This window comes from Eleutherodactylus coqui, chromosome 1 (genome assembly GCF_035609145.1).
Source record: "Eleutherodactylus coqui strain aEleCoq1 chromosome 1, aEleCoq1.hap1, whole genome shotgun sequence".
Lineage (NCBI taxonomy): Eukaryota > Metazoa > Chordata > Amphibia > Anura > Eleutherodactylidae > Eleutherodactylus > Eleutherodactylus coqui.
In genome coordinates, this window is record NC_089837.1 from 319823295 (window position 1) to 319967473 (window position 144179).

The 144179-nt window shown below is 43.6% G+C and overlaps 1 protein-coding gene across 1 annotated transcript; it reads left to right on the forward strand.

The window, feature by feature from the left end:
- The first annotated feature begins 48532 nt into the window (after window positions 1-48532).
- Window positions 48533-118338, forward strand: COL9A2 (collagen type IX alpha 2 chain). Its single transcript, XM_066575053.1, has 32 exons — window positions 48533-48747; window positions 52118-52192; window positions 63695-63727; window positions 65312-65374; window positions 71792-71845; window positions 74131-74166; window positions 74257-74280; window positions 74381-74434; window positions 78231-78284; window positions 81372-81419; window positions 84308-84364; window positions 84911-84964; window positions 86339-86392; window positions 88627-88680; window positions 89719-89772; window positions 90069-90122; window positions 95822-95875; window positions 96041-96094; window positions 96189-96242; window positions 96392-96436; window positions 97567-97620; window positions 97863-97916; window positions 99529-99582; window positions 105666-105737; window positions 105972-106007; window positions 106150-106194; window positions 107738-107770; window positions 107858-108004; window positions 108185-108239; window positions 111515-111703; window positions 113669-113746; window positions 113930-118338. Exons 1-32 carry the CDS (start codon window positions 48676-48678, stop codon window positions 114124-114126), a joined length of 2061 nt encoding a protein of 686 aa, XP_066431150.1. The 5' UTR covers window positions 48533-48675; the 3' UTR covers window positions 114127-118338.
- Window positions 118339-144179: the final 25841 nt, after the last annotated feature.

Here is a 144179-nt window from a genome sequence, read left to right on the forward strand (position 1 = left end):
CCAGAATAATTCGGCATGATCCCCACCGAGTCATTCTTTTGTCCCTTGGACATTTATTTACTTATACCAGATGGGCTGCAGCTGCTATAGTGTTCCCTGAACAATGGCAGTTAATACTAATGAAAACCTCGTTGTGAGAGTTGCAGTGCTCTGAGCTCCCGCCTCCTCTCTGCCTCCTCTCCACCTCCCTGCACTACTTTCAATGAGGAGAGGCGGGACGAGGGTGGAGCTAATTCCCGGAGTTTAGCCCAGCCCCTGTTCCGCCTCCTCTCATTGCAAATACTGCAGAGGGGCGGAGAGGAGGCAGAGAGTGGGCGGGAGCTCAGAGTATTGCTCCTGGCTCTTCCAGCCTCCTCCCCCTGCAGAGAGAGACACCGTATATCGGATGGGCGTGGAAACCCAGCCGATATACGGTTGTCTGAATGCACCCTTAGACTGGCATTTTATATGTAAACTATAAAAAGTAAACATTGTGCTGGCGGAAAGTGTACTATATGTATTGGGTGCCGCATTCCTCTTAATACATTTAGCACCTTTTCAGGTTGTCTATGCGCCAAAGATGGATTTTCGTCAATTTCTGGTATAAATGATAGCAAATATGATGGGCCGAGGGCAGCGCCGTCTCCTCATACTAAGTCATGTCCACTCTTTTAAAATGAAGTGAGGCCAGTGTAAAGCCCCATTTACATACAAAGATGATCACTCAAAATTAGTTCAAAAGATAGTTTGATTGATAGTTTGAGCGATCATTTTGCATAAGCTACTAATGTACACTGATGCCCATTAGTGGCTTATTAGCTTCATTTGCATGTAAATGAGGCTCCCTTGGCTGTATGAAGATAACCGCAGGTGGTCTCTTATCTGCATACAGCTCTATTGTTCTCCCACTAGACTGCAGCCGAAAACAATGTTATCAGCAATCCTGCAAACTCATCATGCAGTCCCTGCTATCAGGAACAATGGATTTCATGCTCACATGAAATACATCTTTCCACAGAAAAGCAAATGATGGGAGTATTTACAAAATGTAACAAAATATCCACACAAAACCCCTGCAGAAATTGACTTGCTGTGCAGAACCTAATCATGTCAATTTTATCGCCATTTACATTGTGGGATTCCACTCTTCTCAATGAGGGGGTGAATTCTGCACCAAAATTCACAATAAAAACCACATCAAAGTTTGCACCATTTGAAGCAGACTTTCAGCTGCCGATCTGCTGCAGAATGTCCGCTGCAAACATTCCGCAGCAAATCTGCCCAGTGTGAACATGCCCTTACAGAAGCCAACTAGAAGCTTTTTGCAGGTTTTTCCATAAATATAAGCTATTTTAGGCTTTTCCCGTACCGTTGACACTGCACCCCCGTTTTCTTACCCTTTCAAGCAGAGATATTGAAATATGTCATTCATCCACCCTTAATACAAATCATGCTGCCACCCACCAAGTACACAGCACAATGTACAATGATTCTACAGACTGTCATGAATGATCGGTGGGAGTTCTGACATCAGGACCTCCATTATCATCAGAATGGAGGTCCATTGGCACTTTTACTACACATATGTATGACAAACCCCCTTGAACTCAATAAAGAGTGATGGAAACACTCGCTCGGCTGTTCTTACCACTCCCTAGTCATGAAGGTAAGAAGTGTCAGTGGACCCCCAGTATGATAGCTGGTGGGGTCCCAGCAGACTTTTACCAGACATTACATATCCATGGTAGGAAACCCCCTTTAATGCCTCACTGACATGTCAACTCACTCGGATTTCCTAGCAGTCACCCGGTTTTTATGCTTCCTCAGATGGTCATCTCAGTCGTGCACCTGGTTTTTAAGCTCCCTTAGGGCTTGTACCCACCAGCGCTTCTTTATCGTTGCAAATTCGCTGCGTTTTTTTTTTATCCAGATGTCAATGGGACTTTTAATGTTAAATTTGCATCACACAAAACACGCAAGTTTGCATTTTTGCGTTTTTTTGTGAAATGCGAATTTAACATTAGAAAGTCCCATTGACATTTGGAGAAAAAAAAAACGCAGCAAATTCGCAGCCAAAAAAACCAAAAAAACCGCAAGTGGGTAAAAGCCCTTACCCAGTCATCCCCGCTGTTTACCCAGCACCCACTCCCATGTTCCCACGCTGTCCATCGGTGAAGTCCACGCACAGTCAAGAACATCTAACTCTTTTCCTACAGCTCTCCTTCAGACCTCTAAGGGAGTGCGTGCACATGGCGGTCTAAAAAGCACTTGCAAGGAGGGAGACTCCCTCTCTGCCCATGCACTGCGGGTGCTTCACCCCAGGAGCCTAGCTGCTTCTCCATCTTCGCCGCCCCCGGACCTCAGGACTTATTTCTGTGGTCACTATCACTCAGCATAGGGAAGTTGCCCACACTGCAGCCCCTCTGTACTGGCCGTCGCCACGATGCTCTGGCTCTGCCTGTGTCACACTGCATTTGCCTGCCTCTGTCCTCTGTGCTGCGCCACTGACATCAGTCATACAGCTTCTTTTCCTTTTGTATTCACTTCCTTAGAACCTAAAAACTTCTCCGGAGCTTCGGAGATGGGTCGGGCCTAACCCACATTATTCCCCATCAGTGGCACAGTCTGTCAGAAGTGACAGGCTAGCTGGAGGAACAGAGCCTCCTTCAGCCTCACATGAGGCTTCTCCATACCCTATCGCACTGCCTGGTAGAGGTGCGGGGATTTGAACCGACGCTGCACATATCTGCGCTCTCCCCTTCCCGGCTGTGTCAATGGGCTGGCAAAGGGGAACACACACAGCGCTCTTCCCAGCAGGCCTAACAGGTCCCTTCTCCCAGCCACATCTCAGACCAGGAGGAGGCGGGACTTAGTTTGGCCCCCAGCGCTGTCTGCGGTGCTTTTTTCCGCTAAGAAAAGGGAAGCAAACAAAAAGGATCCTTCCTGTTTTATACATTATAGTCAACGAGTGATGGAACTCAACGGAAAGGTTGTTTCCTGCTTGTTTCCATCTTTGCTGTCTGTTTAATGGATCCACTTTCAAATGATCATGCGCAGAACGAAAAAAACCCCAAACAGATCAGTTTAGGGGCTTCTTCAGACAGATGTATTTGGAATGAGTGGAATGAACCTCGGAGGGGGCTTTTTTCATTATTAGAGAATATGAGAAATCTGGAGCAGAGATAACACGCTGGTTTGGTGACCCCCTAACACCAATTTAGAGACCATAAAACTTTCACATCCCTTATCAGTGGGCTAATTAAGTATTTACCTCTCTACTCATCCTGTTCTGGTATTTTTTAAGTGCAAGTTAATCACACCATTTCTATGCCTTTGCATCATATATATATATATACATATATACACATACACACACACACACACACACACACACACATATACATACACACCTCTTCGGATCTATTTCATTGAGCCTGAGGAAGGACCCTGAGTAGGTTGGAAAGTTCACTTTAACATCATGTATTTTTGTTAGCCATTAAAAGGTATCATATCTACAAAACTACTTGGTTTCTCTTACTTGGAACAATCACATTTTGCTTAACTGGCTAACACAGTATTAATAGACAGGCTCACCACGGAGAATCGCGGTAAATCGTGGCAGGCCGCGTTTAAAGCCCACGAGCAGAGAATCGCTATGATTCTGCGCACGTGGACGCCAGCGCTGCGCTTTCCATAGCACCGCTATGGAAAGCTTCAGACAGCGTGATTCGCAGGCGAATCATCATCCGTGAACAGGAGCCCTATGCCGAGAGGGGTGCAGTTTCGAAGTAGGGTTGCCACCCGTCCAGTAATCCACCGGCCTGGCCGGTATTTTTTCTGTCAGGCCGGTGCCGATATTTTTTTTTACGGGCCCTATTACAGGCCGGTATTTTCAAAGCCTGAACTGCCCCCTAGCACCAGTTAACCCTCCTCTGGCAGTCCTGAAATTAGCGGAAACACAGACCTGAGAGCCAACAGCTTCCAGGACCTCTGATGATGTCCGTCATGCGATACCCTGTGTGGGAGAAGTCAGGGATCACATGGCAAAAGGGAGCGCAGTAAATGTAAGATTCTGCAGGTGTGTTAGTGTGTGTGTCTGTCTGTGTCTTGGAACTGTGTGTGGGGGGTCAGGATGATATAGCAGAGCTGTGTGTGTAATGTGTGGGGGTCAAGTTTGGATGTAGCTGAGCTGTGTGATGTGTGGGGATCAGGATGGATATAGAGGTGTCGTGTGTGTGATGTGTGGGGATCAGAATGGATGTAGCAGAGCTGTGTGTGTGATTTGTGGGGGTCAGGATGGATGTAGCAGAGCTATGTGTGTGATGTATGGGGGTCAGATTGGATGTAGTAGAGCTGTGTGTGTGATGTCTGGAGATCAGAATGGATGTAGCGGAGCTGTGTGTGTGATGTCTGGGGATTAGGATGGATGTAGTGGAGTTGTGTGTGTGATGTGTGGGGGTTAGGATGCACTGCAGTGACAGTGTTGGGACCCGACGAGGAGAGCGGAGAAGCAGTACATGTGGTACGAGGTATGTACCATGTACTTCATGTAATCTTGTATGTTTAGGCGGTATACGTTATACCAGCTGTACATATAATTATGTACAGGATATATCCAGGTTACATCAGCATCACTCTATACAGGGAAAGTATATCTCCTGTATATAGTGATATGGACCATGCTGGGGTAACCTGGGTATCTCATGTATATAATTATATATGTGTAGATTGTATGCGAGCATCTGCAGCGTGTTCTCACGAGATGACGTGTGATTCACACTAAACGTCATCTACTCGCGAGAACATGCTGGCCTGGATCTCAAGCATGCGCACAAACGCTGGACGGGATCCAGGAGATAAAGGAGGAAAAAAATGCTGCGATAAGCCAAGCCCCCTAGTCACGCCCCTTTTTACCATGGCCGGTATTATTTTGTGAGAAAGGTGGCAACCCTGTTTCTAAGTCAGGAGTGTCATTTTTGTTTTTTTTAACACAAGTAAATAAAATTGCAGCACGTCTTATTTTGGTCCGTATTTACAGACCAAAATTGCACATTCAAATCTATAGAAATGTAAAAAAACAGCACTACGGCTGACACATGCGTATTCACTGCGTTTATGCTAGAAGACAGCGTGAAGAAAACGTGATACCAGTTGGGACTTTTTCTTGCGTGAGTGAAAAATGCATGAATTACACACTGCCAATATTGCATCCACTCGTGTGAATGAGCCCTAAAGCGGAGATCTCACTGTGGGATTTTTTTGAGTTATGAAATGCAAGGGAAAAAGATCTGAAAAAACAGATTAAAAACATGTTTTTTTTATTACATACGTGTGTTGTACAAGTTTAACCAGTGCTAATAATCAGCATTGATAATATATATAAAACACATGAAAAAGCGCTGTGTGAGGCCAACCTATCTAGAGTCCTTGGATTATCATCATTTCCATATATATCTTTCATAATTGTAATGGAGTGATATGGACCCTTTAATTTAGTTCTTGTGAGACCAGACATAACAGTTATCCTCTGTGTAGTGCAGTGAAGTGGGCGGAGCCTGGAGTGGGCGGAGCTTCCAGAAGGAAAAGTGTCAGTTGGTCAGTCAGACGCCATCTTGAAGCCAGATGAGAACTGCTGGTGCTGCTGACAAGAAGTTAACCCAACTGGATTGGATTTTGCCAGGAACAGCTGGAGAATCCAGAAGAGGAGAAATGGTGACAGTGGCAGATAAAGAAGAAAGAAGAGGCAGTAGCAAGTCCATCGGAGAGTCCAAGGAAATCTATCCTGTAGCAAAGTCCAGGCAGACAAAGAGCAGCGGACACCCATCTAGGGGCCAAATACTGTAGCTGTCCGCGGGGAAGCCAGTGCCGGCCACAGCGTCAGCCTCAAGGAGCGCCAGCGAGGGGGTCACCTGGAGTCGTAAGCAACCAAAAGTCACACAAAGATGATCAGTCGTTTAATTAACAGTTTATTGTTGTTGATTTTGTCATGCATTTTGGGTGGACTTGCTGCAGATTTCACCCTTTGGATTCAAAAAGGTGAAATCTGCAGCACATGGTTAATGATCAGATGCCAGCCGCTTAACTTAAAATGTCACACTCAATGCTGAATGTTACAATCTAAGCCGTTAGAGGGAATCCTTCCATCCCTTCCAGCAACACGACCATAGGATGCCTATGGGTTACTATGGCAACCCAAGGCCTAGTTAATGCTCCTGGGACTGGTGTGTATTAAGGCCTTTTAAGTCTCAGCAGGGCTTGTTTTTTGGCAAAATGTAGTTTTCATTGCTACAATTTTTGGGTATATATACTATATTTTGTAAATGCTTTATCAATTGTTTTTTATGAGCAGCGAGAGAAAGCACATCAATTCTGCCAGTTTTTTACGGTATTAGTCATGCAACATAATTGACATGATACATTTTTTTCTGAGAGTCAGTTCAATTATGAGGATACCAAAATTCGTATTTTTTAAAAATGTTTCCACAAAAATCTTTTTTTTTACATCGCTGCATTCAAAGTCTATAGCTTTTATTTATACATGTTCGGAACTCTGTGAGGGCTTGTTTTTATATGTGACAAGCTGTAGTTTTTATTGGTACCGTTTTGGTTTACGTATGACTTTTTTGATAATTCTTTTTGCATTTTTGTGAGGCAAAAAAGTAAGCATTTTGCCTCCGTTTTTAGGCTTTTTTAAAGGTTTTTTTGTGCCAGATAAATAGTGTGTTCAAGTTATTATACATTTATGGAAACGACAATATGAAATGTGGAATTTAAAAGGTTTTTTTATGTAAAAAGGGGAATGAGCACAAAAAAATGTTTGTTTGTTTTTATGCACTATTTTAATTTTTTTAACCACTTTTTATATTGCTAAGAGCGCTTTCACACTGGCATTAAAATCAGGCGATTTTCTCGCAATGCCAGAGTGAGTGAAAACGCATGATTATGAAACCACTGACTTTCAATGGTTGCATTCTCATTTGCAATGTTTTAATTTCTGCGATGCTGCGTGAAAACAAAATCACAGCATCGCAGGAATGTGATATCGCCCATTGATTCCAATGAGGCCGGCTGCATCAGCGTTGCCCTCATGGAAAGCAATGGGAAGACATCGCCATCCCCTGCCGTGTCTGTGACAGAAGCGACTGGGGATTCCTTCATCCCTGCGGGGAGTCCCCTCATCACTGAATACTGTGACAGCTGCAACAGTGGATTCGTTCAGTCAAATCCAGGGGTTTCACCTCCTTCTCAATGGGGATTGCAGCAGCGCTGGCCTTATTGAAGATAAAGCGAGAATAGTGCGTTCCTCTGCCGCTTCTGTGAGATCAGCAGTTGTGGATTCCTTCATCCCCGCAGGGAGTCCTATCATCACTGAATACTGTCACAGCAATGGCAGAGGATCGCAATGTCCTCCTATTGCTCTCAATAGGGCTGAAGCCTCATTGAAAGCAATGGGATGAAAGGGTTCCCCCTGCAATGATGCGAGGCTGTTTTCACATGAAAATGCCATGCATCCAGGGGTTTCCCATGTATTGCAAGGGTGATATCGGGGCTGTGAATCACGGCCTGATATCGCTCTCACCAGTAGGCAGTAGCCCTGTAACAGCGGGCAATGGCAAGCCGAGACAGCAGTATCTGGTGTCCTGTTGCTATGGCAACACATAGGCCCACCACAATTACATCACGGGGGTCGGATGATGTTGCAAAGGGCGTGCCCTCTGTCTGTGAACCCTTTCCATGCCACGTTATTAATTGACTAAGGCATGCATGGGGTTAAAAATGGAGATCAAAGTTCACTGATCTTGGGGGAAGGTGGCTATCATTAACATGCTGCAAGAATGCGTGAGCACAGCTTCCGATCATGGATTGGGAGGACATGTATATGGGTATACAAAGAATATGGTGAAATTTAAGGATTTGTTAAGAAGACTTAAAGGATGCCTCCCCCACTAACTTGCTCTAAACCCTAACACCCATTCAATTACAGAGGCCCTACGCGGGACAGACCGGCCGAGAGGCCCTACGCGGGACAGACCGGCCGAGAGGCCCTACGCGGGACAGACCGGCCGAGAGGCCCTACGCGGGACAGACCGGCCGAGAGGCCCTACGCGGGACAGACCGGCCGAGAGGCCCTACGCGGGACAGACCGGCCGAGAGGCCCTACGCGGGACAGACCGGCCGAGAGGCCCTACGCGGGACAGACCGGCCGAGAGGCCCTACGCGGGACAGACCGGCCGAGAGGCCCTACGCGGGACAGACCGGCCGAGAGGCCCTACGCGGGACAGACCGGCCGAGAGGCCCTACGCGGGACAGACCGGCCGAGAGGCCCTACGCGGGACAGACCGGCCGAGAGGCCCTACGCGGGACAGACCGGCCGAGAGGCCCTACGCGGGACAGACCGGCCGAGAGGCCCTACGCGGGACAGACCGGCCGAGAGGCCCTACGCGGGACAGACCGGCCGAGAGGCCCTACGCGGGACAGACCGGCCGAGAGGCCCTACGCGGGACAGACCGGCCGAGAGGCCCTACGCGGGACAGACCGGCCGAGAGGCCCTACGCGGGACAGACCGGCCGAGAGGCCCTACGCGGGACAGACCGGCCGAGAGGCCCTACGCGGGACAGACCGGCCGAGAGGCCCTACGCGGGACAGACCGGCCGAGAGGCCCTACGCGGGACAGACCGGCCGAGAGGCCCTACGCGGGACAGACCGGCCGAGAGGCCCTACGCGGGACAGACCGGCCGAGAGGCCCTACGCGGGACAGACCGGCCGAGAGGCCCTACGCGGGACAGACCGGCCGAGAGGCCCTACGCGGGACAGACCGGCCGAGAGGCCCTACGCGGGACAGACCGGCCGAGAGGCCCTACGCGGGACAGACCGGCCGAGAGGCCCTACGCGGGACAGACCGGCCGAGAGGCCCTACGCGGGACAGACCGGCCGAGAGGCCCTACGCGGGACAGACCGGCCGAGAGGCCCTACGCGGGACAGACCGGCCGAGAGGCCCTACGCGGGACAGACCGGCCGAGAGGCCCTACGCGGGACAGACCGGCCGAGAGGCCCTACGCGGGACAGACCGGCCGAGAGGCCCTACGCGGGACAGACCGGCCGAGAGGCCCTACGCGGGACAGACCGGCCGAGAGGCCCTACGCGGGACAGACCGGCCGAGAGGCCCTACGCGGGACAGACCGGCCGAGAGGCCCTACGCGGGACAGACCGGCCGAGAGGCCCTACGCGGGACAGACCGGCCGAGAGGCCCTACGCGGGACAGACCGGCCGAGAGGCCCTACGCGGGACAGACCGGCCGAGAGGCCCTACGCGGGACAGACCGGCCGAGAGGCCCTACGCGGGACAGACCGGCCGAGAGGCCCTACGCGGGACAGACCGGCCGAGAGGCCCTACGCGGGACAGACCGGCCGAGAGGCCCTACGCGGGACAGACCGGCCGAGAGGCCCTACGCGGGACAGACCGGCCGAGAGGCCCTACGCGGGACAGACCGGCCGAGAGGCCCTACGCGGGACAGACCGGCCGAGAGGCCCTACGCGGGACAGACCGGCCGAGAGGCCCTACGCGGGACAGACCGGCCGAGAGGCCCTACGCGGGACAGACCGGCCGAGAGGCCCTACGCGGGACAGACCGGCCGAGAGGCCCTACGCGGGACAGACCGGCCGAGAGGCCCTACGCGGGACAGACCGGCCGAGAGGCCCTACGCGGGACAGACCGGCCGAGAGGCCCTACGCGGGACAGACCGGCCGAGAGGCCCTACGCGGGACAGACCGGCCGAGAGGCCCTACGCGGGACAGACCGGCCGAGAGGCCCTACGCGGGACAGACCGGCCGAGAGGCCCTACGCGGGACAGACCGGCCGAGAGGCCCTACGCGGGACAGACCGGCCGAGAGGCCCTACGCGGGACAGACCGGCCGAGAGGCCCTACGCGGGACAGACCGGCCGAGAGGCCCTACGCGGGACAGACCGGCCGAGAGGCCCTACGCGGGACAGACCGGCCGAGAGGCCCTACGCGGGACAGACCGGCCGAGAGGCCCTACGCGGGACAGACCGGCCGAGAGGCCCTACGCGGGACAGACCGGCCGAGAGGCCCTACGCGGGACAGACCGGCCGAGAGGCCCTACGCGGGACAGACCGGCCGAGAGGCCCTACGCGGGACAGACCGGCCGAGAGGCCCTACGCGGGACAGACCGGCCGAGAGGCCCTACGCGGGACAGACCGGCCGAGAGGCCCTACGCGGGACAGACCGGCCGAGAGGCCCTACGCGGGACAGACCGGCCGAGAGGCCCTACGCGGGACAGACCGGCCGAGAGGCCCTACGCGGGACAGACCGGCCGAGAGGCCCTACGCGGGACAGACCGGCCGAGAGGCCCTACGCGGGACAGACCGGCCGAGAGGCCCTACGCGGGACAGACCGGCCGAGAGGCCCTACGCGGGACAGACCGGCCGAGAGGCCCTACGCGGGACAGACCGGCCGAGAGGCCCTACGCGGGACAGACCGGCCGAGAGGCCCTACGCGGGACAGACCGGCCGAGAGGCCCTACGCGGGACAGACCGGCCGAGAGGCCCTACGCGGGACAGACCGGCCGAGAGGCCCTACGCGGGACAGACCGGCCGAGAGGCCCTACGCGGGACAGACCGGCCGAGAGGCCCTACGCGGGACAGACCGGCCGAGAGGCCCTACGCGGGACAGACCGGCCGAGAGGCCCTACGCGGGACAGACCGGCCGAGAGGCCCTACGCGGGACAGACCGGCCGAGAGGCCCTACGCGGGACAGACCGGCCGAGAGGCCCTACGCGGGACAGACCGGCCGAGAGGCCCTACGCGGGACAGACCGGCCGAGAGGCCCTACGCGGGACAGACCGGCCGAGAGGCCCTACGCGGGACAGACCGGCCGAGAGGCCCTACGCGGGACAGACCGGCCGAGAGGCCCTACGCGGGACAGACCGGCCGAGAGGCCCTACGCGGGACAGACCGGCCGAGAGGCCCTACGCGGGACAGACCGGCCGAGAGGCCCTACGCGGGACAGACCGGCCGAGAGGCCCTACGCGGGACAGACCGGCCGAGAGGCCCTACGCGGGACAGACCGGCCGAGAGGCCCTACGCGGGACAGACCGGCCGAGAGGCCCTACGCGGGACAGACCGGCCGAGAGGCCCTACGCGGGACAGACCGGCCGAGAGGCCCTACGCGGGACAGACCGGCCGAGAGGCCCTACGCGGGACAGACCGGCCGAGAGGCCCTACGCGGGACAGACCGGCCGAGAGGCCCTACGCGGGACAGACCGGCCGAGAGGCCCTACGCGGGACAGACCGGCCGAGAGGCCCTACGCGGGACAGACCGGCCGAGAGGCCCTACGCGGGACAGACCGGCCGAGAGGCCCTACGCGGGACAGACCGGCCGAGAGGCCCTACGCGGGACAGACCGGCCGAGAGAAATACAATAATTAATTTTTCTATCTTTTTGTCTTCTTAGGCACCGGACCGGCTGATCTGCTCCACCCAAGCCACACGCCACCAGACACTATAGTGAAACCACACGCTGTACCCAAGCCAGACCGGCAGACGCTCCACCCAAATCAGACGTTGCACCCAAGACAGACGCCGCCAGAGACGCTGCACCCAAGACAGACGCCGCCAGAGACGCTGCACCCAAGACAGACGCCGCCAGACACTGAACCCAAGACAGACGCCGCCAGACACTGAACCCAAGACAGACGCCGCCAGACACTGAACCCAAGACAGACGCCGCCAGACACTGAACCCAAGACAGACGCCGCCAGACACTGAACCCAAGACAGACGCCGCCAGACACTGAACCCAAGACAGACGCCGCCAGACACTGAACCCAAGACAGACGCCGCCAGACACTGAACCCAAGACAGACGCCGCCAGACACTGAACCCAAGACAGACGCTGCCAGACACTGAACCCAAGACAGACACTCCACCCAAGACACACGCCACCAGAGATGTTCCATCCAAGACAGACACCGCCATGTAGTTTAAGGGACTATTTGTCTCTACAATGGCTGGCAAGCAGAGATTGTTCTTTTAAATAGTAAATCTAGCATTGCAAAAGCATTTGAAATTGAGCCAGTTTACTGACTATACCACTAATTCAGCTGCCAAATAAATACCTTTTGTTTACTACAATGTGTCCTGTTTTTAAATCCAACTAGACATACTTTCAGTAGTAGCCTGTGACCTGGCTCTTACTTTGAACTAGGAGCCCTCTAGGCTCTAAGATGAGGACATATACTCTGGCAGGCCTCCAAGCAAGATTCTGCAAGATGAATGATGGTGTGAAGGCATATTGTCATTCAGTGCTAGGCAAGTACTTGAAGGGGTAAACCACTGCCATTGCTACCGGCCACCTATCCAGAGCCTACAGAGAGAGTCGAGAGCTTAGCACAGCGCTATTTCTGTAGCTCTCAATGACGAAAAAGGAAGCTACGGATACAGTATGACACAATGCACTATGCTGTTTCTTTAACTCCCACAATTTTGATAACAGTGTAGTGTTGGGTTGCGATGTTGGCTTGGCTGCCATTCACTTAATGAGATCTACAAAAACAGCCCTGTATTAACCCCTTTAGGACATGGCCTTTTTTGGGCTTAAGGACCCACCGATCTTTGGCGGATTTTATTCTCCATTTTTCAAAAGCCATAACTTTTTTATTTTTCCATTGACACAGCCATATAAGGGCTTGCTTTTTGTGTGGCGAACTGTACTTTTTTTTATCACTGCCATTTTTGGGTACATATATACTATATTGTAAAACTTTTATTATTTTTTTTATGATCGCCATAGATTTTTGTTTTTTGTTTAAAGCATTAATTATGCAGCATAAATGACACAATACATATTTTATGCGGGTCAATACGATTGCAATGATATCAACATTCTTATTTTAAGATTTTTCCACTTTTCTGCAGAAAAAAACCTTTTTTGGGGAAAAAAATTTTTCTAAATCGCTGCTATACCTGTTTTATTTTTCCATGGATGCAGCTCTGTGAGGCTTAGTTTTTGCGAGACAAGTTGTAGTTTTTATTAGTACCATTTTGGGGTATATACAGCTTTTTGTATCACTTTTATTGCGTTTTTGGGAGGCAAAATGCTAAAAATTAGCATTTTAGTTTTTTAGCGTTTTCTTTTACGCTTTTTGCCGTGTAGGATAAAAAGCATGTTCAACTTATTGTACGTGTCGTTACGGACACGATGATACCAAATATGTGGGATTTTTTATGCTAATATGAGAAAAAGCCCCCAAAATGTTTTTTTTTTTTTCACATTTTTATTTTTTGTACATTATTTTGACCTTTTTTTCCCCCCACCATTTCTGTCCCTCTGGGGGACTTACACCATAGCATCTATGATCGCTATGATAAGGCATTGCAGGACTTCTCTCCTGCAATGCCTTCTCGCTTATTACAGCGATCATAGGCAATACAGGACGCCTGTAGGTGGTGTCCTGCTACCATGGCAACCAGCTGAGCTCTCTGCGATTATATCACCAGAGCCCGATAACATCACACAGGGAGTGCTAATCTTACCCTGCAGAATAAAGGTTAGCACTTATACTGCACAATTTAAGAAAATTAAAACAAGAAAGAGTGCAACTGCTGTTTTACATTCCAAGCAAAGCCATAAAGCCTCCACGTCATACAGCTATGTCGCTAGCAAAGTAAAGTTATGGAGGGCGCATTTACTAATCCGGGAATTTATTACAAAGCTTGGCTCAAGATGCTCCAAATTTAGTAAGAGTCCCATTAATAGATATGCCACATCTTTGTGTACCCGTCCATGCACCAGATTTTCACATTTCCACCATTAATTATGCCAATTACTGGCATAAAACAGAAGTGAAATTAATGTTTCCAGCGTGTGGACGAGGTTTCCTCAAGTCTCATCCACATTCCTGGTTCTGTGCAATGCTGCAGATTCTTCCCAACAAACTCTGCAATGGGGAATCCACAGCATTTCCAGTGTTCCCATATCCTAAGGCCTCATGTCCACGGGCAAGTTAAGAATTAAAATCCGGAGCGTTTTTTCCGCACGCGGATCCGCGCCCCATAGGAATGCATTGATCACCCGCGGGTAGATAAATACCCGCTGATGGTCAATAAAAGTGAATTTAAAATTTCTGGAGCATGAAAAAAATGGACATGCTCCATTTTAGTGCGGATCACGCGTGCGGGAACTCATAGAGCACAGAGCTCAATTGATCTCCCGCATGAAAAATAAAAGACAATTACAGTGCATCTGCACTGCATCCGCAGCCCAAATCCGCAGCGGATCCGATTTTCCCCGTGGACATGAGGCCTTAGGGGTTATACAGTCCAACAGACGCTCCTGTCTTAATGTTGCAGTATATTATCCACGTGCATATGTGTGTGTATGTACGTGTGTGTATGTGGGGGTTGGGGGGGGGGACGACATTTCTCACAGCAACATAAGTAACCAACTCATCCCAGCAACCCAAATACCTTCTCCGTGACAGGAGGGTCATACTAGCAGCACAGCCCCATCAGCAGTCTATGCCCTTTCTTACCCCTCTTTTCTGCTTCAGTCTTACAGCCATCACTCACTAGTACAAGAGAGTCAGCTCTTCTCACCTGTTCAGTCAGAGCAGCAGGTGTAATTCATGGGATGGAATAAGGGTTGGGGATCCTCCCAACTCTTCCCCAACCGACTCCAGGACCCTCTCCACGCTGGACTGGGACACAATTGGGCTGATTTATTAACCCCTTAGTGACTACCCATACGTGTTTTCACATCCTGGATGTCTGGGCTGTAATTTAATCTACAGGGCCGTAAAAACATGCCGGCCCTACAGGGTAAAGCCTTGGGTTCTGTGCGTGTGACAGCTCCTTGCTTTTGGCTGCCAGAGGTAGCCGATTGCAGTGAACTGTCACAAGGGGCTGCATTGTGCGACCCCCAGTTACATGATCACTGTTATTCAATGGATAATGGCTATTGCATTAACCCCTTAACGACCGGGCCATAGTGTTTTTACGTCCTGCAGCTGCAGGACTTGTATGGAGGGATGTAGCGCCGCTATCTCCCTCCATACAGCGCGGGCATCAGCTGTTTATTACAGTTGATACCCGCGGGCAATAGCCGCGCTCGGCTGTTCGGCCGATCGAGGCTATTAACCCTTTAAATGCAGCTGTCAATTCTGACAGCGGCATTTAAATCCCCTGAACGCTGTTTGGGGGTCCCGCACGGCCCCCCCGCGGTGAGATCGGGGGATCCGTGCAGGTGTCATGGCAGCCGGGGGCCTAATGAATGGCCCCAGGGCTGCCTTAGCAGACTGCCTATCAAGCCATCCACACAGGGTGGCTTCATAGACTGCCTGTAAAAAAGCAGCATGACGTAATGCTATAGCATTACATCATACTGCAGGAGCGATCAAAGCATCACATGTTAAAGTCCCCCAGGGGGACTTCAAAGTAAAGTAAAAAAAAAGATCAATAAAGTTTTTTAAATTGTAAAAAAAAAAAAAAGTTATAAAAGTTTAAATCACCCCCCTTTCGCCATATCTATTAGTAAAAAATCTAAATCATAAAATAAAAATATGTATTTGATATCGCCGCATCCATAAAAGTCCGATCTATCAAAGTAGTGCATTATTTTTTCTGCACGGTGAACGTCGTCCGAAAAAAAAAATAAAGAACGCCAGAAATGCATTTTTTTAGTTACCCTGTCTCCCAGAAAAAACGCAATAAAAAGCGATCAAAAACTCGTATGTATTCCAAATTGATACTATCGGAAACTACAGGACATCCCGCAAAAAATGAGCTCTTGCTCAACTACGTCGACGGAAAAATAAAAGAAGTTATTGCGCGCACAAAATGACTGCAGAAAATAATTGAAAAAAATTTAATATCTTAAAAAAAAAATACAAGTACTACAGCAAAAACAATACTATATAAGTTTGGTATCGTAGTAATTGTACTGACCCATAGAATAAAAATATCAGGTCGTTTTTGTTGCAGTTTGTGCGTCGTAGAAACAGGACGCACCGAAAGATGGTGGAATGTCGTTTTTTTTCCATTTCTCTCCGCTAAGAATTTTAAAAAAGTTTTTCAGTACATTATATGGTACAATAAATAGTGCGATTGAAAAATACAACTCGTCCCGCAAAAAACAAGCCCTCATACAGTGACTTCGATGGATAAATAAAGGAGCTACGATTTTTAAAAGGGAGTAGGAAAAAACAAAAATGGAAAAAAGCAAAAAAGCCTGGTCACTAAGGGGTTAAAGTTTAAAAAAAGTTAAAGTTTCATCTCACGGATCGGATCTGTGAGGAGAGATGAAACTACTCACCTCCAGTCTCCGCAATGTCCTGCAAAGATCTGGTCCTGAAAGACCTGCCGCCGACAGTCTCCGATCATGCTGTTATTCCAATGGATGATGGCGATCATGTAAGGGGTTCTTTATCGGATCTTTTCCCGGCTTCTACGCATGTGCCCATTGGCAAATTGGCAGAAACATGCGAGGATTGCCTGGGAAATTTAAAATCTCCCTGCTCCTGGCTTCCAAGGTATCTCAGAGCCTGGAAATTTCACTAGGCCGCGGCAGTCCCTGATCATGTATAAGTTAAAGGGATTGTCTGGCCATAAAGAATGCATTTGATTACTTCTGTTTGCCCATTTCAATGCACTTTGTAATATATATTGTGCATTGAAAATTAGGCAAACAGAAGTTATTTACTTACCTTTAGGGGTGCCCCCCCTGTGTTGCTTCTCCGGTTGTCCATGGTTACGACAAATCTTCTTCTCTTCCTGTCGGGCCGGCTCTATGTCTTGACGGGTCGGGGACGAGCTTCTTCTGTTTTGCGCATGCACAGTACAGCTTCTTCTGCCGGGATCACGCGCTGCTTCAGGAAGCCCAGGTCTGCTTGCAGGGGTTGCGCGGCCGCCGGAGCATCAGCTAAAGGGTAAGAATTTGAGGGGAAAAGGGGGAGTGCCGGGCTGTCACTGGCCGGGGTGGCGGGGTGAGGAGTGCCGGGCTGTCACTGGTCGGGGGGCTTACGGGTGCATGCATGTCACTTGGCACAGGGGGGTGGGGGGCGCCATTACAGTGGTCTGGGGGGGAGAGGGGGCTGTCGCTGGTCCTGCGGGTGGTGTGCCAGGCTGTCACTGGTCCTGCGGGGAGGGGGGGTTCTATCACATAGACTTATCGCCGGGGGTGCTGTCACCTAGACTTTTTGCAGTGGGGGTGCTGTCACATAGACTTTTGGCTGTCGGGTGCTGACACATAGACATTTGGCCGTGGGGTGCTGTCACATAGTCTTTTGGCCGTGGGGTGCTGTCACATAGTCTTTTGGCCGTGGGGTGCTGTTACATAGTCTTTTGGCCGTGGGGTGCTGACACGTAGACTTTTGGCCGTGGGGTGCTGACACGTAGACTTTTGGCCGTGGGGTGCTGACATGTAGACTTTTGGCCGTGGGGTGCTGACATATAGATTTTTGGCCGTGCAGTGCTGTCACATAGACTTTTGGCCGTGGGGTGCTGTCACATAGACTTTTTGCAGTGGGGGTGCTGTCGCATAGACTTTTGGCTGTCGGGTGCTGACACATAGACTTTTGGCCGTGGGGTGCTGACACGTAGACTTTTGGCCGTGGGGTGCTGACATATAGATTTTTGGCCATTCAGTGTTGTCACATAGACTTTTGGCCATGGGGTGCTGTCACATAGACTTTTGGCCGTGGGGTGCTGTCACATAGACTTGTCGCTTTTGAGTGTGCTGTCGCATAGACTTGTCACTGTTGGGTGCTGTCACATAGACTTCTTGCCGGGGGTCAGGGTGCTGTCACATAGACTTGTCGCGTTGGGGTGTGCTGTCACATAGACTTGTAACTGTTGGGTGTTGTCACATAGACTTTTTGCAGGGGTCGGGGTGCTGTCACATAGACTTGTTTGACATGTTTTGTTTTACTTTACTTTTACTTTCAATGGCAGAGGATCGCGATCCTCTGCCATTGAAATGAATGACAGAGATCACGATATCCTGCTACTGCTCTGACAGCTGTAGCAGGAGATTCCTTCATCTCCTCAGCATGTCCCCTTATCACTGGACACTGTGACATCGCACTGCTCTTCCTGCTCTCCCATTGCTTTGAATGGGGTCGGGCAGCTGCCGACTCCATTCAAAGCAGTGAAGGGACTCGCGGAGGGAGAGAGCTATATCGGGCTGTCACTCACACCCCGATATCGCTCTCCCCATGACAGCATGCATCTCCATAATGACGCCGGTCTTCCAGTCATGTGACCGGCGTCATCGGGAGCGCGCACGCTGAGGAGAGAGAGGCAGCAGTGCATCATGGGAACTTCCCAGTGGCGCCATCTTTGAAAAATTCTTCAGGCCAGCTTTATAAAGCGAAGAAAAGGAATAAAAAGGTGAGCAAAATATTTTTTTTTTATGGGTAATGCTGTAGTGTATGATGCTTTTACTCTACAGGGCATAAATGGGAAAAAAAATTCAGTTTGGACGGCGGGACAACCCCTTTAAAGTTTCTCCTCCCCTCACGGATCAGATTCGTGAGAGGAGGTGAAATTACTTACCTAATGCCTCTAGCGATGTCCGCTGATGGGATGTTTATCCAAAGACCTTTCCCTGGCTTTTGCGCATGTGGCTGTCGGCAAAATGGCAGACACAAGCACAGAAGCTAAGGAGACCCCAGGAAATTTAAAATCTTTTTGACCCTGGCTACTAAATGTAGCCTCGAGCAGTGACCGAGGGCCACAGTGAGTGATCCCTGGTTACGTGATCGCCTGTTATCCAATAGATAATGGCGATCACATAAAAGTTTTAAAAAAATGTTGAAGTTTAATCTCCCCTCAACAATAGAATCGGTGAGGAGAGATGAAACTTCTTACTGGAGGCCTCCAGATTTTAACACCGATGTGATCACCAAGGACCTTCCCCGACTTCTGTGCATGCACCCGCCAGCAAAATGACGGACACATGCGCAGGAGCCAGTGAGGGCCTGGGAAATTTTAAATCTCCTCGCTCCTGGCAACTAAAGGTAGCCGAGAGCCTAGGGCAGTGACTGGGGCCATTATCAAATGGTACAAAAAGGTAACGATCTATCATTAGGCCGGTCTCACATGACAGAATAGGAATTGTGGATTCTGCATGCATTTGACCTGTGGTAATACACGGATCAATCAAATGCATTGGATTACACAATTACGCGCACATTAGTGGGTCGGAATGACGTAATCTATGTTCTATTTTACCACAGATATCTGCGACATAAAGCCCCTTGTGCTTTATGGTCATGCACAGCACATACGCAATTGATTTGATGAATCTGCCTATAGAATTTGATGGCTTTCCCTGAAGCCTTTGTAACTCATTATGATTAGCATAACAGTTCTTTATGGCTTTGCCTATAGCATAATAGCCTTTATGGTTCTACCTATAACCTTATGGCTTGGTCTATAGCCTTTTTATGGCTTGGCCTATAGTATAATTGCCTTTATAGCTTTACTTATAACCTTATGGCTCTATCTATAGCCTCTATTGGTTTTGTATATAGGCTCTGCCTACAGCCTAATAGCTTTTTTAGCTTTGCCTATAGCCTTTTATGACTTTGTCTGTATCCTTTTTCTTGCATTGTCTATAGCATAATAACCTTTATAGCTTGGTTTATAGGCTTTATGGCTCTACTTCTAGCATAATAGCCTTCATAGCTTTACCTATAACCTTACGGCTCTGCCGATAGCCTTATGGCCTGTTGTGGCTCCTGCGTTATGCCTTAAATCTTTTATAATTTTACCTGTAACCTTTATGGTTTTGGGGCATTGTGGCCTTTGTGATTTAGGTCATGTGGACTGATATCTGTTATGCCTTTACCTGTAGCTTTTATGGCTTTGGGGCCTTCCTTATAGCCTTTGTGGTTTTGGCCCTGTGGCTTTGGTGGCCTTTTTCCCTTTTAAAGTTTGTAGTTTACCTATGGTCCAAACCCTTTTGGGATTTGCCTATACCTTTTTTTGTATTTTAATTAGGACCTCCGTGCTGGACCTAGGTACTGATAGCGACTCTGTTTGGCCTGGGGCTTGTGTCCTCTGGGCCTCACCTATTCATGTTAGCCTGTAGACTTGTGGCTGCTGCGCTTTGTTTATGGCTGTATGATGTGTCTTTGGCTAATAGCCTCTAGGCTCTGCTTATGACCTGTTTACTCTTCTCCTCTGTGTTGAGCTGCTGGCTGGTGACCTCTGATTTTGACAGACGATCTTCAGTAGAAAGACAATAGACGAAGCCTCTTTTGCCTCGCCATACTCCTTTAGTAATCTATGGTATCTATGGTAAAGAATACCTTTGGAAATCTGAGGTAAGACTGTTCTGAAGACTACATAAGAACAAGATGACAAATAGAAGAAGGTTACAATTTACCTTCAATGGAGAATTTGTATATAGGGATCTTTCTTGCTGAAGTTGCATCCTTATGTGGAATATTTGTAGGATGGTTTTTATACTGTGGAACATTTATTTTTGATAAGCTGCCTAAACGGATCCTCCTAACTTTAAAATTGAGATGACAAGCTAGAATTTTAGCTTAATTCATCTTAACATACAATTATATTGGTGTAATATTGTGTAAATAGTGTTTTCCTTTCTGGGAATCATACTTCCTAGGAAGAACATCAAAGTGTGTTCAATAGTCTAGCTGTCTCCAATACAGAAACCAGTACAATGGGGGCAAGTTGGATCCTGGAATCTAAAAAGCTGGTCAGATGACGTCTCTTTGCTTAGCAGCTAGTGTAGAAGGGAGGAGAGCTGGAGATTCATCTGCTGCTGCAGGGCCAGCATATGAGCAGTGGCAGACTCTTCAAAGCAGTCATTATCTTAGTGGAGCTCCTAGGTGGCTTATGTTTAAGCTGCAGAAGGTGAAGAAGGGGTTGCTCGATATGCTGTTACCTTGGATGGAGGGGTGGGTAGTGAAGTAGAGGAGGCAGCCCTCGATGGTAGTAAGGAGGTTGGGGCCTCTTGTGGAAGCCAGCGCCTCTGCTCCAGGGAACGGTCACTCGTTGCAAATAAGTCAAGAAGTTAGTTTTAAACTGGAGGCACACAGTTTATGCTTACTCACATAATAAACTTTGATTTTCCAAGATCAGATTGTGTTGACAAAACACTTCTGGCAAATTTCCTTCCTTTTCAAACTGTGTTAAGGCCCATTTACACGGAGCAATGATCGCTCAAAGATTGCTCAAAAACAGTTTGAGTGGCAGCTTTGAGCGATCATTTTGCATAAACTATTACGTAGCTACTCAGCTACTTAATAGCAATTTAGTGTGCAAATAAAGCCTTTAGCTGAAAGCAGTTTATAGCCCGAGGGCTCTTATCTGCTTCCAGTTCCTTAGTTCTCCGATGGGAAACAATGCTATCAGCACTACCTGTGGAGAACTGCTGATAAGGCTGGACAACGATTTTTAGTTTTGCCTGAATATAACGATCAGGCTGTACAGCTGAACAGCTGTGAGTAGTATTCAGCAGCCGGGGATATAAAATCCCCGCCTGCTGAATGAGCTGCCTCTAATTGGTCACAGCCTGACCAATCAGTGGCAGATTCCACTCACACACCCATTCATGAATTTATGAATGGGTGTGTGACTGCTGCCTCTGATTGGCTCAGCGGGACCAATCAGATGAGAGGCAGCAGTCACTCACCCATTCATAAATTCATGAATGGGTGTGTGAGTGGAATCTGCCTCTGATTGGTCAGGCTGTGACCAATTAGAGGCAGCTCATTCAGCAGGCAGGGATTTTAAATCCCCGGCTGCTGAATACTACTCACAGCTGTTCAGAGCAGTTCAGGAGGACTGCCGCTGGCCGCGCTGAACTCCGTCTGCCGGGACCAGGTGAGTATATATATATTTTTTATTTTTACACATTTCTGGATGAATTGCAGGGAAGGGCTTATATATTTAACCCCTTCCCGACAATTCATCCCGTGATCGCCGGCAGCCCATTGCTTTCAATGGAGCCGGCTGTATTGCCAGCTCCATTGAATTCCATGGGCTAACATCGTTCTTTATGCTGACAGTGTGTGTGTGTGGGGGGGAGGTCTCACTCTTGCCACTATTGTGGCTTAATAGTGGGACCTGGGAACTTGAGATGCAGCCCAACATGTAGCCCCTCGCCTGCCCTATCCGTTTCTGTGTCGTTCCCATCACTTTCTTGAATTTCCCAGGTTTTCACAAATGAAAACCTTAGCGAGCATCGGCGATATACAAAAATGCTCTAGTCGCCCATTGACTTCAATGGGGTTCGTTACTCGAAACGAACTCTCGAGCATCACTGAAAGTTCGACTTGAGTAACGAGCAACCGAGCATTTTGGTGCTCGCTCATCTCTAGTCCTGAAAGACCTGCAGCCCTTTGGATAATGTGTCTCAAGGCACGTTGTGTCTGAGCATTATGTTTGGTGCATATGCTGGGATAAGCTCACTGTTTACACAATACATAAAATTCTACCTACCTGAAGGAAGATGTCCAAGATCAGGGTGGTGAAGTTCTTCCGCCAACTCTCTAGCCTTAGGAGCCTGAGCAGGTACTGTCTGTATCAGGGTCAGAGGAAAAGAAATTGGAACATCTCATCTCTACTGGAGGTAGCCACAAGGATATCTTCAGAGTGCAATCTTTGCTTAAATGGTGCTAACGTTATAGGCACATATCTTTGGTTTTTTATAGGGATTTCGGGAAGTACCACTCGCCCAACCCCTACAGGAACTGTAAGATGTCAGTGAATTATAAAGTTGTCACTGGCCTGATTGACAGTACGGGATCCCTGAACAGGTCCACATGAGGTATTCTGGATGTTGTCAGATTCTTTTACTTTTACCTTTTGAGACAGAAGGACCTTGATTGGGATGTGGGATCTGCTTTCCTGGCTGCACCGATCCTTCAGCCAGGGAATGATATCTTACCTTGATTTTTATCGGCATTTTCGAACGCAGAAGAAAGGACATGCTGCAAATTTTTAACGCTACATCGCAAATGGGAATTAAACCATTAAAAATCATTGGCTTCATATTTCAGTGTTCGCACTCACTCTCGCATCGCGCAATTTTATTGCAAGTGTAAAGGCACCCTAAAGCTACATTAACACAAGCGAGTTTTGTGCTTTTCGAAAGGCACAAACCCCCCGCGAATATGAACTCCATTCTTTCGAATAAAGTCATACACATGAGCGACATCTTTTTTTTTGTTCTCCCAGTGATGCTGCGAGGTAAAAAATCACTGCATGTCCTAGTTTTTCATGTCCCTTGGATTGCATCGCCCATTGTTTTCAATGGGACAGTCAAACACATTGCGTGCGAGTGCGATGTGATGTTTCACATTGAAAACAATGGGAAGCACTTGCCGATCCTTCTTTCTCGGAATTTCAGAGAAGTGATGTGAGGCGCTTTTGCCTGAAAAACGGTTTGCATCGGTGGATAATAATAATGCATGCTGACAAGTGTGATATCAGGCCGGATTTCTCGCCACTGTGAAGGTAACCTTAAGGCTGGGTTCACACAGGGTGTATTCCCGTCGGAAATATCGCGGTTTGGCCGCAGCAAAAACTGCGAGATTTCCGCCGGGAGAACCGCCGCGGTGTAAGCCGCGGCAGCTTTGAAGCGGCCCGGCCGCTCGCTTTTCTGTTGCGGCTAGCGCTCCATAGAGGAGAGCGCGGCCGCGACGAAAATAAACAAAAAAGAAAAGTAAATAGACATGCTGCATCTTCTGAAGCTGCGGCGGCCGCAGACGCGGTTTCAGCCGGACTTACCGCAGCGGATTGGCCGTCCCGTGTGGACGAGCTTTCTGAGAAATCTCGTCCACATGGCTGGCTAATCCCGAGATTAGCGGCCGCGGGCGGATGTGCCGCGGCAAAGCCGCGGCAAATCCGCCCTGTGTGATCCCAGCCTAAGATACGTTTTAGTTGGCTGAAAGCCTGATGATTTACTATAGTTTTGCTTAGAGAAAGTAATAATTCAGTGTATTTGTTTGTGTGTGTTATATGCAATGTGTTCTGTGCAATGTTTCCGTTCGGCCTCCACACAGACGTTTTTGTACAGCGTTTAGCGCTGCCTTTTCAGCGCTGTGTTAAACGCTGTACAACGCTCACATTCATTTCAATGGGGCTGTTCACACGAGCATGAAAACACAGCGTCCTCAACAGCGATGCATGTTCTATCTTTGGCCGTTTTCAGCTTTGCATCGCCCATTGAAAAGAATGGGCAGCGGTCTCAGTGCTGCTGAAAATGTGGCACAACTTGGTACCGCATTTTTGGCAGCGCTAAACACAAGTGCTAGCTGCACTACCTAAAAAAAAAAGGAACACTTACCTAGCTGCCGCCATCTGGGTCCCCGCCGCTGTTCTCCGGAGCTCCAGGCAGGCTTCTGGGAACTTGTCAGGCTGACAAAGCGTCTATTGTTAGTTACGGGGATTAAAATCTCCCAGCGAGAGATTGCTCTGATTGGTTCTGTAGCACCGGCTCCGCCAAACAGAGCCGGCGCTCGATGCACCAATCACAGCCATTGAATGAATGGCTGTGATCGGTGCATCCAGCGCTGGCTGTGATTGGTTCAGCCTGCTGGAGCAATCTCTTGCTGGAGTCTGGGTCTTCAAACCCTGTCACAAGCAAAAAAACCTCTGTCGGCGATGACAAGTACCGGGAGCTCCGGAGAGCAGCAGGATGGACCCGGACAGCGCCAGCAAGGTGAGTATTAATTTTTTTTCAGCATCCTTGGCTGGCAAAACGTTGTCAAAAATGCAGGACAACGCTGCAAAAACCGCAAAGTTTCTGCAAATGTCTGTGTGAGGGAGGCCTTCTTGTTACTGTTATGTTTTTCAATTTTATAATAAAAATCTACAGAATCTTCCAGGACTATTTTTGAAACCAAGCCTTTGTAGGCTTTGAACCATATTTGTGATAATTGTCCTGTTGGAAGGTCCAATGACACCCATGGGACCCCTTACCACACTACTGTCTAAACCTTTAGATTCTGAATAAGTGTGTTGCAGCCATGCAAGGCAGCATGTGCATTCTCCTACCCTATGTCCTTCTTGATAATTCTAATGCTGAGGCACAAGACTGGAAGAAACGGAGGAGGTGGATGAACACGCTGGTCCGTGTTTAGGAGGATGAACACACTGGGCCATATTTAGGAGGATGAACACACTGGGCCGTATTTGCCTAAGGCAGCTAGGTTGTGGGGATGGCAGGAGCCGCCAACAGGAAAACATTTCTTCTTTCTTCAAACCTTCGATTCCCTATCACCTGAAGGACCGACATCCTTATTTGAGGAAGGTATGGAATACGGGGACACTGTCCCTGTGGAGAGGAAAGCAAGGGAAATAGTACGCTGCCACAATTACTCCTTCAGCACTCACTATACATAGAAGCCGCAGGTGCACAACGGTGGCAACATTACAGGTCAGGAAGATAGTAAGAGGGGCATTCTGTGTAACTGCACTGGAGCAGAGGGGAAAAGAAGACTATGAAGAGCTATATATGTGATGGAGGAGAAAACAATGAGGAGCTGTATATGTGATGGTAGTGGGTAACCATGAGGGGCATTCCGTGTGAATTAGCATCAGTATGATGGTAATATTTGGTAATCCTGTGGTCTGGTTTTTTCATTCAGTTATGGTATGGTGGTAATATTTGGTCATTATGTATTATTATTTGGGAGTAGGACTGCTCCGCATATATAGATTCAAGATTGTAGTTCATCCTAATGTGTCCTGTATTTCTCAATAGAGCACTTCATTCTTGCGAACTGTACTCATCACTGATCACCCGAAGCGGGGCTGTGCTCTAGGCAGCAATGCAAAATGTAAATGTCGCTATCAGAGGTATAATAGTTGTATTGTTGATCTGCTCCTTTGTTAACAATGATCATTATGATTTCACTTACATGAGCAAATCATGATGAGAATTGGCAAGTGTAAATGTACCATTAATAGGGGCATATACGGTATTATTGCATCCTGACGCCACCAGAAACTAGGGGTTTGAAAGGGATTGGATGCAGGAATGCCCCTGTCACACCCCTAGCTCCCGATTGGCTACATTTAAGAAGGTCCTAGGAGCAGCGTCTGGACAGCTTTTTGCCGGGGCTGCAGGGTTAGGCTTAGGGATTGGTGTTAGTGTTAGGCTGTCTGTCCATGGGCGTTATTGCATTGCATTCCCCGCTGCGATAATCCAGCCACGGGGAACGCAATGCACGCTTTCCATAGTGTTGCTATGGTAAGCGCAGCCCCCCAGTCCCCGAGAGGAGAATCGGTAAAATGGAAGCATTAACAGGCAAAACTGTAAGGCTAACAGGCAACATAATGCCTAACCCTAACTCTGCAGCCTTTGCAAAAATGCACCACTGGCAGCAACAAGCTCTGCTCATGACACTGTGCCTTCCGCCCCCAGCACCGCCGGTACCGCTACCGGCAACAAGCTCCGCTCATCACACTGCACTCCTGGCCTCCCAATCATTGCACTGCGCTTCCCCCCCGCACTCACCACCACTCAAGGCCGCTCCCAAGTGTAGTCCGCGGCTTGTCAGATATGGCACAGCAGTGCTCACCACTGCCGACCGCCACCTGTCAACTTCCTACACAGGCAGTGCTGAGAATTGCCGACCACCACCGGTCACCTTCCTCTACCATGAACCAGGGGAAACGGAGGGCCCTCAACGCCGCCGCAAGGGACAGTCACTGCGGGACCGCTGCAAGGGAGCGGAGGCCATCAGGTTCTGCGCTGCGGGGAGGTCGCCGCCTACAGGACCTGTGAGCCCGAGGATGAGGAGATTACTACTGGGTCTACTATGGGGGTCGCTATTACCACTGACTCTAATATGGGGGTTGCTATTACAACTGGGTCTACTATGGAGGTTGCTATTACTACTCAGTCTATTATAGGGGTTGCTACTACTACTGTCTCTACTATGGGGGTTGTGATTACCACTGGGTCTACTACAGAGGTTGCTATTACGACTAGGTCTACTATGGGGGTCGCGATTACCACTGGGTCTACTATGGAGGTTGTTATTACTACTGGGTCTACTATGGGGGTTTCTATTACTGCTGGGACTGCTATGGGGGTCACTATTACTACTGGGTCTACTATCGAGGTCTCTATTACTACTGGGACTACTATGAGGGTCGCTATTACTAATGGGACTACTATGGGGGTCACAATTAATACTGGGTCTACCATGGGGGGTCATTACTACTATTGGAACTACTATGGGGGTTGCTATTACCACTGGGTCTGTTATAGAGGTCGTTATTACCTCTGGGTCTACTATGTGAGTCGCTATTACTACTGGGACTACCATGGGGGTCGCTATTACTACTGGGACTACTAGGAGGGTCGCTATTACTAATGGAACTACTATTACCACTGGGTCTGTTATGCGGGTTGCTTTTCCTACTGGGTCTACTATGGAGGTTGCTATTACTACTGAGTCTATTATAGGGGTCGCTACTACTACTGTCTCTACTATGGGGGTTGTGATTACCACTGGGTCTACTACAGAGGTTGCTATTACGACTAGGTCTACTATGGGGGTCGCGATTACCACTGGGTCTACTATGGAGGTTGTTATTACTACTGGGTCTACTATGGGGGTTTCTATTACTGCTGGGACTGCTATGGGGGTCACTATTACTACTGGGTCTACTATCGAGGTCTCTATTACTACTGGGACTACTATGAGGGTCGCTATTACTAATGGGACTACTATGGGGGTCACAATTAATACTGGGTCTACCATGGAGGGTCATTACTACTATTGGAACTACTATGGGGTTTGCTATTACCACTGGGTCTGTTATAGAGGTCGTTATTACCTCTGGGTCTACTATGTGAGTCGCTATTACTACTGGGACTACCATGGGGGTCGCTATTACTACTGGGACTACTAGGAGGGTCGCTATTACTAATGGGACTACTATTACCACTGGGTCTGTTATGCGGGTTGCTTTTCCTACTGGGACTACTATGGGGGTTGCTATTACTACTGGGACTACTATGGAAGTCTCTACTGCTACTGGGACTACTAAGGGGGGGGGGGCACTATTATCAATGAGTCTGCTATGGGGGTCACAATTACTACTGGGACTACAATGGAGGTTGCCTATTACTACTGGGTCTACTACAGAGGTTGCTATTACTACTGGGACTACTATGGGAGTCACTATTACTACTGGATCTACTATGGGAGTCGCTATTACTACTGGGTTTACTATGGAGGTCTATATTACTACTGGGACTACTATGAGGGTTGCTATTACTAATGGGACTACTATGGGGGTCACAGTTACTACTGGGTCTACTATTGGGGGGGGTCGCAATCACTACTGGGTCTACCATGGGAGTCGTTACTACTACTGGAACTACTATGGGGGTTGCTATTACTACTGGGTCTATTATGTGAGTCGCTATTACTACTGGGTCTACTATGAGGGTCGCTATTGCTACTGGGTCTAGTATGAGGGTTGCTACTACTACTGGGACTACTATGGTAGTCGCTGTTACTACCGTGTTTCCATGAAAGGAGGTCCCTGTCTTATATTAATTTTTGCCCCAAAAGAGGCACAGGGTCTAATACTCACCTAGTAAGTGCCATCCGGGTTCCTCCCGCTGCTCTCCGGCATTCCTGCAGGCTTCCGTGCACTGGTATTATTGTATCTTGTCACCACCAGGAAATAGAGGTGGACACAAGATTGTGGAGGCTTGACAGACCGGTGACACCCCCACTTCATGATTGGCTGCCCTATTCCTTGGCCTCACAGGTCCTGGCATTCACTACTGCGGTCTCCTTTTGTGATGTTCCGATGCAATCTGTACTACCGCTCTGACAGTTGCCAGCGCCGCTCTGCCAGCACAGCTGAGGTCACTGTGGGTGGCCATCTCCCCTTACAATGTCCCCTTAGCGGACCCACTGTCAGTGTCCCCGGAGCCACTAGTGGGGCACCTGCGTTCCTCTATATCGGCCGCGCTGTGAGGGTCCCCGGCGGCTGTGATTTAACACCTTCTGGGCCACTGTCAGCCATCTGTCTCCTCATGCTGTGGTGGAGAAGGCAGGCCAGTGATGCTGCGGCAGATGGAGCGGTGCACAGCGCCACTGGGTCGCCAGATGCAGTGGGGGGGGGAGGGAGAAGGGCATAGACAGACCTGGAGGTACATGTGAGTGCTGCTAAGCGCCGCTGGGCCACCTAATGCACTGGTGGAGAAGGCAGCGGACATACCCAGTGGTCCACACGTGAGCGCTGCTGACCGTCTGTGGGCCACCTGATGCAGTGAGGGGAAAATCCCGCAGAAAGAGCTGGCGGTACATGTGATCGCTGCTGAGTGCCGGTGGCTGTGGCTTATGCAGTGGTGGAGAAGTAAACAGAGCGCCGGTGTGGCCAGCCACAGGATGGTGGAGAACTATCATCACTTGCAGCGGCGGCTGGGTGCTTTTTCCATGGCCAATGTATGTGTTTTATTTTGGCTGCAATGCACAGTTATGCTTTATTTTCCAGTGGCTACCTGCAAGACCTTCCAGGACCTTGCGGAATTCACCCAATCGGGAGCTAGGGGTGTGACAGGGGCATTCCTCCATGCTAGCCCTGTCAAACCTCTAGCCTCCGATGGTGACAAAATACAATAATACCCCGTGCACTTGTCTGCACCAACAGACCATCTCTTGCTGATAATGAGGTTTGAAAATCAGAGGCAGTGCTCCATGAACCAATTACAGCCATGAATGGCTGTGATTGGTTCATCAAGCGTTGGCGCTGATTGGCTGAGCCACAGCGCTCGAGAACCAATCAGAGCTATCACTTGCTGGAGGTGGGGTTTTCAAACCCTGTTACCAGCAAGAGATGGTCTACCGATGCGGACAACTGCGCGGACGCCTGCAGGAACACCAGAGAGCAGCGGGTGTGATCCGGACGGCACCTGCTAAGTGAGTATTACTTCTTTTTTCACGTAGTGTAGCTAGGGACGATTTTTGGGGTAGGGTTTATATTTCTGCCATTTTTGCCCTGAAAACGCCTCACATCCTCGCAAAATTTATCTGGGTGGCACTGTGATACAGAAGCGGAATTCACATCCCCATATCACTCTTGTCCACGTGAAGTTAGCCTTACTGTGGCAGCATCTTCACACTGGCGAAAAAATCGTGCAAAATTTGTGTGTTGCGAGATGCACAAATATGAACCCCATTGCGATAGTATGCAGGAAACAAATCGCAGCATGTTCTATCTTTGCGATATCGCCCAATGGGGCCGGAGGCAGCGCCGGCCCCATTGAAAACAGCAGACGAACATCGCAATCTCTTACAGCTGTGTTAGCTGCGGCGGGGATGAAGGGAACCCCCACAGGGATGCAATGCTGTTTCCATGTGAAAACACGTCGTATCCAGGGGTTTTCAGAAAGATTGCAAGGGCGATATCGGTCCGTGAATCACAGCCCGATATCGCCCTCACCAGTGTGCAGGAGACCTTAGAGTATACAAAGGGCGTGGCTTAGGATAAAGGGGTGTGGCCTAAAGATCTGCTGCTACACTTATTGTGGGTAAACTGGCTGCAGCTGGGGGACATAATTGTCTGCCCCATGCTGGCTCTGGGAACGCTACCATGTGTTCCCTAAAATAAGCCCTATCCTAATTTTCAGGAGGGAGGGGTGCTTGAAATTCAAACCCTAGCCTGAAAAAAAGCCCTAGGTACACTATATGGGGAAAAAAAGTAATACTTACCTAGCAGGTACTGTCCGGGTCCCTCCTGCTGCTCTTCGGCAGGCTTCCTGGCAGTTATCATCGCTGACAGAAAATTGCTTATGGTAACAGGGTTGTAAACCCTGTTTCCAGCAAGCGATTGCTCTGATCGGTTCTTCGAGTGCCGCAGTAATTGGTTCTTGAGCGTCGTGGCTCAGTCAATCACAGACATCCCATTAAATGGCAAGTATAAAACATCCCGCAAAAATAAGACCCTGTGCCTCTTTTGGGGCAAAAATTAATATAAGACAGGGTCTTATTTTGAGGAAAACAGGCTACCTATAGAGCTTAGCATACTTTAACTCCTTAAGGACACAGCCTTTTTTTTCCATTTTTTGTTTTTCCTCCCCTCTTTTAGAAAATCATAACTCTTTTATTTATCTATTGCCGTCGCTGCATGAGGGCTTGTTTTTTTGTGGGACGAGTTGTATTTTTAAATGGTTCTATTTAGCGTGCCATATAAGGTACTGAAAAACTTTCTTAAAAATTTAAAATGGTGTGAAATGGAAAAAAAACACGAAATTCCACCATCTTTCAGTGCATCTTGCTTCTACTTTGTACAATCAACAACAAAAATGACATGATAACTTTATTCTATGGGTCAGTATGATTACTACGATACCATACTTATAGCTTCCGACCACAATAACTTTTTTATTTTTTCGTCGACATCCTGTAGTTTCCATTGGAACCATTTTTAAATACATACAACTTTTTGATCGCTTTTTATTATATTTTTTTTTTTGCAGACAGGGTGACCAAAAAAAGCACAATCCTGACGGTTATTTTTTTTCTGACGAGGTTCACCGTGTGGGGTAAATTGTGCATTACTTTGATAGATCTGACTTTTACAGACGCAGCGATACCAAATATGTATTTTTGTTTTATTATTTATTATAAATATGCAAGTTTTTTTTTAAACTTTTTTTTTTAAGTAAAACATTTTTTAAACTTATTTTTGCTTTGTTCTATAGTCTCCAGAGGGTACAAGAATATCTGATACATTCATCGCTCCTGCAGTATGATGTAATGCCACAGCATTACATCATATTGCGATCTGACAAACAGTCTATCAAGCCATGCTATTCTAACGGCTTGATAGGCATTCAGCTATGACAGCGCTAGGGCCCTTCAGAAGGCGCCCGACTGTCATGATACCCACGCGGCTCCCTGCGATCTCATCGCGGGGGACCGTATGGGAGCCCGAACAGCGGTTGAGGGATTTAAATGCTGCTCTCAGAATTGACAGCAGCGGTAAGCGCAAGAGTTAACAGCCCCGGTAAGCGGCGCAGCTTATTGGAGCTGTTGCCGGTGAGTGCCGGCTGTAGGAAACAGCCGGCAGCTGCGATATATGGAGTGGGATCGCCACTCTTTATATTCCCCTGATGCTGCAGGACGCAATGTCCTACAGCGTTATGGGTGGTGTCACACCTGCGCTGGTGGTTCTGCTTTCCTGTTCTGTTCAGGGAGCATGACAAAGGAATCCCTGCGTCCGGTGGTTCTGTATAAGGACGGTTCCGAACAGCAGCGGGCAGACTATATTAGTTATAATGCGGTCCATTCAGTTTCCGCTCAGCTGCCCGACTTCTAGATGAAAGAACAAGCCCTGCATGCAGCACTTTTTCTTCCAGTATCTTGAGCCAGATCGGCAGCCCCTGAGGTCCCAATGGGCTGACTCATGAAAGAAGGCTGACTACCAGGTGGTAAGGTGCTGTATGAGGCGGCAGCAGTACTGCAGTGTATTACTCTGGGGTATGGGGAGATCTGTGGGGCTATAGCTGCCACAATACCACGTGACGGGCACGTACTGTACGTCCGCAGTGTGGTCCAGATCTGAAAGACACTAGGTGGTAGAGCCAGTGAGTGGAGCGCACGGCCGCGTACACACAGGTGGCAGCCGCAGGAGCGCCGCAGCAGCGCTGCACCTACCCTCGTGCTTCTTCACCACAGCCAGGTACTTGGCCTTCACCGCGGCCTGCTCCTCCGTCACCGTGTAGTAGTGCTCATTCATCACTTCCCAGTGGGGGACACAGCCTTCCGGCTCTCGCCGTCATTTCCTATTGCGCGACCCGGTGACCCTTTCCCTGGGGGCCGCAGTTGTGTCTGTCCCAGGTTGTCTGGGATAAGGCACACTTACATGGCGACAGCCAGTCGTGCCCGACGTTCTCGGGCGACTCGCATCGCACAGACATCCCGTCTGTCTGTAATGTAGTGTTATGGCCAGAAACTAGCAGGCATACAGAATCAGCTGCCCACAGTGTAAATAACGGCTGTATTTTCGTGCAGGTCTTGTGTGTCTCGTAACGCACAAAACTCGCACAATTTTCTCACCTGTGTGAAAGCAACCAAGCGTGGATTTAGGCTAGCCACACCCGGGCCAGCGCAATATCGTGCCGTGATTCGTCCATGTGCAATTATGCTCCATGCCACCGAGTGTAGCTGCGCCCATGCTTGTCTGAATCCACCCTGAGGCTGCATTCAGACGGGTGGGTACGATATCAGTCTGATATACTCTTAAACTTGTGAATAAGGCTGTAAGCACAATACGTCTTTGCTAAAAAAATGCATGGCTTCTAGTACTTACATTTTTCACGCACATGAAAAAAATTGCAAGTGATTCCAGTAGTTTCAATAGTAAAAATCGTACTCGCAGGCAAATCATGGCACGTGAGGGCAAAGCTACCTTTTTTTTAAAGATCCCATAGGATCCTGGCCTATCTTTCCCGCATGTAGTTAATCCCGCTAGTGAAAATGAAACCACTGAAATCCATTAAGATTTCATTTTGTCTCAGTATGTGGGCTACATAAGTGGAGAAAAACACGTTCGCCTGCGGCTGCCTGTCCACGGCCGTGACGGAATATCGCTAGTGGGGTAGGAGGTCTCCGAGATAAGCCGATCTTGGATTCAGCTGCGTGCTCCCACATGGAATCTGACCCGCCCGTGTGCATGTGGCCTTACGGGTGATTTTCCCTGCATGATTCATGTATGTTGCGAGATACAGAGGAATCGCATGGGAAAGGAACCTATTGTTTATAATGGGTGTGTTTCCATGCGGGATTGTTCTCTTACAGCACTCTGAGAAGCAGCGATGCAAGAGAAAAATTGCAGCATGTCCCATTTTTTTGGCAATTCTGTATAAGAATCGGCCATTCTTCCATATGGGAGGAGGGAAAAAAATTGCATCATGCTTGAATGTACATGCGAATTGCATGAGAGCACGATCCAATGCTATTTTTTCTCCTTTAGGCAATAATAGTCGATTTTCACGCAAAACACATTACAGTAGCATAAAAAAAGCAGGTTTGAAAGTGTAATATTGGTCTGAGTGTCTTGGACTGTTATTGCACTCGCCTTTGGGTGCCTGTCCATGGGTGTGATTTCGCCGGCGGTAAACTGCCGGCGAATCACTCCCTCTGAAGCTTTCCATAGCACTGCTATGGAAAGCACTGGCCCCCTGTCCACGAGTGGAGAATCATTGCGATTCTCCGCTCGCGGCGGGCATTTCGCAGCATGCGGCAAATTGCCCCGATTCTCCGCGGTCAGCCTATCTATCAGATAGGGCTGACCGGCAGATATTTGGTGGCAGCTCCTGCTCATGGGCGGCGGCTCCCATGGCGGAGATCCGCCGCGGGATACCACAACGCCCGTGGACATGGGGCATTTGTACATGTACCCTAAAAGCAATGGCTCTCTTTCCTCATGCTTTGTGTGAGTCTCACAATGCACAGAAGTCATGTGGGTATTTATGCCCACGTGGCCTTTTTTTCTGTCTGATTTTCAGACCAAAAAAAAAAAATCAGTCAGAAATAGGACTTTTTTTTTTTAGTTCGAGTACAAAATTTCACAGCATATCCTATTCTTGCCCAATTTTCAGACAAGAATAACATGTCCATATGCAGTCTTCCACTCATCGGACAGAAAACAGGCATGTTTATCCGTGTGCTGCTTGATGCGAGTTACGCCCTAGGATCTTGGGTGCAACATTTCATGGGTCCATCTGCATGTTCCCTAAGGATGCCTCCACATGGGCTATAGGACAGAACTCGCACAGCAAAATAACACATTGAGGGCAAAAACACATGGGTGCATGAGCTAATACACTCACCGCTATGGAGTTTTTTGTTTTTGGACTATTCAAACTCCATGCTAGTTTTTAAGAAAAGCGCGAAGATAGGTTGTGCCTAACTTTCTCGCACGCAGCATTACCCATGTGCAAGAAAGATAGGGCAAATCCTATCTTCTCGCGCGTAATATTAACCCGCGAGAATCCCGATAGTGAAAAGTGTCTTCAGCGCCCGCAGTAGCCTGATAATTGTTGACAAGTTCTATGTGATGAAAGAGGGGGGTTCAGCTCCTCGGCATATGACACTGCGACAAATACACCCCAACTGTCATGTCCCCCCTGCTCCATGTATTACATGGTATTTTTATATCATTAACATGTATTTTGTATTTTATTTTTAGAGTTGGGCTTTTTAATAAAATATATCTGACTTTTATGTTCACATTAGTATATATTGTACTCTTACAGCACTGTCTGCTCCATTTCCTGTCTTTGTATTTTATGTACTTTTTTATTGCATTTATTTTGTGTAGATATTTTTTAATTTTTACTTTCTGTTTTTATTTTAGTTTTCCTTTTATTATCATATTACTGTAACTACTATAGTACTGCCCCCTATGTACAGGAATATAACTACAGTCAAACCTCTAGTTTTGTTGGTAATCCGTCTGAAAGCAATCGGCTAAACTTGAAACCAATGAAACTCGAGGCAATTATTTCCATAGGAAACAATGTAAATCCAATTAATTTGTTCTAGACATTCCAAAAAACACACAAACCACATTTGATAGAGAATAAAGGTATTAGTGCATCTTGACGCCACGGGAAGCTAGGTGTTTGACAGGAGGAAGGCCCCTGTCACACCCCTAGCTCCCGATTGGGTCAAGGCACAAAGGACATAGCAGGACAATGTGTATAAATGCTGCTATGTTACGGCTGTAACATGGCAGCATTAAAATGTAATAATGTAAGCATAAGAAGTGATCTTAGCCTCACCCTAAGATCCCCCGCTCCCAGCTGCCGCCCTCTTCGCTTCTGTGCCGGAACAGTCCGCTCCCTGGTGGCCGTTGCTCTGGTCACAGCTGCCGCTCTCTGAGCTGCTGTTCCTCCGGTGTGGCTCTCTGCTCGGTGTACGCTGCTCCCCTGCTGACAGTTGTCGTGCTGAGCGCTTGTGCTCTGCCAGCAGCACAGTTGGATCTGACTGTGCCGCCCGGTCCTCCGCTGAGAGCTGGCGCAGTCAACGCTGGTGCTCAGCTGCCGGGAAAGCCGGCTGAGGAGTGTGGGGGTGGGGGGGGGAAGGCCGCCAGCCTCCAGGAAAACGGAATGAGGTGCTGAGGGAGAGCCCGTCGCAGTGTGCTCCTGCGTAACAGTGTCTGTCCTCCTGACCATGCAGCAGTGGTCGGTATGTTAAACTGAAATTGGCTGGGTGTGCCTCTTGTGATGCGCCGCCAGCCACGCTGGAAAGGCCCGCTGTATGCATTTTCACTGCACTTTCGCCCCGCTGTATCTTTTTTCTCTGGACTTTTAGTGGCCTTCCAGGACCTACCAGCATCAGGGGGCGTAACTCCCCTCTGCCACTCTTGGCTCCACCAGCACATCCTGGTGGTGGTGTCAAGATACACTAATACCGAGAATAAATATGGTTTTTAATACCAAAAACAATAACAATAATAAATGAATATACAAGACTACTGTAAAGAATAAATGAACATCTAACATGTTATTGAACATGTTGCTGTGTTTTATCTGTGGTGTTACATAGGACTGCAGGTCACATCTACTACATCATCTGTCCTCAGCGTTATCACTTTGTTCTCTGGGCTGTTACTATCTAATCTAGACCATTGTAAAGAGCAACATGTGTCCTGGAGAGGCTGTAGGTTTCCCCATTGATAACAGCTGCCAGACATGTGACAGCTAAAGTGAGTTCTCATGCAGAGAAGGGGATGTCTATACAGAACAACCCCTGTATAGCTCACACATGGCATATTTGGTGCTTTATGGAACAAACGCATAGGAGCAGATTTACTAAGGCCCCCTGTCCATGGCAGTTTATTCGCCGGCGATTTACCAGCCGACGCTTCCCATAGCATTGCTATGGAAAGCGCCGACACCTGTCCACGAGCGGAGAATCATTGCGATTCTCCGCTCGCGGCAGGCAATTCACAGCATGCAGGCAATTCTCCGCAGTCAGCCTATCTATTAGATAGCGTTGACCGGCGGAGATTCGCCGGCGGCTCCTGCTCCCAGGCGGCGGAGCTTCGCCATGGGATACCGCATCGCCCATGGACAGTCGGCCTTAGGGTGCATTCAGACAACCATATATCGGCTGGGTTTTCATGCCCAGCCGATATATGGCGTCTCTCTCTGCAGGGGGAGGAGTCTAGAAGAGCCAGGAACAGTGCTCAGCAATCCTGCAAACTCATCATGTGGTCCCTGCTATCAGGAACAATGGATTTCATGCTCACATGAAATACATCTTTCCACAGAAAAGCAAATGATGGGAGGATTTACAAAATGTAACAAAATATCCACACAAAACCCCTGCAGAAATTGACATGCTGTGCAGGACCTAATCATGTCAATCTTATCGCCATTTACATTGTGGGATTCCTCTCTTCTCAATGAGGGGGTGAATTCTGCACCAAAATTCACAATAAAAACCACATCAAAGTTTGCACCATTTGAAGCAGACTTTCAGCTGCCAATCTGTTGTAGAATGTCCACTGCAGACATTCAGCAGCAAATCTGCCCACTGTGAACATGCCCTTACAGAAGCCAATTAGAAGTTTTTTGCAGGTTTTTTCATAAATATAAGCTATTTTATGCTTTTCCCGTACCGTTGACACTGCACCCCCATTTTCTTACCATTTCAAGCAGAGATATTGAAATATGTCATTCATCCACCCTAAATACAAATCATGCCACCACCCACCCAGTACACAGCACAATGTACAATGATTCTACAGACTTGGCATAAATGATCGGTGGGAGTTCTGGAGGTCCATTGGCACTTTTACTACACATATGTATGACAAACCCCCTTGAACTCAATAAAGAGTGATGGAAACACTCGCTCGGCTGTTCTTACCACTCCTTAGTCATGAAGGTAAGAAGTGTCAGTTGGACCCCCAGTATGATAACTGGTGGTGTCCCAGCAGACTCCCACCAGACATTACATATCCATGGTAGGAAACCCCCTTTAATGCCCCACTGACATGTCAACTCACTCGGATTTCCCAGGAGTCACCCAGTTTTTATGCTTGCTCAGATGGTCATCTCAGTCGTGCACCTGGTTTTTAAGCTCCCTTAGGGCTTTTACCCACTAGCACTTGTTTTTCGCTGCAAATTCGCTGCGTTTTTTTTTTTTATCCAAATGTCAATGGGACTTTTAATGTTAAATTTGCATCACACTAAAACATGCAAGTTTGCATTTTTGTGTTTTTTGTGTGATGCGAATTTAACATTAGAAAGTCCCATTGACATTTGGAAAAAAAAAAAACGCAGCAAATTCGCAGCCAAAAAAACAAAAAAAACGAAAGTGGGTAAAAGCCCTTACCCAGTCATCCCCGCTGTTCACCCAGCACCCACTCCCATGTTCCCACGCTGTCCATCGGTGAAGTCCACGCACAGTCAATAAAATCTAACTCTTTTACTACAGCTCTCCTTCAGACCTCAAGGGAGTCCGTGCACATGGCGATCTAAAAAGCACTTGCAAGGAGGGAGACTCCCTCTCTGCCCATGCACTGCGGGTGCTTCAGCCCAGGAGCCTAGCTGCTTCTCCATCTTCGCCGCCCCCGGACCTCAGGACTTATTTCTGCGGTCACTATCTCTCAGCATAGGGAAGTTGCTCACACTGCAGCCCCTCTGTACTGGCCATCGCCACGATGCTCTGGCTCTGCCAGTGTCACGCTGCATCTGCCTGCCTCTGTCCTCTGTGCTGCGCCACTGACATCAGTCATACAGCTTCTTTTCCTTTTGTATTCACTTCCTTAGAACCTAAATACTTCTCCGGAGCTTCGGAGATGGGTCGGGCCTAACCCCCATTATTCCCCATCAGTGACGCAGTCTGTCAGAAGTGACAGGTTAGCTGGAGGAACAGAGCCTCCTTCAGCCTCACATGAGGCTTCTCCATACGCTATCGCACTGCCTGGTAGAGGTGCGTGGATTTGAACCGACGCTGCACATATCTGCGCTCTCCCTTTCCCGGCTGTGTCACTGGGCTGGCAAAGGGGAACACACACAGAGCTCTTCCCAGCAGGCCTAACAGGTCCCTTCTCCCAGCCACATCTCAGACCAGGAGGGGGCGGGACTTAGTTTAGGCCCCTTACAATAGCCCTGTCTGTGGTGCTTTTTTCTGCTAAGAAAAGGGAAGCAAACAAAAAGGATCCTTCCTGTTTTATACATTATAGTCAACGAGTGATGGAACTCAACGGAAAGGTTGTCTCTTGTTTGTTTTCATCTTTGCTGTCTGTTTAATGGATCCACTTTGAAATGATCATGCGCAGAAGGCAAAAAAACCCAAACGGATCAGTTTAGGGGCTTCTTCAGACAGATGTATTTGGAATGAGTGGAATGAACCTCAGAGGGGGCTTTTTTCATTATTAGAGAATATGAGAAATCTGGAGCAGAGATAAAATGCTGGTTTGGTGACCCCCTAACACCAATTTAGAGACCATAAAACTTTCACATCCCTTATCAGTGGGCTAATTAAGTATTTACCTCTCTACTCATCCTGTTCTGGTATTTTTTTAAGTGCAAGTTAATCACACCATTTCTATGCCTCCCTGTAGTCTTTTAATTCGTTAGTTCAGAATTATGCTAATTTAGAATTCCTGCTGCAATGTTAAATGGCTACCTAATGGAAACTTCCTTGAAGTCCTTCAATATATTAGTCCAGAGTCACAGACTCCAGTTGCTGCAATCTGACCATCGGTTAGCCTTTATATCGAATAAACACACAACTCAAGGTATGAGACTGAAACCTTTGAAACAATGTACATCTAGGATAGAGGATAACTTGCTAAGCGGTGAGGGTCTCACCGCTGAGACCTCCTGAGATCTCGAAAACAATACTCGCATGTCCCACTCTCCTGTCACTGTAGTTGTCTCCTCTTTCCTCGGAGTCACATCAAAATAAATGGAGCGCTCACGAAGCATGCATGGTCAGCACTCCATTCATTTTATTCGGGCTGACAGAAATAGCTAAGCAGCATCTGCACATGTATCTTTGCAGTCTCATTGAAAGTGAATGGAGCACTATTGCGCTTGCTCGACCAGTGCTTTATTCAGTCTCCTCCTCACTGCAGGGGGAAGGAACTCTGCAGTGAGGAGGATGGGATATAGGACCCCTGCTCTCGAAATCAGTGGGGGCTAAATGACAGAACTGCCACTGATCAGTAAGTAGTCCCCTATCCTGTGGATAAGGGATAACTTGCAATTGTGGTACAACCACTTTAAAGTGGTTGTCCCGCGCCGAAACGGGTTTTTTTTTTTTCAACCACCCCCCCGTTCGGCGCGAGACAACCCTGATGCAGGGACTTAAAAAAAAAACAGCACAGCGCTTACCTGAATCCCCGCGCTCCGGTGACTTCTATACTTACCGGTTGAAGATGGCCGCCGGGATCTTCTTCCTCCGTGGACCGCAGCTCTTCTGTGCGGTCCATTGCCGATTCCAGCCTCCTGATTGGCTGGAATCGGCACGTGACGGGGCGGAGCTACACGGAGCTACACGGAGCCCCATTGAGAAGATTAGAAGACCCGGACTGCGCAAGCGCGTCTAATTTGGCCATTAGACGGCGAAAATTAGACGGCAACCATGGAGACGAGGACGCCAGCAACGGAACAGGTAAGTGAAAAACTTTTTATAACTTCTGTATGGCTCATAATTAATGCACAATGTACATTACAAAGTGCATTATTATGGCCATACAGAAGTGTGTAGACCCACTTGCTGCCGCGGGACAACCCCTTTAAGGTCAAAGTGACTCATTTTTGAGAATCACACTGTGGTCCCCTTGTGCACCTTATTGGTGACATTAATACTTCCTGACAGGTCTCACTGTAGTGCCCTGTCCTCAGTCAACATAACATTATAGGGCTACATGCCGTATTGGACAGCTGCCTAGTGACAAAAAAAAAAATATGGGCTATATTAACCCATATTCCTTACCAATACAGTGGAAATTGATCTGTGTAAAGCCATGAAACAAGGGCCCATCTCATTGATCAGTTCTCATTTAAAATGCCTGTTCGCTGATTTGTATAAATGGACCTTTAGAATGCTACTACCATGCGTCACTCTGCAAACATTTCGAGTGACCATGCCAGTTTCTAACACTGAAGGGTACAACTGCTGAGGGTGCTAGAAAAAAATCAGGGGCAAATGGGGAACTGAAGTAAACCCCGCCCCCACATATACTCCCCTGTCATGCTACTCCTGGGCCCTGCTCTAATCACTACATTGTAAAGCGATCACGTGACTGCTGCGGCCAGTTTATTTCTCAGTGTTGCTGGGATCAATGCCATGTGAACTGCAGAGGCTGGGAGCAGGAGAGTAAAGGTGAGTATGTGTGTTCTTTATTTTAATGCTCATATAAAGGAGCCAAAGAAGGAATCATTATTACTAAAATGGGACCAGAAAGGTAATTATTATTGCTAAGGGGCTATGAGGGGCATTATTATTACCAAATGGAGGATATGAGAGGCCAAAATATTACTAGTTAACGGAGGCCATGAGGGGCATTTTTACTAAAAGGGGGTTATCATGAAGGGCTCTATTCCCGAATGGTGACCATGAGAACCATTATTACTGAATGGAAGCCACAAGGTCCTTTATTACTAAATGGAAACTATGAGGGGCTTTATTACTGAATGGAGGTCATGAGGGGTTTATTATTGAAGGGAGGCCATGAGGGGCTTTATTACTGAATGGATGCCATGAAGGGCATTATTTCTGAACAGCATCATAAAAGGGGGCACATTACGGTGTGGAGGGCACTAAAAGTGACAATTTGTTGGGCTTACATGGAGCCCACTAGGGATGTCACAAATGTGATTATTTAATTGCTTTTATAATGCTTTGGCATACTTGGGCGGTGGGCCACTTATTTGATGTCAGCCCCATTGCTCAAAATCCCTAGAATCTGCCCTGCGAGTGACTACAGGACTAATTAAAAGCAGTCAGTGGTAGAATAAACAATGACATTCAGTGACACACATGTGGCGTCATGTCTAATTGGAGTCATTCTGTTTTCCAGATTGCCATGATGACTTCTGGCCACAACTCCTCTCCGCAGAGTTTACCGCCCAGATGACTTCTGATTCTTGCTTTTGCAACATATCTCTACACTGTGTCCTGGAAAGTAACTGTGTCTCATGTAGTGCTCCCTAAATAAAAGAATGTCCCAAGTTGTACCCCTGAATAAAAAGTAATTAGAACGTATTCCTTGGACCTTAAGTACAGAATCATTAAAACTATGTATTAATTTAAAGTGTCCAGTAATGGATTTTAAACCAGCAATATCAAGCACATCATTCGCAGCACAAATATCAGATACATGCTCTCTCACCCTCCGATGGAGCTTCCTAGCTGTAAGGCCAATATAACTTTTATTATAAGAGCATGTGGTATAACAGATCATGCCAATTTTTCCACAGATGCGTAATTTCATTTTCCTTAGTATCAATGGAACTAAGAAGAGTATAATTTCTCTCCATAATAGGACAAGTCACGTGTTTCAGACCTTGATGGTAGCTAAAAACCAACAGATCACTTCGACCTATTGCAAATTAAAATTATGTTAATTTCTCTATTTCTATAGCACCAATATATTCCACAGAAAGATTACCAAAGTTAAGGAGGAACAGCTTCTGTCCTTGATGAGTGGAGCCAGAATTAATGAAAACATTAATTTTTATTGGACTACGCATTATGGAGCCCGACAAACTCCTTCGTCAGCAGGGAATCAGAGAACATTTAAATAGTTCAATAATGGCCTGGCTCCACTCATCAAGGACATCAGCACCACTCTTCCTCACCTTTGGTGATCTATTTGATCGGCTGGAGAAGGGCTTCAGCCATCCTACTTCTTCTGCATAGCTCTATTTCTGTAGCGCTCACAGGTGAGCACATTTACTACACATTTTTTATATCTTTACGCTGGTGATGCCTGTGCTATGGTAGCCCTTTCTTTTATATATTTTCAAATTTTAGGGTTTGAGTGGGAATGGAGAAAAGGGCTAGGTAATATGGTAGACCTTCCTAAAGAAATGTGTTTTTAAGGTACACCTAAATTTGTGGGTTTTGGGGATTAACCTGCTTGCCTGTGGGTAGAGTATTCCAGAGAACTGGTGCAGCTCAGGAAAAATGGGGGTGGGAGATTAAAATAAGGAGGAATTTAAAGATAGGTTGTTAGCAGAATGGAGATCAAGATTAGGATGATAGACAAAGATGAGCCAGTTGCCGAGCTCCTTTTTTCTTTTTCTCTCCCTCTTTCCTCCGTGCCAAGGCAGCAACAAACTACCATTGACGTGCGCAGCGGTAAAGGGTCAAATTGGACATGTCACCAGTGGGGAGGGGCCAAAACTGGGGCGGTGCACCATCGAGTATGCTAATACTCGAACGAGCATCAAGCTCGGAAGAGTACATTCGCTAAACTGTAATCAAGATGCATTTTCTAAAGACTTTGTCTTCTTTTGATTAGTTTGTCTAACATAAGATGCGAAAATATATCCATTATCGTGTTCCATTCCCCTTTAAATTGTATATCCAACAAAAACCTGACTTCAAATGCATTCTATGACCCATATGGGGCTATCTTGTTGTCATGCTTAATGTCATGATAAGAGATGAGCGAGTATACTCACTAAGGCACATTACTCGAGCGAGTAGTGCCTTAGCCGAGTATCTCCCCGCTTGTCTCTAAAGATTCGGGGGCCAGAGCTGGTGACAGGTGAGTTGCGGGGGGGGGGGGGGGGGGGGGGGGGAGCGGGGGGAGAGAGGGAGAGAAAGATCTCCCCTCCGTTCCTCCCTGCTCTCCCCCGCCACTCCCGGCCCCCGAATCTTTAGAGACGAGCGGGGAGATACTCGGCAAGGCACTACTCAATCGAGTAATGTGCCTTAGCGAGTATACGCTCATCTCTAGTCATGATATATTATTAGGAACAGACAGTCTATAGTATATCTAAAAAGACTTTCAATACAGTCCTTTAGTAAGAAACTTGGATTTCCCCTTTTCTCAGAATTATCAGGATGTTCCAAGGTGGGATTATATACGAATGGGATGCCCAAGGTTAATGCCAAATTAATAGCTAGTTTCATGTTACTGACAAGAAGTTCACTAGTTATTGTATATAAAATCCTCCCAGGTAATGTAGACCATAGTTTTTCTAAAAATCCTTCCCAGGCATATTAGTTTGCTTGGTCCTAACACTGGAATAGCTCACAAGGGAACCATAAAAAACAACAATATAGGCAATTAAATTAAAAAGTAGGCAGCGCTCTAAGCTTTAGTGTTATAAGCACACAATCAAGTGTTTCTGTGATATTCACCCGAAGCGGATTGTTACACCAAACGTCCAAGATAGCTCCAGCAGGGAACCGAACTGCATCTTTATATAAGTATCTTTATTTTGATGTTGTATATGTTTAGTTTTTATGCTTTTATTAATTTTTTGTTAGTATCCTAATGACGCATTACAATTTTTGTTTGAATTGTTAATACCTGTATATAATGGTTATCATTTATACTATTGTGATGCATTATTTCCAGCAATATACTTACTGATATCTGCCTAGATCCATTTTCATTAATGTCTCTAGTGTGAGACCATCATGTCATATTATTTGCCACTGGTCCATGGAGTGCAGGATAATTCCAGCTGGTGGAAAACACAACACTGCCAGCGATTGGATCGCAATTCTGGTCACTAGAATTTCCGGTTTAATGTCTGTCTGCATGATCGGAACAGTAAACACGGGATATTTCTAAGTATGTATTTAAGCTGTTGCTCTAAATTCATCTACCTTTTACCCTGCTTGAAAATGGAGGCAAACTGAGACCTTCAAAATGTATCTCAGCCTTGTTGTATTCATAATAAGCCCTCTGTTGGAATTTACTCTGTCCTCTGTCATCCAGATGTCATCATCTTTGGGAGGGCTCCTGTAATATCGTATTGGACCCATGCTACCCAGTTTAAACCATCTTTAAACTATTTGTCCCCAGATTAACCCTGTTTGACATGTCAGAGAGAAATGTGTTTGGATAAGGAGCTTGAGTGGATTCTATTTAGGGTGTTAACAGTGGCGAGCCACCATGAAGTGGGGTCGTCCTTGTCAGGGTGAGCACCTCGCAACCAGGCAGGAGTGAGAGTCAGAGGTTATCTAGTACAGTACTATGTCACTTTCATTTGTGCTTATCACCTTTTGTGTATCCTGGAAATTGCCTGGGGCCACTGGACTCAAGAAGGTTTAGACAAACCATGAAAGTGTACTATAAGATAACATCAAGGGATTTTTTTTTTTTGCAGCCTTGTTGTATACACAATATACCCTGTGTTGGACTTTACTGGACCCTGAGCATTATTGGTGTGCAATACCAAATGGGTATCCCTGAAAGCTAGGAAACAGAAAAATTCCTTCACCCACTATTCAAAATAAGTCATACCACACTGCAAACACACTGCATTATATTGATAGTCCATTTCCTAGGGGCATCTCACTAAACACCGGAGCTTTTTTGTTTTTGTGTTCTTATACATGTTTACCAAAAAGACTTTTGGGTCATCTAGCACAGCTTACTGGCACCCTCCTGGTTGGAGCTTCTGACGAACAGGGGATTGTGACAATTCCAAGTATCTGAAAGCTATCTTGGATGTTTGATGTAACAGTGCGTCCCTGGTGGGTATCACCAAAACACTTGGACTGTGTGCTTATAACAACACTCAGACATAGATCGCTGCCCATTTTTTAATTGCAAGTATTATTTGTAACTGTGTAGTGATCTGCACCATAACTGAAAGACTTTTTGAAGCGTATTACAAGTGCGAGTGCATATTTACTACAAACGGTGGCAATGTAACTAAAAGACTTGTGGCCTGAGAGTTGTAGTGTGAATTGTAAGAAAGTATTCCAAAGTGTGTGAAATGTTCAAGTATTGTACCGCTGACTGTAACATTGTAACAGCTGGCCAGTAAAGGTAAGAGTTATTTGTCCATTCCTTGCATCTGTGCTTTGCCTCTTATCTGTTGCTGCCCATAGGGTTCCCCCATACCTGGATTCACTACTTTATGGACTTGCTATGTTAGATTACATGTGCAAGTCCATACAGCAAAGACTGGACATGCTGACTACAAGACACTGAGCTCAGTGACCACATATTTTCTTCTGCAGGAGTATGTTATAAAGTTTACCTGTCAGTTGTATAAAATAAAAAATGATTAAAGTTGATTTTGCTGTCTTTGACAGCATGGGCATACATAAACTCATGGGGCCACATAGCAAAACTGATACCAGTTTTACACAATGATCCCAGTGCAATTATCTCCAGTGCCAGTTGTCACAAGTGACATCACTGATGGTGTCTCTGATGATATCCACTTTCCTTTATTTTCTCTATCCAGGTACAGACCATTATGAAGACTTCTTCCAGCCACAACTCATTTCAGCATACGTTCCCTGACACTACCTGCAATGACTGCCTCAATGCCCTTCATAGTGCACCCTCTGTGGTTCCCACATGGTAACAGTGTCCCATCTGTGGTCCCAAAAAATAAAAGTGTCCTCTCTGTAACCCCACAAAGTAACAGTGCACCCACAAAGAAATAGTGCTCCCTTTCTGGCCCTAAAATCTAACTGTACCACCTTTGTGGTTCGGCTTAGTAATAGCACCCCTCTCTGGCTTCAGTTATTAATAGTACCCTTCTTGTGACCCCACTTAGTAACAATTTCCACTTCTGTGGCCAACCTTAGTAATAGTTCTCCTCTCTTTGACCCCACAAGGTTACAGTGTCCCATCTGTGGCCCCCCAAAAATAAAAGTTCCCTCTCTGTACTACTTAGTAATGGTGCCCCTCTGTGGCTCCAGTTATTAATAGTACCCTCCTTGTGACCCCACTTAGCAACAATTTCCCTTTCCATGGCCCAGCTTAGTAATAGTTCCGCTCTCTTTGGCCCCACTAGTAATAGTGCCCCCTCTGTGGCTCCATTTACTAACAGTGTTCCCCTCTGTAGTCTCTTTTAGTAATAGTGTTCCCTCTGTGTCTCCACTTAGTAACAGTGCTACATCTGCATCCCCAGTTAGTAACGGTGTACCCTTTGCAACCCCACTTAGTAATTGTGCCCCCTATATGGCCCCACTTAGTAATAATTTCCCTCTGTGGCCTTAGTTAGTAATAACGTTCCTGCTCCACTTGGTGAACTACTATCGCCTGCTCCCAACCCTACAGCCACCGGTACAAGCAGTATCTTCATAACTCATACACACCAACTGAAATCTGCATGATTTGACTCGTCCCCTTACTGCTCTCAGAGTACAGTGCGCAGGAGACTGGGAGAAGTCAGATTATGCTCACAGCATGTGGCTGGCATCAGGCTCAGAAGTGTGTGAGCTATGAAGAATATTCTTGCACTGGTGACTGTAAGTTTTGGAGCAGGGACTAGCAGTTTCTCAGGTGGGACAAGAGCGGGTCCATTAGCCTCCGGGCCCCCCTGCAGGCTCTGTAGCAGTTGCATGGTCTGCTTTTATTGGCAGCATGCCACTATTTGCCAGTGAAATATACTAGTGACCTGTCATAAATCCTGAACAACTGTGCAGTGCAGCAAGCTGGTAAAAATAAGTGGATTTCTCTGAGCATGAGCGCCCTCTAGTGAAATAACCTGTCCCCAACATCAAACACAATTAAAATTAGCAATTCTCCTCCACACTATTCCTTGACAGTACTTTAAGAGTTACTTAGTATTTCTACCAGACCTTTGCATGTTTAGTGAGAGTAAGCACAATGGGGTTTATTATAAGACCAGAATGGTGTCCATTACACAGGAAATCACTGTGGAGCATGCAGGGAAGGAGCATATGAAGTGTATAGAGGAATAACTGTCTGCTCTGAACAACAGGCCATTCACTGCCGTCTCCCTCCTACTGAGGTGTTCCACAAACGTTTGCTCTCGGATACATCCTCCATTCTTGATGGTGTCACTTTATGACTATGAAATATAAAAGCAAGATCTGGTTTGAAAAGTTCTGAGACATTTGGAACTGCTATCTTAGCAATTCAATTTAATAATGTGCATTACTGCATAATGAAATATGAATTTCTGTGGACCTTGCACAATATGTTACTCCTATTTCTTCATAGATTGTAAGCTCTCGTGAGCAGGGCCCTCACCCCTATTGTCTGAATGGTTAGTGTGTTACTCTTTTGTCTGTTCATGTACCATCTAAATTGTACAGTCTTGGGGAGAGGGGAAATAAGGGTGCTATACAAATAAAGATCATTATAAATATCAGGCTTTCAATGAATGTAGCTAAACTTAGTTTCCTGAGTATTTTTGGAATGCAAAAAGGTGCTGTGGGAAATTAGACATCTTACCTTAAGCCTTGACCTGATATTTGGAAGGAGGGATGGTCCCTTTCCCCAACAGCCAATTGCCCAAATTTCCCACCTAGCAGCCTATTGCATATTCATAGATTCTCCTCCTCCCTCCAACCTTATCCCCTCTCAGTGTGTCAGAGTTCTGCATCCCATATCTTCCAGTATTTGGGGTCTGGTAACACAGGACTAGCTGGAGCTCTAGCCTTGCTGGTAGGATTTTTGGAAAAGCCCGTGTGGCTTTCCCCTCCCCTCCCTTCAGGTCCTCTGGCAACCAGAAGCTAGCAACATGGTCAAAGTACGGGGAAGCCTGCAGCTCTCTGTGATTCTTCACCTTGTCTGTCTTTCCCTGGCACAGTTTGTAAGTTTATTTTACACTTTTTCGAACATCTTTTAGTGATGGTATCAAGAGAAATTGTTTAGAATAATGACATTTCTGGCTGCATATTAATGTGCCATCCTTGGATGTGTAGCTTTGATGTAGCTTAGAAACTGCTTTTGTTCTTAGACTTAGCCCTATAGTTCCATCCCTTACCATTTTTATAGGAGAGAGAACAAATCTGTGAATGAACACGATAGCAACATTTCCAATTGGTTAAAGGACATCTGAGAGAATAGAGGCCCATGGCAACCTTTAGCTGATATAGGTCATTAGTTGATGCAAATGCTAAGACGTAAGACCAAACTAAATTTTCTAACAGTTTTAGACATGATACTTTGATAATACAAAGTTTTGATACAGTAAAAAAGAAAAGTTGCAATTTTTTTTTTGTCTCAACTGATATATTTGATTGGCGACTTAAAAAGTCAAGCGTTACAGTATAATTAATGGAAACTTTTTGCATGTATTATATTCCTGTAACCCCTGTGAGATTTGTTATGTTCTCATATAACTGTGCTGTAATTGATATTGAGGGCATAAGTTGTGGGCCTAGCGTAGGATTAGCGATTAGAAATGTTCACATGCTAATATGTTTTAGACGTCATTGATATCAAGCAGATAGACTGTAAATGTCTTCAAAGTAAAAATCAAGTTGTTTCAGACTCTAAGATTGTGCTATATTAAAATGCATTTTCTTAAAAAGTACCTGTAGATATGAGAGATTCTGATTTGTCCTTTCCCTGAAGTTGTAAAAAATGTATTGAGCAATTTTGAAGTTATATTAACTATATGTACACAATCAAAAAGGTCACCAGTACAGACGATTGGCACCTAACTTTCCCAGACTCCAGCAAACCTTTATATGCATTGATACATTGTCTCCCCTTGCATCACTGAATAGCTAGAGAAATTTGCTGTTCAGGGATCTGGGAAAGCTGGGTGACAGCCTTTGTGGATGCTATAATGGTGGCCATATTGGCTGTCACCCATCTTTTCCAGAAACAGATACAACCTGGAGACAATTGGATAACATTTGAAGAAGCAGGGGACTTTATATGACCATGACATCCAGATGGCATTTCATTTTGGGTTGAATTGATCTGTATGTCTCTGCTAGTAGTGAATGTATGTGGTGAAGGTAAGTGGTCAGGAGCATACTGTATAGGAGAATTTTTACAGGAAAGGGGGAGTGAGCTGCTTATGTGAAGGTGATTGTAGGTCAGGAGGCAGGAGGAATGCAGAATCCTGAGACATTTGGCATTCATGTATGAGAACAAAGTTTGCCATTCAGCAGTCAGGAGTCTCCTGTTCCCCGCACACTCACCGAGCCCCTGAACACAAACAAATGAGCGGACAGAGTGACTGCTGCTTGCCCAAATGATTGCTTAGCTAGTCTTTTAACAGTTTCCTGCAATGAAGCCCTCGCACTCTGGATAATTAACTTTATTTTGTAGCCAATTTAAATGCACAGTATGCCAGAAGTAAATGAACAGTGAATGTCTTCAGAGTAAGACATATCTTAATCATCCCCATTGATATTATCATATAATGTGAGTAGTTTTATTGATCCTGGAACTCTTGCCAGGAATTTATACTCCATGTTTTAGATATGTATTAATGACTGGTACCAACAGTAGCAGCAGTCATATTGTACGTGGCTCACTAGCCCTCTCTTTTATATACTGTCTCCTAGCAGCTTACCATGCACACCACCATTGGCATTCATAGATGACAGTCAACTAAAGTAGTATCAGCCATGTAGTACAGGGCTTGTTAACCATATGTTGTCTACACGGCCATGTGTGGTTATTGATATTACTCAAAATAATGTACAAACTGAGCTAAACATTCATGTCTATGGGACAACCAGGGGTAACAGCTGTCGGACAAGCAATGGTTCTTCCAACAGTTGCTGAATGTGTATGGTCAGCTTTAGAATTCCTAACCATGTGTAAACCAGCACGGGTCAGGCAGCTTGATAGTCTCTTATCTAATTTGATATACTATTTAAAATTAAGGGCTGCGTTGTTTGTATATAGTAAGGCCAATTATAGTAACGTAGTATGTAAGGCCGAAGAAAGGCATATTGCCATCCAGCTGAGCCTATGTAGGAAGGTAAAAAAAAAGCCATGAGGTCGAAGCAAATTTTCCCCATTTAGGTGAAGAAAATTCCTGACTGCAATCTGCTAATCGGAATAACCCCCGGATCACCGACCCTTCTGAAGTGATTAATGATTATATCATATAATACTGTACCATTCAAGAAAGGCGTCCAGGACCCTCTTGTACTCTTTTATATAATTGGTCATTAATTATATTGTCATTGCTTCTGGTATGGCATAGACTGGAACAAATCTATAAGTAGTGGGGTGTCTACAAGTGTCAATATATAGGGATGTCTACATGGATCTCTTTTCACATCTTGTTTCATGAGCTGTAAACATGGTGCGTTTTCAGAATAAATGTTGAAATGACAGTCAATTAAAGCATTTTGTTCCACAGAATAGAATGTAGGCCCATAGTGGGTAAACGGTAGATATTAAACCGATAACTATGGTCTAATCTATAGTCTGAACTTCATTAATTCATGTGCCTGAATACATACATAAAATTATGAGAAAGTTCTGCACTTTGTATGCATATGTTTGTCCAAAGGTGCTCCACCATCACTCATGGATAAAATCTGCATACCTATATGCATTATGGACTTAACTTACTGGAACTTCCACACAATTTCAGCTTCTCTCTTCTGAGCTGTGGATGAGAAGATGGGCATGAATAACTAATGCTGAACAGGTTACACATATTGAGAACTATGCATGTGAATGCCGAATACCAGCTTATGCCCCCCCCCTTTAAAACCTCCCCACTCAAATTCGACCACATTGGAGTTAAGTGTAATTAACCCATGAATCCCACTCCACCCATGTCACAGGGATTCAGGAAGTTGAGACAACCATTTTTCTTTGCTAAGGACAAAACTCTGTAGACATTGTGGTTACCAAGGTTTTTTTAAAACATTTCTTTTTTTGTAGTACTGCATACAGTAGTTTATCAGTAGTTTGATATTAATATACCTTTAGGTACAAGTGTCAACATGTAGGGAATCCTAACTAGTATTTATAGTCCTACAGAGCCCCTCCTAGGCCATCCTTCAAACCTCTTAAAACTCATCAAAAATGAAAATGTTATTCTTCAGGAATATACAGTTTTATAATGTTTTTCTTTGTCTTTTACAGCTTTATGTATAGTCCATTCTAACATATTGCAAGCAATGAAATGTATTTATTCTATGCTAACATATACATATATATAAGTTTCTCTAATCTCTAACTTATTCTTTCTACAGACTGGTCTTCCAGGTCCACCAGGGCCTCCTGGTCCACCTGGCCTTCCAGGGATCCCGGGATCAGATGGCATAGATGTGAGTACACAAATCATGAACAAAGAGCCTCTGTGTGTACCAGACAGAAACGTAACACTTCTTTAAATCCACCACTAGATGGCGAGAGTAAACAGTTAATCTTCATATAAACTCATACAGAGACAGTTGCAAGTCATGCAGCAGTGGTGAATGAAAAAGAACATCGGGTTCTGAAAAGTGTTTTATTACTAAATTAATGTAAAAATCTACCAGCTTTGTATTGGAATTATTTCAATTTTTATTACTATAGGTGTTTATGATAAATGTTTTTAGAATTTTTTCATGACGTTATTTAAATGAAGACATTTTTAACAAGTCTTTATGCTTAAACTGTTTACATACTTTGTATTTGTTTAAATTGTGTCCCAGTATTTTTATGTTTGCTTTCTTACATGGTTAGTTAGACCTCATTCTAACGGCCGTACACGTAAAACGCTGCTTGGATCACACAGCGTTTTACCGGTCTGTATGAGCCGGCATAGAGTCGGCTATCGCAGAATATGGCAGTGAGTGCAGAGTGCATGCTAGTGTAACTCACGTATGCTGTCATGCGCTGTTTCATAGCGGGGTTACATATTTATCGTCGCCCCCGTATGCAATGTATTGCGTATGGACAGCATTGCATACGCTACCCATAGAATAGTATAGGGCTATCCCTGGATCAATGAAAATCCATGTACTTCTTTTTATCCTTAGAATAGATGGTTGGGGCTATTTGAAGGGGCCGTTATATAGTTGAGCTCTGTAGCCTCAACTGTGATATCAAGTGAATGGGATTGAGCTGTAATATCAGGGATTCCTTCTAAGAATGAGTGCAGATGTGCCTGGCATACAGCGAAGAGGCCCCAGCACTCACCCGAACACCACGGTCTCTTCAACAGGTGATCGGGGGGTGCCAGGAGTCAGCCTCCCGTCAATGTGATATTCATTACCAATCCTGAGGGTAGACCAGCAATATTTTAGTCCCAGAAAATCCTTTTAATATCCAAGTTCCAAATTACACTTAGGTTATGACCACACGGCGTATTTTCCGTGTCTCATTCATTTGAATGGGAATCTGCATTTTTCCACCGTAGAGTTGAATTGTGCCGCACACACAAAGAAAATGACATTTCACGTCTTAACGAAGATCTGGGTGGAGAAAATTCCACGAGCGGATTTTGCCCATTCATAACAGCAAATCTACATGTAAAATCCATGGCAGATATACATTGATTTTTGGCACGGTTTTAGAGACGGAATCTACATGGAAACATCTGTGGCAGATTCCACCATGTGAATGTTATTACTCACAGTCATATTTCCATGCAGTGTTTACCATCAATGATATGAAGCAGGGACGTTTCATTTTCTTGCCATCTATGTAATGCATTGCTGTTTCATTAATTAGCTCATAAATATGTCATTATAACATATTCAGTATATCATGGTCTATCTTTGGTCTCCTGTAATGTCAAATGGGTTTAAGAATGGGTTTAAAGCGATGCTCCAGAGCGAGTGTTTTTCAGCGCCCCCTTGGCCTGCGCAGCTTAAAATGCAGCCAAAGATGCTGAAAAAAACCAAAATCCATACTCACCTAGCAGGAGCCGTCAGGGACCCTGCCAGTGTTCTCTGTCGTTCCGGGCCGGCTGCCGGGCACTTGTCAAGCCGACAGAGGATCTGGGGATATCGTACCTGGACGCTACAATTAGGCTGGGTTCACATGGGGCGCAATTGCCGCAGAATGTCCATGCAGACTTTCTGCACGGACATTCTGCCTGTGGCTTTTTATCCCCGGATAGCCAGCAAAGTGAATGAAATTTGCAAAAATCTTGTCCGCATGCTGCCGCTGATCCGTTGCAGCCAAGCTGCGCTGATATAGACATGCGGCGTGGAAAGACACCGCATATCGATTCCTTCCCTGTTTCCACGCCGGCTTCTCTCCTCTCTATGGGAAGAGATAGCCGCAGCGGAATGCAGGCGGGTGAAGCCGCTCCAAAACCCGTGGCGGAAGGCTGCGGGTTTTGAAGCTGCATTTCTCCCGCGGAGAAATCTTTTGCTATTTCCATGCGGTTAGTCTGCAAGTTTTCCGCAGGGATTTCAGTCAAGTGAGAACCCAGCCTTACAGTGTCTGCCACAGCTGGAACAGGAAATCCCAGGTTTCATCTTCTAACAGGATCGGGCACCCTCCACTTCACAATGAAGTTAGAAGTGAGCTCAATAGGGGACTACCAAATAGATGGATTGGCCGTGCAGGTCATGACGATAGTGACCTTCTTCCTTGACCTGCAAGTTCCCCAGACCTTACTCCGTGATTTTTTTCCTGTGAGGGAATGTCAGGGTTTCCACATACCACCCTTACCACGCACCATGCATGATCTGCGAGTACGCATCACAGAAGCCAATGCATCAATTGCGATAAGCTGCAACTTGTATTGCAGGAAGGCTTGATGAGAGTCGAGTGACAAAGGGACCTCACATTGAACACCTCTGATGTGGAAAACATTTTTGATTTTGTGCTATGAAACTTTTTGAGTTTGTGTTTCCATTGATATCAAAATAATGTATTACAACATGTTAAATCAGCCTATTGTGTACATTTTTAGTCGAAAAAGCCTCTTGAACTGTTGTCAGTATTCCTGTTCATCTATGCAGCTGAGAAGCATTGCTAAGCAAAATCAGTGTCCGGCTAGCTGCATAACTGAATAGGGATAGTGAATACAAGACCTTTGTTCTTCACTGCGCCTGCACTGTCAACTGTAGAGCAGGCACCTTGTTGTACATAGAATAATTGCTGGTGTTTTTATGTCTAAATTAGCTATTTAGCCATTAGATGAATTCCTAATACTCCTACCTGTTGATGGGCACTGTGTGAGGAGAAGCCATCCTGTACTGCATGTGACTCCTCCTCACATCGTGCCAACTCACTGCTAAGATCCCATGTACTTTCTTAGTGTTAGTGTATCAGGTCTGTGTTTCAGATTGGGAAAAATAGATAAATTAGACATAAAAACAACAAAAATTATTCTATGTACAGTACTGTACCTGAACTGCAGTTGACTGTGCAGATATAATGAAGAACATAGATCCCTGATCACTCTATACAGCTATGCAGCTAGCTGAAAATGGATTTTTGCTTAACAATGCTTCTCACCTGTATAGCTGAATAGGAATAGAGGCAGCAGATCAAAAGCTTGTAACAGGGGTTGAAAAGTTAACTTTCTGTAGTCAGGTAATTGCTAATATTCATTGTATAACTTCTGATGTTTTCTATGTTAATATGTGGACTAGTTGATGTAGTTAACATTGTGCAAATGGTCTCCATCCAGTGTAGTGGCCCCTTTAAAGTTTACATATTAGTCACCATGCTGGGTGTTGCATATGTGTCTAAAGGATGAATGATAGGGCACTTCTTTGGGGGGGCATGCAAGCGGTTCTTCTTTATTGCCAGTAAGTTGGAGTGCACTAGGAGCACAAGGGTGCGGTAGAAGGATTGAGTGGGGCCTGTAGCCATGAGTTGCGAGAGAGACCCTAAAGCTTGCCTAGAGGTGAAAAGTAGTCACGAGCACTGTGTTGTGTGCACGTCTTTAAGAGTTGTAGCGTAGTCTTCCGACTACAGTGCCCGGTTAAGTGGAGGGAGCTCAATTTGTGATTCACTGTGTTGCTGTGACACTGAGAGAAAGTCCACCATCAGGGCTTTCTCACAGAGAATAAACTCCATTGTTTTCAACGGGTTCACTTTAGCCTTTGTGAGTGCATTTAGCACATGCAAAAAAAGACGGCATGTTTCCTTTTGGTGCGTATTTGCGCACCTAAGGCACCATAGGACTTATACAGTGAATGTCAAAGACTGAACGATTCTGAACGATTTCTCGTTTGAACGAGACAATGATGTATCTGTTTGCCTAAACACGCTGCCCAAGAGTGAAAGAGCTAGCAATGGTGTCACTCACTCGTTCACGTGTTCAAACAAGAATCGGCTTGTCTAAAAAGGACCCTAAGACTTTACAAGTAATGAAAATTTACCCCTTCTAAAGAATTAATCAATGAGATTAAATGTAAATGTAGGAAAAAAGACTGCAGTATCTTGATGACCACGAGATGGTGCTGCATGAATGCACATTACCAGTGATTTAAAGTGTAACTACCATTTACATACAGGGATGTTACAATGATCTTCCCGTGATCTTCACGTTTAATGACACTCAGATATATAAATTTGATATCAATGGAAACAGAAACTCAAAAATTTTTGTTGGGCAAAACTGTCTAACAGTAAGTCGGCTTTGTTGTCCATAGCTTGTTGTTAAGCTGCTGGGGTGAAATGAAAGCTGCTCTGTGATTAGTGACTAGGAGGATATGAGACAAAATTGCTGCCAACTTAAACAGGAGAGCGTTTTCTGTCCTTGATTTTCTCATCTACCTGACTGTTATAAATGTGCAACGTCATTTTCGAACAACTCTTGATGATGATCCACCAAGTGGGCACACAACTTGTAAGTGGTACTCCAGTTTTAAGAAAAAAGGTTATATCTGTAAGCAAAAATCAACCATTACTTGCTTTTTTCAAATGATAATTGGCTCATCTAAAAGGACCATTACTTATAATGACTTCAATTACTCCAGATTGAACTATAAACCTTTACAAGCATATGTTTAAAAAAGTTAAGGAAAACAAAAACCACAGATGAATAGCAGTTGGTACCTTCGGCACACAGAGTACCGGAGGCTGACGTCTCTTTACCCTCTCAATATTTTCCTCATATATTTTGGCAACCTCAACTTTTGTATTTTTCAGCCAGACCAAGCTTTACTGTATCAGCATAAATTTAGACTATTATACTTTACATTAGGTATAATTTTGCCTAGGCTTGATGCCATTGTCTGCACTGGATAATTTAAAATACATTAATTACCAGGTAACCACAGAACACAACATATGAGGTACATTTGATCTGACATTAGGTCTACCAAAGAAGCAATTTTAGGAGTTATAAAAGTGCTTATACCAGTTATTGTTGTAAATTGCAACTATTAAGGCCTACACACAAAAAGACAAAAAATTTTTTTCCTTGTTGAAGAACAACAGAATTTCAATTGTTTTTCACAGTGTTTTGGTGGTGCCTTTTTGTGCTACATTTGTAACGTCTTTTTATGGAGCTTTTCAAGTTCTATAGAGAAGTCTTTGGGAAAAACGCCAAGCCCAGACTATGCTGCAGTTTACAAAAAAATGTCATAATGACATAATTGACCCAAAAAGCACAAAAAAGACACTAAAACACCATATACAAAAACACACTTTGTAGTGAGTTTAATATTTCCATAGACTTCCATGTAACAGTTGGTGTCAGCATTTTTGGTCTAGAAGAAACTCATAGGGGAAAATTTACTAAGCCCGGCGTTTGTGACGCAGGGCTTAGGGCTCAGTCGTACAGGTGTTTTTTGTTGCGTATTTAGTTGCATGAAAAAAACGTGAACTGTACGTGTCAACAAATTTGCATGACCGAAGTAGGCGGCACAGTTTAAAAATCGCACTTGGGTGCATTCAAAATTCGCACATAAAGTGCGGTGCCATCGCTATCCCCTGCCACAGCAGTAAAAAATAGGATCACGAATTACAAAAAGCAACTAACAGCGGCATCAGGATTCCTTGGATGGGAAACTCCTGGATGATGTCACGTCCATGGGCTTCACCTTTAGGTCAATGGGCACTGGCAGCCCCATTGACAGCATACAGAGAAGATTGCGATCCTCTGCCACAGCTGTGTCAGCTGCGGCAGATGAATTCTCCATCTCCGCGGGGAGTCCTCTCATCAATGAACACTGTGACTTCACTTTCACACTGTTTCGCGACAACGGCACTCCCCGCGGGGATGAAAAATTACCCTGCCACAGCTGTCACAGCTGTGACACAGGAGCACAATGTTCTCCCATTGCTTTCAATGGGGCCGACACCTCTGAAGCCCCATTGAAAGAAATGGGATGACGGCAACCCCTGCAGTGATTTTTCCGAGAAGGGCTTTAAATATAAGCCCTTCCCTGAAAATCATCCCTAGCTGTAGAAAAAGAAAAAAAAAAGGAAGCTCATCTATAAGCGTTGACTGGCTTTTCAGCGGTTTTCTTCTCTCTTCTGGTGGCTGAGGATTGAAAATCCCCTTCAGAAAGTGCTGCCACTGATTGGCTGAGCACTATGACTAATCAGAGGCAGTGCTAAGCTTTTGAATGACAGCTCAGCGCTGCCTGTGATGGGTCCCTGTGCTCAGCCAATCAGAGGCAACATTGAGCCATTCATTGAATTCAGTGAATGGCTGAGTGTGCCTCTGATTGGCTGAGTGAAGGGACCAATAACAGGCAGTGCTCACCTGTCATTCAATGAATGGCTGAGCGATGCCTGTGATTGGCTGAGCGCTCAGGCAATCAGACACAGTCTTTTCGGGGATTTTAAAGAAACCATAGGAAACCATGGGCTTCACATACATGCGTTTTGTAGCAATGATTTTGTAGCCCGTGTGAATGAGGCCTAAAAGGCAGGTGATCGTCCTAACAAGGACCGCCCTACACACAAACCTAGGATAAACCTGACTTGCCCTGGGTGGAAATAGGAAAAGAGGCAGAGAACACCAGACAGGGTCAGAGCAGAGCAGGATACAGCAAACTACAATCAGGACATAGATCAGACACGGCCGTCTGCGCATTTATGGACGGTGGGGTTTGAGACATAAACCAAGCGGGACTTAGTTCACACTAACCAGGCGTCTGCACACCTACAGCTGGAGGGGAATTTAGACATGAATCAAATAGAAATGCATGCATTCAGACCACAAACCAGACGAACAAATCCTTAGGGCGCCTTCACACTTGCGATAAAATCGCGCGATGCAAGAGTGAGTGAAAACGCAGAATTATGAAACCAATGATTTTCAATGGTTTCCTTCACATCTCCAATGTTAACACTCATGCGATGTTGCGAGAAAAAAAACCACGGTATGCTCTATCTTTCTGCGTTTTACATTTCTTAGCTCCCATGTTTCCCTATGGAGCTTCCTATTTATCGCATCACAGAGCAGGAAATTTTCATAAAATGTTTTTTTATCATTAGAAAATCCTATTGACCTTTGCGTAAAATAAAAACAGGGAAAAATCATGTAAAAAAAACGCGCTAGAAATCACAAGTGACAGTAAAGTTTTTGCGAGAAAAAGAAGCGCTGACCAAGGGAAAGAAGTTGCGACATAGCCGCAATTTTTTTTCACAGTGATATCACGATTGCCAGTGTGAAGGAGCCCTAAGGGTAGTTTCACATGGGTGAGTAAATTGCGCGATTTTCGCCTGATGCGAGAGTCAGTAAAAAAGCAGATTATGAATCCGATGATATTCAATGCTTTCCTTCCCATCTGCGATGTTTTCACCTGTGCAATGTTGAGTGGAAAAAAAATCGCAGCGTGCTCTATCTTTCTGCGTTTTGCGCTTTTTAAAATCTCCCATGTTTCCCTATGGAGTCTCCTATTTATTGCATCACAACACAACAACCTTGCATTGTGATTTTAACATTAGAAAGTCCTATTGACTTTCACGTTAAACAAAGTTTTTTCACGTAGTTTTAATGTGAGTGGCAGCGATGCAATATTATTCTAAAAAAAGTATCACTGATGCTCAAAAATCGCAAGAACAAAAATGCAACTTTACCGCAATTTTCTTGCGCCCATGTGAAAATTGCCTAACACAAATGTTCAGTTAGTAGATGTAGATCAATTATGAACAGCCCCCACTTGAGAGAGGCTCTGGTATTTATGTGCACAGAACCCAGGTCATTGGCTGGTTGAGCAATCCACACCATCAGCCAGCCAAATCAACCACGCCTGCAGAGATGTGCTCTTGAAAGTGCTTAGTACTACAAGATCCAGGAGCACAGACTATCATTATGTGACAAGTTGTCTGCTTCTATGGTATGTATGCTGTTGCTGACTCTCTGGTCCTGTGATTTAATAATTTATTAGCCTATAGAACAACTAATGTATATTGAAATACTTTACAAATTAGAGACATCCTAGTAACCCTAGGGGGCTTCAATTTTGTCAGTCTGTTCACTCTATGCAGGACTGACATAGGCCAAATCCGCGGCGTTTCACTGCAGCTATTAGGTTCTACAGCTGATTCTTATCAGCATTTTTGAACACAGGTTACTGCGTGAAACAGCGTCTTTTAACGCACCCCATCACTCTGATTGGTAATGCAGTGCATTAAAAAGCGCAAAAAAGGGCCAAAACAGAGCTGACATAGTTAGAAAATGCTGCGTTTAAGTGCAGGTCTGCAAGGCCCCATTAAAATCAATGGGAGCATTGTATCTCAAATAGCGCAGTGTTCAAATTGTGGTAAAAAGCTAGCTGCTACCCATTTCCAATTGGCTACAATTGAATCTGAACGGCTGTCTTTCAGCAGTTTTGACCCCTCAAAATTATCAAAATACTAATGACCGTGAGTGAGTTACATGCTCCGCCTCTAATCACATGATGGTGACATCATCACAGGTCTTGCATCCCTGTGCAGATACTAACGACTACCGGTCAGTGAGTGAGTTACATGCTCCACCTCTGATCACATGACAGTGACGTCATCATAGGTCCTTCATCCCTGTGCAGATACTAACAACAACCTATCCATGAGTGAGTGAGTAACATGCTCTGCCCCTAACCCACATATGCAAACTGCTGTATTGTTCTCCATTCTGTCAGCTGGTGGCTTGCTGAGAACTGCCAGCGGTATACCAGCTGAGAGAATCTTAGCGCTGCCGGCTGAGATATCAGCCTGTGCCGCTGATAAGAGTCATCGCTCATTTCTAGAAAACTAGACGCAACCTTTATTGCTCAAAAGACAGCTTTTGAGCGAATTTTGTCTAAATGGGCCTTAATACTTCTCAAAGCTGAGGATGTGCTACAACTGTATTGAATATAATGTGCCCATACACATTAGCTTAAAGTTGATTGAAATAGATAATTTCAAGAAAAAACATCAGCTATTGGGTGGAATTTAATAATGAATACTCATTTCAGTTGACTGATGACAGGGACTCAAGAAGTCAGCCATGTTTGCATAGTCTGACAAAGATTCATTTATCTCTCAGTTGGATGAATATTCTTTAGTCCACAAATGATCTTTCTTTGAATGAAAGTTCTCAGAAAAATCTTTCAGCCGTTGTTCGGTATTACCAAAGCTGTATGTCCAGTTTAAAGGACTGTGATGGCCGATATGGATTGAAATGTATGCAGCTAGATATGTGAAATAAATGTTAAGCAGACAATCATTCTTTGAATAGTTGTTCAAATATCCACCTACTTCTGTCTTATGTATATGGCCACCTTAATACAAGTACCATCATACAATCCAGGTGATCAACCATCTGCCAAAACCATATACTTTGAAATATGCCTTTGTCTTCATTTTCAAGGCTCAGTCACACTGGCGCATTGGCACCCGTACACCGGCGCCGATGCGCCCGTGTGACTGAGCCCTCACTGCAGGAAGAAGACGGCCGTACCTGAAGACGGACGTCTCTCTGCAGCGCTGAGGAAAGAGCACATGACCAGCAATGAAGCCGGTCACATGTTCTTTCTCCCAGCGCTGCAGAGAGACGTCCATCTTCAGGTACGGCCGTCTGCAACCTGCAGTGACACGGGCGCCGGTGCGCCCGTGTGACTGAGCCCTTAGTGGTAGGAACAACTATATGCTAAGTTTTTGTAGGTTTGTAGGGAATTTTTAGCCTTTCTATGTATTCAAGAATTTTTACATTCACTGACAGCTAAGATAGATGCTGAAAACGCAAAAAACACAAATCATGGTATATTAGAAAGCTACATCACTTATTATTTTCTACAGTGATAAAACTTTACATAATACAGGAAACCGTCTTTAAGAAGTGTTTTGCAATGCATATTTAGGTTTAGGTACAGGAAGAGGAAGCACTTTGGCCTTAAAACTAATTTCAAATTTTCTGCATGGGTATTCTGTTTGATGCTTAATAATAATGGGCTTCATTTGGATCTTACGTAGTTTGAACTTCCATATATTTAAGTAGGCCTTACTAATGAATGGTTGCTTGGCACTGATAATCACGATACATTTTTTGAACACTTTATATGCTCTGCTAACAATACTGTATATACAATAGAGATATTCAAAGATTGCACAGATGGCTTCACTTTTTTCAGCTAATGAGATTTCTATGAGTGTAATTGAGTTCCTTTAATCTTAGAGACGTTTGGGTACATTGCTTACTTCATTGGACTTGTTTATAAATTCATCCATGCCGAATCATGGTGTGTGGGCGGGTAATACATGGGACAGAGAATAGGGTCAATTAATTCCAATAAAGTACAGAATAGGAAAGTAGCAATATGGTAATCAGTGATAGGAACGAAAATGGGTAGCTATTGAAAGTGGAAGTCTCATTTATCATGGATTCAGATTGAATATTTGCAACCATGGAAGGTAGTTGGTAAACTTATTAAAACTTGTGCCAGGGACAAGTGGCGCACAATAACCAATGGTGTTGCTTTGTATATTTTCTAAACAGCTTCTGGAATATGAGAGATAGAATTGGATTGCTCACTATGAATAATAATTGTAATATTACTCCCATGGTATGTTCGAAATGAGAATTCAAAGCTTATCTATCACACATCCACAATATAAATTTAACTCCAAAGCATGCAAAGTTTATTGAAATGCTTAATAGTGAATGTAATGATATACGTGATGCTGAAAACTGTTTTAGGCATATTTGCTCCCTATGTTTAGAAAAAGCTCCATACATTAAGTGCATTCATAGGGCTCTGTTCATCTGCTGGAAGCCTAAAAAGGGTCTTTAGGGCCATCATTGGGGTAGTATACATCAGCATACCTTTTTTTCAACCGTATAGAAAAGCACCAGTGGAGTGGCTGTAGGGGGTGAAGAAGTAGCAGTTGCTACAGTGGCCTAGGGCTTTAGGGGCTCATAGGTTCCTCTACCACATAAAAAGACACCAGTATTATAAATGGTGTCTAGTACGTTACAGATTTTGCATTGAGGCCCAAGAGCTTCTAGTTATGTCTCTGGAAAGCACTACTTTCCTATACAGAGGACCACTGCAAAAACATTCTGTTGGCCATATTCTTCTACAATGGAACCCTCTGGGCGGTGTATACTGGAGTATATCTATATAGTGGTATACTTTGGGAAATCTTCTCAAATTAAACTGTCGATGAAAGCCTGACATACAATGTACACAGGGGCTATTAAAACCAAATCCATTTTATCGCTACCACTTGAATAAAAAGGAAAGTGACTTGTAAGATAGAACCTTCATTTTGGGCTGACAATCTCATTTTGTCTTTATCTTATATGCAGATTCACCATAAATGTTTCTTAATCAACAATTTTGCTACCATAAGTTCAAGCTTTTCTTGAGTAAATGATGTGTACTGCTACCCTTGGAGCAGTCAGCATGAATTAAGAGATGTTTTGTTAATTGACCTCTGCTTCTCTACAGGGTGATAAAGGTCCTCCGGGAATCGGACCAGCGGTGAGTACCAATTAAACAAGGGATTTAATCCTTCAGAACAGGGAAAGGCTTACCTTAGCCTTCGCCCTCTGTTTTTATAAAACATTTGGCTGCCTTTGATATTTCCTCCTACTTAAACTGATGTTTCTTGCCCATTAAGAGTGGATTTTTAAGATAAAAGGTCAAGGTACAAACAGAAAACATCAGATTACATTTTCCTGTAGAATTGTTTAGTTCTAGATTATTTGTTATAAAAAAAATTATAACGCCTTGGAAAATATTGTACTTCACCTAATATGAATATCCAAGAAAGCTTTCTATATCTTCAAAGTGCAGCTTCACTGTTCGAGCCTCTTTAAAGAATATATTAATGAATTTCATACATTTTAATTCCCTAGTATGTTTTTTTAGAACGCTCCTAAGATTAAGGGTTATTCATGCGGCGGTATTTTAGGTCCACATGCTGTCTGAGTGTATAACGGCCTAGACTAGGCAGCACACAGACCCCAAATAGCCAATCAGGCCACTCACACATGCAATTTTTCAAACTTTTTTCTAAATAGTCATTAAGCCTTAGAATATCTAGAATATGTCAACAAAAGGAACTACAAAATGAAGAACGGAATCTTGTCTGTTGGCTATTAGCGCTATGTAATAGTTACACATAAAATACACAGCAGAATAGGCATAAAAAGGGCTTATAACGAATAAACAATTACTACTCACGATACCGTAGCAGTTTAACAGAACATAATTTTTTTTCATTTATCTTAGTTTCAAGTACTTGAAAAGAGGATGTGTTTCAATGAAACTTTTTGTGACATCAGCAGGCAGCGGTCTCTAAACACAAATGCTGTATCAAAAGCCATTTGTCCTGTTGAACAGCTACTATATTGACAATAGTGATCATTCATTCATTATAAGCCCTTTTTACACCTTTGTTACTATGCATTTTATTTGTGGATGTGTAACACAAAGATCATGCGCGTAGGAATTTAGGTTGAAGGTTCAAATTGATTGTTGAAGTGTTAATTAGGTGTTGCAACATTGACTTTGAAAGATTCTCCCTCCCAGGTTACAGATACATAGCTGTAACTGTGACTTTTGCCTGAAGGACTTGGGCACAACTCGCAATGGACAATACATAGACAACTATTCGCGTGCAGTCTGATATATACGGATTCTGCACAATAGAATGCCCTACTGCCATCCGTGAAAACAGGCCACAATAGAACATGTCATGAGTTTTTCATCTGGACCACTGGTGTAGCCACAAACGGGGTGTCTGCTGTCCATAGAATTACATGGACAGCAAAGAGCCAAAAAATGTGGCCTTGTTCCTTTAGTCTAAGGATGGTATCACACGTGTTAGTATATTCCATTCTGGACAAATCTAAACTCATATCTGCATGTCTAATGTGCATTTTACACAGGACTGCTGTAGATTTTGCCATTTGGAAAACTGCAGCAATTCCACCGTAAATCTGTCTCAAAATCTACTTTCTAGATATGCAGATTTAGTGTAAATGTTTCCAAGGCGGACTATTCCACTATGTATGCAACCTCCCTAATAGCTCTAAACGCTGTCATGCCTTATATCTTTAGGGTGCAAAAGGAGAACCCGGCCTCCCTGGCACAGATGGACGTCCTGGTGATTCTGGAATTGATGTAAGTAGCGGGCATAATTCAGGCTTATTATGTAATAAGTACACATAAAATGACAAGTTTAGGATTATAGAGGAATCTCTGACTCCACTTAAATTTGTGTTTTTTTATATAACTGACAATATGTACCCTATGCAAGGTTTTTTTTTTTAAATTGCTAACATGCTGAAGCCTTGATTGAAAATCTCCTAGCATTTTGTGTCTACAGCTCCTATGTATAGCTGTGTCTAAATATGCTAAATTAACAGGAAGTGATCATCAGGTGGAAGGGAGCATGAGTGCATTATCATGTTACAGATTTTTTTTCATAGTGTTTAAAGGCCCCTTTACACGCAAAGATAATCTTTCAAATGACTGAAACATTTAGCGAGCTATTTGCATAAAGTTGTTAATGGCCATTAACACTTTATCATCTTCATTTGCATGTAAAAGGGCCTCCAAGAGCTGTTTGCAGAGCCCAGCCTTGTTCTCTCCTGGCTAGTGTAAACAGGCCTTGGAGAAACACAGCCTGCGGTCTATTGAGAGATAAATGTGTTTGCCTTTCCTCTCAGTGGCTGAATGATGGATTTTAAATTAACCTTAAAATCATTGTTCAAATGAAAACTGCACGATGTCCCGTTTACATGTAACGATAATCACTCATTTTTGGCTGTTTGAACAAATTTTGAGTGAATCATTGTGTGTAAAAGGGCCTTAAGCTTCTAGACATAGGTTTGCATACAAGCTGTATACAAAAGGCAGTAGACTTTTATTCAAGACAATTTGCAAAATGCATCTAGTAAAACCCATTGATTTCATTAGGTTCCTTCAAATGAAGCATGTTTTTGTGTGAAATTCGGTGAGGTGCTCTATTTTGAGTGCAATTGCGCAGTGAGACCTCATAGGAGTCTGTAGGGTGCGCAAATGCACACTTATTCCGAACAAAATCCTGAACTGTGCAATTGCAAGGTGTTAATCAATAACATCAGGGACTAATTAGGCTGGCCCACCAACTAAGTCAGCAGGCTCGCATACTAAGTTGGCTTCCCCGCCTGTTCATACATGGCGCGGTTGTGCCCCTTGTTGATGTGAACAGGCCCAGCAGTTTGAAATATTACAGCAAAGGAGCATGATTATGCTTGCGAGAGGACGTGATAGTGCTCCATTTAGAGCGCAATCATGTAATCTCATAAGCGTGACTATGTCACACTCATGTGAAAGCGCCCAAATAGTGCTTTCACACAGGCCAGAATTAGCTCGCAGGATGCGCCCATATCCACACCTTAATCAGCCACTGCAGATTGCCATACTAAAATCCACAGACTTTTCACAGGGGACGGAATAGTCCACATGATGCACTGCAAGCCGTGGTAAATTCCATACCAAAAATTGCAAGTTACCTGCAGATTTTGATATGTACTTGAAAATGGTTTAGAACCCACCTACAATTTTCTATTAAAATCCACAGTTAGACCTGCAGATTTTGTTGTAGAATACCGCAGGTGTTGATTTGGCTTTTTTACGGCAAACCAATATACGCGACCATCTGAGCCCTTGGTTTCCAATTCATCCGTTCACATTGCCGAATATATGGCGTGCAAATATGTTGGACCATGAAGAATGGAACATACACGACCGAAATACTCTCCGACACATATACAACAGGCAAAAAGATAGTTTTGGAACTATCTTTTGCCCAAAATACGGTGGTGGCTCTCATAGACTCCTATGGGAGCTGGACAAAGAAAGGGAGGGGGAGGCATTTTAGCAGCGACCAACACTGTGAAAAACTTACGGCTGCACCCCGAGGATTTTGGCAGAGTTAGAGTTTTCTGGGGTGCGACATACTTTTTCCCTAAAAAACGTCCCTCCTGGTCGTGTGAATGAGTAAGAAAACGCTGGTCGGCAAGCAGACTTGGTAGGTGGTCAGCTAACTTGGTATGTCCAGGAGTTATCATTTAACCACGCAATATTGTGCAGACACTGGCCATAAGTGCACAATTGCGCACCAAAATGGAGCATGACAAGTTTTTTTCCCGTGCTCGGAATGCGTGTGGAAAAAAAACTTGTGTGAGAGTCCATTGAAATCAATGGGTTCTATTTGCTGCAAATTTGTCGCACAGATTTTGCGATCCCCTAAACCACATAAATGTGGTTCAAGGCATCTATACCATTTTTTTTTCACAAATAGAGCCAGATTCCGTCATGATTACGTAATTTCTCCCTTTGTTTGCAATAAGCTCCTAAGGTCCATCCAGCAGTGGCTGTAGACATAGAGAATTTTATCATTTAACTATGATATGTCAATGAAATGGATTTGGAGTTCTGTATCAGAAAAAAGATGCTCGTCCCACTGGAAAGATTTATTCTTCTGCTTAGATTAAATAAAATGTTGTCTAAGGATATATATTCACTTTAAAGGGCTTTGCCATATGAGATATTTTATTAGTAAATCAGAAGTTTGGGCATTTTCCAAAGTTTGATCATTATATTTATAATTAGAATTATATTTTATTTACTTGGAAAGATTGGAAATTTGAAATGTTTCTGTTTTGTTGCGGTGGTCATTTTTGCCAAAAGGAAATGCAGCCATAATTGTTGACACTTTTTAATTTGCCTCTCAGAAGCTGATGGTAAACTGTCAGCATGTTCAATCAATAACAAATTGACTTTTCTGAGAAGTTAATTCAAGCACACGTTTTTGTGTCTTTTATATCTGGTAATACATTTGTTATTTTTATTCTCAGTGCAAACTGTTAATGTCTCTCATTATAAATGTACCACCAAACCTTCCTCACTTTATTAAGCATAAGAGCCTATCTTCACTATAAAGAAATGTGAACACCGACTGTTCTCTGTATATATGTGGGGAAAGCTCAGTAAAAATTACAGTGCAGAAAAAGTAATGACCAATATAACTGCAGTATTGGAAAAATGTCCATCACTCCAAAACAGAAGAATACTAATATCCCTGTAAGTGAGTAAAATATACTTTGGATATTGTCCTAATTTATGCTTTACTGATATATGGCCCATTTTATGTTTTGGCTACAAATCTTTTTTACATTTATTGGTTAGCTGAAAGGCCATGTGCAAAGAACTCTCACTATGTGGATTGTATATAATGAGAATGAGCAGTCTCTAAAACAGCAGATTTCAGGGACCCAAGTTGCAGCAAGTGGTTGTTCATTTACATGATACAGCATGCTGGGATGTTAACCCTTACAATCCAATTTTGGATTCAGGGTTTCCTAGGGGGCTTTCTCTTTCTGCCATTATACAATGGTGCCATCTGCTGGCTAAAGCCAGTACTGTGGTATGGGACATGCTGGAGAGTCCCCCGACAATAGAGCGGCCAGTAATCTACAGTAAGAATACCCTACTGGACATCTTCCGGCATCAAAGCTGTACAGCCTTCAAGCAGAATGTCTTTAGACGTCAGACAGTGGATTGGAAAGGGTTAATCCAGGCAGAAAAGCAATTGGATATATACAGTATGGCCCACACTTAGTAAGAACCAGCATGACCAAACAAATCCTGCTTTAACACTTTGATTCTAGGTCATTTTTTTTCAGAATTTGCAGTACATATATTCTTATATGTGTTTATTAAACAACAATTTTGCACACTCACAACGTATGACAGAGCAGAGGATTTTGGGAGGCGAAGGAATTGTCTTGTGGAGGCAATAGAGGGGGGAATAAAGAGAATTGAATATATACTATTATAGCTACACAATTTATTGATGTTCAAATAAAGGCAAACTATTCTTGAAGGTTGCAGGTTTAATCTCACATGGTTCAGGTAGCCGGCTCAAAGTTGACTTAGCCTTTCATCCTTCCGAGGTCAGTAAAATGAGTACCCAGCTTTCTGTGGTTAAAGATGACTGGGGAAGGCAATTGCAAACCAGCCCGCAAAAACAGTCTGCCAAAAAAACGTCACATTGTGACATCACCCTAGGAGTCAGTCATGACTTGGTGCTTGCATCAGGGGACTTTACCTACCTATTCTCATTAGGAAGCATAACTATATAGGGACTTGTTATTTTGTATAGCGCCAACTTATTATGCAGCGCTTTCAGGTAATTTATTACCCCCCAGCAAGCTGGGTACTCATTTTATCGACCTGGGAAGGATGGAAGGCTGAGTCAACCTTGAGCCGGCTACCTGAACTGTGCAGGGATTGAAATCACAACCTTCAAGTCGTGAGCGAGAGCTTAACACTCTGCGCCACACGAGGCCCATCATATATAAAAAATAAAAATGTATTGAAATTTTCATATTTAGATTAATAAAAGTTAAACAGGCGTTAACCTTTTAACCATCTTGTGCTTATGTGTTAACTTTTTATAAACTTTTTTTTAATTAGCATTTTCAATGGATACATACATGGCAGATGTTTTAAGAAAATCACTTTCTTTACCTAAAATGACGCCTTAGTGCTGAAAATCACTCAAAAGTGTTAGTCATTAGGGGTCTTCCTTCCTTGCTGTCTGCTGCCTGTATTCAAGAGCAGTCTATATCTAGTCACAGACGAATAGGAAGTGGAGGAGGGTTTTGTCTCATGTTGCACAAAGACGCCTAAAGGCCCTTTTACATGGGCTGATCATCATTCAGATTCTTGCTGAATCGTAAGAATCTGAACGATAATCCTTCAGTATAAATGTCAGCATAGACTGAACGATGTATGATAATCGTTAATTTTGTGCAGGCATAAAAATCAAATAATTGGACCAGGAGCCGTGAATTGAGGCTGGCGGCTCCATCCTGCATCGTCTCCATTCACTGAGTGATCCTTGCTCTTCAGTAAAAGCACAGGAGTGATTATCGCTGGGACAACTGTCAGGTGCTGCTGTGCAAAAAGACCCTAAGGCCACTCTCACACATGCTGACGGCAAAGCGCTGCGATTTCAAACGCGACGCTTTACCGCTATTTTACTTTCATTTTCTGAGGCAGGTTCTCGCCTCTGACAGCAGGTTTTACACACTCCATCATTGATAATAGAGCAGACAGCGCTTGGAAATCACGTCGCTGGAAAGCGACACATTCGAGCACATGTCTGTGAGGCTTCATTAAAATCAGTGGGAGCATTATACTGCAGCGTTCAAAACGCCACCGTAATCACTGCAAAAAATACATGCATAGAGAGACCTAAGCAGAAGAAAGGGCAGAGGCAGAGGGGGAGAGACAGAATCAGAGAGATTCACACATATGTGGCTTTTGCAGCTAATAATAAGTGATTTACTGTTTTACAGCTACTGAAATCACATTTACACTGCTCAGTACCTCTCTAATGTTATTGTGATACGATTATTTAAGTGTGAGTGTTACTGAAAGTTGCTTTAAGTATGCTTTAAGTTTTATTTCTGATGGGCAGTGAGAACCATTGAAAACTTATAATTGTCTTTGTTTTGGAGTGATTATTGAATGTGTCATCTACCACCGGCAGGTCAAAAGGTCCAGACTATGTGACATATGCCAGTGGCAATAATAAAAAATATCAGTGGATATAAAGTCTTTGAGTTGTGCTATTCTGTCTAGTTTTCAAATTAGATTCACTCATATCTTACTTACAATATATCTGTTATTGAAGGAAGATGAATTCAACAGTAGCCACCTTTATGGATCCGATGCTGTCATACAGGTCTCCATGTTGCCTGAATGTTAGTTTCTACTAACTTGGGTAGTTATATACACCCTCTTTTGTATCAAAGCATAACTAGGCAAAATTGCCATTTGAGATAATTATAATATATGTCAGAGCAGTAATAGCAGCCACCTTGACTGTCACCCAACTTTTCTAGAAGCAGATTATCACTAAGAAACCGTTAAATAGAATATTATCACAATCTATCATTTTTAAAGGCCCTTTTACACAGGACGGGTGTTGGGCAAAAAATGCCCAACACTCATCCCCGTGTATACTCGCTCTCGTGCTGTTACACAGGGGTGAGTATCGCTGGATCGCTGCCAGCAGGGAGGCGGGGCGCTGGAGGAGAGTTCTCCCCCCTGGAGCATGGGGGTTTTGAATGACCAGAGCAATCGTTCCGTGTAAAAGGGCCTTAATTCAGGAAAGTGTGTTTGTGTTAAATGGAACTTGTTTAGAAATATAATGAAACCTCTAAGGAAAATCTTATTATATGAATCTAAACAATATATTCTGCAGCCATATAGTTCAGGCTTCTCACATAATAACTGAGTGAATGGCAATTGTGTGTTCATGTTACAGAGTAAAACAATAGGTTCTCATCATAAAGATATAAAAAACAGACAAGGTATTTGCTGTCCAATGTGAAACTCTAGGGCCAAAACATAGACAAGAATAAACCCTATTCTAAACAAGAACAAGCAGTTTGCAACTGACCATTGCATTGTTACAGCTAGCGTCAAGTTAACATAACACTATAGTCTGTTGTGACCACAAGTGCACTTTCCTTGCAGGGACTAATTGGAGCTAAGGGAGATCCTGGGCCACTAGGTCGTCCTGGAGCAAAAGTAAGTACCTTATAAACTTTTTTTTGCCCTTCTGCTTCTTTACTATAGCATAACTTTATAGAGGGTTATTTCCAAACTGTTACAGATACATTGCTTTGCTTTTGTCTACATTGTACCTATTTGCAACCTTGTAGAATTATGCTCCCTGTAGAGTCATGGACTCTTGGAAGAGGTATTTTCATAGAATATGAGGATAATATTGATAGACTCTAACTATAGCCTATTTATTTATTGTTACCACAGCTGACATGATATGCATTGACTGAACCGAGAAGTGGGACAGACTTTCGAAATTCCAGTGTAACAGACATTTGGAAAATACTGTCTACTTCACTAGGTTATCCCATGACTACCAGTGTTGGCCACTACTAAGTTTTATTTTGTTTAACTGATGTTACCAGGAACCAACTGCAAAACAATTTCTATTTTCAGGATTTCTTCTGTATAAGTTTTTTTTCCTACTTCAAATAGTATTTCTTTTCACTATGATATATATTCATTTTTATCTACATATAATAATTGTCATGCTTTTTATCTTAATTCAGGCAAAACACATTTGTTTCCGTACTGTGACACTGCTTTTTTTAAATGTGTTCCCTCTGGATGGCTATAAAGAATTATTTAGTGTTTTTTTAACATGATGTATAACATATCGATCCCTCTGGCATGTTCTGCCAGCTTCATTAGGAGAGCGGGATGTTGGATGTTTAACAACACACCCAGTCTGTCTAAGAGACAGGACAAGATTCATACAAAGAACATACTTTATTTCATATAATTACAAACACACAAATATAAAAACATGCATAAATAGGAGAAATAATGTCCTTTCAATCGGCCATGCATGGATACAAGTGTCTGTAATCACAGTAATAAATACATGTACATATATAACTATCATAAACAGTATATAGTAAAATACCTGTACAGACACCTTACACATAGTTTTTCTTTTTTAATTTGTTCCCTCTGGATGGGCATAAAGAATTATTTAGAGATTTTTAACATGATGTATAACATATCGATCCCCTTGACATGTTTCGCCAGCTTCATTAGAGGAACTGGATGTTAGATGTTTAAGATTCTATACAAGCAAAATCCAGAAGGTAGAAATTCTTTGATACTGGATTTCTGAAAATATCACTAAATGGGGCATGGGGTTTTGATTTATTTTCTCAGAGCCAATAATTATACCACTTTGTTAGATAAATAAAGATGAAAGTATGTATGTAGTTTATATACACTGTTAGAGTTTGGTCTGTTTAATCAGTTTTGAAACATAGTAACATAGCATGAAAGGCTGAAAAAAGACATATATCCATCCAGTTCAGCCTATTATTCCCCAATAGAGATGAGCGAACGTACTCGTTAAGGGCGATTTCGCAATCGAGCACCGCTTTTTTTGAGTAACTGACTACTCGGGCGAAAAGATTCGGGGGGCGCCGGGGGGAGGAGTGGTGGAGCAGGGGGTAGCAGTGGGGAACAGGAGGGAGCTCTCTCTCTCTCCCCCCCACTCCCCTCTGCAACTCCCCGCTCACCGCCGGCGCCCCCCGAATCTTTTCGCCCGAGTAGTCAGTTACTCGAAAAAAAGCGGTGCTCGATTGCGAAATCGCCCTAAACAAGTACGTTCGCCCATCTCTACTCCCCAATGTTGAACCAGAGGAAGGCAAAAAAAATCAATGAGGTAGAAGCCAATTTTTCCCATTTAAGCGAAAGAAATTCCTGCGTGACTCCAATCTGGCAATCAGAATAATCCCCGGATCACCGACCCTTCTGAAGTTAATAATGATTATAACATATAATATTGTATCACTCAAGAAAGACTTCCCGGCTCCTCGAAGTTCCATAGTCTCACTGCTCTTACAGTGAAGAACCCCCTACTATATCGGTGTAGAAATCTTCTTTCCTCTAGACGTAAACATTTTTGGAAATGTGGTAGAATCAGGTTAAAATTCACACAGTGTATTGTATCCAGTGGGTTTTGTACAGCTGAAGATGAAATAGTCATTGACAACGTCACCTGCAGCTGTTTTTTACTTTTATGCTAATACATTTCTTTCAGATTCTCACTTCTTGTTCTGATTGAATTAAAGTTACTGTATTATTGTTAGGGATGGAGGAAAAGAAAGTTGGAAGGAAGGAGTGGATATTTTGGAAGGTAGATAGGTAATAGTAGTGATAAATAGTACATTAGTGTATTAGTCAATTAGTTATGCCATCCCCTTCTATGTCATAGAATTGTTTCTCTATTATGAACGTGTTTTTTTTATTATTGTGTTAAATAGGGCCAGCCAGGAGTTCCAGGGCCTCCCGGAAAGCCAGTGAGTATGAATGTTTATTTGTTCACTATACTGTGATTTCAAAAGTAGCAATATAAATGATTACCTTGTCTTTTCCATTTTTTACATTAGGGCCCTGGTATTGCTGGACTTCCTGTAAGTGTAACTTGTTGCCTAATTACTAGGAATATTATTACTATTATTATTACTGCTAGCAACTTCAATAGCAAAAAGCATGACAGCATGTTTTTTTTAGGGCAGTCCAGGACCTGTTGGGCTTCCTGGAGAAATTGGTACCCCAGGACTAAAGGTAAGATATTTGTGATATAATTTTTATCCTCTTTATTAGAAAAAATTAATTATCTTTTTTTTCTGCAAGTGAAATGTGACTTTATGTGTAAATGTCCATAGGTAAAAATGCTAATTGTTCATGCATACAAGAATAATAGACTTGGGTGATGTGTTCATCTGAGCCTCTTAGTTGTAGTGAAGGAAAATCTTAAAGGACATCTTTCGCCAGATATTTCCCCCCTACCAATCATTCCCACTATGTTGTATGTTATGAAAAGACTTTTCTAAACTGATGGCTTATGTTCCCCAGTAGCGTCCCATACCTACTAAATAAAAGTTCGAAAAACTTTTGCACTGTATGTAAATTAGGTGTCAAGTGCCTTCTGGGCATTGCCAGACCATCCAGGGGTCCTGACGAGGCAGCTGCTGTTGTAGGGCAATGAGAGCCCTAAGGTGTCTCTCATTGGCTGATAAAGAAGAAGACCAGCACATGTACAATGTGTTTTCTGTTTGTGTGGGCAGAGAATTAATTTCTGTTCCGTGCATAACGCGATCTCACTGTAAGTTCTGGGTCATCTGAGAGAGAACAAAAAGAATCTTTATCTATGTAAAGTTAAGAATCTTTTTGGTGTTTTTATGGATCGATGGATTCAAATCTTTGAAGGAATCTAACCATACTTATGTAAGATGCAAGAATTTATAAATTTAGATTTACAGTATTTTGCATACCTTAGTAGACATATTTCTCTTCCTCATGCCACTTTATAACTGGTGTGCATGCACATCAAAATATGACACAGGTCTTTAATAAGTTCAGTGAGTATATTACGACTTCCTTAGTTACATCCTCCTCTCTAGAGACTTTGAATTACACATAAAAAGCCTAAAGATGGATTCACATGTGGCATAAAAATCTGCCACAACTCCACATCAAAATCTGCATCAACATTTTGATGCAAATTGGCTGTGACAATGGTGTAGAATTGCTGCGAATTACACTCTTTGCATTGCATGGGCATTACATACACGGACTGCCTGCTCCTTTTCACACCACAGGCACTCTATGTGCCTCAGCTGTAGAATGGAACAGGCAGTTTGTGTACATGATGAGCACTTTCACATTCAATTTAAGAAGTTGGGACATCCTTCTTCAACGATTAGATACCAAGCTCTTCAGGTCAGGTGACCATGGGTGACAACAGGGATCAGAGGCACTAGTGAAAATAAAGGGTCATTTGTAAATTCTTTCATTTTGTGCCCAAAACATTGCGCCAATAATTTTATTTGAGTGGACAATGCATTTAATTTTGCATATTTTCAGATCCACATATATTTAGAAACTAGATTTCGGCCTTAAAGTTACCCTCCAGTCCCCAGATAAAATGTTGTACTGGGAAAGGAGACGATGGGTCATTTTACTTGATGCCTCCCTTTATTCGTATAAAGTCGTCGAACTGTTGATTTCTGTACTCCATGACTCTTCTTAGACTACCTTATGCACACTGCGCATCAGTAATCAGCCACTGCCTGCTGTTTTCTGATTGGCCAGGGCTGCCTACATGAATAGTGATGGCCAATTAGAGCAGTGTGTATATGCCTCCTTGTGCACTGTACAAGCTTTGTGCACACCTGCACATCATTCTGCCAAATGTATAAGCCCCAAGGAATCTTGGAAGCTGCACCTCAAAATTGAACACATGCATATATACTATATGCTTAACCGTGTAGAATGACCGAAGACCATGCCTGTCTGGAGTATATCACAAGTATCTACATTTACTACATCAATTTAGTGTAAAATCTATTCTATATTACATTTGAACTTCTTTTAAACTCTAAACTATATTAGTTCATCTCTGTGGTCTGCATTTCTGAATGCTGATATAGTAGGGTTACCAAGAGCGTTACATCACATAGCTTGTCATTTACTATTCACTGCCAAATGGACCAATGCTGTTAGCTGGAAATCCCCAGCAGTTCCATTTTCCAGGACCCTAGCCAAACTAACTGAGATTCAGTGTTTTGAAAGGTTGATCAGTACTAGGCCTAATTCAGACAGCCGGATTTTATGTTCATGAGCTGTCTGTGTATTTCATGGACAGCACACAGACCCATTATAGCCTATAAAACCACATGAGCGAATTTTCACATGAAAATTGCTGCATGTCCTATTTGGGCCCATATCACGGATGAGAACAGGATATGCAATGTCCTCAATCTTTGCAGATTGGACAGCACACGGACGAACGTCTATGTGCTGTCAAATGTGAGTTGCGCTGTTTGAATGAGACCTTACAGTCACCAAACTACCCAAATTCAAAGCTGTGTGGTCTGTATGGAATTTTGAATGAGTAGTACAGTAAAACCCTGGTTGCACATTGCTGTTACCTTTTTTACTCACTATTAGAGTTGAGCAAACATACTCTGGCGAGCTTGATACTCGTTCGAGTATTAGCATACTCAATGGTGCTCGTTACTCGAACGAGCATCACATCGCGTTCGACCCCGCCCCAGCTTTTGGCTCCTCCCCGCTGTGACGTGCCTGTTTTGGCCTCTCCCTGCCATGATGCAGCGCTCGTCATTTGAAAATTTTTGGTCTGGCAGGGAAGGGGAAGGGAAAGAGAGAGAGAGAGAGAGAGAGAGAGAGAGACGAACCAAAAAAAAAAAAAAAAGCAAGCTCGGGTCCCTGCGTTCCACATACAAAAATGCTCGAGTCTCCCATTGTAGCCAATGGGGTTCGTTACTCGATTAGAGCTCTCGAATTTTACGAAAAGCTCGACTCGAATAACGCGGACCCGAGCATTTGGGTGTTCGCTCATCTCTACTCACTATGTTTCTTGGTCTATTTTTCGAACAATTGATTGGTGTATGTTGTGGATGATTGTTGCTATTGTTTTTCCTCTACTTTTTATATATTGTTTTCTCATTTTTTTATATATTTCATCTTCATTCTTTATCTATTGTTTCAAAATTTTTCTTTTCCTCTTTTTCATCATCCTTCTTGGTCCCTGCGCTGAGCCAATGAGAGGCAGCAGTCACTCACCCATTCATGAATTCATGAATTAGTGTGTGAGTGAGAGCTGCCTCTGATTGGTCAGGCTGTGACCAATTAGAGGCAGCTCATTCAGCAGGCGGGGATTTTAAAGCCCCGGCTGCTGAATACTATAGAGAAGCAGTTCAGGAGAACTGCCGGCGGCCGCCGCTGAACTCCGGCTGCAGCGGAAAGGTGAGTATACATTTTTTTTTTATTTTTACACATTTCTGGATGAATTGCAGGGAAAGGCTTATATATTTAAGCCCTTCCCGACAATTCATCCCGCGCTCGCCCGCAGCGCATTGCTTTCAATGGAGCTGGCTGTATTGCCGCCTCCATTGAATTCAATGCGCTGGACAGCTCCGGCCCGTTTCTAATGAAACGTGGCTAGGAGCAGATTTTTCGGGCGATTTTTTGGCCCCGGTCACGCGATTTGCGGATGTGCATCCGTCATGCGATCCGCAAATCGCACGAAAAAACGCCCGTGTGACTAAGGCCTGACTGTATAAAGTCAAAATTCCTAAGATAAGGGTCTGTGTTACTTTATAAAATTTAAATGGAATGTTTGAAATAAAATCTATTGGATAGTTGATGATACAACTGCAGCTATCCAATTTTTTTTAAACATTTTATAGGGTTTTTAGCAAGTTTGTATCCATTTCCTAACACTATACCAATTACTACAATTATTTTCTATTGGGTACTCTGTGCGCCATACTCAAAAAAATACATAGGGTTTCTCCTCTTTTTATAATATAAATTGTTAGTCATTTTTTTTTAGGGCATAAAAGGACCTTTTGGACCTCCAGGACCACCTGGACCTCCTGGAAAACCAGTATGTATTCCATATATATTTTCTTTATAGTGAATGCAAACTGTAAAGTTTAGAATTAAATTGGGGAATGAGATGTACACAGTGGTGGAGATTTACTAATACTGTCATAGAATGCATACTTTCATGTAGAGATGAGCAAGTATACTCGCTAAGGCTAACTACTCGAGCGAGTAGTGCCTTAGTCGAGTATCTCCCCACTCGTCTCTAAAGATTCGGCTGCCGGCGGGGGGCGGGGAACGTCGGGGGAGAGCGGGGAGGAACAGACAGGAGATCTCTCTCTCCCTTTCTCCCCCCGCACCCCCCTGCTCACCACCGCAACTCACCTGTCACCCGCGCCGGCAGCCGAATCTTTAGAGATGAGCGGGAAGGTACTCGAATAAGGCACTACTCGCTCGAGTAGTTAGCCTTAGCGAGTATACTCGCTCATCTCTACTTTCATGTGATGGTGAAATTGGTACAAATTAAGCCAAATTTATCAAACCGTTGCGCACCTTTTTAAGGCTAAATGCAAGTTTCAACCTAGTTAAGGGCTCGTTCAGATCAGCGCTAGGGGTCTCCGTTTGCCTGCTCCATTCAGGGCTAAACAGAACAATAATATAAGATGGAACTGTACATCCATCAGACATTCTGCCAGATTTCATAGGGCGACATACAGGAGTAAATACATCCTCCTTTTAATCGGAAATCAGCAACGGAACTTCCGACGCTGATGTGAACGAGAACTAATGTAAATATCTGTTCAACGTAACTTAAACAGGAAGAATACAGATTGTGTTTATGTATATAAAGCCTTTTTCAAATGGACGTTTTTTATGTGTGTCTGCTATGCATGTACAGTATTTCACAGACACCACAGAGATCCATTATAGTCTACACATTTGGGTTTATTTAGACACACGCTCATAATGCGACCAAATAAAACCACTGATTTCAATAGGATTTCAGTGGTCTGGTTTTCACTGGCTCTTTTTTCGTCCATTAATACTACGGCCAAGAAAAGATAGGAAATGCCCTATTTTCCTCGCATGTAATGATATCTGTGGGATAGATAGGGCAGGACGTATCCTCCCATGTTTTTGTTTTTCAAACTCCTGCGCATAGTTCGAATGGCCGGCAAAGGGGAAGAAATGTCCCTCATTCAGGCACAACTATGCTCCATACCAGTGAGCATAGTTGTGCCTACGGCCGTCTGAAGCCACCCTTGTAGCTATTCACATGGGCAGGTTTTCACATAGACATGTGGTCCATGTGAAAAAAATCAATGCATATCTTGATCGTATCGTATCACAGTTGAGAGTAGCACATGTAATGTGCACTGTCCTTGCATATTGGACAGCACATGGAGTGATACTTAGGCACAACTCGCTATATGGCCATTTGAATGATGCCTAACTGAGACGCCTCAAGTGCATTTAGTGAAGTAAGTGATTTTATCCTCAAAGAAGCCCTGTTATGGGACAGAATCTGGAGTAGTCCCCACCGCTCACTCTGAATTGGTGAGCTTGGACTTGGTCAATAGGGTAATCAATAGTGTGCAAACCCAGTACCTGCACCAGAAATTAGTAGGGTATACCATCCTATTATTGTGCACTTGACTATATCTCACACTTTAGCTCAGCCAGATGGAGTACTAGGCACAGTCACAATCACATGCAGAGTACTCATCCACCATGCTCCATGGCCCATTCCTTCTGCTGATTGGTGATGGCCCTGTGGGTCAGAATCCCACCAGTCAGTCAGTTAGCTCTCTTCATACAGGCCGGGCGTCAGCTGTTTATTACAGCTGACACCTGCTGGCAATAGCTGCAATTACAATTTATTACAATTATGGACATATCTGTATAAACTACGTATTATAACTTTTATTTGATATATGGAAAAATAAGATTATTCGTTTTTTTAGTAGGTACCTAATAGGCATTTAGTGATGACAGCCCTGGGGGCTTTTATTAAAATGCTACTTCCTTCTCAGGAATCCTATTTCTATATGTTCAAAATTGCTAAATGATGCATTCACCCATACGATGTTTATTTCCAAAATGCTCCATTCTCCATATAATGCAGATATTGATTCCTCTGCTTGTTTACTGCTTGTTATTGGGGAAACAGACCACCTCTACTATGAAAAGAAATAGCAGAGAAGGTTGGCGCTTGCATCCTTCTATCATCTAAATCTGGTGGCCCGGGATCTCAGGATCTCAAGCACACTAGCTCTCTGCTTGGCCACCAGCCAACACTGTGCTTTGCCATTTCTTTCCATAGGTGGTTTGTTTCCCGAGATGGGAATACCCTTTAAGCCCAATTGTTTTGCATGACTAAGGGACTTCCCTCCCTTTGTGTACTCCCTTATGTACTATGGTCATTATTGATGGGTACGAGCAGTGATAAAATGTGATAATATAGGGTGGTTATAAGCAAGACTTTGTATTCCAGTTTGGAAAATAAAAATGTATCTGCCATTGGCGAATTAAATCACGTTTTTTTTTGTGGCATTGTTCTTATTTGCATATATTGTTACTTCTATGTTTTACGATTTTGCAACATTTTCATTATGAGTCTTCTCTTTATTGCTGTTTTATAAATGTCCTTCGGTGTGTTTTAGTCTGACGGCACTGGCAATATAAATAGTCACTTTCCTAGCTGAATTTGCCATTAATAACTGACCTCCATAGAGACTTATTTTAGCATATTGTTCACATGTATTAGCAGGATGTTCTATGAAACTGCCACCTTTCACCATTTTCCTCCAGGGCATGATCTGTTTTTCCTGCGAGTGTATTCTTCTTTCTGTAGTCTTTCCCTGCTGTATTTTGCTATTTGCATTGACATTCATTATGTGAAACATTATCTGCTTTCTCTTCTCTCTCCTCTGAGCTGTTAGACTCAGTGCTATCTGTGTAACACATTGTCCCTGTACAATTCCTAAATTGCAGAATGAACAGTAAATGCTGAGTCTGTAATTACGAGAATTTACGAGTACAGTGTAGAAATAGCTAATAAGACAGTAGAGCATTCCACAATGGATTAGTCCTGCAGATTCAGTAAATGAAATGTGCTATGCGGTCTTACATTTTCTTTATGTTTCAGGGTCCTTCTGGGAGTATCCTAGGCTTGGAAGGCAGTGCTGATTTCCTGGTGAGCGCCCTTTATGGGGGTAATTCAGTTACTACATTGGAACTTCTGCTGTTTTTATTTTATTCCCAAAATATCTCCCTTTTGTAATTGACGTTCCTTTATTCTTAACGTGCTGTTCTGGGAAATTTCCTTTGAAGCAAAACAAATGACTGCTCTCAACTTAGTGATCAAGGAGGAAATATATATCTAGTAAAGTATTAGGAGTTGTCTGATATTGGCTCCCTAGAAACATTCATAGCTTGACAATGGGTAGACTCTTTTATGTTGGCCAAACAAAAGGCAGAAATAACATTTAACTGAGAACTGAGGGGAAATTAATTTAAAAAAAAGGAAAAAGCACAAAGTTTCTGTTTCTAATGGCAGCCGAACAGATTTTTTTTGTTAGACATCGAGAGCTAGTACTTGACTGGCTGAAATGGCACGATCTGCAATGCAGTGTGGAAAGGGGTTAAAGAGCACCTGCTATCACTCCTAACATGTCTGTTTTAGTAAATACCCTCTTTAGGTAAATACTGGTTCTAAACTCTGAATATCTCAAGATGAAATACAGATCTCACCATGGTACATGCTTCCTCTACGGATTAAACAGTATTGGGGTGGGATGGACATTTTTAGCACAGATGTGTGGTTCCCACTTTTCACTCTTTTTCAACTGTTGTTGACTTTACAATCCAACAGTGTAAAATGTATTGGGACCAGATTTACATATCAGGAACCAATAGTCACTGAATGTCTGTCGCCTCAGACTTGGCCCACCTATAGAAGATAGCTCTTCCCAAAGCTGCCTATAGGCATATGTCAATTGTCCTTTTAGGTAAATATAGCTCTGGTAATAGTCAATTCTATATAGATAAATGTCAACCTCAACACACAATAGTATAAGAAGTACTATTAGAATTGTTATCACTCCTTCATTTTATTTTATATCATTTTTGTTATCTTTTATTAAACACCTACCAGTGAAAACATCTTAGTAGCCAAATTAGACATTAAAAAAAGTTTTGGGATGAAGACAATATTTCTCTTATTGGTCCCAGCCAACCATCATCAAAACTACAGTATTCAGAAAATAAATTACAAACAATACTAGTTCCTGTATTGAATTCTAGCCATCATCGTTATTGCCATGGATATATCTAGTGTGAGGAGCACTGCCTGACACATTCTTTATTACTAATCAAAGACCCAAACTTTTTCTGGTGGCTGCTTATAAGATCATAGTAACATAGTGTGTAAGGATGAAGAAGGACATATGTCCATCCAATTCAGCCAATTGTCATGCAATTTTGATCCAAAGTAAGCTGAAAGAAAAACCATGGGGTAAAAGCCAATTTTCCACGTTTTAGCTTTTAAGAAAAGGTCACTCCAGAGATGTTTAGTTTGGTTCAAGTCACAGCTCTGGTTGGACCACTCAAGGACATTCAGGGAGTTGTTCCTAAGTCACTCCTGTGTTGTCTTGGCTGTGTGCCTAGGGTCATTGTCTTGTTAGAAGAGGAATCTTCTGCCCAGTCTGAAGCCCCTTGCGCTTTGGATTGGGTTTTCATTAAGAATAGCTCTGTACTCTACTCCATTCAGCTTTCTGACAACCCTTACCAGTCTTCTTGTCCTAGCTGCTAAAAAACACTCCCAAAGCATGATGCTTCCATGACCATGCTTCACTGCAGGACAGTATTAGGCAGGTGATAAGCAGTGCCTCGTTTCCCCTAGACATAATGCTTAAAATTGAAGCCAAAAAAGGCAATCTTGGTTTTATCAGACCAGAGAATCTTTTTTTTTCACAGTAGGAGATGCCTTTTGGTGCTTTTTGGTGAACTCTAGGCAGGCTTTCATGTGTCTTTTACTGAGGAGAGGCTTCTTCCAGGCCACTCTGTCATAATTGGTTGAGTGCTGCAGTGATGGTTGACCTTCTGGAAGTTTATTCTATCTGCACACATGATCTGTGGAATTCAGCCAGAGTGACCATTGGGTTCCTAATTACTTCTCTTACCAAGTCCCTTCTCCACCAATTACGTAGTTTGGTGGGTCAGCCAACTCTAGGAAGAGTCCCAGTTGTTCCAAACTTATTCCAGTTATAAATTATGCAGGCCACTGTGCTCTTGAGAAATTTTAGTGGAGCAGCAATTGCTTTACAGCCTTCTACACATCTGTGCCTATACAATCCTGTCTCTGAGCTCTGCAGGTAATTCTCTCCTTTTCAGGGCTTGGTTTTGGCTTCAATGTGCATCATGAGCTGTTAATAGATAGGGGTGTGTCTTTTACAATTATGTCCAATCAATTGAATTTACTACAGGTGGACGCCAATAAAGGTTTAGAAACATCTCAAAGATGATCAAGAGAAATGGGAGGCCTCCAGAGCTAAATTTCAAGTGTCATACCAAAGGGTCTGAATATTTATATAATTGAAAAATATTAGTTTTTAATTTTTAAAAATTGAACAAAGATTTCCCTTGAATTTTTTTAAAGTTGCACAAGGCCACAACCTAACAAAATATAAAAGAAGTGAAATGATCTGAAGATTTTCTGGACCAAATGTATCAAAGTTCCTCCAATGGACCAAGGCTATGATGCAATAAGGGGGCACAAAAGACCAGTAGAATCAATCCTATTTTGCAGGCAATCACCTGCCGCTAGGGTATATTTCTTATGGTTTTAGTCACAAATAATCTACTTTGTATTTCTGATGATATTACTGTGCATTTAAAAGTGAACACATACTGTAAAGGTGTAAGCTGTACCCAATATTTTACTTCTGCTCATCCATTTTTCTTAAAACTACCCACCATATATATCTATTTCATAGCACTTACTGGTTTACATATATCGTAAAATTTATCATACATAATAATGGCTAAATTGCTCACTCTCTACTATGTGATATTGTTTTCTAGTGCCCATCAAATTGCCCAGCTGGTCCAAAGGGTCCTCAAGGTCTTCAGGGGATTAGGGTAAGTTTATCTGTGACAAACTTTGTCTTGGTTTTTTTTTATAATATGTATTTTTGTAAATAGCATATTTTATTGAACTTTCATAGAGGAGGAAACTTTCTTTAGAAACATGGTAATGACAAGCAGTAACAATAACAACAATGTAATAATATTACAAACTTGCACATTTTATCCTAGTTGAATTGGGACCTAATAGACTGTTGCTGCAAAACAACAATACTGCTCCTAAGAATAGTTTTAATATTTAACCATAATACCTAGAAAACGATTACCCCTTTGTGGCATGTATAATAAAGCAGTTTAATATGCAATCTAGAATTTTAGCTGTTCAAGCAAGTAGTATATCTTTCTCTCAACAGAGCAAGCATTAAATCATGGTAGACCTGGCTACTCTAATTTACATCCTGCTACTGTATTATAGCAGTTATGCCAGTTTGTCTTCCATTTGTTTGCCATTGAATCTGCAGTACGTGTATGTCAGACATTTTGTCAGTGATGCCATAGAATGTGCCAAGTTTTTTGATAACTAGATTTCTTTCTTTTTAGGGCCACAAAGGGCGTCCAGGCCCTCTTGGTGAACCAGGACAACAAGGAAAATCTGTAAGTAGTTTAAAGAATATTTGTGTACAGAATACTTATTGTTATGAACACTATACATGCCTGCATACAACACCATGGGTTTATGTTAACTTGCCAAATAGAGGGCATGAAGCTGTGATTTAACAGGGATAGCAAACTTCCTACTTGTGCAACACGCCAGACCGTGGAGGGAGTAGATGGTGGTGGCAAAAATGATGTTGATCATGGTGGCCCTGCTGCTTTCCCTCTCTAGCAGAAGGCGGTATGCAGTTGAAAAAATAATAATTACTTATTTTTGGCTCTTTGAGCTACCCGTGAATCAGATAGGGTAAGATGGTAATTTGTCAAGTTCGTGACGCCGGTTCATATACAGGCGGAGACCCATGCCGGACAAAATAATAATAAAAATGGGAAAAATTAAATAAAAGGAATTTGTCCTTTTCCCTGGAGTGTAGTGTGGTACCTCAGTACAGATGTTACGGAGGTGAGAAGGGACTCCAGGAGGCTGGATTTAAACATTGAATCAATAGAACAATTTCTTTGCAAAAGGAGCATCTTCAGCAATTTCATACATTTCACATTACTTTGTTACTTGAGGTAAATACACATTTTTATTCAACATGCAAGCATTAAATACATAGACTTCATCTGTAAGCTAGGGTACTCTACTAAGTGAAAATCACAGGAAATCTTTTTTATCCTATATGCTTTGCCCTCTTGCTTCTCTCTCCTGTTCTCCTCTAGCTCTTTAAGTATGAATATCCTCCTTTCTCCAGTTACTTTTGTCAAGCTGTTCTTTCTTGCTCCTGTGTTTGACTAAACTGATTATTTTCTCTTAAAGTTCTTTCTTGCTCCTTTTGTACTCGCACTTGCTTCTTTTCACTGCACTGTCTGCCAGCTCTTGCTTCTTCTTTCTACATTTTTTCCACTTTTTTTCCTCTTGAACTCCTCCCCTCTCTCTTTTATCTAATTCTCCTGAACCAACCCATGCGGAAGGCTTATTCACCAATCCTAGGGCAGCTATCTCCTGCTACCTAACGGACCAATAAGGCTAGGATAGGGTTTAAAGCACAGAATGAGTGACAAAACAACCAAACTATATATTCTTAAAGGCACATATATACATTTAGGCAGTAACCCCATTGGTTTTATGGAGTGTACAAATCTGGTACACTATAGTTGTTATGCCTTATTGTTGGGGGACTTTAGGTGTGTATCTGTGGAACTGTGATTGATGAGTGTATTAAGCATGACCAATAATAATTGAGTCTCTAAGTGATCTGTTATGCTAAAAGTTGTAGAATGTGCTATTGTTGTAACTATCATTTTAAGCAAAGAAAACATTTTTGTACATTCCAGTGAATAAAAAGTATATTTTCATATCTATAATTACAGGGTACAAAAGGAAATGTTGGCATTTCTGGAGAACAAGGAATCCCAGGACCTAAGGTAATTTTTGGAAATTTTCTTTCTATCATGTGTATTAATAAAAAATGTCTTCCAAACATATATCTACATAGTTAGGACATTTTTAGGAAGTTAGTGATCAATAAATAAGTTATTTGTTATTTCATATCATAGCATTTACACAAATTCTGGTTAGGATATACAGTACTATAGTGCAAAATACATGTTTTTCATCCATTAAAAGCACTTTTTACTAAATAAAAATATTCCAGTGGTGTACATATCACTGGTTTCTATGTGTTTAATATTCTGCTTATCAGCATAATAATAGAGCATTTTATTATTAATGTAGGCTTTTCAATTATTTTCTAGCAGGGCCTTATAAGCCAAAACATGGTGTTGCCTCAGTCCTCTCCAAAATATTGAATGCATCAAAATTTATTTTCCATTTCTTGAGCCCATTATAACATTGAAATAAGCAAAGAAGGAGTCAAATATGTTCCCTGGGCAGCATGTGACCACTTTTCTCAAATTCACCTACCTATCTGGGACTCACGAACAACTGCTTAAGTCCTCATCACTGATTGATCAAGGACACACTGGGATGGAGATGTCAGGATGAGGTCGGTTAGTAAAGGGCGGAAACACCAGTAGGTCAGTTTTTAAAGAGGTTCAGTTTTAGGTAGAGAGAGGACATAGAGTTAGAGACAGCAGACAGACAGTTGGTGATGTTTTGGAGGAAAGGTGCAGAGATGTCATAGGAAGAGGTGTATAGCTGGGTGTTGTCAGCGTAGAGGTGGTATTGGAGGCCAAATCTCCTGATGGTTTGTCCAATAGGGGCTGTGTAGATAGAGAAAAGGAGGGTTCAAGGACTGAGCCCTGGGAGACGGAGACAACAAGGGGAAGAGGGACAAGTAAAGCCAGCAAAGAAGACACTGAATGAGCCTTCAGATAGGTAGGAGGAGAACCAGGAGAGCAGTGTACTTTAGGCCAATGGAGCGAAGCATGCTGAGGAAGCATTTGTGGTCAACAGTGTCAAATGCTGCGGACAGATCGAGGAGGATCAGTAGGGAGTAATCGCCCGTCGATGTGGCTGTCAGGAGGTCTTTTGACACCTTTTTATTAGCGTCAAATGTTTCTGTCAAGTGTAGGGATGGAAGCTAGACTGTGGGGGGGGGGGGGGGGGGCAAAGAAAAGAGTTTTCTGATGGATAGCTTATAAGGCGGGAGTAAACCAGGCATTCTAGTAGTTTGGAGATGAAGGGGAGATTTGAGATGGGTTGGTAGTTGGCAGCATCAGTCGAGTCAAGAGTTATTTGTATAATGGTACTCTAATAAATGGATTATATGTTGAGCGCAATATATTACACAATTTAAATTACCTATACATTTTGGCAATTTTCATATCTGATGTCATATTCCTATTAAGCACCTTTGCCTTTTTCAATGGACATTATCACAAATGTTTTAGGGCTACACTTCAAGATGTGTCACAGTGAGATGCAATGCAGTTACAATGATGCTCATTGTAAATTATACATTTTTATGTCTTAACAAAACTTCATGAGCCTAAACTTGTATTTGGTAATACAAATTTTAAGGCTGCTATTAGGCCTCATGTCCAGAGGCATAATTGAATTGTGGAATCCGAAGGGGTCTCCCGTGCGGGTGATCCACAGTTCAATAAGCCCATAGACCATCACGGATGTCATTTTTTTCCCGGTGTGCGGATCGCATGTGGGGAAAAAGAAGCAGCGCGCTCCATTTTTCTGCGGATCCTGCAGGGACAGCTTCCATGGAAGTCAATGGAAGCCGCCCGGTCCATGGGAAAGCAGGGAATTTAAAAAAAGACTAAAAGCATGGTGCATTCATGTGGCAATCCAGCCGGCATGCCGAGCATATCTGCTGCGCAAAGGAAAGAAAATCAGGCCACGATAGAGGACACTCACGCCGCATCCAGACAGGTGAGTAAAATTTATTTTTTGCCTCCTGTCTGCGGGCACAGCTGGTAACCACTGTGGAATTCTGCACTCAGAATCCATGTGCGTCCGTGGACATGAGGCCTTAGGCTGCTAAAGAGTTGGTGAGATGTCGCAACTCAAGTTGTTTAATAATCAAGACCATTTCTAGTGATTACAAATAAAACACTAGCATGGACCATCCTCAGTTTCACAAATATATACCATCTTACATAAATATATTCAGAACATACATGTCTAATTATTCTGGTTTTGTTTTTTTAATTACCCTTTCTTTTAATAACCCCTTCTCTCACAGGGCCCACAGGGTATTCGTGGTTATCCAGGAATGAGTGGACCTAAAGGAGAAACGGTAAGTGATTCATATGACCAGAACGTTTGGATGAACACAATATTTACATGTTCTTTGCTCTTCAGTTTGTGGTGGCTAGATAGATACTTGCTTTAAAAATACAATTCCTGTTATGATGGATCCTCATTGAAGACTAAACACAGTATTGTCGTAGCACTTTTTAGAAGTAGACCAATGTAAAGCTGTCAGATATCTTAAAATTGTCTGAAATTGGGCATTGTCTTCCAAAAGAAAAATGTCCCAATGCTCAAACGTCTGACTCTGTGGATCGATTGCACAGCCAGCATCACAAAGGAATACGTCCTCCTCTTTCATCCTGAACATAGCGTAGCAGAAACATATAGGAGCATATGCAAGCCTTCCAGATGGAATGTCTTCCACTTGGTGCAAATACCTACCTTTCCTTCCATCCCAGACAGCAAAAACTGCAAGTGTTGGTAATATAATCCAAGCTGGAATCACTTTTGCTGATAGGTGGGAGAAATATCACATAGTGCAACAACGTAGGGAAGCAATTAGAATTTTTTAACCTTTTTTAACCTTTATACTCACAAAGGTGCAATAGACAAATGCATTGAAAAGACAAAGACAGAGTACGGCACCTGACCCAGGGTTTTGCCCAATAGCTTCATCTGGGGCATGTAGGCTTGTGCTACATGGAGATTTAAATACCTAATTAGCTTAAGTAGAGCAGATCTATACTATTTTATCAGTGTGGTACTGTATTATTAAAGTTAAGGTATATCAATTTTTAGGTTAGCAGTTCTGATAGCATACAGCAATGTGTATGAGATGCATTACATGGTCACAGTATCATGGTCTCTCTTGCTTGCAAAATGACATCCACTGTCACAACCAGTTTAGATTCTAAATTTCTTTGAAAACAGAGAGTCACACAAAATTATGTTTTGGTAACGTGAGTGATTCTTATCATGACAAGAATGGTAATACAATGGGACTGCATGGAGAAAAATGTAGGCATAGTAATACAGAACTGAGATTGATTTTAACAGAAACTCTTTCCTGTCAATTTACCAGGGTCCCACCGGATACAAGGGAATGATCGGATCAGTGGGTGCAGCAGGGAAGCCTGTAAGTTGACATAAAGTACCATATGTGCATGTATGGTAAAGTATTCAAATACCGCGTCTTGTATTACATTTTTATGCTATGATCTCTCCAGATTTTGAAACACATGCAGAACGTTACATTTCATTCCATCAGGGGACACAGAGGTGAAATCCCACATCCTGGTAGTGCAGATTTCTCAGTCCTCATTACAGAATTCCCTGGAGAGAACGAACGTTTAATTAAACTGCACTTAGGGTGGTTATTATTGTTAATGAGTCTGGCCTCCGAAGGTCTTTACTGCTCTCTTTCTGTTTCAGGGTGAGGAGGGGCCAAAGGGGCCTCCAGGAGAGCCGGGTGAGAAAGGAGACAAAGTGAGTCAAACTTGTTTCATCTTACGTTTAATATTAAAATGTGACTATTAAATATTAGACGCCCTTTCCCTGTAGAATTCACTGATGTCTATTTAAAGGGAAGCTGCATTGAATTATATGAACATGTTCACTTTCTCTACTACAAATTTAAGGGCTCACTCACACGAGCTTATTTTGACCTACAAAAGCGCAGGTCTGAATGGCCTAATGTAAATCAATGGGGTTTTAGCACTGCGTATTACACTAGTGAAAAGTATGGGCGTAATATGCATCCAAAATATGCTCATGTGAGTCCTAAGAGCAATTGTGTGTTCATTTTAATCTATTTATGTTTTTCACTTTCATGCTCAATAACCTGAAACAAGGAAGAAATGAGTTGGATTTTAGGTCAGGGAATGTCATTGTTGCAGTTGTATTGCTGTTCTTTTTTCCCTTCGTGACACACATACGACACACATACCCCATGCGGTTAGGATGTGAGTAGCTGTCCGCGGCACATGATGTGTATGGAGTGGGCTCGGGAGCCGGACGCACTCCATACACAGTGGATATTAACTGTCCCTGACAACCAACACCTACCGGCAAAAGCCACAATCAGTCATAACTCTGACTGTGTCTGTTAACCCTTTAAAGGTCCCGAACCCTCTGCCCCTGCGATTAGATCGCAGGGAAGCTGACTGGCTATTATGGCAGCCTGGGGACTTCTGAATGCCCACAGTGCTGCCATAATCAATGGGCTTGTTAGAATACAGTAGTATGTATTATACTGTATAAGCGATCAAACAATTGCAAGTTCAAGAACCCTCTGGGGACCAGCAAAAATAAGTAAAATGAAGACAACATTTTTAAAATATTCTAAAAATTAAAAATATAAAAAAAAAACCTTTCCCAGTCGTTGCATCTAAATAATAAGAAAATAAACCCTAAAAACTGGTACCACTACATCCCTAAAGATCTAATATTCTAAAATATCACATTATTAATCCTACTTGGTTAACTCCATCTGAAAAAAACTATGCAATGGCAGAACTGCGCATTCTTGCTCACTCCTTCTCCAGGAAAAAATTGAATAAAACGCTCTCAAACAGTCATATGTTCCCCAAAATTGGTACAAACGGTCAACCCAAATGGTCAGCCCAATCAACACCAAAATAAAAAAGTTATGGGAGTCAAAAGATGGCAACAGAAAGTCATTCTTTTAAAGGTATTTCATTTTTTAAATATTTCTATATAAAAAAACTATAGAAATTTGGTATCACAGTACTCGTACTGACCTACAAAATAAAGACCATGAACACGGTGAGAATAACCCTTCCTCCAAAATAGTGCAATTGGGTTTTTACCACTTCGCCCCACTTAAAAATATTTTAGAGTCTTCCAATACATTATATGGTATCTTAGATGGTACCATTGAAAAATAGAACGTGTCCCTGCAAAAACAAGCCTTCAAAAAGTTATGATTTTTTTGAAAATGGAAATCACAGATCTGCAAAATGTGACCAGGACACAGAAGCACCAGTGACCCTTGGTCATGAAAGGGTTAAGAGTACCATACATTTCCATGTACATATTTAATTCATTGCAAATTCTGTTGTGTTAATTACACAAGCTGAACATGATAGATATGGAGTATAAAGTATCTAGAGTTGCCTCCTTTGTTAACAAAAAGTACTGGGCAAGAAAAAAAGAGGCATGGTTGGGGGATGGGTGTTGTTTTGGGTGTGGCATGAAATAATGTCCAATTTAATCTGCATTATTCCACCTGAAAAAGTATGAATAAACTGACAATTGGCTGTTACCATACTTATATTGTGATGCTATACTCTAAGGCCCCTTTGTCCTAAGACACCAGCTACCAATATCTGCTGTATTTTGTTGCCAGGGGGCTGTGGTCCCTTAATAGGGTGCCACAGACCCCACCCCCATATTAGGGCATTGGTTGCTGATGCCTTCATAAAAATGCATGAGTGGTTCAGGGACTGTATAGTCAGAGGCATACATAAGACTTATGGGGCCCAATAACAAAAGTCAGAATTGGAACCCTGCCAAGGCTACAACACTATTCCCTCAAAAAGTTATATAATATGTACACACTACTGGACAAAAGTTTTAGAACACCTAATTATTCCAGTTTTTATTGATATCTACACTGTTCAATGTCTCCAATGTACTTTGAAATGAAAGCATAGAACAAATTAACAAGTTAAGATAAATAAAAATAATAGATTAACTTTGTTTCACCAAATTAAATCTAGATTTTTGACTCTTACCAACCTCTAGCTGATGTAACAGCTTTACATAATTAAGGCATTCGTTTTACAATGGCATTCACATATTGCTCAGAAAGTTCTTCCTAAAATTGCTGCAGAACATCTCACAAATACGCTTTCATCTACTCAACGGCATACAAAAACCTTGCGTGATGTACCAACTATGTCAAATTCTGATTTATCAGTCCATAAGATCTTCTTCTACTCTTCAGTATTCCACTGAAGGTGCTGCTCGGCCCAATGCAAGCCTTTTTTTTATTTTGCAATCTTAGCAGTGGCTTTCTTATTGATACTTCTCTTCACAGCTGAAATGGAAACTTATTTTAGTCTTTGCTGCATTAAGCTGTGCTTGAAGATTTTGTGCTATGAGGCGCTGATCATCTGCACTGTTTATTCTTAAAAACCTGTCATCTAATTTTGGAGTGGCCTTTGGTCTGACAGACCTCTTTTTCTGTCAGAGTTTCCTCCAGTTTTCATGTGCCTTTTGATGGGATAGGAAACTATACTGACTGCTAGCTTGGCTTTATTGGCAATTTCTCTGTAGGATAGACCTACACTTCTAAGGGTTATAATTAGAGATGAGTGAGCACCAAAATGCTCGGGTGCTCGTTACTCGAGTCGAACTTTCAGTGATGCTCGAGAGTTCGTTTCGAGTAACGAACCCCATTGAAGTCAATGGGCGACTCGAGTATTTTTGTATATCGCCGATGCTCGCTAAGGTTTTCATTTGTGAAAATCTGGGCAATTCAATAAAGTGATGGGAACGACACAGAAACGGATAGGGCAAGCGAGGGGTTACATGTTGGGCTGCATCTCAAGTTCCCAGGTCCCACTATTAAGCCACAATAGTGGCAAGAGTGAGACCCCCCCCCCGCACTGTCAGCGTAAAGATCGTTCTCCTCTGCCACAGCTGTAACACCTGTGGCAGAGAAGAATGATGTTAGCCCATTGAATTCAATGGAGCAGGCAATACAGCCAGCTCCATAGAAAGCAATGGGCTGCCGGCGATCGCGGGATGAATTGTCGGGACGGGCTTAAATATATAAGCCCTTCCCTGCAATTCATCCAGAAATGTGTAAAAATAAAAAAAATATATATACTCACCTTGTCCCGGCAAACGGAGTTCAGCGCGGCCGGCTGCAGTCCTCCTGAACTGCTCTGAACAGCTGTGAGTAGTATTCAGCAGCCGGGGATTTAAAATCCCCGCCTGCTGAATGAGCTGCCTCTGATTGGTCACAGCCTGACCAATCAGAGGCAGATCTCACTCACACCCATTCATGAATTCATGAATGGGTGTGAGTGAGACCTGCCTCTGATTGGCTCAGCGCTAAGCCAATCAGGGGCAGGTCTGACTCACACCCCCTTCACACCCACTGCAGGCCGGCCGAGCTGAACTCCGTCTGCTGGGACAAGGTGAGTATATATATATTTTTTATTTTTACACATTTCTGGATGAATTGCAGGGAAGGGCTTATATATTTAAGCCCTTCCCGACAATTCATCCTGCGATCGCCGGCAGCCCATTGCTTTTAATGGAGCTGGCTGTATTGCCGGCTCCATTAAATTCAATGGGCTAACATCGTTCTGCCGGGACAAGGTGAGTATGTATTTTTTTTAGTTTTACACATTTCTGGATGAATTGCAGGGAAGGGCTTATACATTTAAGCCCTTCCCGACAATTCATCCCGCGATCGCCGGGATCAGTGGTCAGTGCTCGTTTAATCGAGACGAGTACCGCGTGGTGCTCGTCTCGAGTAACGAGCATCTCGAGCACCCTAATACTCGAACGAGCATCAAGCTCGGACGAGTATGCTCGCTCATCTCTAGTTATAATTGTCTATTTTTCGTCTTTGATGAACTGCCGTTTTCTTGCCATTATGATAGCAATGTGATCTGTCCTGAAGAGTAAACCTGTCCAAATCCTGTCCTAGAGGGTGTTGTAATGCAGTCTGTTCCAGCATTGGTTTTGTAGAATCAAAGGCTTTGAAAGTAATCTTCAAAAGTTGAGATATCTATAGAAATAGATGCCCTCTTCTGTGGCCCTACAAAGTAATAACGTCCCATTCTGTGGCCCAAAAAGTAATTGTGTCTCTTTCTGCAGCCCCAGTTAGATATCATACCCCATTCTGTACACCCATTTAGATATGGTGTCCCCTTCTGTAGCACCCCCTTCAGATATAAATAATGTACCAACTCACTCCAGGTTTAATAGAAAGGAGTGTAGCACAGTCCTAGAGTAGTGGATGAACACCTATATAAACCAGGTGAATAAAACTGAACCCACGCTGCTGCTTCTATCTGAAAGAGCAAACATACATAGAGGTCTAGTGCAAGACTTTATAAAAAAAAGCGGGTGTAAAAGTAACTTATCTAGAACAGCTTGTTTCCTGCACTCTAGGCACTTCAGTCTTAACTGGCACTAGTTTAATTGTGAAACAAGAATAAAAGCCGCCTGTAGTGAAACACCCTCAGCAAAGTAAAATCCTACATGTGTTTATTGTATTCACAAGAAAGTAAGAGAAACTAGCATGTAGTAAGCCCAATGTAAGTAAAGACAACCTGTGCACAGTGCTGCCGAATATGTATGCACTATACAAATAGTCAAATAAATAATAGCAAGGAACAACATCTCATGTCATGGAGTACATTGTGTGCAGGAGACTTAGGCCGGCTTTACACGGGTGAGCTGGATTCAACATGCGAGATCCCGCAGCGGATTTGCATTATCTGTATTGCGGATGACCACAGTGGCTCGCCGTCGGCCATGTGCAATATAGATACTTTGTTTTCAATATTTGTATTTTCTGCGCTGTTGCTAGGCGGTGACGCAGGTACCTGCGGCCCATATGCAATATTAATTGCGTATGGGCTGCGGGTTGGACGGCCTCCATTGACTTCAATGAAGGCAGTCCGCATGGAGTTCGCAACAAAATAGAGCATGTCTCGAGTGTGAGCGAAAAACCAAAAGTACATACCTTTCAATGCGTGCGATCTGCTGTGGTTCCTCCACACGGACGCTGATCGCAGTAGGAATCTGGTCGTGTGAAGCCGGCCTGAGGGGTGCAGTTGGCTGTGTAGTGCAGAGTAGGGAAGTGTCCAGCTGTAGCAGTCTTGTGTGTAAAATTGGGAGTAGTTTCGACTGCTGCTGGAGATTTGCGAATGGAGCCTTCTGAGTCAAAGAGAGGGTTGCCACATGGCCAGTCATGGTTACTTAAATTATTTTTTACCGGCAAATAACATTGCTGGTAAAAAAAATAAATATCGGCATCGGCCTTTTGACCTATTTCCCTTTCAGGTGGCTACCCTAACAATACCTGAAACCAAGATTTAGTAGATACTAAAAAGTATATACTATAATCTAATATCTAGTTTGTGTAGTTTATGTTTCCATTTATGCATTATTAAATCAATAACAAATTTCTGTTGCAGGGTGCTCGCGGAATTACTGGACAAATTGGAGCAATGGGACCAAAGGGCAAAAATGTAAGTTTTGCTAACATAAAACTATTCTAAATGGCAAGTAGAAAGGGGATTCTTGTATAAGAATCAATAGAAAACTCAAAACTCTAAACTAGACAGATACATATGATGTCTGATCACAATAGCATTTCCCAATATCTGAAAAGATTTTCAATCTGCCATCTACAGGGCCTACCTGGTATTGATGGCAAGGATGGTACCCCTGGTATTCCTGGATTAAAGGTGGGTACCTATATGATCTTCTTTGTTTATATCACTATTCATTCTTCCCTTTATGTATTATTTTTTTTATAATTCTGTTTTCTCCCATGTCTAGGGCAGCCCTGGCCAAAATGGCATTCCTGGTTCTCCTGGTCATCAAGGGTTACCTGTAAGCACCCTGTGTACCTTTCTAAAACTATTTGTGGCATTTATTTACTTCTGGATGTGTTATTCATATTTTACTTGTACCCTTTGTTCTATACAAAAATATGGAGTTCAACTTTTCACAAAATAAGTTGCCTTCTGTATGTCTTCTAGGGTTTACCTGGTCAGCCTGGCACTAAAGGTGGAATTGGACAAAAGGTTTGTGGTTGATATGTTTAACTCTGTTTTTCATGTTCGTATTCTAGAAGGTGAAAAAGTCAATTAGCAATGACATGTCATCATACTCTGTAGCATTTGATATTATTTTGCCCCCTTGTTATCTATTTGATGGGGAGCAGGGGTAATAATACAAATGTTGTAACCTGAGGTCTTTTGTCTTGTACTAGATAGTAAGATAATACTCTTATTACTGCCATAAACTCCTCTATTGGAATATATATAATTCACAATACCTACACCTCCATGTGTGTACAGCTCAACAAGAAGCACTAAAGAAACAGTCTTTTCATCAATCCTTCTGATGTCAGTTCATGCCCATGTATAAGGAAACAGCATATTGTGCCATCCTTGCACCGCACACAGCACATCTGTATAGAGGCACGAGAGTCACAAATGAAACTCACCCTATTATTTCTCTAAGTACTGTTATACCCTAAAATGTGGAGAAAAAGTGGAAAATCCACCTTGTTAAGGGAGACCCCACCCCAAAATGTTCCTTTTATGGAGAAAGATTTTGGGACCATGGTTCACTACCTTCTAGGAACATCCTAAGGTCTCTATTGTTCTCACGTGTCATTATAAATGGACATGAACTTACATCAGAAGTGAAAGGAACAAGCCTGAAGTACTTACCAAGCCTGGTATAAAAATATTGCATTTTGGGTCCAGACAGGATTGTGCTCTCATGTATATAGTAAATAGACTGCATAGCTCACACGAGCACCGCCGCCCCTTCAATCACCTGATTGATGGGTGTCCCAGGTGGCAGACCACCACTGATTACATATTGATGGCTAGTCTTGAGGATAAGCTATTCACTTTTAAAACCCGGATAACTCTTTTAAATCACTGAACATTTAAGCTAAATGTTACTAAACAGTTAACTGTTTCATGTTTAGTAATGGTATTACAAGATAGAGGATAAGTGACAAAAGTTTATTTTCACAATGTGTAAACTTATTGCAGCTTGACGAAAATGTAAATAGAAATGTTAACAGCTTTAGTTAATTATTAAGAAGCTCATTGGCATTGTTTATCTTGTTAATAATATTATACATTCCATTCATAAACTAAGAGACTGTAACCTGCCATGTGCTTGTTTCTCACAGGGAGAATCAGGCTCTCGTGGAGAACCAGGATTCAATGGAGCACCTGGAGGGCTGGTAAATACAGATAATGGGCTATGTATATTTTATTCTACATAGTACATCTTATTACATTCCTTTCACAAAAATGTAAGCAAACATATCACCATATCATCAAATTCTACATTCGGAATTCAGCTAACCATCGCCACCTAGAGAGCAGATTATCATGAACAATCTTTACGAAAATGGTAACATTACACTATGTCTTATAAAATGATAAAACAGGAAATTCACTTTAGTTCATCTATATTTACTAGGGAGAAAGAGGTCCACCTGGAGAAATTGGTCCCAGAGGCGTTGTTGGTATAAAAGTAAGTAAATATTAGTACATTAAATACGTTACTCTTCTCATTAGCACAACTTAATTATCTGGCATATTACCGTATTTTTCGCTTTATAAGACGCACCTGATGATAAGACGCACCTAAGTTTTAGAGGAGGAAAATAGGAAAAAAATATTTGGAACTCCCCCAGACCAGGCAGTTAGTCAGGTAATACATGAGGAATAAAGAGCAGTAGTACCAACTCAGAATGAAGTATATAAAACTTGTTAACCTGCCATTCAAAATCCAGGAAAGCTCAGTGTAAATGTAATGGTGATCTTATTACTTATCCGGAGCCCTGAATGTCATGTTTGACTAGTTATAGCAATGCATGTGGTATGCATGCTTGCATAACTCTGCAGTTGGCATTCAGAATTCTGAAAGAGCTGAGTGACAACGTAATGATGATTCCATTAGTTGTCACTCAACTTTCCATGATCCTGCATGGCATTTCTCATTATGGTTATGTATGGTGTATAAATGTGTGCATAACTAAGCACAAATATATACACCATACATGCAGCTCTCTCCCACCTTTGCTATGTAGCCAATAGATAAGTAAGTGTTGTCCATTTGCTCAGATGTCATGGTGTCGAGCAGCAGCAATGACCCCGGCTACAGGCTACAGGTCCTCTGATCTCTGCTTTATGTCCTTCCCAACCTCATCAGAGAGCTCAGGAAAATACCAGCCTAAGGCCTTAGTCACACGGGCGTAAATACGCGCGTATATACGCGCGTATATACTCGCGTATATACGCGCGTAAAAAAACCGCGTGACCATGACCATTGCCACCAATATGTTCTATCTTTTGTAGGTGCGTTTTTACGCGCGTATTTACGCCCGTGGGTTTTTATGCGCGTATATACGCGCGTATTTACGCCCGTGTGACTAAGGCCTGAGGGGTGCAACCATGGACCAAGATGGCATGATCCCCCTACAGCTGACTGATGAGGGGGAGCAGAAGTTCCCTCTCATTAATGAGCTGTTTCTACGAGCATCAGGTGCTGCTACAGATCGTACCTGCAATGTTTATCAGACTGTCAGCCCCATAGCAGGAGCCGTCTGCCCGTACAACAGCTCCCCGCTACTCCCCGCCTCCAGCAATCAGCTGTTTTTGGCTGCTCTGCTCTCCTGCTGTTTCTCCACCCCCAGCAATCAGCTGTTGTTGGCTGCTCTGCTCTCCTGCTGCCTGCTGTTTCCCCGCCCCCAGCAATCAGCTGTTGTCGGCTGCTCTGCTCTCCTGCTGTTTCCCCGCCCCCAGCAATCAGCTGTTGTCGGCTGCTCTGCTCTACTGCTGTTTCCCCACCCCCAGCAATCAGCTGTTGTCGGCCGCTTTGCTCTCCTGTTTGTATACAAAGGGCCGGCAGCTCAGTGAGAAGGATCTGCGATCCTTTTCAGCTGCCGGTCAGGTCAGATCTCAGCATGTTCGCTCTATAGGACGCACTGACTTTTTCCACCCACTGTGGAGGGGAAAAAAGTGCGTCTTATAGAGCGAAAAATACGGTATTTCATGCCTATAAACACTAAAATGTCCTAACTTTGTCCTCAGTAGATAGTTAGACTGCTTGTAATAATATTCCTACCATTTTTTCTCCGTAGGGAGACTGTGGTGAAAGAGGAGAAGTTGGGCCTAGTGGACTAGAAGGGAAAGTAGTAAGTATTTGTTTATTTGAAGTCAATAACTGAAAGGAGAATGAAAAATCCTGTCACTATCTGATAAGATCCTGGTGTACGATTATCAGACATAATGGGGCAGCCCGTTAGCATTTAAGAATTTTCATAAAGGTTATGGTGCAGTGCTGTTAAATAGTTTTGGATGCATCATTGCTGTTTTCCACTAGAGGGCACTACATAGTCAATTTTAACATATCTAAGGTACCATATATTATATTGATTTAATTAATTCTAATTGATTCTAATTATATAAAAGGTTGTGCAAAGCCTGCACATTTTATATGTTCAAAGAAAAGCTAAAATGTTACCCATCTTTTCTTACCAATTTACTTTTAGTCATGATGGAAAATAGCAAAAGGGAACTGAAGCGTCAAAGGGAGCAAGAAAATATTTTGTAATTTATGAATTAACAATAAACTTCTGCCTTTATGGTGAAAGTTTGAACAGACAAATTAAATTGGAGGTAGACTAAGGAAAGAGCACCTTTTTCCTCGGTCTAATACTTCCACTTGGGCCAGTGTCTTCTCCAGCAGAAGGGAGAGCTACACAATAAGGTGATTACAAGTGGGAGGATCAATTACTTACCTTCTGGATTTCAGGTACACAGCACGCAAAGGCCCTTTTACATGCAACGATTATCGCTCAAAATGGCTGTTTTTTAGCTTGCATAAAAATTATTGTCGAGCCACTCAAAATTACGTTCCATTTGAATGGAATTCCCGAAGTCTTTTGAGCGGCTTGCCGACTTGAGGGGAGTACACAATGTACTCATTGTTATCGCCTTGCATACACAATGAGTACATTGTTTTCTCATGCTGGTAGAAGACAATGGAATCCTGTTTGACAGATAATCCCCTGCATAAACACACACCCACCTGAGCAAACAATTCCTATTAAGTTTACTTTAGCTAATGAGGGAAATGGAGATAATTAAAAGCCATTATCTGTATGTGTAATATAATGAAAAAATGGCAGTTTATTCAGTTGTGTGGACGTTTTAGCGATAATCATTGCGTGTAAAAGGGCCTTAAGATGTATTGACATGACTATAAGTGAATGGCATATATGCATAGCCATTAACCAGGCATAATATAAACTCTGTAAAAAAAAACTATCCAATTAAGGTCTAGCTCTGCTATTTCCTAATAAGCAACTTTGGCAAATGCATTTACAGCTATGTCTAGCTTTTTAGTATTTAAAGGTGTATTATGTATAATGATGAAAAGCTCAACGGCCGTCAGCCATTACATATCCTTATAGCATTGTAACCTATGAAAAGGAGCTTAGTAGCTGTGCCTGGAAAAATGCAGTCTACATAAAATCAACTGTATTGACAAGGAACTCACGCAGTCCAAGGAACACCGGAGCAGAGAGAACCAATTCAGATACTCTTATAACCATATAAGATATGGTCTTATCATTTTGGTCTGTTTTGCTCAAGGGTTTTCACTCAGAAATATACTTTTCTATGCCCATTCAATAATCAAGATTATTTAATAATTTAACAACTTGTCAGGTCCTGTTAATGATGAATTAACTCCTTTGTGACATCGACTGTATATATACGATGTATCTGCATGAAACTTGTATGTGGCGGCTGCCTACTGTGTTAGACGGCTGACATCTGGCCACAACAGCTGGGATTACAGATAACTCCCTTAGATGCCGCAGTGAATGCTGAGTGAGCCATTTATGTGGTTAGACAGAGAGTTGGGCTTTCTCTATTTTGGGATTATTCCTTCTCCTGATGCAATTTCGGGAAGTTTAACAGTTGTCATGGCAGCCAAAGTCTTAGTGAAGGCCTCCAGGTCTGCTATCCTAATACTTCTACTACACCCTGCCCATGAAGGGGTGATTGAGAGCTGAGGAACAATACACTACAATACAGAAGTATTGCAATGTATTGTACAAGAAAACATATGTTTTAAAGTCCCATTAGAGGACTAAATGAGTGTAAGAAAATTTTAAAACTATTTAAAAATATATATACATAAAATATTAAAAGTAAAACACTAAAGATGAGCGAACGTGTCCGTTACGGACACATCCGCACCCGGACACCGGCTTTGCCGAACACTGCAGTGTTCGCGCGTAAAGGTCCGGGTGCCGCCGGGGGGCGGGGAGATGCGCGGCGGCGCGGGCGGCAGTAGCGGGGAACAGGGGGGAGCCCTCTCTCTCTCCCTCTCCCCCCCACTCCCCGCCGCACCCCCCCGCGCTGCCACGGCGGCCCCCGAACTTTTTCGCCCGAACACTGAAGTGTTCGCAAAGTTCGGTGTTCGGGCGAAAAAGGGGCGGGGCCGAACGTGTTCGCTCATCTCTATAAAACACCCTTTTCCCTTTTTCTGAATAAGAATGTACACAATTAAAAATTGCTTCATGTATCATGTGCAAAAAAGTCCAAACTAATAGAATAAAAGATTACCCAAGAAGTAGAATGAAAAAATGATCACAAAATCCCACTGATGATACTAAAAGTTACACATTTCCCTGCAAAAGCAAATAGATTTTTTTTTTTACATTTTTCGGTACATTATATAGCACATTAAATGCTACCATTAAAAAATACATCTTGTCTGGCAAAAAACAATCCCTCATACAGCTTTGTTGATGGAAAAATATAGTTATGGCTTTTGGAAAGAGAGGATGAAAAAAACAAAACATTAAAGGGGTTAAAGGAATGTATTGCAATTCGTGCATTTCTTAAATCTGGTATGTTCTGATTTTGCTTTAATGACATCTTGCATTTGAGCTGTGAAGGACTCCACAAGTTTGTGTAAAGGCTAATAGTGTTCTTGCATGATTTCATAATTTAAGATAAGAATGTTATAAAGAGTATATTGTGATCCTACTGAATGCTTGGCTTCCTTACTCCTAAAGTGCTATACAGGTTGAGGTCAGGTGACTGTTAAGGGAAGCTCTTCACAATCAGCCATCCTTGCTCTTGTTTGGTCTTCATGGAATTCTGACAAATATTTGATGTGGCTTTTGGGTCATTATTTGCTTGACAAAGATCCAAACTATTGTTAGGATGTTGGCATTTGGGTGTAGGAGCACAAAATGCTTCCAAACTTGCATATGCTTAACATGTTTAAGTGCTGTTCTGATACATTGTGGTATCAACCTCTTTTCTTTGTCTATTTACATTAATCATTCTGTTATAGCTATAAATATCAAATTTGAATGTATCAGTAAAAAGGACTTCTTTCATTGGTGAACTGTGAAATACTGTTATATCCCAGCACTTTGCCTTAAACAACTGCTGCTCCTCCAACTCGAGCACTTTAGCTGTAGACTTTTGAGAGTGTTTTTGCTCATCTGAGCCTCGCGCTCTTCAATCAGTATATTCTGGAGCTTATTTACTGTTCAAAATACAGTATATTTCTGGATGCAAATTGCGTCTGAAAACTGACTTACAAGTTTTGCCCCACATTTACTATCTGTTGTCAGACACTTTTGAACACTTTTCCCTACTCGTCTGAAAAGGTCCTGGCTTTGTAAAAAGGGTGTGTGGCCTAAATCGTGCTACAAATTGCAACAAAATTGTGGTGCAATTTTTGACGTAAAGCAAGCCAACTGATAGATGGTGTATAAATTTTGACAGTCTTAAAAATTAATCAGATTAACAATCCAGTATGAGTCACTGTGATAAACTGGCACATTTTAAGACGGTCTTAGTTTGCACTGTCTAGCCTTTACAGTATTAGTAAATGTATTGTATTGCTCTTCTGAGGATGTAGTCCTGTTTAAACCATCTAATTCACAGCACAGTTAATCCAGTATCCACAAAGCTTTTTAAAGTACCATGCAGAGATCCCCTCAAACTTTTAGCCGAGCTCCACTCCAGATTTGGTGTCAGGAAAGCCCTTATTTGCATAGAGTAACTTCTTGACTAATGGCATTTTCCTTTAGTTATGATACCGTATTTTCCACTATCACAGTGCACTGTGCTATTATGAAATGTTCTCTCAAATCCACCTGAGGAATTGAAATGTGTCAGAGCCAAGGGTTTATATATACAGCAAAAGAAGTGACTGGCAGCATATGCGGATGTAGAAAGCACAAAGACTTTTTATTGCCCCATCACAATAAAAGTAAAAGCGACGTTTCGGCCGTGGTGGCCTTCCTCAAGCTTATATCATATAAGGGTTTATATATAATCTGTCTGTGCATGCTTACCAAATTGGGTAAATCAAAATCATTGGCTTTGGAATTGGATCACCTAAATCTATCTCTCCAGCATTGGTCACTGTGTAACAGTTTTCTGACCACTTGCATTATTTTGCCAACCATATGCTACCGTCTTAATGGCAGAAGTGAACTGCAGAAGAAAGCTAAATGTATGTTCAGTAATAGAGATGAGCGAGCATACTCGTCCGAGCTTGATGCTCGTTCGAGTATTAGGGTGCTCGAGATGCTCGTTACTCGAGACGAGCACCACGTCTCGATTAAACGAGCACTGACCATTGAATTCAATGGAGCCGGCAATACAGCTGGCTCCATTGAAAGCAATGGGCTGCCGGCGAGCGCGGGATGTATTTTCGGGAAGAGCTTAAAAATATAAGCCCTTACCTGAAAATTATCCTAAAATGTGTAAAAGAAAAAAATAGAAACGGGCTGGAGCTGTCCAGCGCATTGAATTCAATGGAGCCGGCAATATAGCCGGCTCCATTGAAAGCAATGCGCTGCGGGCGATCTCACGATGAATTTTCGGGAAGGGCTTAAATATATAAGCCCTTCCCTGCAATTCATCCAGAATTGTGTAGAAATAAAAAAATATATATACTCACCTGGTCCCGGCAGACGGAGTTCAGCCGCGGCCGGCTTCAGTTCTCCTGAACTGCTCTCTGTAGTATTCAGCAGCCGGGGATTTAAAATCCCCGCCTGCTGAATGAGCTGCCTCTGATTTGTCACAGCCTGACCAATCAGAGGCAGCTCTCACTCACACCCATTCATGAATTCATGAATGACAGCTGAGAGCTGCCCCTGATTGGCTCATCGCTGAGCCAATCAGAGGCAGCACTCACTCACCCATTCATGAATTCATGAATGGGTGTGAGTGAGAGCTGCCTCTGATTGGTCAGGCTGTGACCAATCAGAGGCAGTTCATTCAGCAGGCGGGGATTTTAAATCCCCGGCTGCTGAATACTACAGAGAGCAGTTCAGGAGAACTGAAGCCGGCCGCGGCTGAACTCCGTCTGCCAGGACCAGGTGAGTATATATTTTTTTTTATTTCTACACAATTCTGGATGAATTGCAGGGAAGGGCTTATATATTTAAGCCCTTCCCGAAAATTCATCGTGAGATCGCCCGCAGCGCATTGCTTTCAATGGAGCCGGCTATATTGCCGGCTCCATTGAATTCAATGCGCTGGACAGCTCCGGCCCGTTTCTATTTTTTTCTTTTACACATTTTAGGATGATTTTCAGGTAAGGGCTTATATTTTTAAGCCCTTCCCGAAAATACATCCCGCGCTCGCCGGCAGCCCATTGCTTTCAATGGAGCCGGCTGTATTGCCAGCTCCATTGAATTCAATGGGCTAACATCGTTCTTCTCTGCCACAGCTGTTACAGCTGTGGCAGAGGAGAACAATCTTTATGCTGACAGTGCAGGGGGGGGGTCTCACTCTTGCCACTATTGTGGCTTAATAGTGAGACCTCGGAGCCCGAAATGCAGCCCTGCATGTTGCTCCTCGCCTGCCCTACCCATTTCTGTGTTTTTTACATGACTTTGGTGATTTGCTAAGGTTTTCACAAATGAAAACCTTAGCGGAGCACCAGTCATATACAAAAATGCTCGAGTCGCCCATTGACTTCAATGGGGTTCGTTACTCGAAACGAACTCTCGAGCATCACTGAAAGTTCGACTCAAGTAACGAGCACTCGAGCATTTTGGTGCTCGCTCATCTCTATTCAGTAATAAAAAAGTCAGGTGCATATGTAGCTGGTAGTTGTAGCATACAGATGACTATCCCGTTTGGATAAACCTTTTTCAAATATCTGCCTCAGACTAGAAGCTTTGTGATCTGGGCTGTGTCAAATTATGCATATTTCTTATTTTCTTAGGGAGCAAAGGGTGAACAAGGTCCTCCAGGCATCCCAGGACCACAGGGTATTCCTGGAGTAAAAGGAGACAAGGTAAACACATGGTAATTTAGGATTATTCCGAATAGAAACAATCTTCTTTTCGTGTTTGCTTCTCTGCTAATTAAAAATAAACAATTGTACTGTAATCCTAGAATTTTAACAGGATTTAAAACTGAAGGGGATGAGTAATCTATTATATAATACCATCGAGTACTGTCAAATGCATATTGTAGCTACTGATGACTGTTTTGAACAAACCCACTTATGTCTTCCTTTATGCCCCAGGGCTTCCTTGGAAAGGTTGGAGGAAAGGGCGATGTGGTATGTATGTTCTAATGTTTTTCAATCAGTAATCATGTGCTTGTCTATCTGTGTATACCTACAAACTGTAGTCAAGCATCATTTTCTTATCTTAGTTTACAGTTACTTGTACATAATGCTAAAACATGCTGTTTGTCTGTAGGGTGATCCAGGAGTCGAAGGCTTAGGTGGTGAGAAGGGAGATAAGGTGAGTTAACCTACTGCATAATGGCATTTAAATGTTATAGAGTTGGGGTATCCTACATAGGACCCCCTTTATGAGCCAGGATGTTCTGGTGAACTTTGAGTGGTCCTTGTATTACAGGGCCACTGTTCATTCAGCACTGAAGGGATAATGCCTGGTTGGCCGAGGCTTTTCACAGCAAAATCTCCTGATTGCCAAAGGTGCAAAAAGTGGGACCCGTGCACCACATTCTGAATGGGGTTGTGCCTGCTGACCAGGGGCATAGCTAAAAACTCATGTACCATGGTAAAAAGTTCAGCTTGGCCCATGAAATTTCCTTCAGTCTGTAGCTTGTTCATAACTTTCCACTGCATCACTGGGTCTTTTAAAGGGACTCTGTCATCAGATTCATGCTGAACCATGGGCAGCATGAACCTGATTCACAGATGCCAATGAAGCACAAAGGGGGTAATGGGCATCTTTGTATTGAGTTTGTGTTGCCTGTGGTTTGGGCAGCATAAATCTGATGACAGAATCCCTTTCAGTGACCCCATTGGTGCAGCACTAACAGAGTCAGAAGCCTAAAAATCTCAAGATATGTGTTTTGTTCCTCCAAAAGTAATGAGTATACACACACATCATAGACAGCCTAAGATGACTTGTATAACAGCGGATTTAGATACAATGGCTCTGCTGTGACTCAAAATAATACAGTCATTAAATAATAGTCAGATAATAGTTCTACACAGTCAGGTGGGTGACACACTACTGTCACGTAAAAGGGATGTGTGCCTTGGCCTGACCATGGATTTCCTGACCTAAACTCTGATTGGAGCAAGGCTATGAAGGCAGCATGGGAAGTGCGGGAGAGGAAGTTGTAGCCAGTGCAGTACTGGCAGAATGGCTACTTAGGACCCCTGTATGTGGATTACAAACAGAAGTGCAGCAATAAATCTAACAGGAAATTGCTATATATGAAGTTCTTTGTTATACAAGTAGGGTGACCGAAGGGAGCCTTTGTGTCAAAACAACTCAGTAGGTTTAATTGCTTTGATTTAATCAATTTTATTAGCTTTGCCAGTTTTATGACAAACCCAAGTCTGCTCCATCTATGTAACAGCTTTTGTGCATTTCACAAACTGAGCTCTGCTACCTTTTTATATAATGTTTGCATCACATATTACTCACTGACTATACACAGTATTCAGAGAACAGAAATGTCATGTGGGAAATATATATGTTTGAGCTAATCTATGTCCATATGGGCAATGTGCATGATATAAACACAATATTATACAATTTTAAAATATACTAATGATCACCTTCATTTATATAGCACATGCATACTACGGAGCAAACCAAGTGCTAAGAAATCTGGCTACATCAAAAGCTCTTATTAACATTCATTTATAGGGGGTTTCAGAGGTAGCAATTTCAATATTTCCCCTAACCATGTAATCTCTGGCATTAGGTGAAGGCCCAGGTAAACTTTTGTAACTCACAAAATAATGCTGTCTAAGAATGCTCAATGTTTAGCCATACGGCTTAAGGTATGTCTGTTTTTTAGGGCGAGTCTGGTGAGCCAGGTCCCAAGGGGCAGGTACGTTTGCTTGTATATGTGATGTTTTGTGTTATTTACAGTTGTTAACAGCTTAAAGGTTAAATGCTTTTTTATGCCTCTTTACAGCAAGGTGTACACGGAGAACTTGGTTATACAGGTCCCACAGGAGATCCTGGCCAGCCTGGAATACAAGGCCTTGCAGGGCTACCAGGACCAAGAGGACTTCATGGAGAGCGGGGTGTCCCTGGGATGCCTGGACGCCCAGGAGTTTCTGTAAGTAAAATCAAAATGTTCTTAAATGACCAGGACAGTATTAACTTAAGTGGTAACTCATAAATATTAATCAACTAAGGAAGCCAGACAGCCATATCTAGGACACGCAAATCTCAAAGTGACATCATGACTTTCACAGCATTCTGCCTGATAAGGTTCCAGTAATATCTTTTCTTTCAGGGAAGAGATGCAGGAGATCAACACATAGTTGAAGTTGTTCTGAAAATGTTACAAGGTGAGTACTTCTAAGATAAGCTAAATACGAAAGAGGTTACAAAGAGTGTTCAGATGTTGCTGATTGGTAAAAATGCTCATGTTACTATTGTTAGAATAAGCTATTTAAAGAGGCTGCCTGTAAGTAACTTTTCACACAAATGCAGGTGGCGGGGGAATGACTATATACAGTAGTATAATACTGTAAGTGGCCATCTTGAACAATATGATGTAGTAAGTGTTTATCTTCAATAGTAATAAACAGTAAGAGACACTTACATGATGAATTCCTGAAGCACATGGAATGGCAGATTTATCAATAATATTGTTGGTTTAGTGGTGGTTTCTGTTTATTAAAAACGACTCCTGATAATTGTATTTATTAATAAGGCTTGTTAGAAAATGGGTACATAGTATGCAAGGCAGAAAAAAGACAAATGTCTATCCATTTCAGGCTATTTCCACCCCCTTATTGATCTAGAGCAGTGTTGGCGAACCTTTTAGAGATCAAGTGCCCAAACTGCAACCCAAAATCCACTTATTTATCTCAAAGTGCCAAGACTTTGGGGGGTGGGGCTTATCATGACGTATGATTTTAAATCCGTCATTATAAAAAGGATAGGGCTGTTTCAAAATAGACAAGGTTTTGACTGCTTTTTGGATGCGGAAATTGCCACAGAAATTTCCGTTGAGGACATTCTGCAGCATTTCTGCCAGGTGTAAACATACCCTAGCAGTAATAGTGACCCCCAGAGCGACCCCAGCGGTAATTGTGACATCCCACAGTGGCCCCAGTAGTAATAGTGACATCCCACAGTGCCTCTAGTGGTAATAGTGACATCCCACAGTGGCTCCAGTGGTAATAGTGACATCCCACAGTGGCCCCATTGGTAATAGTGACATCCCACAGTGGCATCAGTAGTATGGTAATAGTGACATCCCATAATGGCCCAGTAGTAATAGTGACGTCCCACAGAGGCCCCAGTAGTAATAGTGACATTCCACAGTGGCCCCAGTAGTAATGCTATTATTCCTGGGGCTGTAATACGGGGACACTATTACTAATAGTATCCCTTATACTAGCCCCAATAGTGATAGTGCCCTCTTGAGACTCATATTCTTACCCCCTCCTCCTCGTCGAAGCGCCACTGCTCCTCTGCACGTCAGTGTGTGCTGCTGGACACCTCCTCCCCTGCTCTCGCGGAACCATGGAGGAGACATCAGGGGAGTGGGAGGAAGATCCTGGCTGCACAATGACATCGCAGTGTGCGCCAGGATCAGCGCCGCTAGCAGTGCCACTGAGTGAATACCAGCAGGGGAGCTGCAGCACCCCAACTGGTATTCACTACCATGGTGAGCAGCCGCCGGCGCACATGCTAGCAGAGAGGGCTCTGCGTGCCTCCTCTGGTACGTGTGCCATAGGTTTGTCACCACTGATCTAGAGGAAGGAAACCTCTCCCCCTTCCCCAATGAGGCAGAAGCCAATTTACCCCATTTGGTGAGAAAAAATCCTTCCCAACTCCATAATGGCAATCAGAATAATCCCTGGATCAATGTTTGAAAGTTCCTACCTGAGTCCAAAACCTGGATCACCAAACCTGCTGGTTATTTAATGTCTATATCCTGTAATATCATAGCGGTCTAGAAAGACATCTAGTCCCCTCTTGAACTCCTCCATTGATTTTGCCATCACCACTTCTTCAGCAGAGAGTTTCACAGTCTCACTGCTCTTACAGTAAAGAACCCCCTTTTGTGTTGGTGATGAAACCTGCTTTCTTCTAGACGTAGAGGATGCCCTCTTGTTACCGTCGCAATCCTAGGTATAAGCAGTTCATGGTAGAGATGCTTGTATTGTCCCTTAATGTATTTATGTTTGTATATATAATAATAATCTTTATTTGTATAGCGCTAACGTATTTTGCAGCACTTTCAAAGCATGGGGGAACAAAAACAGTACGACAATTACATGTTGTACACAATTATTTGGAGACAGACGAGGTGGGGGTGATATAGGAGGTACAGGGGCAGGAGATGAGGCACGGGGGAACACAAACAATATGGAAATTATGTGTGGTATTTAATTATCAGGAAACAAAACAGGGGTGGGGTGATAAGGAGGTACAGGGGCAGAAAATGTATAAAAAAGCCAAAGTGGAGGGTGTGGGGAAGGGCAAGGGGCATGTTGTAGGGAGGGGGGGGGGGGGGTATGTGTTTGTAAGACGCAATTCTGGAATTCAGAAACTTGTGCCACCAGCCGTGATCAATGAGCCATGCCCTGTCAAGCTCTTTTTAAATATATTCTGAAAAGTTTTATAAATATGCTAGGTACTGCCTGTAACAGTTTCCCCCAGTTATATAGCTGCCTCATGCTGATAAATAGACTTCCTGCATTACTAACTCATCATCACCAAAAGAAGTCCATAGATGTGACCAGATTCCTGGATGTACTTTATCATTTACAGTCTATTATTGCAGCATAACTCTTGTGACTAGAGATGAGCGAATATACTCGTTTCGAGTAATTACTCGATCGAGCACCGCGATTTTTGAGTACTTCCGTACTCGGGTGAAAAGATTCAGGGGGAGCCGGGGGGCGGGGGAGGCGTGGCGGAGCGGGGGGTAGCAGCGGGGAACAGGGGGGGAGCCCTCTCTCTCTCCCTCTCCCCCCCTTCCCGCTGCAACCCCCCACTCACCCACGGCGCCCTCCGAATCTTTTCACCCGAGTAAGGAAGTACTCGAAAATCGCGGCGCTCGGGCGAAAAAGGGGCGTGGCCGAGTAGGTTCGCTCATCTCTACTTGTGACCTTTGACTTCTGGCAACTAACCAAATACTGTTTGTTTTTAATTTTCTGTCTACTTTTTGTTCAGAATTTCCTCTCTACTAATGGACCATCCAGGATCCTCGGTGGCATTATTCTTTGATAGTATCTATTCGTGTTCATCTATGCAGTTGCATGCTTTTTAGACTGCACCACAAAAAAATAGCTATTTTCATTTATAGAATTTTGCAGGTTTTAGTGTTTTTCTAATAATTTGTCATTATGACAAGTTTTTTATAGAATTAATAATGGATGTGTTGGAGAGTAATGGAATGGAAATGCATTGAAGACACAACTGCCAATTGCTTGTCTCACAATAATCTATATATATTTTATCTTGTATATAGTATTGATGTTCAATAGTTTAATGTTAAAATATCAAGGATGATCAATGTTGTTTCACTTGGAGCTAGTTCCAGATAACAAAATACATTTCGTCTGTTACTGTGTTTCAAAAAACTTTTTTCCTTTTATCACAGAGCAATTAGCAGATGTAGCTGTCAGTGCTAAGAGAGCAGCCCTTGGCGGAGCTGGGGTAATGGGACCACCTGGACCTCCTGGCCCAGCAGGCCCTCCGGGAGAACAGGGAGAACATGGACCACAAGGGCCTCGCGGTATCCCTGGACTTTTGGGGGTTATGGGCCAAATTGGAAATACAGGACCCAAAGGTTTGTACAGTTTTATATGTAGAATTAGCAAAGAGAAATTAACATAAAGCATAACATTTTTTTATAGCCTGTATACTAATTAAATGAATTACAGTAAGCTAATGTATGTAAATTAATTTGTTCAAATTCCTGTCCCTGATGCTAACACTGAAGGCAGAAAGCCGAATGAGCAGATACCCTGTTCATCTTTCACTTATTTAACCCATTAAGGACCAAGCACTGTAAATTTATGGTGCTTGGTCCTGGGCTTAAAGCCCAGCCATATGTAAAATTACGGTGGGGATTAAAGCCTCCTGCTTCTGCACTCAATCAGAAGTAGGACGAGTTGTCAGCTGTCAGTCACAGCTGATAACCCAGAACAGGAGGGGAAAGTGGGTTTTAACCTTTACTGCCTCCTCTTTTATTTAGTACACAGCGCTCAATGAGTGATATGTACTAAAAAGGAAAGTGGAAATCTTTCTTCCATTACGTGAGCTGGCAGTCAGTGACTGTCGGGTGACCTCTGGCACAGCAGAGTTACAGGGTCCCACAGACCCTGATCAGCTCTGCCAGTGACTAATGTCACTACAGGGGAATGTTTTTCCCTGTAACTGGGGCTCCTATGGATGCCTCAACTACAGTGGAAAAATGTCAAATAAAAAAAAACATGTGAATGTCCCCCAGAGGTCTTATATGACATCATGGGGGACATAGATAGTAAAAAGAATAATTACATAAATAAGGGGAAAAAAATACAGAATAAAACAACAATATATACATAAGAAAGAAAATAACCCAAAGCCGACACCAACCAAAACCGTCACTTTATGTTTCCTATAGTCGAAAACCATACATATTATGTATCAAAACGTCCAAAAAAAAATGAGGAATCCGTTCCTATTTTTTATTTTAGCAAAAATATACACATTTTAAAAAAATATATATATATATAAATGTTGGAAAAAATCATTTCTTTTAGCTTTTTACCCCCAATAAAACTAAAAAACTTTAAAAAGTCAGTGAAAGTAAAAAAAATCTCCCTATATGTCACAGGGGAAAAAATCCACTGCAAAATAATTTTGGTCGGTGAAGGAAAAAATAGGGCAGTAAAATTACCACCATGGGTAAAATCCCTAAAAAGGGTCTGGTCCTTAAGGTACAAAACAGCCTGGTCCTTAAAGGGTTAAAGCATATCTGAATTTTCAAAAGATTTTCTAAACTATAACAGGTTCTGCTTACCCTCCGATTTGCTGCTGTTTGCACCCTGTTTCATGTTTTTAAGTTCTGAATTTCAGGTGGTCTTCCCCATTTTTGCTATTCCACTGTTTTAGATCCACTTTCAGGCAGAGGGCATGTAACAAGCCTACTACTCTGCCAGTAGTTCATTATCCTGTACTTCCTTTCCCTCACTCATGTTGCATTGCTCTGTCTCTGATCCAATCAGCAGTAAGGCAGTATCTAAATCCCTGCCTCTCTGCTTTCCAGGGACAATTCAGGTATTCAGAGATATTCTAGCCAAATGGTTAGTAAACTTAATATAATGTACGCACTTTATCACACACACATATCCTATAACAGTAGGGGAGGAAGAGACTGCAGACACAGTGTCTGCAGATCTGTCAGCCTGTGAATGTAGGGAGCAGCCTGTGAAGATAGCACCCCTCATCCTAGCATTCCAGTAACTACAAAAGCTCAATCCCTAGCAATAGGCACTGTATTGCAGGGAGACTCCTAGTGGCAGCAGCTTTAAACTTCATATTAAACAACAATATTTTTAATGAAAGAATACTACAAGATTGATGACGTTATTACAGAAGTTGTCAGAAAATTTAGTACCCCTTTAAATTACATTTCCACCAAAGCTACTAATAGGAATTCACACTGGAAAACCTCATCAGTTAAAGCTCAGAAAGTACTACACTTCTATGTGAAATAGACAAGTTTCAATATTTGCATAAGGTTAAAGATTTTAATGAATTCTTCTAGGTAAACGTGGAGAGAAGGGAGATTGGGGACAGCAGGGCCGTGGACACGAAGGTCTTCCAGGACCTCATGGAATTACAGGTGAGACTAGCACAGATGTTCTTTGATCTGATTATTCTCTAATTATTCTAGTGTACTTTCGCTTCTGATTAAGAATTTTAATCTCATTCAGGGGTGATGTTACATGTATAAACATCAATTCTTTGAAAAAAAGACCTGGAAGATGTTGCATTGCAAATTAATAAAGATTTTTTTGTTCCTTAGGTGTGCCTGGCATTCCTGGTCAGGCCATTGATGGAAAAGATGGGGATAGAGGCCCAGAGGGTGCTGCCGGAGAACCTGGTAGACCTGGCTTCCCTGGACCAGCAGGTCTACCAGGATTTTGTGAAGCAGCAGCATGTTTGGCAGCATCTGCATATGCCCCAGCCTCTCTGACGGAACCTGGCGCCATCAAAGGTTAATCATCATAGTGTGCTTTTCAAATATTCCCCAGGACAGAAGAGATGAACTGAAAATTTCAGAGTAACATCAAATGGAACCAATTTCCTGCTGGATAGGCCCACACCCCAAATAAACCATCACAATGGGCCTTTACAGCAGAGATGAGGTTATTGTGAGCAGCAGAACCATTAACTTTGGGAGGAACAAAAGAGAATTTCCAATATTCATTTAATTAATTTCTTAATCAGTGAACATGTACTTTAAACCACTTTCCTCCTAAACACTGACCTCAACACTATCCTGTCTTTTCCACATTCTATGGATAATTGGAGATGTGTCTGAATGCAATGATGGCTTTGGAGGATGTCTAGTCATACCCACCAGTGGACATATAAAGCAATGTATATTTGTGTTTGATACTGCAGACTTCAATGAAGCCATACTGCACTCATATCTGTCCACTCTTCTAAAGGAAGGGGCAATTGGAAATGCCTTAACCCGAATTGTCAGTGTTCCAAAAGGTTATCACTTCTGTTTTGGAAAAAAAAAGAAATATAGTTTCATGATTGTTTTTTCCTTTATTTCTGTGATTTTTATTTGGACGCATATTATATACACAGACAGGTGAAGGCACCGACATGTCATCAGGGGGTTCATAGACTAGAGTAAAATGATGTTTATTCCAGTTATGCTTACTGTTGTCTTAACAGTCTGGAAACCTGTTAAGTTAGGCATCCCCTCTATCGTATATGTACGGCATGTCTAGGTAGGAAAGACACATTATAATTCTTAATTACAGAACTAAACTTATGTATGAGCAGTTCCTGAATCAGCGGCATTGGACACAGCATCTGCACATGAGATTTCCTTTTTTTCAGTCTAGTATGCAAATGGTCGATGACATCATGAAGTTGCAAATGACATAAGCCATAATGTACAAGAAAACATCAGTGCAGCAATCTCAGAGTCCTACAAGCTTTGTATACATGTGGATTATATATCCCAGAATGTATTTGATGTTTTATGACTTCTGGTGAGATTTGGCCTTCTTTGATGTGATTATGTCACAGGCATGTGTTTTTCATGTATGTGATTGTTTGCTTTTCTCTAACAATATGAAAGAGCAGTTTGTATTGCATTGTTGCATTTGTGAATGTCTTATCATATCTGTCACCATATTCCCCTTATGTGTGTGTCTTGTAGGTGTGTCTGTTATCTTGTATGTTATGTCTTTTCTGTTTGTTATGTGTGATACTTTCTTCAACTGTTGTAATTGGTATGTTTTCTTCCTGTTTCCTTGTGACGTCATTTTTGTCTGTGCTTTGTGTCTATAGAAATTTGTGTTACAGTGGCTACGTTTCTCATGCTACATGTTTCTCATACTACATGTCTCTCGTGCTACATGTTTCTCGTGCTACATGTTTCTCCTGCTACATGTTTCTCCTGCTACATGTTTCTCGTACTACATGTTTCCCCTGCTACATGTTCTCCATACTACTTTTCCCCTGCTACATGTTTTTTATGCTACATGTTTCCCTTGCTACATGTTTCTCGTGCTACATGTTTCTCCTGCTACATGTTTCTCCTGCTACATTTTTCTCGTACTACATGATTCTTGTGCTACATGTTTCCCCTGCTACATGTGTCTCGTGCTACATGTTTCTCGTACTACATGTTTCTCATACTAAATGTTTCTTGTACTACATGTTTCTCCTGCTACACGTTTCTCGTACTACATGTTTCCCCTGCTACATGTTTCTCGTTCTACATGTTTCTTGTGCTACATGTTTCTCCTGCTACATGTTTCTCCTGCTACATGTTTCTCGTGCTACATGTTTCTCATACTACATGTTTCTCCTGCTACATGTTTCTCGTACTACATGTTTCCCTGCTACATGTTTCTCATGCTACATGTTTCTCGTACTACATGTTTCTTGTGCTACATGTTTCTCGTACTACATGTTTCTCGTCCTACATGTTTCTCGCACTACATATTTCTCCTGCTGCATGTTTCTTGTACTACATGTTTCTCCTGCTACATGTTTCTCCTGCTACATGTTTCTCGTGCTACATGTTTCTCCTGCTACATGTTTCTTATGCTTCATGTTTTTTGCAATTCTGTATTATTGTGTATTTGTTGTCTTTATGTGTATTCCATGTTTCAGACATATTGGACAGGTCTCATGTCTGTAGGTTTTTCTGTATTTAATGTGCTTCAGTTTGCTCTTCCTGCTTCTAAGCCAAACAGTCTACGTTCCTGTATCCTTTTGTATTCATACAATTAAAGAAGCAGTCCCCTGATTTTTTTCATTCATTATGTAGCCAGCCTCCCACTATATATATAAATCAGCTAGTCTTACCTTGTTTAGTTATCCCTTTCTATCTGAAAAATTCCCTTCAGTTGGACCCCCTAGAGAATTTCTAACCTTTTTGAAGAAGGGGTTACTACTAGACCTTGTACCACACATGCTGTTCTAATGGGCGACATAAACTATCACATTACTGCTGATGATTAGAGGCTTCTGTCACAAAGTTATAATGAAGATAATGATAGTTCAGCCTCCTGACTGTATACTTATGGTCTTTAGTTTATTTAGGTGAATATAAAGGTTAATGATATTTACACTATCCTCCCAGTAGGCAGAAATGGTTTCAGCATAGCATTAGTTAGTGACTATGCATCATTGGATTGTTATGAAAGTGAAAGTAACATCAAGACGATGCTTGACAAGCACTACATGAAAGTCAGTACAATGTACAGAAAAGACCTCTAGAATGTGACAGGCAAAGCAGGTGAGGGGGTCAGGAATGGAAAAATGTGTTTTCAGGGAACGCTTCTTTAATGTGTTTGTGTGTCTTTGTCTCAATGACCTATCTTTTTTGTTTGTATGCCCTGTGGGGAAAGGCGGAGCATGTACTGTATTTGGTATATCAAGTTGCTTGAGATCTTCTGGCACTCCTCATCTTTTGTCTTGCAATGTTTTTTGTACTATGCTACAAACCACTTATGTCTTTACACATTCTGCTTGACATCTTGCTCTTGTTGGTTCACTCACTGTCTATTGTTGTGTTCACTATTCTTCTTGTATCATTGTGCTTATGACATAACACCATCGATTAGAGGCAAATTCACTTAAGTGAGTTGTCTAAGTTATAGTTTAAAGATAAAAGCCCTTCTCCATGAAGTAAAATAACAAATAGTGATATACTCACCTCTTCCTGCTCCTGCTATGTTCCACACCGATGCTCGATCCTATGTGCCTGTGTTTGTTTACAGGCTGCAGTCCCACACTGTTTATGGGACGTCACAGGTGCTGCAGCCAATAACAGAGCTCGGCAACTGAGCACTGAGCTCTGTAATTGGCTGCAGCACCTGTGATGACGATGCATAGCCTGGGGCAGCCTGTAAATATGATGTCAGAGGGGAGATCTGGAGCATTGTCGTGGGACACTGTGGGAGCGGGGATAGGGGTGTATATCACTATTTGTTATTTTACTCCATGCAGAAGGACTTTAGCCTTTAAACTCTAACTTGAATCTGTGAAATACTGCATATGGCCCATGCTTGTATTTTATAATACTAACATTTGAAACATTCACTATGGCTCAGGCATAGGCAATAGAACTGCCAATATACAATATGTAGTATAAGGAAATAACTAGTAAATGTCACTCGTTTAATGTAAAAACCAAGCGGTAGGTGGTGCCTGTGTTCCAGTATGTAGTTAGATGAGAACAATGTGCTTAGTCACCTGGTGTCTATGTATCAGAAATAGATTAAAACTATATGTCCTCTAGTATGTATTAAGAGATGATAGGTTAGTCTACTGAAGTTAGTGCTTTAGGAGGTCAAAGGTAAATGTTCTTTATTAGGCCCCATTGTCATTCAAACCTAATTTAATCTAAAGTCAATTTTTCTTCTACATTCTGCACATTATGCAAATTTACCTCACCCCCACACCCTTTCCTTTTACTAGTTTTTTCAATTAAATTTTAGGTATAGGCCCTTCTGATAAAAGTTCATGTTTGTTAAACTGTTATTTAAGTGTGTTTGTGTTTTATTTCCAATTCACAATACTTAAACTGTCCATAGCTGAGTGGTTGTACTATACTATGCCACCAAGGCCTTCTTCTAATGTTCCTCTAAATGTAAATCTATGTAAATGATTATTTTATAAATAACTGAAAGAATAATTTTTGCGTAAACAATGAATAAAGCAAATTGGGGTGTAGTTTTTTCTGCGCTTGCTGTGAGTTGTGCTTTTCACTGTTTATTAGTTACACAGTTATGCTTCAAAGTGTTTAATTATAATCAGGAAGTGGATAATGACTGACTAAATCACTGACTGAATCACTGATGGACTCACTGACTGACTCGCCAATAATTCTCTAACTTTCTGGTGTCGTACAAACGTGAAATTTGGCACGAACATTCTTTAAGTCATAAATAGGAAAAGTAAAGGGGTCACAATTTGATTATTCGATGTTAAGCGCAAAGCTAATGGAGCATCTCTTAGTGGTGACGAGGCTTAAGTACCCCACCTACAGTAAGCAATTGCTCTGTTTGGTTCAGGAGCTGCTCCTCAGCCAATCAGGGCCGGCGCTCGATAAACTAATCACAGCCATTCAATGACTGATATCTTTGCTCTTCCAGATCTTATTGATACCAACCATTGCAGAGTGGCCCAGTGTGATCCTACGTTTGATTTCTGGGGTGGATTTGCCATTGCAATTGATCTTTGAAGGAAAATGTATTCCCAACTCATACACTAGAACTAGACAAAAAGAAAGCAAGACATAAGTGGCGAAGGGAAGTAGTTACACAGTTATGAACAGCTTTGTGTAATGGCAGTCTGAGGTAGTCAGAAACACTTCTTGTCTCAAAAGAGGCTTAAGTTGCTGCTGGGTATTATTGTATCTTGTCACCACCCGGAAGCTAGGAGTTTGACAGGGCTTCCATGTAGGAATGCCCCTGTCACACCCCTTGCTCCTGATTGGTAGACATTTTTGAGGTCCTGGAAGGTCCTAAGAAAGTAGTGATCTTAATCCCGCTGCTCCGCAGCTCACACTCACCTATTCCTGCTATGGGCGATGTGCTGTTCTGCTCTGTGTGGCCATGCATCGGAGATGTTTAGTGCTGGACTGGCCCCCCGCTACTGTTCTGTCTCCCTGGGCAATGTGCAGCGCTGCTTACCGCTCCTCTGTCACCCCAGCCATCTGCATAGTGCCGCGCAGATGCAGTACAGGGCAGATGCAGCCGCTACCAGCTACTGCGCTCCCCTGCCTCCTCTCCCTTCTGCACGTGTCAGCAGCGCCGCTGCTAAGAGGCAGCTGGGGAGTGGAGTAGCCCTCAGTGCTACAGCGGCGTTGGGGTGTATGTTACCGGGTGAAATACTGTATTGCCGGCCGCCCTGCCACTGAACATGATGTAATGTACACCATTGGGGAGGCCAGCATTGGTATTCATTTTACCTTCCCCCTGAGGGTTAGAGTTAGGTATTAGTATTCCAGTTAGGCTTAGATTATAAACGGTTAATGTTTCCATGTTACCACTGTAACAGGGAAGCATTTACAGGAAAGATTCTAAGCCTAACTGGAATACTACGGTAAAACCTAACCCTAACCCTCCAGGGCAAGGTAAAATGTATACCCACGCTGGTAGCACCTTCCAGGACCTTAAATGTCTACCAATCGGCAGCTAGGGGTGTGACAGGGGCGTTCCTACATGCAAGCCCTGTCAAACCCCTAGCTTCCGGTGGTGACAAGGTACAATAATACCCACATACTGGAGGTCCTCTTCCGTTTAGCTGCTTTATATAAGGAAAAGCCCACCACAACTCTCCAGTAACTTGCAGGTGGAGCTACAGACATAGTAAAATTTAACACTGGTAACTTGTTGCAATAAGTTCTCTGCCAGAGTTCATTTAACACATTAGTTTTAAGTTAAACTTTGCCAGATCTTTAAGTTCTGTTACTGCAAAACTGAATTGTTATCAACTACAGACAACTAAACTTCTAACAGATTATTTATCATCTGATGGATAAATATACTGAACCAAATAAGGTTTAGTAAGCAATCTTTAGAGCCCTTTATCTTTCCATTTTTGTCAGAGGGGTCCCTTGATGATAAGATGATCATGTGGTGTCATGCTGCTCTTACCCTAAGAAAGATAAGTTGTAACAACAAATGTAACAACAAGTGTTCAAATCTCCTGCACTGTTGCCACAGGAAAAAATTCCACAGTTCCCATTGAAATGAATGGGTTGTCTAAGCAATGCATTGACATGCCGTGTCTTCAAGCTTGATAAATGATCTTTGTAGCAGCTCTTTTCTCTGGCTGATAGATGAGGACCTCCCTCTATTAATTAATTCCATAATAGTGCATTTAAACATGTGTTTTCCAAACCAGAATACCCCTTTAACATTAAAGGGATCATTGTGAAAGAGGTTTCACCATTAAGACCCTCACTGAACACTAGAATGAAGGGCTTACAGAGCCCTGCCGTTATATTTGGTTTTTTTTACACAGTGTTTATGGGCTGTGGCTTGTTGAAGCTGGTGGGGAATTTTGCGGCGGTGACAGATGGAGGCAGAAGCAGCGTTTTCTTTTTGTTAAAATAAGCTTTACTTAACAGAACTTGTTTTATATCACTCCATAGGATTGTACTGGTAGTTTAAACCTTATGAAAATTTAACTGCAAGTCACATACTAATAACATGTATCCATGTATCCATAACTGGCAAACTCTTCTGTTGGGCAAGGCACTTCAAACCTCTTGTAAATAAACATCTTTGTTGTAGTAGTACTCCATACTTAAAGGGGTTGTCTCGCGGCAAGCATCAAAATTTTACCTTACCCCATTCCACCTGTCACCCCCCTGGCATAAAATAGCAAATTAAAGCGGTTTTTAAACCGCTTGCTACTCACCGATCCGACGAAATAAGGAGTTTAAAAAATCTTCTCCCTAAGATGGCCGCCGGTCCTTTCCCAGGGATGCACTGCGGTTTTCTCCCATGGTGCACCGCGGGTCTTCTCCCATGGTGCACCATGGACTCTGTGCATTCCATTGCCGATTCCAGCCTCCTGATTGGCTGGAATCGGCACACGTGACGGGGCGGAGCTACGATGACGACGCGGTGACCAGCTCTCCGGCACGAGCGGCCCCATTCACCAGGCAGAAGACCGCACAGCGCAAGCGCGTCTAAAAAAGCAAGAAGCCAGCGAAATTAGACGGATCCATGGCGACGGGGACGCCAGCAACGGAGCAGGTAAGTGAATAACTTCTGTATGGCTCATATTTAATGCACGATGTACATTACAAAGTGCATTAATATGGCCATACAGAAGTGTATAACCCCACTTGCTTTCACGAGACAACCCCTTTAACATCGTACTCCATACCATTTCTCTAAGGTCCGGGGCATGACTAACATTGCAGCCTCACAGAGCTCTGCGTCACTGTGGAGTCAATGCTCTGTAGATACAAAATATCCTCTGTGTTACAGCATTACTGTCTCAGATACACTATAGTCTGTGTATAGTGCTGCTACAAAGTGCTCCGTTCCCCCTCCCATAATAGCCAAAGAAGACGGAAGTATAGAAGGTCTCTTTCTATCTACCTTACACATACCATGGCTATTCCTATGAACTCTACTAACTAAACATAGTAAGTCATCACAATCCCTATATCACAGTTCCTTTTGGGGAAGTAGTCCCCCAAGTCACATATGTCCGTCTATCATAGTGTTCTTAGTGTGTTCACACTAACTTGATTGGACCGGTCTTATGTGTCCAGCAGCTGTCATAGTGTCTGGTACCTGGTGCCATCTGCTTCTTCAGGGACTGAGTCTACTGTGGGAAAGGAAACTCCCTTCCACATGGTGCAATGTAGGTTTCAGACCACAATCGTCAGGTCCTTTTTTTGGCATCACTTCTGCGCTGCTCCCCCAGCATGAGGAGAGTGTCCTATTTACACTGTCAGTGCCTCCATCACATCCTTTCTGCTTTCTCCTTCTCATAGTCATGGGGTCTTTTCTCTCTGTGTCAAGCAGCACACACTGCTACAGTCACCAGTAGCTGCGTTCACTCTCTCCTCTCATGGCACAGTTTAAAATACCTTTTGTGGCCAAAATCACTAGGGGCGAGGCTTATATGGGGCCTAGCCATATTCACTGGTCTATACGGGGGCCTTACTCCTAGTGGAGACATGCTAGCCGCAACACTATTACATCAGAGAGGAGGCGGAGGCTTCTTCCTGCAGCCTCAACTGAAGCTTATACAAAAGGGTGCTGTGTGCCGATTATCCCCTGCTCCCTGCTCTGCTCTCCAGCAAGTGTAGTCTCCACTCTTCCATAACCTAGTCATGAGTGGGCCTGAATTAACATTGCAGCTCATGTAGTGCTTCCCCTTATACTCTATTGCTACTCATATTAATTTACTCGAAAGTAGCTTAGTTGTAATATACAGGCACTGCATGTGGACAAAAGCAGCAATGTGCCTTAAAAAGAACATTCTTGTGATCAGAAAGGTCCCCACAGGGGAAGCTCCACTGATCACCCACTGATGGCAATTCCTAGGGATATTGGCATCAGTGTTTAAACAATAAGTATCACCTTCTTCTGACATGTCTTTAAATACTGTAATTGTATTCCCAAGAAAATAACAATTATGTACCATCTTTTCTTAGAACTCAATGTAGTTCCTCTGTTATTCTTCCTAGAAATTTATGAATAAATTGACAACTGGGTGTTTCCTTACACGGCCTGATACAGTCCAATCAGTGCTACCAGCAATATGTTGTGTAGTGACACAGCACTGACAAGAGCGATGGTAATACCCAGCTGAGGAACAGCACATTGCAGAGTACTAAAAATAATGCTCCAGAATTGTTACATCATGAAGAATACAAGTATTACTAAAACACACATGTCAGGAGAGAGGACAAGTCCTCTTTAAATTTAAACAGCCACGTAACCATTTGTTAAGCTGACACAATCGCATTGTTTAAAGGAATCTTTCACCTGCCTAAAGTACCATAAACTAACTTATAAAATAACTTATGATGCTGTTAGAGCAGGTGACAGGGAGCCTGATGCTGTACTTTTATACTCACCAGCTTTGTGGGTTCTGTGGTACCCACCATTGAAGTTCACAAACTGTACAAAAACTCTTTTTAGAGCCCCATGGGTACACTCTCCCATAGACTTGTAAGGGAAATAGAATTATTCCCTTTGTAGCAGAATGATTGCTAGTAGGATATTTTAGATTTAAACTAATTGCAATGTTACTTCATAATGGTGTCTATTTTAGATGCATTGGAACAATAAACAATTGGACTTGGGTAACTTGGTTGGCAATAGGGCAAAAAAATAGAAACATGCAATAATAACTGAAAAGTGATATTTCAATACTTTTAAACATTGTTTAATTGTCATTATTATATATAGCATTTGTTGGTTTACCTAGCATCTAGAAAGACACAAGGGAAAACATATCTTTTGTAGTAGATTCTGACTGCAGAGAGGGCTTGTATTGAACCCTTTACCAAGTAATATCAATGGCATATGTAAAGAACTTGCATTATGGAAAAACTGCATTCACTTCTTGTGATATATGAAATCTGGATCACGTCCCAAGAATTACATTGTGTGATGAGTTTAGGAGATTTACTATCTGAACTATAACTTATTTGATATTCTGTGAAGGAGGAGGCAAAGTGAATTCTGATGTAATGTCATTAATATACTCATCAAAGCAAAGGCAAACATTTTTAAAGTATTACTTTTCCTGCACCTTATACTAAAAGAACCAAATCATAATTAAATAGTTTCTCAAGGTTAAAAAGCTTAAAAGAAAATCTGTCACCAAGACTGGAACTGCTTTAATTTATGTTCATAAAGTTTTTATTAACATCTGATTTCCATAAGCAATAATAAATTGTGACTTGACATAGTAAACCCTTCACAGATACACTTCATACATCACAAGTCTTTTCCTGGTTACAAATATAACAGATGTCTATTTCAATAACTAAGTATGGTGAGAACAAACTATCCAAAAACTTTTATAAGAGAGGGAAATAATAGAAGAAATGGGGATATAAAGAAGGTGGGTGAGAGGGGCAGGGTTAGGTTACATGTTCTAAGCAGCTTCTACAGTGATTTATTAAGTTAGTTGATTAGCCAAATTGTAGTCATTTTTTTTTATTCTGGAGATGTCTTAAATTGCAGCCATGGAGCCCAGGTATTACAACCCGAATTCCCAAAAAGTTGGGACGCTGAGTAAAATGTAAATAAATATTAAGAAAAAAAGAATGTAATGATTTGGAGATCTCATATAACCATATTTTATTCACAATAAAATACAGAACACCTATCAGAAGGTGAAAGTGAAACATCTTTCCATTTCATTTAAAAAAATGAACTAATTTAGAAATTGATGGCAGCAACACATCTCAAAAAAGTTGGGGTTAACAAAAGGCTGGAAATCTAAGTGATGACTATAAAACAGCTGGAGGGTCAATTTTCTACTAAGTCACATCACTGTGCAGAAAACAATACGTTAGAGAGGCAGAGTCTCTTAAAAGCAAAGATGGTAAGAGGTCCACCAATGTTTAAAAGATTGCTTCTCAAAATTGTAAAATTCCGTAGACTTTGAATTTCCCACCATCTACAGTACAAAATACCATCAAAAGATTCAGAGAATCTGGAGAGGTTCATGTGTATTATGGAAAAGGCTGACAGTCAATATTCGATCCTCAAGATCTACAGGCCTTTAGGCGTCACCGCATTAAAGACCATCATGAATCTGTAATGCAAATCATTGCATGGGCTCAGGAATACTGCCAGAAATCATTGTCTGTGAACACAGTTTGAGTGCAATCCACAAATGCAAGTTAAAGCTGTATCATGCAAAGAAGCCGCCATATATCAACACAATCAAAAAACAATGGCATCATCCCTGGGCCAAAGCTCATATAAGAAGGACTAAGGCAAAATGGAAAACTGTCCTGTGGTTAAGGACCATCAAGCTTGTTATTAGTGCACAGTTCAAAAGCCTGCATCTCAGATGGTATGGGGTTGCATTAATGCCAATGGCATGGGCATCTTGAAAAGCACTATCAATGCTGAGCAGTAAATAGAGGTTTTAGAACAACATATGCTATTTAGATAACCTCTCTTTTAGGTAAGGCCTTACAAATTTCAGCAAGACAATGTTAAATCACATACTGCACCCATCACAACAGCATGGCTTCCCAGTCCAGTGCTGAACTGGCTGCCTGCAGTCCAGACCTTTCACCAATAGAAAATATTTGACACTTTATAATAAGAAAAATCCGTCAAAGAAGACCCCGGACTGTTGAGCCGCTAGAATCCTTCATCAGGCAAGAATGGAAAATTCTTCTCCCAAAACTCCAGCAATCAGTTTCCTTACTTCACAGACTGTTGTAAAAGGAAAAGGAGATGCTACACAAGGGTAGACACGGCCCTGGCCCAGCTTTTGTGAAATGTGTTGCTGCCATCAATTTCTAAATTAGTTAATTTTTTAAATAAAAAGGAAAAACTTCTCACTTTCACCTTCTATGTAATCTATTGTAAATAATATATGCTTATACAAGGTTTCCAAATCATTGTATTGTTTATTTCTTTACATTTATTTACATCTTACACAGTGTCCCAACTTTTTTGAATTTTACATAAGAATGGAACTGCCTTAATTTATGAGATATTTAGGATGCCCTAACAATGGTACAGCAGTGGTTACAGTGGAATTTGGTAAGCACTGAAAAGGGTCCACAAAAACACACTGAAGTTATGAGAAGGAGGCATACCATCTATACAGCTTAGCTAAAAACGACCGCAAAACAGGTCAGTAATGTCTCTTTTACAGTAGGCCTGGCTGTATAGATAGTCCTGCAAAATACAGCACTGCTGGCAGGTATCTCTTACCTATGGTAATGAGCATATGTGCTCACTTCTTAGTGAGCACCTTTGGCCAATAAAATTGTTTTTGAGCTACACAGTTGAACTTCCGTACTATGCCCAGGAAATAAAACTTGCATTCATATTAAAAAATGAATACAAAAATTAGTATGTACAATGTTCAGCCTTTCCAAGCAGGTAATTTTGAATGACTAGATTGAGCCGATGTTCGCTACGCGAACATAAAATGTTTCAAGAGTGGTGGTTGTGAACTTCTAAATCTACTTTGTTAGGTGATTATTAGGTGGTTAGGTGTCTCTCTATTGCTATCTCTCTGTGTCTGTCTCTATTGTTGTCTCTCTCTCTCTATCACTGTCTCTCTATCGCTCTTTCTCTCACTGTCTCTCTCTATCACTCTCTCTGTCTTTATCGCTCTCTTACTCTGTCTCTCTATTGCTCTCTCTGTCTTTCTATCGTTGTCTTTCTCTCTATCGCTGTCTCTTTCTCTGTCTCTCTATTGCTCTTTCTCTCACTGTCTCTCTCTATTGCTCTCTCTGTTTCTCTATCATCTCTCTCTATTGCTGTGTCCCTATCGCTCTTTCTTTCACTGTCTCTCTCTCTATCGCTTTCTCACTCTGTCTCTCTATTGCTCTCTCTCTGTCTGTCTCTCTACCGTTGTCTCTCTATCACTGCCTATCACTCTCTTACTGTCCCTCTAGGTAAAGATATAGGAATGCGCCACAAGGTTTTCTAAAAGTCTTAGCCACAAATATCCAATCCCAAAAGGTATCGGGAGAGCTGCAGGACAAAAAAGAGAGTTTCTCTTCCAAAGAGAGAATCCCCACAAGAAAGTGAAGATAGAAGTCTGTTAGAAAAAAACGTCACTGCGCTTCATGATATTATGTGATCAATACGTGTTTTTTCTTTACTCTGGCATCCTTTGCTTTAAACTGCTTATTATTGATCACATAATATCATGAAGCGCAGTGAAGTTTTTTTCCTAACAGACTCCTATCTTTACTGTCCCTCTATCGCTGTTTCTCTCTCTGTCTCTCTATCGCTGTCACTCTCTCACTCTTTCTCTCACTGTCTCTCTATCGCTCTCTCACTCTGTCTTTCTATTGCTCTTTCTCTCTGTCTCTCTATTGTTGTCTCTCTCTGTCTCTTATCGCTCTTGGTTTGGCAGTGTATGGTGCAGCTCAGCAGTGTACTCTGTGTTGCCTAGCAACGCTTCACTCATTCCAGCACATGTCTGAAGCACAGCAGTGCCATCCATAGACTTAACATTGTAACTTACAACCCGCCTGACAGGTCCCTGAATGTTAAGCTCACATTTGATGATTTTACGGCACTGGTGAGCATGTGTGTCATCTAATGACACCAACATCATACACCAAAATTACAGCAAAGGGGTCAAAGTGTAGTGCAAGAAAAAGCATGTAGGCTCATTTATATTAGATGAACTGCTAAAGTTGAGTCATTACATAAATATACTGGAGCTTGAAAATAGATCTGGGCGGAATTTAATTTAGGCAATTTATTGTTATTGTTGTTAATGAAGTTTGCTTGTAGCATCATGAAAAACCATAGAGCATGGTTATGGGTTCCAAGCATGCAGCAGAATTCACTGTCACGTTTACAGTAGAAATGGTAAACTGGTTTCAGGGACAAGGTGCGCTAGTGCTCTAAGCATATCAGGAAAAGTGTGCTCCCACCTTCCTAAGACTTTCTGCATATGAGGGAGATTACTCAAAGGGTATCTGTCATCAGAATATGATGTATTGGTTAAATCAAGTTTTTATATAAAATGTATTTAACCGTTTCCAATCCAATTTGTATCCTGGTTTTCCTAGGGTGGTTACTCTTTTTCTGCCGTTATACAACAGCGCTATATGCTGGCTAAAGCCAGTACTACATGAGGTGACACGTTGCATAGGCACTGACAGCAGAGGGGCTGGCAATATACAGTAAGAGAACCCCAACGGACGTCTACCAACATCTGAGCTGTACAGCTAAAGTCTGGTTTACTCGGGCCGATGATCCCTCAAAAATCGCTCAAACGACAGTTTGAGTGACAGCTTTGAGCGATTATTTTGCATACAAAATTAATTGTTATTTAAGTAGCTACTCATCTACTTAAAAACCAATTAGGTATGCAAATGAAGCTTTCTCTGAATGCAGGCTAATAGCCTGTTATCTGTGCTCAGATCCTTTGTTCTCCATGGGAAACAATGCTATCAGCACTCCCCATGGAGAACTACTGATAAAAGTGAGGGACGATTTTTATGTTGGACTGAATTTAACGATCAGCCAACAGTGCCCGAAAAGCAGACGATGGGCGCACATTTACACGCACCCATTATCGCTAAAATGATCGCCAATTAGCAATTTTTTAGCGATCATCGGCTGGTGTAAATGGGCCTTAACTCACTTTCCTGTTGAATGAATACTAATCCAATGTTATTAAAGTTTGTAATGTGGTTCTGCTTTGAATTTTATTTATGTAGCATTTAAAATTAAATCAAGCTTCAATTCATTTGTAAACAATGTGTATGACTACAAAACATGTTTATTTGCCTTATTTCTGGTGTATTGGAATTAATGAGTTGTAGTGTATACAAAAAAAAATCCTAAAATTTTGCACCTTTTACACTGACCACTAAACCTAATAATAGTTTGACACTTTCTGTTCCATAGAGAAAACGTTTCAGCAGTCATCTTATTATCATTACTAGTAGGATTAGGCCTCATGTCCACGGGGAAAATCAAATCTGCTCCGGATTTGTAACGCGGATTTGGGCCGCGGATGCAGTGCGGATGAGCTTAAAATAGTATTTTATTGCATGCGGATGACACGCGGATGCGTTTTTTTTCACGCGTGTATGCACGCGGATGGCATTTTTGCATCTGCGCGTGAAAAAAAATGCAAGGCCACTGAAAAAGAAGCCAAACTTGTAATCCGCATGCAGATTTCACGCACCCAAATAAATGGCATTTAACACCCGCAGCGGATTTCCCGCACCCCATAGAGATCAATGGGGCCATCCGGAGCGTGATCCGCACCTAAATGGAGCATGTCCATTTTTTTTCATGCTCCATGATTTTTCTAATTCACATTTATTGACCATCCGCGGGTATTTAGCTACCCGCGGGTGGTCAATGCATTCCTATGGGGCGCGGATCCGCGCGCGGGTGATCCGCTGCGGATTTTAATTATTATTTTCCCCGTGGACATGAGGCCTAACAGTAAAGGTAAGACCTAAATATACAATAGATAACATGGGATCCACCATTCTACAATAAGAAAATAAAAAGATTCTAAAAATTGAAAACATTTCACTATTTAGTTTGCATTAGTAAAAAATATAAAGTTGATACATTCCCCTTAATATTTATGCACTGTTCACCAGTATCTCTGTGTAGATCACTGTGCTCCATATTCATCAATAGCAATGAAAGAGTCGAGATGGAGGATGTGGTATGTCACTATCCATGCGGCTGCTGAAGATGAGGCCATGGCTGGAGCTGGCTGTCTAAGCAGGGGTGTGACTACGGAAAAGTATGTGCTCACTCATGGCGTGACAAACATTTATGAAACAACAAGAATAGTGTAGCCACTTATTACAAAAAAAAGTCCATAACCAGTGGAGAAACAAAGATGAAGTGTGATAGTGCTAGGAGAGTTCTAGTATTCCAAGGCCATACTTGGCCTTAAATCTTTGGTAATTGACTATTTGTAATTCAGTTCAAAGGCCTATCTGGCCGTGTTGTCTGTGGCAAATAGTTGTATCCAGTAACCGCAGATAGTTACTCACCTGGTATATTCACATTACTTCATTTTGGTTTTTCCATGTCTGTTGCTTTTCTGCTACGATAGACTTGCCATCAAAAATATCAGAAGCTTGAAACTTGATGGATGTTATGTATTTGTTGGAATCCATTTGAAAATGAAATTGTCAATCTGGTCATGGTTTCATTAAGAATGGAAGCAGTGATTCTAGTAGGGAGAACCTGAGTAAGAGTCTGAAATGTACTGTACAACACAATTCTCCATCATAGGAGAAGACTAGTACAGACAAAAAGTTGTAGAGCTGGACCAGAATTCAGCTTTCATTTTTAAGCTGCTCTGGAATTTCCATTTGACAACAGAACAAACAACTGACACCAAATGCCTCCCGGGGTGTGAGACACTGGCAGTATGCAACTCCTGTAAAAGTACATAGAAAACTAAAAACAACAAAAACAGCCACGGTTCACTATACAGTTGGGACAATTTTTACTTTGATTGTGATAGCATGGTGCAGAAAGTTATTTCATCTTAACACATTAGAAAGTTATTGCTATCTTATCTTAACACAAGGGTACACAACATGTGCGCACTCTTGGGGCCACATGTAGTCCACAGTGCTATTCTGTGTGGCCCATATCATCTGGACACAGAAATATCTATTTGTGGCTGCTTCATGACAGGGGGAAGAGGAGTGGTACATAGCAGGGCAACAGGAACTGACAAGTATAAAGGGTACACTGCCTAGCCATTTATCAGTCCCCTATGTATTAGGAGGATGACGTCTCTTGACCCTTTTGGCACTCTAGAAATGAATATGTGAGTTAGAGACGCTGTATATGAAGGCAGCTCTCTCCATTGTAGTTTGTAGGACTTATGAAATGCCTTGCCGTTACTTCGACATCCATCATTTACAATGGAGAGAGCCGCATGCATTGTCACCTCCTCTTTGGAGTGTTGATTTGGGATCAGGAAGGTGACAACTCCTAATACTCGCTAAGGCACATTACTCGAGCGAGTAGTGCCTTAGCCGAGTATCTCCCCACTCATCTCTAAAGATTTGGGGGCTGGCGCCAGTGACAGGTGAGTTGTGGCCGTTCCTCCCCGCTCTCTCCCACCGCTCCCCGCCCCCCCGGCCCCCGAATCTTTAGAGATGAGTGGGGAGATACTCGGCTAAGGCACTACTCACTCGAGTAATGTGCCTTAGCGAGTATACTCGCTCATCTCTAGTGACAACCATTCTCCCAATAGGTGGGACGCCTAAAAGACTTCTTTTTTTATGGCATATACTTAGGATATACCATAAATGTCTCAAGTGGGAATACATTTGAAAGTTGTTCAGTATGGCAATATGGACCTCAGAATAGAAAAAGTTGTGCATCCCTATCTAATGGCCCTTTTCATGGGATGACAGTTGGCTAAATGAGCGCTGACATCACCGCTAAAGTAATTAGCGCTTGTGCAGAGCATTTACATAGTCAGAGTTTGCTCCTGGATCTCTGGGTTCTCACTCAGCGCTTCACCTGCTAAATGAAGCGCTGAGCAGGAAATGTTTACATGGGATGAGAAGCCAGAGAGCCAACGATAGTTTTTATGCTGACTGAAAGTCAGCGATAACAAGCTGCGAATGAATAGCAAACAATTTTTTTGCATTTACACTGCACAATTATCAGTCAAATTCATTCGTTTGAAGTGGTTAAAAACTGCTTCTCCCTTCTCCTCCGGGTTCTCAGCTGTGACTAACAGCTGACAACCCGCCATGCTCCTGCTTGATTGCAGGAGCAGAGGCTTTAATCCTGCACCGTATTTTTGCTATTGGCAGGGATTAAAGCCCAGGACCAAGCACCGTATATTAACGGCGTTAAGGGGTTAAAGGACACCTGTCGGCCTCTCTTCAGCCAGTAGTGTGGCAAGTATGACATGGGGGATAGGATACAGATCACTGCTTCAACTTTATCAAGAACCCTGAAATCAGCATTTGATATTGAATGAGACTAGAACCATCCAATGGGTGTTCCATTATTATACAATGGTCCAAGGCTTTCTATATTCTGCAATCCTCCCCCTACCCCTGGTTCTTGATTGATGTCTGAAGTATGACACAAGCACCCACTTAAGAGCCAGGAGGAGAGGCTAAGGATTGCATGATGCAGAAATCCCAGGACCACTCTATAGTAAGAGACCAACCATTGGATGGTCCTTGTCTAATTATGTTCGGCACATGGTAGCATCAAATGCTTGTCTCAGGGTTCCTAATGAAGTATGAGCAGCAAGGGAGGTATATGTAGCCTGTTCCCTATGTTGGTGTTTCTGCTCTGCTATTGGTTCTGTAGCTTGAGACACAATGATAAATGTCCTTCAATGTTTAGGTGTCAGGTTTGCAGAAAAAAAATTAATTGACAGATTCTCCTCAAATGTATTTTATTAACCCAAACTAAGTGTATCCAGGCTATAGTAGTTAGTTAGGGCCACAAGGGCCCAGGTCACTCTTCCTTTGCTCCCTGGCTATCCAATGCTATGTTATAATGGAAGCAATTTCCGGAATAAACTAACTTTTCACACAACTGCTGATGCAACATCGTATTTCCTGCTTCTTTAAAAACATAACAACATTTTGTATATTGAGATTTCATCCATTAAGAATATTACTACTATTATTGTGTAATTTGCTAGTGTAATGTAAATTGATACATAACATTTTATTAACAATAAAATGTACATCATTCCTCTGCATTCATTTTATCTCCAGTCATAGGAATTTTATAGCTGACTGAGTGGGGGTGCAGAATATTAAGCATCCTCCTCTCCTTAGGACACCTTGATAATTACTGTACTGCTGTTAATTAACTGCGCCTTTCTACAGTCTCGAGCCCACAATATAAGCATATGAAAACCTTCATGAATGCAGTTCTCTGCAATATTCAGCAATATGGAATTGTGTATGGGGAAGTATCCTTTGCTCATGGAGTTGCTAACACTTGAAATAATTCTTCTTACGTAGTTACTGAGGGAGAGGTTAAACTTTTATGAAACTTTTAAAGTTTGGAGAAGAAGTATTGAAATTGGAATCCTAGATAAAATAATAGAGAGTAAATTCCATAATCCTGCTAATTTCAAAACCATTGATAAACTGATTAGTGATAGTTCTGTAGAATCTGGAGAAGTTAAGGATTGCTACTCTACAGTGTTACTCAAATATACTGATTTTCAGTGCAGAGCATTTGGTTGATAACTGAAAAAGTTTTGGTCATGAAGGGTATAGTTTCTTCTTAAGGAGAGCACCCAGAGGATGAGAGGAGCCCTTCATAAGTTCTATCTATCCAAACCTTTAAATTCTACCCCTACATCTCCCAATGATTTGGAATCTCTGGAGATGCTAGAGGACCTCCTAAGGGAAAATTAAATAGGTATTGCAGAGATGCAGGGTCCCTTTACAAAGCTTTCTTGTTAGAGTACAGACTCACAAGACAACGAGGACCCTTGTCGTGGGCTTGTGTGCTTCTGTACAAACCAATATATTGTATGTACTTATAGACATTTCCAATTGTCTGGTGGTTTAGTAGTTTTAGTATTTTGGCATCTGTTTTTGTGTTTTTTTATATGCACGTTTCATTTATGTTTCAGTGTCTGTGCGTCTATGCATGTCCCTACTTCCCTTTCTTCCCTCCAGCCCATATTTAGGTTGTGTTTGTGTACGTCGTTGTTCTCATTGCCTGCACGGGCATAGCATATATATTTTAGGGATTGCAATCTAAGAATGCTAAAACCCTAGGGTATTTAGTTGTTTGCCTTCCAATAGGTGGCACTGTAGAGGCATAGTTCCATCTTACCATTTTCGGATCAGCTGCTCAAATGTCAGATGGCCGGCTACCACTTGCATGTCAGATTACTGTCACAATAGGGAGATGTTTTTTCCTGTAATTGGGGCTCCTATGGGTTCCCCTGTTACAGTGGTAAACTGTGGCAAACAAATAAAAATATGAATATCCCCCAATGGTCTGATATGATGTCATGGGGCACATAAATGTGGATAAAAAGTAACAAAAAAATTCCAGAATGAAATAAAAATATATTTCTAAAGGGGAAAAAAAAATGACCCACAGCAGATGCCAACCTGAACCCTCGCCATATCCGTGCATAATCCAAGACTATATGAATTTTATATCAAAATGTCTGAAACAAAATGTTGAACCCATTCTTGCATTTCAATTCAAGGTAAATATAATAATTAGAGATGAGCGAACACCAAAATGTTCGGGTGTTCGTTATTCGGAACGAACTTCCCGCGATGTTCGAGGGTTCGTTTCGAACAACGAACCCCATTGAAGTCAATGGGCGACCAGAACATTTTTGTATTTCGCCGATGCTCGCTAAGGTTTTCATGTGTGAAAATCTGGGCAATTCAAGAAAGTGATGGGAATGACACAGAAACGGATAGGGCAGGCGAGGGGCTACGTGTTGGGCTGCATCTCAAGTTCACAGGTCCCACTATTAAGCCACAATACCGGCAAGAGTGGGCCCCCCCCCCTCCCAACAACTTTTACTTCTGAAAAGCCCTCATTAGCATGGCATACCTTTGCTAAGCACCACACTACCTCCAACAAAGCACAATCACTGCCTGCATGACACTCCACTGACACTTCTCCTGGGTTACATGCTGCCCAACCGCCCCCCCTCCCCCCCCACAGCGCACACCAAAGTGTCCCTGGGCAGCCTTCAGCTGCCCTCATGCCACACCACGCTCATGTCTATTTAGAATTGCGTCTGCCATGACGAGGGACCGCAGGCACACACTGCAGAGGTTGGCACGGCTAGGCAGCGACCCTCTTTAAAAGTGGCGGAGCGATAGCCCACAATGCTGTACAGAAGCAATGAGAAATAGAATCCTGTGCCACCGCCATCAGGAGCTGCACACGTGGGCATAGCAATGGGGAACCTATGTGCCACACACTATTCATTCTGTCAAGGTGTCTGCATGCCCCAGTCAGACCGGGCTTTTTAATTCATAGACACAGGCAGGTACAACTCCCTATTGTGAAGTCCCTGTCGACCCACAGCATGGGTGGCTCCCTGGAACCCACCGGCGGTACACAGAAATATCCCATTGCATTGCCCAACACAGCTGAGGTAGTAATGTCGTGCTTAATGCAGGTGGGCTTCGGCCCACACTGCATGCCCCAGTCTGACTGGGGTTCTTTATAAGTGTACAGATGTAGTAAAAAGTCCGTGTGCACCTACAGCATGGGTGGGTGCCAGGAAGCCACCGGCGGTACATAGAAATATCCCATTGCATTGCCCAACACAGCTGAGGTAGTAATGTTGTGCTTAACCCTTTCCAATCCAATTTGTATATGGTTTTCCTAGGGGGGTTACTCTTTTTCTGCTGTTATACAACGGCGCTATATGCTGGCTAAAGCCAGTACTGCATGAGCTGACACGTAGGATAGGCTCCGACAGCAGAGAGGCTGGCAATATACAGTAAGAGAACCCCGACGGACGTCTACCAACAACGGAGCTGTACAGCCTTAAACCCTAATGTCTTCACAGGTCACACAGTGGACTGGAAAGGGTTAATGCAGGTGGGTTTCGGCCCACACTGCATGCCCCAGTCAGACTGGGGTTCTTTACAAGTGGACACATGTAGGTTAAACTCCCTGTGGACCCACTGCCTGGGTGGGTGCCAGGAAGCCACCGGCGGTACATAGAAATATCCCATTGCATTGCCCAACACAGCTGAGGTAGTAATGTCGTGCGTAATACAGGTGGGTTTCGGCCCACACTGCATGCCCCAGTCAGACGGGTTCTTTAGAAGTGTACAGATGTATTAAAAACTCAGTGTGCACCTACAGCATGGGTGGCTCCCTGGAACCCACCGGCGGTACATAAAAATATCCCATTGCATTGCCCAACACAGCTGAGGTAGTAATGTCGTGCTTAATGCAGGTGGGCTTCAGCCCACACTGCATGCCCCAGTCTGACTGGGGTTCTTTACAAGTGGACACATGTAGGTTAAACTCCCTGTGGACCCACTGCCTGGGTGGGTGCCAGGAAGCCACCGGCGGTACATAGAAATATCCCATTGCATTGCCCAACACAGCTGAGGTAGTAATGTCGTGCGTAATACAGGTGGGCTTCGGCCCACACTGCATGGCCCAGTCAGACGGGTTCTTTAGAAGTGTACAGATGTATTAAAAACTCAGTGTGCACCTACAGCATGGGTGGCTCCCTGGAACCCACCGGCGGTACATAAAAATATCCCATTGCATTGCCCAACACAGCTGAGGTAACGTCAGCTGTAATGCAGGTGGGCTAAAAATTAATTTGATTACACTGTAGGCGAGGGCCCACAAAAATTGCTGTATCAACAGTACTAATGTACATCCCAAAAATTGGCCATGGCCAGCCAAGAGGGCAGGTGAAACCCATTAATCGCTTTGGTTAATGTGGCTTAAGTGGTAACTAGGCCTGGAGGCAGCCCAGTGTAACGAAAAATTGGTTCAAGTTAAAGTTCCAATGCTTTTAAGCGCATTGAAACTTATAAAAATTGTTCTGAAAAATTATTTGAGTGAGCCTTGTGGCCCTAAGAAAAATTGCCCGTTCAGCGTGATTACGTGAGGTTTCAGGAGGAGGAGCAGGAGGAGGAGGAGGAGGAATATTAGACACAGATTGATGAAGCAGAAATGTCCCCGTTTTGGATGGTGAGAGAGAACGTAGCTTCCATCCGCGGGTGCAGCCTACGTATTGCTTACGTATCGCTGCTGTCCGCTGGTGGAGAACAGAAGTCTGGGGAAATCCAGCCTTTGTTCATCTTGATGAGTGTTAGCCTGTCGGCACTGTCGGTTGACAAGCGGCTACGCTTATCTGTGATGATTCCCCCAGCCGCACTAAACACCCTCTCCGACAAGACGCTAGCCGCAGGACAAGCAAGCACCTCCAGGGCATACAGCGCTAGTTCAGGCCACATGTCCAGCTTCGACACCCAGTAGTTGTAGGGGGCAGAGGCGTCACCAAGGATGGTCGTGCGATCCGCTACGTACTCCCTCACCATCCTTTTACAGTGCTCCCGCCGACTCAGCCGTGACTGGGGAGCGGTGACACAGTCTTGGTGGGGAGACATAAAGCTGGCCAGGCCCTTAAAGACTGTTGCACTACCTGGGATGTACATGCTGCTCGATCTACGCACATCCCCTGCTACCTTGCCCTCGGTACTGCGCCTTCTGCCACTAGCGCTGTCGGCTGGGAATTTTACCATCAGCTTGTCCGCAAGGGTCCTGTGGTATAGCAACACTCTCGAACCCCTTTCCTCTTCGGGAATCAGAGTGGGCAGGTTCTCCTTATACCGTGGATCGAGCAGTGTGTACACCCAGTAATCCGTAGTGGCCAGAATGTGTGCAACGCGAGGGTCACGAGAAAGGCATCCTAACATGAAGTCAGCCATGTGTGCCAGGGTACCTGTACGCAACACATGGCTGTCTTCACTAGGAAGATCACTATCAGGATCCTCCTCCTCCTCCTCCTCCTCAGGCCATACACGCTGAAAGGATGACAGGCAATCAGCCGGTGTACCGTCAGCAGCGGCCCAAGCTGTCTCTTCCCCCTCCTCCTCATCCTCCTCATGCTCCTCCTCCTCCTCCTGTATGCGCTGAGAAATAGACAGGAGGGTGCCCTGACTATCCAGCGGCATACTGTCTTCCCCCGCCCCCGTTTCCGAGCGCAAAGCAGCTGCCTTTATGGTTTGCAGGGAATTTCTCAAGATGCATAGCAGAGGAATGGTGACGCTAATGATTGTAGCATCGCCGCTCACCACCTGGGTAGACTCCTCAAAATTACCAAGGACATGGCAGATGTCTGCCAACCAGGCCCACTCTTCTGAAAGGAATTGAGGAGGCTGACTCCCACTGCGCCGCCCATGTTGGAGTTGGTATTCGACTATAGCTCTACGTTGTTCATAGAGCCTGGCCAACATGTGGAGCGTAGAGTTCCACCGTGTGGGCACGTCGCACAGCAGTCGGTGCACTGGCAGCTTAAAGTGATGTTGCAGGGTGCGCAGGGTGGCAGCGTCCGTGTGGGACTTGCGGAAATGTGCGCAGAGCCGGCGCGCCTTTACGAGCAGGTCTGACAAGCGTGGGTAGCTTTTCAGAAAGCGCTGAACCACCAAATTAAAGACATGGGCCAGGCATGGCACGTGCGTGAGGCTGCCGAGCTGCAGAGCCGCCACCAGGTTACGGCCGTTGTCACACACGACCATGCCCGGTTGGAGGCTCAGCGGCGCAAGCCAGCGGTCGGTCTGCTGTGTCAGACCCTGCAGCAGTTCGTGGGCCGTGTGCCTCTTATCTCCTAAGCTGAGTAGTTTCAGCACGGCCTGCTGACGCTTGCCTACCGCTGTGCTGCCACACCGCGCGACACCGACTGCTGGCGACATGCTGCTGCTAACACATCTTGATTGCGAGACAGAGGAGGAGGAGGAGGAGGAGGGTGCTTTAGTGGAGGAAGCATACACCTCCGCAGATACCAGCACCGAGCTGGGGCCCGCAATTCTGGGGGTGGGTAGGACGTGAGCGGTCCCAGGCTCTGACTCTGTCCCAGCCTCCACTAAATTCACCCAATGTGCCGTCAGGGAGATGTAGTGGCCCTGCCCGCCTGTGCTTGTCCATGTGTCCGTAGTTAAGTGGACCGTGGCAGTAACCGCGTTGGTGAGGGCGCGCACAATGTTGCGGGAGACGTGGTCGTGCAGGGCTGGGACGGCACATCAGGAAAAGTAGTGGCGACTGGGAACTGAGTAGCGCGGGGCCGCCGCCTCCATGATACTTTTGAAGGACTCAGTTTCCACAACCCTATACGGCAGCATCTCAAGGCTGATGAATTTTGCTATGCGGACGGTTAACGTTTGAGCGTGCGGGTGCGTGGCGGCGTACTTGCGCTTGCGCTCGAACACTTGCGCAAGCGACGGCTGAACGGTGCGCTGAACTACACTGCTGGATGGGGCCGAGGACAGCGGAGATGAGGGTGTGGGTGCAGGCCATGAGGCGGTAGTGCCTGTGTCCTGAGAGGGGGGTTGCATCTCAGTGGCAGGTTGGGGCACAGGGGGAGAGGCAGGGGTGCAAACCGGAGGCGGTGAACGGCCTTCGTCCCACCTTGCGGGGTGCTTGGCCATCATATGTCTGCGCATGGTGGTGGTGGTGAGGCTGTTGGTGTTGGCTCCCCGGCTGAGCTTTGCGCGACAAAGGTTGCACACCACTGTTCGTCGGTCGTCAGGCGTCTCTGTGAAAAACTGCCAGACCTTAGAGCACCTCGGCCTCCGCAGGGTGGCATGGCGCGAGGGGGCGCTTTGGGAAACACTTGGTGGATTATTCGGTCTGGCCCTGCCTCTACCCCTGGCCACTGCACTGCCTCTTGCAACCTGCCCTGCTGATGCCCTTGACTCCCCCTCTGAAGACCTGTCCTCCTGAGTAAGCGTTGCACACCAGGTGGGGTCAGTCACCTCATCGTCCTGCTGCTCTTCCTCCGAATCCTCTGTGCGCTGCTCCCTGGGACTTACTGCCCTTACTACTACCTCACTGCAAGACAACTGTGTCTGATCGTCATCGTCCTCCTCACCCACAGAAAGTTGTTGAGACAGTTGGCGGAAGTCCCCAGCCTCTTCCCCCGGACCCCGGGAACTTTCGAATGGTTGGGCATCAGTGACGATAAACTCCTCTGGTGGGAGAGGAACCGCTGCTGCCCAATCTAAGCAGGGGCCCGAGAACAGTTCCTGGGAGTGTTCCCGCTCCTGAGCAGGTGTTATTGTAGTGGAGTGAGGAGGCTGGGAGGAAGGAGGAGCAGCAGACAGAGGATTCGGATTGGCAGCAGTGGACGGCGCAGAACTGCGGGTAGACGATAGGTTGCTCGAAGCACTTTCTGCCATCCAGGACAGGACCTGCTCACACTGCTCATTTTCTAATAACCGTCTCCCGCGTGGACCCATTAATTGGGCGATGAATGTGGGGACGCCAGAAACGTGCCTCTCTCCTAATCGCGCAGCAGTCGGCTGCGACACACCGGGATCAGGAGCTCGGGCTGTGCCCACACCCTGACTTGGCCCTCCGCGTCCTCGGCCGCGTCCACGTCCTCTAGGCCTACCCCTACCCCTCAGCATGCTGTATTACCAGTGATTTGATTTCACAGGCAGGAAATAAATTGGCGCAAGACTGCAGGCCAAATATAATTTTTGCCCTTTTTGGAAAACGAAAGGCCCCACTGCCTCTAGTGAATGAATTATCTAAGTTTAATAACTGTGCTGTGTCCCTGCTTATGTGTCACAGAACGTGAGGGTAGCAGAGTTATTATAACTCTTGGAGAGCAGGTATTTTTTTCCCAATTAAGGAAAGCAAATGGCGAAGCCAGCAGTAAAGCGTAGCTGGGTGCGTCTGATTTAGCAATGTTGTTCAAGCAGCTCACACGTGTCCACCGCCCTTAGGACGGACAGAGGCTGGACAAATAGATTTGTTTTCAGTTTTTTTCCACCAAAAGGCAGCACTGCGTATATTCAATGAACATGAGAAGTTTAATAACTGTGCTGTGTCCCTGCTTATGTGTCACAGAACGTGAGGGTAGCAGAGTTATTATAACTCTTGGAGAGCAGGTATTTTTTTCCCAATTAAGGAAAGCAAATGGCAAAGCCAGCAGTAAAGCGTAGCTGGGTGCGTCTGATTTAGCAATGTTGTTCAAGCAGCTCACACGTGTCCACCGCCCTTAGGACGGACAGAGGCTGGACAAATAGATTTGTTTTCAGTTTTTTTCCACCAAAAGGCAGCACTGCGTATATTCAATGAACATGAGAAGTTTAATAACTGTGCTGTGTCCCTGCTTATGTGTCACAGAACGTGAGGGTAGCAGAGTTATTATAACTCTTGGAGAGCAGGTATTTTTTTCCCAATTAAGGAAAGCAAATGGCGAAGCCAGCAGTAAAGCGTAGCTGGGTGCGTCTGATTTAGCAATGTTGTTCAAGCAGCTCACACGTGTCCACCGCCCTTAGGACGGACAGAGGCTGGACAAATAGATTTGTTTTCAGTTTTTTTCCACCAAAAGGCAGCACTGCGTATATTCAATGAACATGAGAAGTTTAATAACTGTGCTGTGTCCCTGCTTATGTGTCACAGAACGTGAGGGTAGCAGAGTTATTATAACTCTTGGAGAGCAGGTATTTTCTTCCCAATTAAGGAAAGCAAATGGCGAAGCCAGCAGTAAAGCGTAGCTGGGTGCGTCTGATTTAGCAATGTTGTTCAAGCAGCTCACACGTGTCCACCGCCCTTAGGACGGACAGAGGCTGGACAAATAGATTTGTTTTCAGTTTTTTTCCACCAAAAGGCAGCACTGCGTATATTCAATGAACATGAGAAGTTTAATAACTGTGCTGTGTCCCTGCTTATGTGTCACAGAACGTGAGGGTAGCAGAGTTATTATAACTCTTGGAGAGCAGGTATTTTCTTCCCAATTAAGGAAAGCAAATGGCGAAGCCAGCAGTAAAGCGTAGCTGGGTGCGTCTGATTTAGCAATGTTGTTCAAGCAGCTCACACGTGTCCACCGCCCTTAGGACGGACAGAGGCTGGACAAATAGATTTGTTTTCAGTTTTTTTCCACCAAAAGGCAGCACTGCGTATATTCTATGAATAATAACTGTGTTGTGGCCCTGCCTATACAATTCTTTCCCTGCAGTATCAATGGAGGGTGCAATGGTCTGCAGAGGCGATTTTGAGAAGCAAAAAAAAATGCAGCACAGCTAACAGCAGCCTGGACAGTACTGCACACGGATAAATATGGCCCTAGAAAGGACCGTTGAGGTTCTTGAAGGCTACACTCACTCCTAACACTCTCCCTGCCTATGCAGCACTTCTGTCCCTAATGCCAGGTGCAACGGTCTGCAGAGGCGATTTTGAGAAAAAAAAATTTGCCACTGCTAACAGCAGCCAACACACAGCTATCAGTGGCCCTAATAAGGACCTTTGGGGGGTCTTGAAGCCTACACTAACTACCAATTCTTTCCCTACAGCAGCTCCGGTACAAACAGCACTGTCCCTCATCTAACTCACACCGCATCTGAGGCGAACCGCGGGAGGGGCCGACTTTTATGTTCGGGTGACACCTGATCTCCCCAGCCACTCACAGCAGGGGGGTGGTATAGGGCTTGAACGTCACAGGGGGAAGTTGTAATGCCTTCCCTGTCTTTCAATTGGCCAGAAAAGCGCGCTAACGTCTCAGGGAAGGAAGTGAAAGTAACCAGAACACCGCATGGTGTTCGTTACGAATAACGAACATCCCGAACACCCTAATATTCGCACGAATATCAAGCTCGGACGAACGCGTTCGCTCATCTCTAATAATAATGTATTATTTATAATAAAAATATATTATAATATATAAGAACTATAAATTAAAAAAAATCTTTTATTTTCCTTTTCATACACTTTACCCCTTAGGGCAAAGTCAGACAAGTGTTTTTTTGCATGTGCCTATGTGCACAAGAAAAGCATGTCTATTAGAACCATTGGTTTCCTATGCAGTGTTCATATGTCCATTTGCACCTGCCAAAGATAGTACATGCGTGCACTGTCAGGGTTCGTGCTGCGAGTAAAGATTCCCCATGGGAAGTCCCCTCATCACTGAGCACTTCCTGTGATTGGCTGAGCGCTGTGACCAATCATTGAATGACAGTTGAGTGCTGCCTCTGATAGGCCACAGTGCTCAGCCAATCAGAGGCAGCACTCAGCTGTCATTCAATGACGGCTGGGCACTGCCTCTGATTGGCCACAGTGCTCAGCCAATCAGAGGCAGCGCTTTCTGGAGGCAAGGATTTTTTAATTCCTGGCCTTCAGAACAGAGAAGATGACTGCCAGGAACAGAGAGAAGAGCCGGATGGCTCTCCTAGGTGAGTTAATCTTTTTATTTTAATTTTTTTTACTTTTTTTACAGCTAGCCGTGACTTTCAGGAAAGGGCTTATATTTCAAGTCCTTGCCCGAAAATCATTGTCCCGGTGGTAGCCTTCATTGCATCCCTTTCAATGGAGCTGCAGCAGCACCTGCCCCATTGAAAGCGATAGGATAGCATCATCGACCTTTGCCACAGCTGTGACAGGGCATTCCTTCATCCCCGCAGTCGCTGCGGGATGAAGGAATGCCCTGCCATAGCTGTCACAGCTGTCACAGCTGTGTCAGGGTAGCGCAATGTTCTCCCTATGTTTTCAATGGGGCTAGTGCTGCTGCTGCTGGCTCCATTGAAAACAATGGGCAATATCACAGATTCCTTTATGCGATGCGAGGTTCCAGTGAAAACATCGCAAATGAGAATGAAACCATTGAAAATCATTGGTTTCCTTATCATGCGTTTTCACTCACTCTCGCATCGTAGGGATAACGGATCGCCAGTGTGTGTTAACTAGAGATGAGCGAGTATACTCGCTAAGGCTAACTACTCGAGCGAGTAGTGCCTTAGTCGAGGATCTGCCCGCTCGTCTGTAAAGATTCGCTGCCGGCACGGGTGACAGGTGAGTTGCGGCGGTGAGTAGGGGGGAGCGGGGGGGGGGGAGAGAGGGAGAGAGAGATCTCCCCTCCGTTCCTCCCCGCTCTTCCCCGCCGCTCCCCGCCCCCTGCCGGCACCCCGAATCTTTAGAGACGAGCGGGAGGATACTCGGCTAAGGCACTACTCACACTTACATGATGTACAGATGTGCCATACATATCTTTGCCTGGAATATCTCTTGAAGAGAAACAGTAGTTAAAAAATAAGGCCAAACAATAAAGAAAGGAGTATATTGATGCCAACCAGACTTAGATACTCAATCTAACCGATCACTAACTTACATTTGGTAAATTATCAAGTAGTAGAAGGCAGGTGGAAAAGAATAGGACTGCAGAATCAGACTACGCAAGGGTTCATTGTGGATCATTTTAGATACATAAGGACAATAAATAAAAAAAAGACTGTGAAGGATGACATAGCCCATTATATGCACAGAGAATAATGAAATTGCAGGTGCTTTAGGCACTGATGGAGGTAGTTTACAGAAGCAGGACTGGTTAGATTAGTACATTTATTGATACTACGTGTTATGGTAGTCCGGCACAGTAATGTATAGTATTAATAAATGTACGGCCCTGCATCTGTGAAATACCTCCATCAGCGCCTGAAGCCCATGCTATTTTATTATTCTCTGTGCAGAGCAGCAGAGGAATATTTGATATTGAAAGCTTTCAGCAGCTTTCAGCAGCTTTCAGTGGTATTGTGCTAGTCTAGTAGATCAGGTGAGCCTATTATCATTTACCTGCCCAGACTGCTTTTTTAGTGTACATTGTACACTATGGAGCATCATGCTCTTTTACTTTGCTTG

Coding starts and splice junctions, on each gene's coding strand:
- COL9A2 (XM_066575053.1), top strand. CDS start 48,676: ATGGTCAAAGTACGGGGAAGCCTGCAGCTCTCTGTGATTCTTCACCTT. Junction 52,193..63,694: donor CGGGATCAGATGGCATAGAT/GTGAGTACACAA, acceptor GCTTCTCTACAG/GGTGATAAAGGTCCTCCGGG. Junction 106,195..107,737: donor GTGGTGAGAAGGGAGATAAG/GTGAGTTAACCT, acceptor TCTGTTTTTTAG/GGCGAGTCTGGTGAGCCAGG.